We start from the raw sequence: 141,006 nt of genomic DNA on the forward strand, positions 1-141,006 counted from the left end.
TTCTTGTAGTCCCTAAATTTCAAAATTTTCTTTTTTTTCTCCTTCAATTTCATTTCCCTTGATGCTATCTCCATTCCAGTGTGTTCCTAAGTCCTTCTTATTTGTTTTGACCTTCAGCGGAGATCAATTTTGGCAAGCCTTTGTGCATGTCTTGCATGTGCCTGCACTTGATGGCATGCCATGCCTTTAGATGGCTTTGATGTTGGCAAAGATTTTTTTTCTTTTTTTTTTTTTTTTTAAAGTACCCATGCCATGTTCCTCATTTCTTCCCCTCCAAGTTGTGTCTGCCTCCTTGATTTTTGCCCTGCTTTTGCAACAGCTGTGAGGTGAGTTTTGGTCTCTTTTGGTCCTTTGCACTGCACCTCTTTTCAGGGCAGACCACTTTCTTGTAGTCAATGAATCTCCCCATTTTCCATTTTTTTGAGGTTTTTTTCATTTGCATTTCTTTTGATCATATCTCCTTTCCGGAGTGTTTGTAAGCCTATCTTTTCAGGGTCGCAAGATTTCGTTTCCCGTCCCGAAAGGAAATTTCATTTCCTTTCGGGACGGGAAACGAAATCTTGCGATTTCAATGGGAATCAAGGGGGCAAGCTTTGGTGCAAGTCCCAGCACTTGATGGCATGCCATGCCTTTTGATGGCTTTGACGTTGGCAAAGATTTTTTTCTTTTTTTTTTTTTTTTTTAAAGTACCCATGCCATGTTCCTCATTTCTTCCCCTCCAAGCTCTGTCTGCCTCCTTGATTTTTGCCCTGCTTTTGCAACAGCTGTGAGGTGAGTTTTGGTCTCTTTTGGTCCTTTGCACTGCACCTCTTTTCAGGGCAGACCACTTTCTTGTAGTCCCTAAATTTCAAAATCTTCTTTTTTTTCTCCTTCAATTTCATTTCCCTTGATGCTATCTCCATTCCAGAGTGTTCCTAAGACCTTCTTATTTGTTTTGACCTTCAGCGGAGATCAATTTTGGCAAGCCTTTGTGCATGTCTTGCATGTGCCAGCACTTGATGGCATGCCATGCCTTTAGATGGCTTTGATGTTGGCAAAGATTTTTTTTCTTTTTTTTTTTTTTTTTAAAGTACCCATGCCATGTTCCTCATTTCTTCCCCTCCAAGTTGTGTCTGCCTCCTTGATTTTTGCCCTGCTTTTGCAACAGCTGTGAGGTGAGTTTTGGTCTCTTTTGGTCCTTTGCACTGCACCTCTTCTCAGGGCAGACCACTTTCTTGTAGTCCCTAAATTTCAAAATTTTCTTTTTTTTCTCCTTCAATTTCATTTCCCTTGATGCTATCTCCATTCCAGGGTGTTCCTAAGTCCTTCTTATTTGTTTTGACCTTCAGCAGAGATCAATTTTGGCAAGCCTTTGTGCATGTCTTGCATGTGCCTGCACTTGATGGCATGCCATGCCTTTAGATGGCTTTGATGTTGGCAAAGATTTTTTTTCTTTTTTTTTTTTTTTAAGTACCCATGCCATGTTCCTCATTTCTTCCCCTCCAAGTTGTGTCTGCCTCCTTGATTTTTGCCCTGCTTTTGCAACAGCTGTGAGGTGAGTTTTGGTCTCTTTTGGTCCTTTGCACTGCACCTCTTTTCAGGGCAGACCACTATCTTGTAGTCCCTAAATTTCAAAATTTTCTTTTTTTTCTCCTTCAATTTCATTTCCCTTGATGCCATCTCCATTCCAGAGTGTTCCTAAGTCCTTCTTATTTGTTTTGACGTTCAGCGGAGATCAATTTTGGCAAGCCTTTGTGCATGTCTTGCATGTGCCTGCACTTGATGGCATGCCATGCCTTTAGATGGCTTTGATGTTGGCAAAGATTTTTTTTCTTTTTTTTTTTTTTTTTAAAGTACCCATGCCATGTTCCTCATTTCTTCCCCTCCAAGCTCTGCCTGCCTCCTTGATTTTTGCCCTGCTTTTGCAACAGCTGTGAGGTGAGTTTTGGTCTCTTTTGATCCTTTGCACTGCACCTCTTTTCAGGGCAGACCACTTTCTTGTAGTCCCTAAATTTCAAAATTTTCTTTTTTTTCTCCTTCAATTTCATTTCCCTTGATGCTATCTCCATTCCAGGGTGTTCCTAAGTCCTTCTTATTTGTTTTGACCTTCAGCGGAGATCAATTTTGGCAAGCCTTTGTGCATGTCTTGCATGTTCCTGCACTTGATGGCATGCCATGCCTTTAGATGGCTTTGATGTTGGCAAAGATTTTTTTTCTTTTTTTTTTTTTTTTTAAAGTACCCATGCCATGTTCCTCATTTCTTCCCCTCCAAGTTGTGTCTGCCTCCTTGATTTTTGCCCTGCTTTTGCAACAGCTGTGAGGTGAGTTTTGGTCTCTTTTGGTCCTTTGCACTGCACCTCTTTTCAGGGCAGACCACTTTCTTGTAGTCAATGAATCTCCCCATTTTCCATTTTTTTGAGGTTTTTTTCATTTGCATTTCTTTTGATCATATCTCCTTTCCGGAGTGTTTGTAAGCCTTTCTTTTCAGGGTCGCAAGATTTCGTTTCCCGTCCCGAAAGGAAATTTCATTTCCTTTCGGGACGGGAAACGAAATCTTGCGATTTCAATGGGAATCATGGGGCAAGCTTTGGTGCAAGTCCCAGCACTTGATGACATGCCATGCCTTTTGATGGCTTTGACGTTGGCAAAGATTTTTTTTCTTTTTTTTTTTTTTTTTTAAAGTACCCATGCCATGTTCCTCATTTCTTCCCCTCCAAGTTGTGTCTGCCTCCTTGATTTTTGCCCTGCTTTTGCAACAGCTGTGAGGTGAGTTTTGGTCTCTTTTGGTCCTTTGCACTGCACCTCTTTTCAGGGCAGACCACTATCTTGTAGTCCCTAAATTTCAAAATCTTCTTTTTTTTCGCCTTCAATTTCATTTCCCTTGATGCTATCTCCATTCCATAGTGTTCTTAAGACCTTCTTATTTGTTTTGACATTCAGCGGAGATGAATTTTGGCAAGCCTTTGTGTATGTCTTGCATGTCCCTGCACTTGATGGCATGCCATGCCTTTTGATGGCTTTGGTGTTGGCCAAGATTTTTTTTTTTCTTTTATTTTTTTTTTTTAAGCACCCATGCCATGTTCCTCATATCTTCCCCTCCAAGTTGTGTCTGCCTCCTTGATTTTTGCCCTGCTTTTGCAACAGCTGTGAGGTGAGTTTTGGTCTCTTTTGGTCCTTTGCACTGCACCTCTTTTCAGGGCAGACCACTTTCTTGTAGTCCCTAAATTTCAAAATCTTCTTTTTTTTCTCCTTCAATTTCATTTCCCTTGATGCTATCTCCATTCCAGAGTGTTCCTAAGACCTTCTTATTTGTTTTGACCTTCAGCGGAGATCAATTTTGGCAAGCCTTTGTGCATGTCTTGCATGTGCCTGCACTTGATGGCATGCCATGCCTTTAGATGGCTTTGATGTTGGCAAAGATTTTTTTTCTTTTTTTTTTTTTTTTTAAAGTACCCATGCCATGTTCCTCATTTCTTCCCCTCCATGTTGTGTCTGCCTCCTTGATTTTTGCCCTGCTTTTGCAACAGCTGTGAGGTGAGTTTTGGTCTCTTTTGGTCCTTTGCACTGCACCTCTTCTCAGGGCAGACCACTTTCTTGTAGTCCCTAAATTTCAAAATTTTCTTTTTTTTCTCCTTCAATTTCATTTCCCTTGATGCTATCTCCATTCCAGGGTGTTCCTAAGTCCTTCTTATTTGTTTTGACCTTCAGCGGAGATCAATTTTGGCAAGCCTTTGTGCATGTCTTGCATGTGCCTGCACTTGATGGCATGCCATGCCTTTAGATGGCTTTGATGTTGGCAAAGATTTTATTTCTTTTTTTTTTTTTTTAAGTACCCATGCCATGTTCCTCATTTCTTCCCCTCCAAGTTGTGTCTGCCTCCTTGATTTTTGCCCTGCTTTTGCAACAGCTGTGAGGTGAGTTTTGGTCTCTTTTGGTCCTTTGCACTGCACCTCTTTTCAGGGCAGACCACTTTCTTGTAGTCAATGAATCTCCCCATTTTCCATTTTTTTGAGGTTTTTTTCATTTGCATTTCTTTTGATCATATCTCCTTTCCGGAGTGTTTGTAAGCCTTTCTTTTCAGGGTCGCAAGATTTCGTTTCCCGTCCCGAAAGGAAATTTCATTTCCTTTCGGGACGGGAAACGAAATCTTGCGATTTCAATGGGAATCAAGGGGGCAAGCTTTGGTGCAAGTCCCAGCACTTGATGGCATGCCATGCCTTTTGATGGCTTTGACGTTGGCAAAGATTTTTTTTCTTTTTTTTTTTTTTTTTTTAAGTACCCATGCCATGTTCCTCATTTCTTCCCCTCCAAGTTGTGTCTGCCTCCTTGATTTTTGCCCTGCTTTTGCAACAGCTGTGAGGTGAGGTTTGGTCTCTTTTGGTCCTTTGCACTGCACCTCTTTTCAGGGCAGACCACTTTCTTGTAGTCCCTAAATTTCAAAATCTTCTTTTTTTTCTCCTTCAATTTCATTTCCCTTGATGCTATCTCCATTCCAGAGTGTTCCTAAGACCTTCTTATTTGTTTTGACCTTCAGCGGAGATCAATTTTGGCAAGCCTTTGTGCATGTCTTGCATGTGCCTGCACTTGATGACATGCCATGCCTTTAGATGGCTTTGATGTTGGCATAGATTTTTTTTCTTTTTTTTTTTTTTTTTAAAGTACCCATGCCATGTTCCTCATTTCTTCCCCTCCAAGTTGTGTCTGCCTCCTTGATTTTTGCCCTGCTTTTGCAACAGCTGTGAGGTGAGTTTTGGTCTCTTTTGGTCCTTTGCACTCCACCTCTTTTCAGGGCAGACCACTTTCTTGTAGTCCCTAAATTTCAAAATCTTCTTTTTTTTCTCCTTCAATTTCATTTCCCTTGATGCTATCTCCATTCCAGAGTGTTCCTAAGACCTTCTTATTTGTTTTGACATTCAGCGGAGATCAATTTTGGCAAGCCTTTGTGCAGGTCTTGCATGTGCCTGCACTTGATGACATGCCATGCCTTTAGATGGCTTTGATGTTGGCAAAGATTTTTTTTCTTTTTTTTTTTTTTTTTAAAGTACCCATGCCATGTTCCTCATTTCTTCCCCTCCAAGTTGTGTCTGCCTCCTTGATTTTTGCCCTGCTTTTGCAACAGCTGTGAGGTGAGTTTTGGTCTCTTTTGGTCCTTTGCACTGCACCTCTTTTCAGGGCAGACCACTTTCTTGTAGTCCCTAAATTTCAAAATCTTCTTTTTTTTCTCCTTCAATTTCATTTCCCTTGAAGCTATCTCCATTCCAGAGTGTTCCTAAGACCTTCTTATTTGTTTTGACCTTCAGCGGAGATCAATTTTGGCAAGCCTTTGTGCATGTCTTGCATGTGCCTGCACTTGATGGCATGCCATGCCTTTAGATGGCTTTGATGTTGGCAAAGATTTTTTTTCTTTTTTTTTTTTTTTTTAAAGTACCCATGCCATGTTCCTCATTTCTTCCCCTCCAAGTTGTGTCTGCCTCCTTGATTTTTGCCCTGCTTTTGCAACAGCTGTGAGGTGAGTTTTGGTCTCTTTTGGTCCTTTGCACTGCACCTCTTTTCAGGGCAGACCACTTTCTTGTAGTCAATGAATCTCCCCATTTTCCATTTTTTTGAGGTTTTTTTCATTTGCATTTCTTTTGATCATATCTCCTTTCCGGAGTGTTTGTAAGCCTTTCTTTTCAGAGTCGCAAGATTTCGTTTCCCGTCCCGAAAGGAAATTTCATTTCCTTTCGGGACGGGAAACGAAATCTTGCGATTTCAATGGGAATCAAGGGGGCAAGCTTTGGTGCAAGTCCCAGCACTTGATGGCATGCCATGCCTTTTGATGGCTTTGACGTTGGCAAAGATTTTTTTTCTTTTTTTTTTTTTTTTTTAAAGTACCCATGCCATGTTCCTCATTTCTTCCCCTCCAAGTTGTGTCTGCCTCCTTGATTTTTGCCCTGCTTTTGCAACAGCTGTGAGGTGAGTTTTGGTCTCTTTTGGTCCTTTGCACTGCGCCTCTTTTCAGGGCAGACCACTTTCTTGTAGTCCCTAAATTTCAAAATTTTCTTTTTTTTCTCCTTCAATTTCATTTCCCTTGATGCTATCTCCATTCCAGAGTGTTCCTAAGTCCTTCTTATTTGTTTTGACCTTCAGCGGAGATCAATTTTGGCAAGCCTTTGTGCATGTCTTGCATGTGCCTGCACTTGATGGCATGCCATGCCTTTAGATGGCTTTGATGTTGGCAAAGATTTTTTTTCTTTTTTTTTTTTTTTTTAAGTACCCATGCCATGTTCCTCATTTCTTCCCCTCCAAGTTGTGTCTGCCTCCTTGATTTTTGCCCTGCTTTTGCAACAGCTGTGAGGTGAGTTTTGGTCTCTTTTGGTCCTTTGCACTGCACCTCTTTTCAGGGCAGACCACTTTCTTGTAGTCAATGAATCTCCCCATTTTCCATTTTTTTGAGGTTTTTTTCATTTGCATTTCTTTTGATCATATCTCCTTTCCGGAGTGTTTGTAAGCCTTTCTTTTCAGGGTCGCAAGATTTCGTTTCCCGTCCCGAAAGGAAATTTCATTTCCTTTCGAAACGGGAAACGAAATCTTGCGATTTCAATGGGAATCAAGGGGGCAAGCTTTGGTGCAAGTCCCAGCACTTGATGGCATACCATGCCTTTTGATGGCTTTGACGTTGGCAAAGATTTTTTTTCTTTTTTTTTTTTTTTTTTAAGTACCCATGCCATGTTCCTCATTTCTTCCCCTCCAAGTTGTGTCTGCCTCCTTGATTTTTGCCCTGCTTTTGCAACAGCTGTGAGGTGAGGTTTGGTCTCTTTTGGTCCTTTGCACTGCACCTCTTTTCAGGGCAGACCACTTTCTTGTAGTCCCTAAATTTCAAAATCTTCTTTTTTTTCTCCTTCAATTTCATTTCCCTTGATGCTATCTCCATTCCAGAGTGTTCCTAAGACCTTCTTATTTGTTTTGACATTCAGCGGAGATCAATTTTGGCAAGCCTTTGTGCAGGTCTTGCATGTGCCTGCACTTGATGACATGCCATGCCTTTAGATGGCTTTGATGTTGGCAAAGATTTTTTTTCTTTTTTTTTTTTCTTTTTAAAGTACCCATGCCATGTTCCTCATTTCTTCCCCTCCAAGTTGTGTCTGCCTCCTTGATTTTTGCCCTGCTTTTGCAACAGCTGTGAGGTGTGTTTTGGTCTCTTTTGGTCCTTTGCACTGCACCTCTTTTCAGGGCAGACCACTTTCTTGTAGTCCCTAAATTTCAAAATCTTCTTTTTTTTCTCCTTCAATTTCATTTCCCTTGATGCTATCTCCATTCCAGAGTGTTCCTAAGACCTTCTTATTTGTTTTGACCTTCAGCGGAGATCAATTTTGGCAAGCCTTTGTGCATGTCTTGCATGTGCCTGCACTTGATGGCATGCCATGCCTTTAGATGGCTTTGATGTTGGCAAAGATTTTTTTTCTTTTTTTTTTTTTTTTTAAAGTACCCATGCCATGTTCCTCATTTCTTCCCCTCCAAGTTGTGTCTGCCTCCTTGATTTTTGCCCTGCTTTTGCAACAGCTGTGAGGTGAGTTTTGGTCTCTTTTGGTCCTTTGCACTGCACCTCTTTTCAGGGCAGACCACTTTCTTGTAGTCAATGAATCTCCCCATTTTCCATTTTTTTGAGGTTTTTTTCATTTGCATTTCTTTTGATCATATCTCCTTTCCGGAGTGTTTGTAAGCCTTTCTTTTCAGAGTCGCAAGATTTCGTTTCCCGTCCCGAAAGGAAATTTCATTTCCTTTCGGGACGGGAAACGAAATCTTGCGATTTCAATGGGAATCAAGGGGGCAAGCTTTGGTGCAAGTCCCAGCACTTGATGGCATGCCATGCCTTTTGATGGCTTTGACGTTGGCAAAGATTTTTTTTCTTTTTTTTTTTTTTTTTTAAAGTACCCATGCCATGTTCCTCATTTCTTCCCCTCCAAGTTGTGTCTGCCTCCTTGATTTTTGCCCTGCTTTTGCAACAGCTGTGAGGTGAGTTTTGGTCTCTTTTGGTCCTTTGCACTGCGCCTCTTTTCAGGGTTGACCATTTTCTTGTAGTCCCTAAATTTCAAAATCTTCTTTTTTTTCTCCTTCAATTTCATTTCCCTTGATGCTATCTCCATTCCAGAGTGTTCCTAAGTCCTTCTTATTTGTTTTGACCTTCAGCGGAGATCAATTTTGGCAAGCCTTTGTGCATGTCTTGCATGTGCCTGCACTTGATGGCATGCCATGCCTTTAGATGGCTTTGATGTTGGCAAAGATTTTTTTTCTTTTTTTTTTTTTTTTTTAAGTACCCATGCCATGTTCCTCATTTCTTCCCCTCCAAGTTGTGTCTGCCTCCTTGATTTTTGCCCTGCTTTTGCAACAGCTGTGAGGTGAGTTTTGGTCTCTTTTGGTCCTTTGCACTGCACCTCTTTTCAGGGCAGACCACTTTCTTGTAGTCAATGAATCTCCCCATTTTCCATTTTTTTGAGGTTTTTTTCATTTGCATTTCTTTTGATCATATCTCCTTTCCGGAGTGTTTGTAAGCCTTTCTTTTCAGGGTCGCAAGATTTCGTTTCCCGTCCCGAAAGGAAATTTCATTTCCTTTCGGGACGGGAAACGAAATCTTGCGATTTCAATGGGAATCAAGGGGGCAAGCTTTGGTGCAAGTCCCAGCACTTGATGGCATACCATGCCTTTTGATGGCTTTGACGTTGGCAAAGATTTTTTTTCTTCTTTTTTTTTTTTTTTAAGTACCCATGCCATGTTCCTCATTTCTTCCCCTCCAAGTTGTGTCTGCCTCCTTGATTTTTGCCCTGCTTTTGCAACAGCTGTGAGGTGAGTTTTGGTCTCTTTTGGTCCTTTGCACTGCACCTCTTTTCAGGGCAGACCACTTTCTTGTAGTCCCTAAATTTCAAAATTTTCTTTTTTTTCTCCTTCAATTTCATTTCCCTTGATGCTATCTCCATTCCAGAGTGTTCCTAAGTCCTTCTTATTTGTTTTGACCTTCAGCGGAGATCAATTTTGGCAAGCCTTTGTGCATGTCTTGCATGTGCCTGCACTTGATGGCATGCCATGCCTTTTGATGGCTTTGGTGTTGGCCAAGATTTTTTTTTTTTCTTTTATTTTTTTTTTTAAGCACCCATGCCATGTTCCTCATATCTTCCCCTCCAAGCTCTGCCTGCCTCCTTGATTTTTGCCCTGCTTTTGCAACAGCTGTGAGGTGAGTTTTGGTCTCTTTTGGTCCTTTGCACTGCACCTCTTTTCAGGGCAGACCACTTTCTTGTAGTCAATGAATCTCCCCATTTTCCATTTTTTTGAGGTTTTTTTCATTTGCATTTCTTTTGATCATATCTCCTTTCCGGAGTGTTTGTAAGCCTTTCTTTTCAGGGTCGCAAGATTTCGTTTCCCGTCCCGAAAGGAAATTTCATTTCCTTTCGGGACGGGAAACGAAATCTTGCGATTTCAATGGGAATCAAGGGGGCAAGCTTTGGTGCAAGTCCCAGCACTTGATGGCATGCCATGCCTTTTGATGGCTTTGATGTTGGCAAAGATGTTTTTTCTTCTTTTTTTTTTTTTTTAAAATATCCATGCCATGTTCCTCATTTCTTCCCTTCCAAGTTGTGTCTGCCTCCTTGATTTTTGCCCTGCTTTTGCAACAGCTGTGAGGTGAGTTTTGGTCTCTTTTGGTCCTTTGCACTGCACCTCTTTTCAGGGCAGACCACTATCTTGTAGTCCCTAAATTTCAAAATTTTCTTTTTTTTCTCCTTCAATTTCATTTCCCTTGATGCTATCTCCATTCCAGAGTGTTCCTAAGTCCTTCTTATTTGTTTTGACCTTCAGCGGAGATCAATTTTGGCAAGCCTTTGTGCATGTCTTGCATGTGCCTGCACTTGATGGCATGCCATGCCTTTAGATGGCTTTGATGTTGGCAAAGATTTTTTTTCTTTTTTTTTTTTTTTTTAAGGTACCCATGCCATGTTCCTCATTTCTTCCCCTCCAAGTTGTGTCTGCCTCCTTGATTTTTGCCCTGCTTTTGCAACAGCTGTGAGGTGAGTTTTGGTCTCTTTTGGTCCTTTGCACTGCACCTCTTTTCAGGGCAGACCACTTTCTTGTAGTCCCTAAATTTCAAAATCTTCTTTTTTTTCTCCTTCAATTTCATTTCCCTTGATGCTATCTCCATTCCAGAGTGTTCCTAAGACCTTCTTATTTGTTTTGACCTTCAGCGGAGATCAATTTTGGCAAGCCTTTGTGCATGTCTTGCATGTGCCTGCACTTGATGGCATGCCATGCCTTTAGATGGCTTTGATGTTGGCAAAGATTTTTTTTCTTTTTTTTTTTTTTTTTAAAGTACCCATGCCATGTTCCTCATTTCTTCCCCTCCAAGTTGTGTCTGCCTCCTTGATTTTTGCCCTGCTTTTGCAACAGCTGTGAGGTGAGTTTTGGTCTCTTTTGGTCCTTTGCACTGCACCTCTTTTCAGGGCAGACCACTTTCTTGTAGTCAACGAATCTCCCCATTTTCCATTTTTTTGAGGTTTTTTTCATTTGCATTTCTTTTGATCATATCTCCTTTCCGGAGTGTTTGTAAGCCTTTCTTTTCAGAGTCGCAAGATTTCGTTTCCAGTCCCGAAAGGAAATTTCATTTCCTTTCGGGACGGGAAACGAAATCTTGCGATTTCAATGGGAATCAAGGGGGCAAGCTTTGGTGCAAGTCCCAGCACTTGATGGCATGCCATGCCTTTTGATGGCTTTGACGTTGGCAAAGATTTTTTTTCTTTTTTTTTTTTTTTTTTAAAGTACCCATGCCATGTTCCTCATTTCTTCCCCTCCAAGTTGTGTCTGCCTCCTTGATTTTTGCCCTGCTTTTGCAACAGCTGTGAGGTGAGTTTTGGTCTCTTTTGGTCCTTTGCACTGCGCCTCTTTTCAGGGCAGACCACTTTCTTGTAGTCCCTAAATTTCAAAATTTTCTTTTTTTTCTCCTTCAATTTCATTTCCCTTGATGCTATCTCCATTCCAGTGTGTTCCTAAGTCCTTCTTATTTGTTTTGACCTTCAGCGGAGATCAATTTTGGCAAGCCTTTGTGCATGTCTTGCATGTGCCTGCACTTGATGGCATGCCATGCCTTTAGATGGCTTTGATGTTGGCAAAGATTTTTTTTCTTTTTTTTTTTTTTTTTTAAGTACCCATGCCATGTTCCTCATTTCTTCCCCTCCAAGTTGTGTCTGCCTCCTTGATTTTTGCCCTGCTTTTGCAACAGCTGTGAGGTGAGTTTTGGTCTCTTTTGGTCCTTTGCACTGCACCTCTTTTCAGGGCAGACCACTTTCTTGTAGTCAATGAATCTCCCCATTTTCCATTTTTTTGAGGTTTTTTTCATTTGCATTTCTTTTGATCATATCTCCTTTCCGGAGTGTTTGTAAGCCTTTCTTTTCAGGGTCGCAAGATTTCGTTTCCCGTCCCGAAAGGAAATTTCATTTCCTTTCGGGACGGGAAACGAAATCTTGCGATTTCAATGGGAATCAAGGGGGCAAGCTTTGGTGCAAGTCCCAGCACTTGATGGCATGCCATGCCTTTTGATGGCTTTGACGTTGGCAAAGATTTTTTTTCTTTTTTTTTTTTTTTTTTAAAGTACCCATGCCATGTTCCTCATTTCTTCCCCTCCAAGTTGTGTCTGCCTCCTTGATTTTTGCCCTGCTTTTGCAACAGCTGTGAGGTGAGTTTTGGTCTCTTTTGGTCCTTTGCACTGCGCCTCTTTTCAGGGCAGACCACTTTCTTGTAGTCCCTAAATTTCAAAATTTTCTTTTTTTTCTCCTTCAATTTCATTTCCCTTGATGCTATCTCCATTCCAGTGTGTTCCTAAGTCCTTCTTATTTGTTTTGACCTTCAGCGGAGATCAATTTTGGCAAGCCTTTGTGCATGTCTTGCATGTGCCTGCACTTGATGGCATGCCATGCCTTTAGATGGCTTTGATGTTGGCAAAGATTTTTTTTCTTTTTTTTTTTTTTTTTTAAGTACCCATGCCATGTTCCTCATTTCTTCCCCTCCAAGTTGTGTCTGCCTCCTTGATTTTTGCCCTGCTTTTGCAACAGCTGTGAGGTGAGTTTTGGTCTCTTTTGGTCCTTTGCACTGCACCTCTTTTCAGGGCAGACCACTTTCTTGTAGTCAATGAATCTCCCCATTTTCCATTTTTTTGAGGTTTTTTTCATTTGCATTTCTTTTGATCATATCTCCTTTCCGGAGTGTTTGTAAGCCTTTCTTTTCAGGGTCGCAAGATTTCGTTTCCCGTCCCGAAAGGAAATTTCATTTCCTTTCGGGACGGGAAACGAAATCTTGCGATTTCAATGGGAATCAAGGGGGCAAGCTTTGGTGCAAGTCCCAGCACTTGATGGCATGCCATGCCTTTTGATGGCTTTGACGTTGGCAAAGATTTTTTTTCTTTCTTTTTTTTTTTTTTTAAGTACCCATGCCATGTTCCTCCTTTCTTCCCCTCCAAGTTGTGTCTGCCTCCTTGATTTTTGCCCTGCTTTTGCAACAGCTGTGAGGTGAGTTTTGGTCTCTTTTGGTCCTTTGCACTGCACCTCTTTTCAGGGCAGACCACTATCTTGTAGTCCCTAAATTTCAAAATCTTCTTTTTTTTCTCCTTCAATTTCATTTCCCTTGATGCTATCTCCATTCCAGAGTGTTCCTAAGACCTTCTTATTTGTTTTGACATTCAGCGGAGATCAATTTTGGCAAGCCTTTGTGCATGTCTTGCATGTGCCTGCACTTGATGGCATGCCATGCCTTTAGATGGCTTTGATGTTGGCAAAGATTTTTTTTCTTTTTTTTTTTTTTTTTAAGGTACCCATGCCATGTTCCTCATTTCTTCCCCTCCAAGTTGTGTCTGCCTCCTTGATTTTTGCCCTGCTTTTGCAACAGCTGTGAGGTGAGTTTTGGTCTCTTTTGGTCCTTTGCACTGCACCTCTTTTCAGGGCAGACCACTTTCTTGTAGTCCCTAAATTTCAAAATCTTCTTTTTTTTCTCCTTCAATTTCATTTCCCTTGATGCTATCTCCATTCCAGAGTGTTCCTAAGACCTTCTTATTTGTTTTGACCTTCAGCGGAGATCAATTTTGGCAAGCCTTTGTGCATGTCTTGCATGTGCCTGCACTTGATGGCATGCCATGCCTTTAGATGGCTTTGATGTTGGCAAAGATTTTTTTTCTTTTTTTTTTTTTTTTTAAAGTACCCATGCCATGTTCCTCATTTCTTCCCCTCCAAGTTGTGTCTGCCTCCTTGATTTTTGCCCTGCTTTTGCAACAGCTGTGAGGTGAGTTTTGGTCTCTTTTGGTCCTTTGCACTGCACCTCTTTTCAGGGCAGACCACTTTCTTGTAGTCAACGAATCTCCCCATTTTCCATTTTTTTGAGGTTTTTTTCATTTGCATTTCTTTTGATCATATCTCCTTTCCGGAGTGTTTGTAAGCCTTTCTTTTCAGAGTCGCAAGATTTCGTTTCCAGTCCCGAAAGGAAATTTCATTTCCTTTCGGGACGGGAAACGAAATCTTGCGATTTCAATGGGAATCAAGGGGGCAAGCTTTGGTGCAAGTCCCAGCACTTGATGGCATGCCATGCCTTTTGATGGCTTTGACGTTGGCAAAGATTTTTTTTCTTTTTTTTTTTTTTTTTTAAAGTACCCATGCCATGTTCCTCATTTCTTCCCCTCCAAGTTGTGTCTGCCTCCTTGATTTTTGCCCTGCTTTTGCAACAGCTGTGAGGTGAGTTTTGGTCTCTTTTGGTCCTTTGCACTGCGCCTCTTTTCAGGGCAGACCACTTTCTTGTAGTCCCTAAATTTCAAAATTTTCTTTTTTTTCTCCTTCAATTTCATTTCCCTTGATGCTATCTCCATTCCAGTGTGTTCCTAAGTCCTTCTTATTTGTTTTGACCTTCAGCGGAGATCAATTTTGGCAAGCCTTTGTGCATGTCTTGCATGTGCCTGCACTTGATGGCATGCCATGCCTTTAGATGGCTTTGATGTTGGCAAAGATTTTTTTTCTTCTTTTTTTTTTTTTTTAAGTACCCATGCCATGTTCCTCCTTTCTTCCCCTCCAAGTTGTGTCTGCCTCCTTGATTTTTGCCCTGCTTTTGCAACAGCTGTGAGGTGAGTTTTGGTCTCTTTTGGTCCTTTGCACTGCACCTCTTTTCAGGGCAGACCACTATCTTGTAGTCCCTAAATTTCAAAATTTTCTTTTTTTTCTCCTTCAATTTCATTTCCCTTGATGCCATCTCCATTCCAGAGTGTTCCTAAGTCCTTCTTATTTGTTTTGACATTCAGCGGAGATCAATTTTGGCAAGCCATTGTGTATGTGTTGCATGTCCCTGCACTTGATGGCATGCCATGCCTTTTGATGGCTTTGGTGTTGGCCAAGATTTTTTTTTTTCTTTTATTTTTTTTTTTTAAGCACCCATGCCATGTTCCTCATATCTTCCCCTCCAAGTTGTGTCTGCCTCCTTGATTTTTGCCCTGCTTTTGCAACAGCTGTGAGGTGAGTTTTGGTCTCTTTTGGTCCTTTGCACTGCACCTCTTCTCAGGGCAGACCACTTTCTTGTAGTCCCTAAATTTCAAAATCTTCTTTTTTTTCTCCTTCAATTTCATTTCCCTTGATGCTATCTCCATTCCATAGTGTTCTTAAGACCTTCTTATTTGTTTTGACATTCAGCGGAGATCAATTTTGGCAAGCCTTTGTGTATGTCTTGCATGTCCCTGCACTTGATGGCATGCCATGTCTTTTGATGGCTTTGGTGTTGGCCAAGATTTTTTTTTTTTCTTTTATTTTTTTTTTTAAGCACCCATGCCATGTTCCTCATATCTTCCCCTCCAAGCTCTGCCTGCCTCCTTGATTTTTGCCCTGCTTTTGCAACAGCTGTGAGGTGAGTTTTGGTCTCTTTTGGTCCTTTGCACTGCACCTCTTTTCAGGGCAGACCACTATCTTGTAGTCCCTAAATTTCAAAATTTTCTTTTTTTTCTCCTTCAATTTCATTTCCCTTGATGCCATCTCCATTCCAGAGTGTTCCTAAGTCCTTCTTATTTGTTTTGACCTTCAGCAGAGATCAATTTTGGCAAGCCTTTGTGCATGTCTTGCATGTGCCTGCACTTGATGACATGCCATGCGTTTAGATGGCTTTGATGTTGGCAAAGATTTTTTTTCTTTTCTTTTTTTTTTTTTAAAGTACCCATGCCATGTTCCTCCTTTCTTCCCCTCCAAGTTGTGTCTGCCTCCTTGATTTTTGCCCTGCTTTTGCAACAGCTGTGAGGTGAGGTTTGGTCTCTTTTGGTCCTTTGCACTGCACCTCTTTTCAGGGCAGACCACTTTCTTGTAGTCCCTAAATTTCAAAATTTTCTTTTTTTTCTCCTTCAATTTCATTTCCCTTGATGCTATCTCCATTCCAGAGTGTTCCTAAGTCCTTCTTATTTGTTTTGACCTTCAGCGGAGATCAATTTTGGCAAGCCTTTGTGCATGTCTTGCATGTGCCTGCACTTGATGGCATGCCATGCCTTTTGATGGCTTTGGTGTTGGCCAAGATTTTTTTTTTTCTTTTATTTTTTTTTTTAAGCACCCATGCCATGTTCCTCATATCTTCCCCTCCAAGCTCTGCCTGCCTCCTTGATTTTTGCCCTGCTTTTGCAACAGCTGTGAGGTGAGTTTTGGTCTCTTTTGGTCCTTTGCACTGCACCTCTTTTCAGGGCAGACCACTTTCTTGTAGTCAATGAATCTCCCCATTTTCCATTTTTTTGAGGTTTTTTTCATTTGCATTTCTTTTGATCATATCTCCTTTCCGGAGTGTTTGTAAGCCTTTCTTTTCAGGGTCGCAAGATTTCGTTTCCCGTCCCGAAAGGAAATGAAATTTCCTTTCGGGACGGGAAACGAAATCTTGCGATTTCAATGGGAATCAAGGGGGCAAGCTTTGGTGCAAGTCCCAGCACTTGATGGCATGCCATGCCTTTTGATGGCTTTGATGTTGGCAAAGATGTTTTTTCTTCTTTTTTTTTTTTTTTAAAATATCCATGCCATGTTCCTCATTTCTTCCCTTCCAAGTTGTGTCTGCCTCCTTGATTTTTGCCCTGCTTTTGCAACAGCTGTGAGGTGAGTTTTGGTCTCTTTTGGTCCTTTGCACTGCACCTCTTTTCAGGGCAGACCACTATCTTGTAGTCCCTAAATTTCAAAATTTTCTTTTTTTTCTCCTTCAATTTCATTTCCCTTGATGCTATCTCCATTCCAGAGTGTTCCTAAGTCCTTCTTATTTGTTTTGACCTTCAGCGGAGATCAATTTTGGCAAGCCTTTGTGCATGTCTGGCATGTGCCTGCACTTGATGGCATGCCATGCCTTTAGATGGCTTTGATGTTGGCAAAGATTTTTTTTCTTTTTTTTTTTTTTTTTAAGGTACCCATGCCATGTTCCTCATTTCTTCCCCTCCAAGTTGTGTCTGCCTCCTTGATTTTTGCCCTGCTTTTGCAACAGCTGTGAGGTGAGTTTTGGTCTCTTTTGGTCCTTTGCACTGCACCTCTTTTCAGGGCAGACCACTTTCTTGTAGTCAATGAATCTCCCCATTTTCCATTTTTTTGAGGTTTTTTTCATTTGCATTTCTTTTGATCATATCTCCTTTCCGGAGTGTTTGTAAGCCTTTCTTTTCAGGGTCGCAAGATTTCGTTTCCCGTCCCGAAAGGAAATTTCATTTCCTTTCGGGACGGGAAACGAAATCTTGCGATTTCAATGGGAATCAAGGGGGCAAGCTTTGGTGCAAGTCCCAGCACTTGATGGCATGCCATGCCTTTTGATGGCTTTGACGTTGGCAAAGATTTTTTTTCTTTTTTTTTTTTTTTTTAAGTACCCATGCCATGTTCCTCATTTCTTCCCCTCCAAGCTCTGTCTGCCTCCTTGATTTTTGCCCTGCTTTTGCAACAGCTGTGAGGTGAGTTTTGGTCTCTTTTGGTCCTTTGCACTGCACCTCTTTTCAGGGCAGACCACTTTCTTGTAGACACTAAATTTTAAAATCTTCTTTTTTTTTCTCCTTCAATTTCATTTCCCTTGATGCCATCTCCATTCCAGAGTGTTCCTAAGTCCTTCTTATTTGTTTTGACCTTCAGCGGAGATCAATTTTGGCAAGCCTTTGTGCATGTCTTGCATGTGCCTGCACTTGATGGCATGCCATGCCTTTACATGACTTTGATGTTGGCAAAGATTTTTTTCTTTTTTTTTTTTTTTTAAGTACCCATGCCATGTTCCTCATTTCTTCCCCTCCAAGTTGTGTCTGCCTCCTTGATTTTTGCCCTGCTTTTGCAACAGCTGTGAGGTGAGTTTTGGTCTCTTTTGGTCCTTTGCACTGCACCTCTTTTCAGGGCAGACCACTATCTTGTAGTCCCTAAATTTCAAAATTTTCTTTTTTTTCTCCTTCAATTTCATTTCCCTTGACGCCATCTCCATTCCAGAGTGTTCCTAAGTCCTTCTTATTTGTTTTGACCTTCAGCGGAGATCAATTTTGGCAAGCCTTTGTGCATGTCTTGCATGTGCCTGCACTTGATGGCATGCCATGCCTTTACATGACTTTGATGTTGGCAAAGATTTTTTTTCTTCTTTTTTTTTTTTTTAAGTACCCATGCCATGTTCCTCATTTCTTCCCCTCCAAGTTGTGTCTGCCTCCTTGATTTTTGCCCTGCTTTTGCAACAGCTGTGAGGTGAGTTTTGGTCTCTTTTGGTCCTTTGCACTGCACCTCTTTTCAGGGCAGACCACTTTCTTGTAGTCAATGAATCTCCCCATTTTCCATTTTTTTGAGGTTTTTTTCATTTGCATTTCTTTTGATCATATCTCCTTTCCGGAGTGTTTGTAAGCCTTTCTTTTCAGGGTCGCAAGATTTCGTTTCCCGTCCCGAAAGGAAATTTCATTTCCTTTCGGGACGGGAAACGAAATCTTGCGATTTCAATGGGAATCAAGGGGGCAAGCTTTGGTGCAAGTCCCAGCACTTGATGGCATGCCATGCCTTTTGATGGCTTTGACGTTGGCAAAGATTTTTTTTCTTTTTTTTTTTTTTTTTAAGTACCCATGCCATGTTCCTCATTTCTTCCCCTCCAAGCTCTGTCTGCCTCCTTGATTTTTGCCCTGCTTTTGCAACAGCTGTGAGGTGAGTTTTGGTCTCTTTTGGTCCTTTGCACTGCACCTCTTTTCAGGGCAGACCACTTTCTTGTAGACACTAAATTTTAAAATCTTCTTTTTTTTTCTCCTTCAATTTCATTTCCCTTGATGCCATCTCCATTCCAGAGTGTTCCTAAGTCCTTCTTATTTGTTTTGACCTTCAGCGGAGATCAATTTTGGCAAGCCTTTGTGCATGTCTTGCATGTGCCTGCACTTGATGGCATGCCATGCCTTTACATGACTTTGATGTTGGCAAAGATTTTTTTTTTTTCTTTTTTTTTTTTTAAAGTACCCATGCCATGTTCCTCCTTTCTTCCCCTCCAAGTTGTGTCTGCCTCCTTGATTTTTGCCCTGCTTTTGCAACAGCTGTGAGGTGAGGTTTGGTCTCTTTTGGTCCTTTGCACTGCACCTCTTTTCAGGGCAGACCACTTTCTTGTAGTCCCTAAATTTCAAAATCTTCTTTTTTTTCTCCTTCAATTTCATTTCCCTTGATGCTATCTCCATTCCAGAGTGTTCCTAAGTCCTTCTTATTTGTTTTGACCTTCAGCGGAGATCAATTTTGGCAAGCCTTTGTGCATGTCTTGCATGTGCCTGCACTTGATGGCATGCCATGCCTTTTGATGGCTTTGATGTTGGCAAAGATTTTTTTTCTTTTTTTTTTTTTTTTTTTTAAAGTACCCATGCTATGTTCCTCATTTCTTCCCCTCCAAGTTGTGTCTGCCTCCTTGATTTTTGCCCTGCTTTTGCAACAGCTGTGAGGTGAGTTTTGGTCTCTTTTGGTCCTTTGCACTGCACCTCTTCTCAGGGCAGACCACTTTCTTGTAGTCCCTAAATTTCAAAATCTTCTTTTTTTTCTCCTTCAATTTCATTTCCCTTGATGCTATCTCCATTCCATAGTGTTCTTAAGACCTTCTTATTAGTTTTGACCTTCAGCGGAGATCAATTTTGGCAAGCCTTTGTGTATGTCTTGCATGTCCCTGCACTTGATGGCATTCCATGCCTTTTGATGGCTTTGGTGTTGGCCAAGATTTTTTTTTTTTCTTTTATTTTTTTTTTTAAGCACCCATGCCATGTTCCTCATATCTTCCCCTCCAAGCTCTGTCTGCCTCCTTGATTTTTGCCCTGCTTTTGCAACAGCTGTGAGGTGAGTTTTGGTCTCTTTTGGTCCTTTGCACTGCACCTCTTTTCAGGGCAGACCACTTTCTTGTAGTCCCTAAATTTCAAAATTTTCATTATTTTTCTCCTTCAATTTCATTTCCCTTGATGCCATCTCCATTCCAGAGTGTTCCTAAGTCCTTCTTATTTGTTTTGACCTTCAGCGGAGATCAATTTTGGCAAGCCTTTGTGCATGTCTTGCATGTGCCTGCACTTGATGGCATGCCATGCCTTTACATGACTTTGATGTTGGCAAAGATTTTTTTCTTTTTTTTTTTTTTTTAAGTACCCATGCCATGTTCCTCATTTCTTCCCCTCCAAGTTGTGTCTGCCTCCTTGATTTTTGCCCTGCTTTTGCAACAGCTGTGAGGTGAGTTTTGGTCTCTTTTGGTCCTTTGCACTGCACCTCTTTTCAGGGCAGACCACTTTCTTGTAGTCAATGAATCTCCCCATTTTCCATTTTTTTGAGGTTTTTTTCATTTGCATTTCTTTTGATCATATCTCCTTTCCGGAGTGTTTGTAAGCCTTTCTTTTCAGGGTCGCAAGATTTCGTTTCCCGTCCCGAAAGGAAATTTCATTTCCTTTCGGGACGGGAAACGAAATCTTGCGATTTCAATGGGAATCAAGGGGGCAAGCTTTTGTGCAAGTCCCAGCACTTGATGGCATGCCATGCCTTTTGATGGCTTTGATGTTGGCAAAGATTTTTTTTTCTTCTTTTTTTTTTTTTAAAGTACCCATGCCATGTTCCTCCTTTCTTCCCCTCCAAGTTGTGTCTGCCTCCTTGATTTTTGCCCTGCTTTTGCAACAGCTGTGAGGTGAGGTTTGGTCTCTTTTGGTCCTTTGCACTGCACCTCTTTTCAGGGCAGACCACTTTCTTGTAGTCCCTAAATTTCAAAATCTTCTTTTTTTTCTCCTTCAATTTCATTTCCCTTGATGCTATCTCCATTCCATAGTGTTCTTAAGACCTTCTTATTAGTTTTGACCTTCAGCGGAGATCAATTTTGGCAAGCCTTTGTGCATGTCTGGCATGTGCCTGCACTTGATGGCATGCCATGCCTTTAGATGGCTTTGATGTTGGCAAAGATTTTTTTTCTTTTTTTTTTTTTTTTTAAGGTACCCATGCCATGTTCCTCATTTCTTCCCCTCCAAGTTGTGTCTGCCTCCTTGATTTTTGCCCTGCTTTTGCAACAGCTGTGAGGTGAGTTTTGGTCTCTTTTGGTCCTTTGCACTGCACCTCTTTTCAGGGCAGACCACTTTCTTGTAGTCAATGAATCTCCCCATTTTCCATTTTTTTGAGGTTTTTTTCATTTGCATTTCTTTTGATCATATCTCCTTTCCGGAGTGTTTGTAAGCCTTTCTTTTCAGGGTCGCAAGATTTCGTTTCCCGTCCCGAAAGGAAATGAAATTTCCTTTCGGGACGGGAAACGAAATCTTGCGATTTCAATGGGAATCAAGGGGGCAAGCTTTGGTGCAAGTCCCAGCACTTGATGGCATGCCATGCCTTTTGATGGCTTTGACGTTGGCAAAGATTTTTTTTCTTTTTTTTTTTTTTTTTAAGTACCCATGCCATGTTCCTCATTTCTTCCCCTCCAAGCTCTGTCTGCCTCCTTGATTTTTGCCCTGCTTTTGCAACAGCTGTGAGGTGAGTTTTGGTCTCTTTTGGTCCTTTGCACTGCACCTCTTTTCAGGGCAGACCACTTTCTTGTAGACACTAAATTTTAAAATCTTCTTTTTTTTTCTCCTTCAATTTCATTTCCCTTGATGCCATCTCCATTCCAGAGTGTTCCTAAGTCCTTCTTATTTGTTTTGACCTTCAGCGGAGATCAATTTTGGCAAGCCTTTGTGCATGTCTTGCATGTGCCTGCACTTGATGACATGCCATGCCTTTACATGACTTTGATGTTGGCAAAGATTTTTTTCTTTTTTTTTTTTTTTTAAGTACCCATGCCATGTTCCTCATTTCTTCCCCTCCAAGTTGTGTCTGCCTCCTTGATTTTTGCCCTGCTTTTGCAACAGCTGTGAGGTGAGTTTTGGTCTCTTTTGGTCCTTTGCACTGCACCTCTTTTCAGGGCAGACCACTTTCTTGTAGTCAATGAATCTCCCCATTTTCCATTTTTTTGAGGTTTTTTTCATTTGCATTTCTTTTGATCATATCTCCTTTCCGGAGTGTTTGTAAGCCTTTCTTTTCAGGGTCGCAAGATTTCGTTTCCCGTCCCGAAAGGAAATTTCATTTCCTTTCGGGACGGGAAACGAAATCTTGCGATTTCAATGGGAATCAAGGGGGCAAGCTTTTGTGCAAGTCCCAGCACTTGATGGCATGCCATGCCTTTTGATGGCTTTGATGTTGGCAAAGATTTTTTTTTTTTCTTTTTTTTTTTTTAAAGTACCCATGCCATGTTCCTCCTTTCTTCCCCTCCAAGTTGTGTCTGCCTCCTTGATTTTTGCCCTGCTTTTGCAACAGCTGTGAGGTGAGGTTTGGTCTCTTTTGGTCCTTTGCACTGCACCTCTTTTCAGGGCAGACCACTTTCTTGTAGTCCCTAAATTTCAAAATCTTCTTTTTTTTCTCCTTCAATTTCATTTCCCTTGATGCTATCTCCATTCCAGAGTGTTCCTAAGTCCTTCTTATTTGTTTTGACCTTCAGCGGAGATCAATTTTGGCAAGCCTTTGTGCATGTCTTGCATGTGCCTGCACTTGATGGCATGCCATGCCTTTTGATGGCTTTGATGTTGGCAAAGATTTTTTTTCTTTTTTTTTTTTTTTTTTTTAAAGTACCCATGCTATGTTCCTCATTTCTTCCCCTCCAAGTTGTGTCTGCCTCCTTGATTTTTGCCCTGCTTTTGCAACAGCTGTGAGGTGAGTTTTGGTCTCTTTTGGTCCTTTGCACTGCACCTCTTCTCAGGGCAGACCACTTTCTTGTAGTCCCTAAATTTCAAAATCTTCTTTTTTTTCTCCTTCAATTTCATTTCCCTTGATGCTATCTCCATTCCATAGTGTTCTTAAGACCTTCTTATTAGTTTTGACCTTCAGCGGAGATCAATTTTGGCAAGCCTTTGTGTATGTCTTGCATGTTCCTGCACTTGATGGCATTCCATGCCTTTTGATGGCTTTGGTGTTGGCCAAGATTTTTTATTTTTCTTTTATTCTTTTTTTTAAGCACCCATGCCATGTTCCTCATATCTTCCCCTCCAAGCTCTGTCTGCCTCCTTGATTTTTGCCCTGCTTTTGCAACAGCTGTGAGGTGAGTTTTGGTCTCTTTTGGTCCTTTGCACTGCACCTCTTTTCAGGGCAGACCACTTTCTTGTAGTCCCTAAATTTCAAAATTTTCATTTTTTTTCTCCTTCAATTTCATTTCCCTTGATGCCATCTCCATTCCAGAGTGTTCCTAAGTCCTTCTTATTTGTTTTGACCTTCAGCGGAGATCAATTTTGGCAAGCCTTTGTGCATGTCTTGCATGTGCCTGCACTTGATGACATGCCATGCCTTTAGATGGCTTTGACGTTGGCAAAGATTTTTTTTTTTTTTTTTTTTTGTTTTTTTAAAGTACCCATGCCTTGTTCCTCATTTCTTCCCTTCCAAGTTGTGTCTGCCTCCTTGATTTTTGCCCTGCTTTTGCAACAGCTGTGAGGTGAGTTTTGGTCTCTTTTGGTCCTTTGCACTGCACCTCTTTTCAGGGCAGACCACTATCTTGTAGTCCCTAAATTTCAAAATCTTCTTTTTTTTCTCCTTCAATTTCATTTCCCTTGATGCTATCTCCATTCCAGAGTGTTCTTAAGACCTTCTTATTTGTTTTCACCTTCAGCAGATATCAATTTTGGCAAGCCTTTGTGCATGTCTTGCATGTGCCTGCACTTGATGGCATGCCATGCCTTTACATGACTTTGATGTTGGCAAAGATTTTTTTTCTTTTTTTTTTTTTTTAAGTACCCATGCCATGTTCCTCATTTCTTCCCCTCCAAGTTGTGTCTGCCTCCTTGATTTTTGCCCTGCTTTTGCAACAGCTGTGAGGTGAGGTTTGGTCTCTTTTGGTCCTTTGCACTGCACCTCTTTTCAGGGCAGACCACTATCTTGTAGTCCCTAAATTTCAAAATCTTCTTTTTTTTCTCCTTCAATTTCATTTCCCTTGATGCTATCTCCATTCCAGAGTGTTCTTAAGACCTTCTTATTTGTTTTGACCTTCAGCGGAGATCAATTTTGGCAAGCCTTTGTGCATGTCTTGCATGTGCCTGCACTTGATGGCATGCCATGCCTTTTGATGGCTTTAGTGTTGGCCAAGATTTTTTTTTTTTCTTTTATTTTTTTTTTTTAAGCACCCATGCCATGTTCCTCATATCTTCCCCTCCAAGTTGTGTCTGCCTCCTTGATTTTTGCCCTGCTTTTGCAACAGCTGTGAGGTGAGTTTTGGTCTCTTTTGGTCCTTTGCACTGCACCTCTTTTCAGGGCAGACCACTTTCTTGTAGTCAATGAATCTCCCCATTTTCCATTTTTTTGAGGTTTTTTTCATTTGCATTTCTTTTGATCATATCTCCGTTCCGGAGTGTTTGTAAGCCTTTCTTTTCAGGGTCGCAAGATTTCGTTTCCCGTCCCGAAAGGAAATTTCATTTCCTTTCGGGACGGGAAACGAAATCTTGCGATTTCAATGGGAATCAAGGGGGCAAGCTTTGGTGCAAGTCCCAGCACTTGATGGCATGCCATGCCTTTTGATGGCTTTGACGTTGGCAAAGATTTTTTTTCTTTTTTTTTTTTTTTTTAAGTACCCATGCCATGTTCCTCATTTCTTCCCCTCCAAGCTCTGTCTGCCTCCTTGATTTTTGCCCTGCTTTTGCAACAGCTGTGAGGTGAGTTTTGGTCTCTTTTGGTCCTTTGCACTGCACCTCTTTTCAGGGCAGACCACTTTCTTGTAGACACTAAATTTTAAAATCTTCTTTTTTTTTCTCCTTCAATTTCATTTCCCTTGATGCCATCTCCATTCCAGAGTGTTCCTAAGTCCTTCTTATTTGTTTTGACCTTCAGCGGAGATCAATTCTGGCAAGCCTTTGTGCATGTCTTGCATGTGCCTGCACTTGATGGCATGCCATGCCTTTACATGACTTTGATGTTGGCAAAGATTTTTTTCTTCTTTTTTTTTTTTTTAAGTACCCATGCCATGTTCCTCATTTCTTCCCCTCCAAGTTGTGTCTGCCTCCTTGATTTTTGCCCTGCTTTTGCAACAGCTGTGAGGTGAGTTTTGGTCTCTTTTGGTCCTTTGCACTGCACCTCTTTTCAGGGCAGACCACTATCTTGTAGTCCCTAAATTTCAAAATTTTCTTTTTTTTCTCCTTCAATTTCATTTCCCTTGATGCCATCTCCATTCCAGAGTGTTCCTAAGTCCTTCTTATTTGTTTTGACCTTCAGCGGAGATCAATTTTGGCAAGCCTTTGTGCATGTCTTGCATGTGCCTGCACTTGATGGCATGCCATGCCTTTACATGACTTTGATGTTGGCAAAGATTTTTTTTCTTCTTTTTTTTTTTTTTTAAGTACCCATGCCATGTTCCTCATTTCTTCCCCTCCAAGTTGTGTCTGCCTCCTTGATTTTTGCCCTGCTTTTGCAACAGCTGTGAGGTGAGTTTTGGTCTCTTTTGGTCCTTTGCACTGCACCTCTTTTCAGGGCAGACCACTTTCTTGTAGTCAATGAATCTCCCCATTTTCCATTTTTTTGAGGTTTTTTTCATTTGCATTTCTTTTGATCATATCTCCTTTCCGGAGTGTTTGTAAGCCTTTCTTTTCAGGGTCGCAAGATTTCGTTTCCCGTCCCGAAAGGAAATGAAATTTCCTTTCGGGACGGGAAACGAAATCTTGCGATTTCAATGGGAATCAAGGGGGCAAGCTTTTGTGCAAGTCCCAGCACTTGATGGCATGCCATGCCTTTTGATGGCTTTGATGTTGGCAAAGATTTTTTTTTTTCTTTTTTTTTTTTTAAAGTACCCATGCCATGTTCCTCCTTTCTTCCCCTCCAAGTTGTGTCTGCCTCCTTGATTTTTGCCCTGCTTTTGCAACAGCTGTGAGGTGAGTTTTGGTCTCTTTTGGTCCTTTGCACTGCACCTCTTTTCAGGGCAGACCACTATCTTGTAGTCCCTCAATTTCAAAATTTTCTTTTTTTTCTCCTTCAATTTCATTTCCCTTGATGCCATCTCCATTCCAGAGTGTTCCTAAGTCCTTCTTATTTGTTTTGACCTTCAGCGGAGATCAATTTTGGCAAGCCTTTGTGCATGTCTTGCATGTGCCTGCACTTGATGACATGCCATGCCTTTAGATGGCTTTGATGTTGGCAAAGATTTTTTCTTTTTTTTTTTTGTTTTTTTAAAGTACCCATGCCTTGTTCCTCATTTCTTCCCTTCCAAGTTGTGTCTGCCTCCTTGATTTTTGCCCTGCTTTTGCAACAGCTGTGAGGTGAGTTTTGGTCTCTTTTGGTCCTTTGCACTGCACCTCTTTTCAGGGCAGACCACTATCTTGTAGTCCCTAAATTTCAAAATCTTCTTTTTTTTCTCCTTCAATTTCATTTCCCTTGATGCTATCTCCATTCCATAGTGTTCTTAAGACCTTCTTATTAGTTTTGACCTTCAGCAGATATCAATTTTGGCAAGCCTTTGTGCATGTCTTGCATGTGCCTGCACTTGATGGCATGCCATGCCTTTACATGACTTTGATGTTGGCAAAGATTTTTTTTCTTTTTTTTTTTTTTTTAAGTACCCATGCCATGTTCCTCATTTCTTCCCCTCCAAGTTGTGTCTGCCTCCTTGATTTTTGCCCTGCTTTTGCAACAGCTGTGAGGTGAGTTTTGGTCTCTTTTGGTCCTTTGCACTGCACCTCTTTTCAGGGCAGACCACTATCTTGTAGTCCCTAAATTTCAAAATCTTCTTTTTTTTCTCCTTCAATTTCATTTCCCTTGATGCTATCTCCATTCCAGAGTGTTCTTAAGACCTTCTTATTTGTTTTGACCTTCAGCGGAGATCAATTTTGGCAAGCCTTTGTGCATGTCTTGCATGTGCCTGCACTTGATGGCATGCCATGCCTTTTGATGGCTTTAGTGTTGGCCAAGATTTTTTTTTTTTCTTTTATTTTTTTTTTTTAAGCACCCATGCCATGTTCCTCATATCTTCCCCTCCAAGCTCTGTCTGCCTCCTTGATTTTTGCCCTGCTTTTGCAACAGCTGTGAGGTGAGTTTTGGTCTCTTTTGGTCCTTTGCACTGCACCTCTTTTCAGGGCAGACCACTATCTTGTAGTCCCTAAATTTCAAAATTTTCTTTTTTTTCTCCTTCAATTTCATTTCCCTTGATGCTATCTCCATTCCAGAGTGTTCTTAAGACCTTCTTATTTGTTTTGACCTTCAGCGGAGATCAATTTTGGCAAGCCTTTGTGCATGTCTTGCATGTGCCTGCACTTGATGGCATGCCATGCCTTTTGATGGCTTTGACGTTGGCAAAGATTTTTTTTCTTTTTTTTTTTTTTTTTAAGTACCCATGCCATGTTCCTCATTTCTTCCCCTCCAAGCTCTGTCTGCCTCCTTGATTTTTGCCCTGCTTTTGCAACAGCTGTGAGGTGAGTTTTGGTCTCTTTTGGTCCTTTGCACTGCACCTCTTTTCAGGGCAGACCACTATCTTGTAGTCCCTCAATTTCAAAATTTTCTTTTTTTTCTCCTTCAATTTCATTTGCCTTGATGCCATCTCCATTCCAGAGTGTTCCTAAGTCCTTCTTATTTGTTTTGACCTTCAGCGGAGATCAATTTTGGCAAGCCTTTGTGCATGTCTTGCATGTGCCTGCACTTGATGGCATGCCATGCCTTTACATGGCTTTGATGTTGGGAAAGATTTTGTTTCTTCTTTTTTTTTTTTTTTAAGTACCCATGCCATGTTCCTCATTTCTTCCCCTCCAAGTTGTGTCTGCCTCCTTGATTTTTGCCCTGCTTTTGCAACAGCTGTGAGGTGAGTTTTGGTCTCTTTTGGTCCTTTGCACTGCACCTCTTTTCAGGGCAGACCACTATCTTGTAGTCCCTAAATTTCAAAATCTTCTTTTTTTTCTCCTTCAATTTCATTTCCCTTGATGCTATCTCCATTCCAGAGTGTTCTTAAGACCTTCTTATTTGTTTTGACCTTCAGCGGAGATCAATTTTGGCAAGCCTTTGTGCATGTCTTGCATGTGCCTGCACTTGATGGCATGCCATGCCTTTTGATGGCTTTAGTGTTGGCCAAGATTTTTTTTTTTTTCTTTTATTTTTTTTTTTTTAAGCACCCATGCCATGTTCCTCATATCTTCCCCTCCAAGCTCTGTCTGCCTCCTTGATTTTTGCCCTGCTTTTGCAACAGCTGTGAGGTGAGTTTTGGTCTCTTTTGGTCCTTTGCACTGCACCTCTTTTCAGGGCAGACCACTATCTTGTAGTCCCTAAATTTCAAAATTTTCTTTTTTTTCTCCTTCAATTTCATTTCCCTTGATGCTATCTCCATTCCAGAGTGTTCTTAAGACCTTCTTATTTGTTTTGACCTTCAGCGGAGATCAATTTTGGCAAGCCTTTGTGCATGTCTTGCATGTGCCTGCACTTGATGGCATGCCATGCCTTTTGATGGCTTTGATGTTGGCAAAGATTTTTTTTCTTTTTTTTTTTTTTTTTAAAGTACCCATGCCATGTTCCTCATTTCTTCCCCTCCAAGCTCTGTCTGCCTCCTTGATTTTTGCCCTGCTTTTGCAACAGCTGTGAGGTGAGTTTTGGTCTCTTTTGGTCCTTTGCACTGCACCTCTTTTCAGGGCAGACCACTTTCTTGTAGTCCCTAAATTTCAAAATTTTCATTTTTTTTCTCCTTCAATTTCATTTCCCTTGATGCCATCTCCATTCCAGAGTGTTCCTAAGTCCTTCTTATTTGTTTTGACCTTCAGCGGAGATCAATTTTGGCAAGCCTTTGTGCATGTCTTGCATGTGCCTGCACTTGATGACATGCCATGCCTTTGGATGGCTTTGATGTTGGCAAAGATTTTTTTTCTTTTTTTTTTTTGTTTTTTTAAAGTACCCATGCCTTGTTCCTCATTTCTTCCCTTCCAAGTTGTGTCTGCCTCCTTGATTTTTGCCCTGCTTTTGCAACAGCTGTGAGGTGAGTTTTGGTCTCTTTTGGTCCTTTGCACTGCACCTCTTTTCAGGGCAGACCACTTTCTTGTAGTCAATGAATCTCCCCATTTTCCATTTTTTTGAGGTTTTTTTCATTTGCATTTCTTTTGATCATATCTCCTTTCCGGAGTGTTTGTAAGCCTTTCTTTTCAGGGTCGCAAGATTTCGTTTCCCGTCCCGAAAGGAAATTTCATTTCCTTTCGGGACGGGAAACGAAATCTTGCGATTTCAATGGGAATCAAGGGGGCAAGCTTTGGTGCAAGTCCCAGCACTTGTTGGCATGCCATGCCTTTTGATGGCTTTGACGTTGGCAAAGATTTTTTTCTTTTTTTTTTTTTTTTTAAGTACCCATGCCATGTTCCTCATTTCTTCCCTTCCAAGTTGTGTCTGCCTCCTTGATTTTTGCCCTGCTTTTGCAACAGCTGTGAGGTGAGTTTTGGTCTCTTTTGGTCCTTTGCACTGCACCTCTTTTCAGGGCAGACCACTTTCTTGTAGTCCCTAAATTTCAAAATCTTCTTTTTTTTCTCCTTCAATTTCATTTCCCTTGATGCTATCTCCATTCCAGAGTGTTCCTAAGTCCTTCTTATTTGTTTTGACCTTCAGCGGAGATCAATTTTGGCAAGCCTTTGTGCATGTCTTGCATGTGCCTGCACTTGATGGCATGCCATGCCTTTTGATGGCTTTGATGTTGGCAAAGATTTTTTTTCTTTTTTTTTTTTTTTTTTTAAAGTACCCATGCCATGTTCCTCATTTCTTCCCTTCCAAGTTGTGTCTGCCTCCTTGATTTTTGCCCTGCTTTTGCAACAGCTGTGAGGTGAGTTTTGGTCTCTTTTGGTCCTTTGCACTGCACCTCTTCTCAGGGCAGACCACTTTCTTGTAGTCCCTAAATTTCAAAATCTTCTTTTTTTTCTCCTTCAATTTCATTTCCCTTGATGCTATCTCCATTCCATAGTGTTCTTAAGACCTTCTTATTAGTTTTGACCTTCAGCGGAGATCAATTTTGGCAAGCCTTTGTGTATGTCTTGCATGTCCCTGCACTTGATGGCATTCCATGCCTTTTGATGGCTTTGATGTTGGCCAAGATTTTTTTTTTTTCTTTTATTTTTTTTTTTAAGCACCCATGCCATGTTCCTCATATCTTCCCCTCCAAGCTCTGTCTGCCTCCTTGATTTTTGCCCTGCTTTTGCAACAGCTGTGAGGTGAGTTTTGGTCTCTTTTGGTCCTTTGCACTGCACCTCTTTTCAGGGCAGACCACTTTCTTGTAGTCCCTAAATTTCAAAATCTTCTTTTTTTTTTCCTTCAATTTCATTTCCCTTGATGCTATCTCCATTCCAGAGTGTTCCTAAGTCCTTCTTATTTGTTTTGACCTTCAGCGGAGATCAATTTTGGCAAGCCTTTGTGCATGTCTTGCATGTGCCTGCACTTGATGACATGCCATGCCTTTGGATGGCTTTGATGTTGGCAAAGATTTTTTTTCTTTTTTTTTTTTGTTTTTTTAAAGTACCCATGCCTTGTTCCTCATTTCTTCCCTTCCAAGTTGTGTCTGCCTCCTTGATTTTTGCCCTGCTTTTGCAACAGCTGTGAGGTGAGTTTTGGTCTCTTTTGGTCCTTTGCACTGCACCTCTTTTCAGGGCAGACCACTTTCTTGTAGTCAATGAATCTCCCCATTTTCCATTTTTTTGAGGTTTTTTTCATTTGCATTTCTTTTGATCATATCTCCTTTCCGGAGTGTTTGTAAGCCTTTCTTTTCAGGGTCGCAAGATTTCGTTTCCCGTCCCGAAAGGAAATTTCATTTCCTTTCGGGACGGGAAACGAAATCTTGCGATTTCAATGGGAATCAAGGGGGCAAGCTTTGGTGCAAGTCCCAGCACTTGTTGGCATGCCATGCCTTTTGATGGCTTTGACGTTGGCAAAGATTTTTTTCTTTTTTTTTTTTTTTTTAAGTACCCATGCCATGTTCCTCATTTCTTCCCTTCCAAGTTGTGTCTGCCTCCTTGATTTTTGCCCTGCTTTTGCAACAGCTGTGAGGTGAGTTTTGGTCTCTTTTGGTCCTTTGCACTGCACCTCTTTTCAGGGCAGACCACTTTCTTGTAGTCCCTAAATTTCAAAATCTTCTTTTTTTTCTCCTTCAATTTCATTTCCCTTGATGCTATCTCCATTCCAGAGTGTTCCTAAGTCCTTCTTATTTGTTTTGACCTTCAGCGGAGATCAATTTTGGCAAGCCTTTGTGCATGTCTTGCATGTGCCTGCACTTGATGGCATGCCATGCCTTTTGATGGCTTTGATGTTGGCAAAGATTTTTTTTCTTTTTTTTTTTTTTTTTTTTAAAGTACCCATGCCATGTTCCTCATTTCTTCCCTTCCAAGTTGTGTCTGCCTCCTTGATTTTTGCCCTGCTTTTGCAACAGCTGTGAGGTGAGTTTTGGTCTCTTTTGGTCCTTTGCACTGCACCTCTTCTCAGGGCAGACCACTTTCTTGTAGTCCCTAAATTTCAAAATCTTCTTTTTTTTCTCCTTCAATTTCATTTCCCTTGATGCTATCTCCATTCCATAGTGTTCTTAAGACCTTCTTATTAGTTTTGACCTTCAGCGGAGATCAATTTTGGCAAGCCTTTGTGTATGTCTTGCATGTCCCTGCACTTGATGGCATTCCATGCCTTTTGATGGCTTTGATGTTGGCCAAGATTTTTTTTTTTTCTTTTATTTTTTTTTTTAAGCACCCATGCCATGTTCCTCATATCTTCCCCTCCAAGCTCTGTCTGCCTCCTTGATTTTTGCCCTGCTTTTGCAACAGCTGTGAGGTGAGTTTTGGTCTCTTTTGGTCCTTTGCACTGCACCTCTTTTCAGGGCAGACCACTTTCTTGTAGTCCCTAAATTTCAAAATCTTCTTTTTTTTTTCCTTCAATTTCATTTCCCTTGATGCTATCTCCATTCCAGAGTGTTCCTAAGTCCTTCTTATTTGTTTTGACCTTCAGCGGAGATCAATTTTGGCAAGCCTTTGTGCATGTCTTGCATGTGCCTGCACTTGATGGCATGCCATGCCTTTTGATGGCTTTGATGTTGGCAAAGATTTTTTTTCTTTTTTTTTTTTTTTTTTTTAAAGTACCCATGCCATGTTCCTCATTTCTTCCCTTCCAAGTTGTGTCTGCCTCCTTGATTTTTGCCCTGCTTTTGCAACAGCTGTGAGGTGAGTTTTGGTCTCTTTTGGTCCTTTGCACTGCACCTCTTCTCAGGGCAGACCACTTTCTTGTAGTCCCTAAATTTCAAAATCTTCTTTTTTTTCTCCTTCAATTTCATTTCCCTTGATGCTATCTCCATTCCATAGTGTTCTTAAGACCTTCTTATTAGTTTTGACCTTCAGCGGAGATCAATTTTGGCAAGCCTTTGTGTATGTCTTGCATGTCCCTGCACTTGATGGCATTCCATGCCTTTTGATGGCTTTGATGTTGGCCAAGATTTTTTTTTTTTCTTTTATTTTTTTTTTTAAGCACCCATGCCATGTTCCTCATATCTTCCCCTCCAAGCTCTGTCTGCCTCCTTGATTTTTGCCCTGCTTTTGCAACAGCTGTGAGGTGAGTTTTGGTCTCTTTTGGTCCTTTGCACTGCACCTCTTTTCAGGGCAGACCACTATCTTGTAGTCCCTAAATTTCAAAATCTTCTTTTTTTTCTCCTTCAATTTCATTTCCCTTGATGCCATCTCCATTCCAGAGTGTTCCTAAGTCCTTCTTATTTGTTTTGACCTTCAGCGGAGATCAATTTTGGCAAGCCTTTGTGCATGTCTTGCATGTGCCTGCACTTGATGACATGCCATGCCTTTAGATGGCTTTGATGTTGGCAAAGATTTTTTTTCTTTTTTTTTTTTGTTTTTTTAAAGTACCCATGCCTTGTTCCTCATTTCTTCCCCTCCAAGCTCTGTCTGCCTCCTTGATTTTTGCCCTGCTTTTGCAACAGCTGTGAGGTGAGTTTTGGTCTCTTTTGGTCCTTTGCACTGCACCTCTTTTCAGGGCAGACCACTTTCTTGTAGTCCCTAAATTTCAAAATCTTCTTTTTTTTCTCCTTCAATTTCATTTCCCTTGATGCCATCTCCATTCCAGAGTGTTCCTAAGTCCTTCTTATTTGTTTTGACCTTCAGCGGAGATCAATTTTGGCAAGCCTTTGTGTATGTCTTGCATGTCCCAGCACTTGATGGCATGCCATGCCTTTTGATGGCTTTGGTGTTGGCCAAGATTTTTTTTTTTCTTTTTTTTTTTTTTTTAAGTACCCATGCCATGTTCCTCATTTCTTCCCTTCCAAGTTGTGTCTGCCTCCTTGATTTTTGCCCTGCTTTTGCAACAGCTGTGAGGTGAGTTTTGGTCTCTTTTGGTCCTTTGCACTGCACCTCTTTTCAGGGCAGACCACTTTCTTGTAGTCCCTAAATTTCAAAATTTTCATTTTTTTTCTCCTTCAATTTCATTTCCCTTGATGCCATCTCCATTCCAGAGTGTTCCTAAGTCCTTCTTATTTTTTTTGACATTCAGCGGAGATCAATTTTGGCAAGCCTTTGTGCATGTCTTGCATGTGCCTGCACTTGATGGCATGCCATGCCTTTTGATGGCTTTAGTGTTGGCCAAGATTTTTTTTTTTTCTTTTATTTTTTTTTTTAAGCACCCATGCCATGTTCCTCATATCTTCCCCTCCAAGCTCTGTCTGCCTCCTTGATTTTTGCCCTGCTTTTGCAACAGCTGTGAGGTGAGTTTTGGTCTCTTTTGGTCCTTTGCACTGCACCTCTTTTCAGGGCAGACCACTTTCTTGTAGTCCCTAAATTTCAAAATTTTCTTTTTTTTCTCCTTCAATTTCATTTCCCTTGATGCTATCTCCATTCCAGAGTGTTCTTAAGACCTTCTTATTTGTTTTGACCTTCAGCGGAGATCAATTTTGGCAAGCCTTTGTGCATGTCTTGCATGTGCCTGCACTTGATGGCATGCCATGCCTTTTGATGGCTTTGAGGTTGGCAAAGATTTTTTTTCTTTTTTTTTTCTTTTTTAAGTACCCATGCCATGTTCCTCATTTCTTCCCCTCCAAGCTCTGTCTGCCTCCTTGATTTTTGCCCTGCTTTTGCAACAGCTGTGAGGTGAGTTTTGGTCTCTTTTGGTCCTTTGCACTGCACCTCTTTTCAGGGCAGACCACTATCTTGTAGTCCCTCAATTTCAAAATTTTCTTTTTTTTCTCCTTCAATTTCATTTGCCTTGATGCCATCTCCATTCCAGAGTGTTCCTAAGTCCTTCTTATTTGTTTTGACCTTCAGCGGAGATCAATTTTGGCAAGCCTTTGTGCATGTCTTGCATGTGCCTGCACTTGATGGCATGCCATGCCTTTACATGACTTTGATGTTGGCAAAGATTTTTTTTCTTTTTTTTTTTTTTTTAAGTACCCATGCCATGTTCCTCATTTCTTCCCCTCCAAGTTGTGTCTGCCTCCTTGATTTTTGCCCTGCTTTTGCAACAGCTGTGAGGTGAGTTTTGGTCTCTTTTGGTCCTTTGCACTGCACCTCTTTTCAGGGCAGACCACTATCTTGTAGTCCCTAAATTTCAAAATCTTCTTTTTTTTCTCCTTCAATTTCATTTCCCTTGATGCTATCTCCATTCCAGAGTGTTCTTAAGACCTTCTTATTTGTTTTGACCTTCAGCGGAGATCAATTTTGGCAAGCCTTTGTGCATGTCTTGCATGTGCCTGCACTTGATGGCATGCCATGCCTTTTGATGGCTTTAGTGTTGGCCAAGATTTTTTTTTTTTTCTTTTATTTTTTTTTTTTAAGCACCCATGCCATGTTCCTCATATCTTCCCCTCCAAGCTCTGTCTGCCTCCTTGATTTTTGCCCTGCTTTTGCAACAGCTGTGAGGTGAGTTTTGGTCTCTTTTGGTCCTTTGCACTGCACCTCTTTTCAGGGCAGACCACTATCTTGTAGTCCCTAAATTTCAAAATTTTCTTTTTTTTCTCCTTCAATTTCATTTCCCTTGATGCTATCTCCATTCCAGAGTGTTCTTAAGACCTTCTTATTTGTTTTGACCTTCAGCGGAGATCAATTTTGGCAAGCCTTTGTGCATGTCTTGCATGTGCCTGCACTTGATGGCATGCCATGCCTTTTGATGGCTTTGATGTTGGCAAAGATTTTTTTTCTTTTTTTTTTTTTTTTTAAAGTACCCATGCCATGTTCCTCATTTCTTCCCCTCCAAGCTCTGTCTGCCTCCTTGATTTTTGCCCTGCTTTTGCAACAGCTGTGAGGTGAGTTTTGGTCTCTTTTGGTCCTTTGCACTGCACCTCTTTTCAGGGCAGACCACTTTCTTGTAGTCCCTAAATTTCAAAATTTTCATTTTTTTTCTCCTTCAATTTCATTTCCCTTGATGCCATCTCCATTCCAGAGTGTTCCTAAGTCCTTCTTATTTGTTTTGACCTTCAGCGGAGATCAATTTTGGCAAGCCTTTGTGCATGTCTTGCATGTGCCTGCACTTGATGACATGCCATGCCTTTGGATGGCTTTGATGTTGGCAAAGATTTTTTTTCTTTTTTTTTTTTGTTTTTTTAAAGTACCCATGCCTTGTTCCTCATTTCTTCCCTTCCAAGTTGTGTCTGCCTCCTTGATTTTTGCCCTGCTTTTGCAACAGCTGTGAGGTGAGTTTTGGTCTCTTTTGGTCCTTTGCACTGCACCTCTTTTCAGGGCAGACCACTTTCTTGTAGTCAATGAATCTCCCCATTTTCCATTTTTTTGACGTTTTTTTCATTTGCATTTCTTTTGATCATATCTCCTTTCCGGAGTGTTTGTAAGCCTTTCTTTTCAGGGTCGCAAGATTTCGTTTCCCGTCCCGAAAGGAAATTTCATTTCCTTTCGGGACGGGAAACGAAATCTTGCGATTTCAATGGGAATCAAGGGGGCAGGCTTTGGTGCAAGTCCCAGCACTTGTTGGCATGCCATGCCTTTTGATGGCTTTGACGTTGGCAAAGATTTTTTTCTTTTTTTTTTTTTTTTTAAGTACCCATGCCATGTTCCTCATTTCTTCCCTTCCAAGTTGTGTCTGCCTCCTTGATTTTTGCCCTGCTTTTGCAACAGCTGTGAGGTGAGTTTTGGTCTCTTTTGGTCCTTTGCACTGCACCTCTTTTCAGGGCAGACCACTTTCTTGTAGTCCCTAAATTTCAAAATCTTCTTTTTTTTCTCCTTCAATTTCATTTCCCTTGATGCTATCTCCATTCCAGAGTGTTCCTAAGTCCTTCTTATTTGTTTTGACCTTCAGCGGAGATCAATTTTGGCAAGCCTTTGTGCATGTCTTGCATGTGCCTGCACATGATGGCATGCCATGCCTTTTGATGGCTTTGATGTTGGCAAAGATTTTTTTTCTTTTTTTTTTTTTTTTTTTTTAAAGTACCCATGCCATGTTCCTCATTTCTTCCCTTCCAAGTTGTGTCTGCCTCCTTGATTTTTGCCCTGCTTTTGCAACAGCTGTGAGGTGAGTTTTGGTCTCTTTTGGTCCTTTGCACTGCACCTCTTCTCAGGGCAGACCACTTTCTTGTAGTCCCTAAATTTCAAAATCTTCTTTTTTTTCTCCTTCAATTTCATTTCCCTTGATGCTATCTCCATTCCATAGTGTTCTTAAGACCTTCTTATTAGTTTTGACCTTCAGCGGAGATCAATTTTGGCAAGCCTTTGTGTATGTCTTGCATGTCCCTGCACTTGATGGCATTCCATGCCTTTTGATGGCTTTGATGTTGGCCAAGATTTTTTTTTTTTCTTTTATTTTTTTTTTTAAGCACCCATGCCATGTTCCTCATATCTTCCCCTCCAAGCTCTGCCTGCCTCCTTGATTTTTGCCCTGCTTTTGCAACAGCTGTGAGGTGAGTTTTGGTCTCTTTTGGTCCTTTGCACTGCACCTCTTTTCAGGGCAGACCACTATCTTGTAGTCCCTAAATTTCAAAATTTTCATTTTTTTTCTCCTTCAATTTCATTTCCCTTGATGCCATCTCCATTCCAGAGTGTTCCTAAGTCCTTCTTATTTGTTTTGACATTCAGCGGAGATCAATTTTGGCAAGCCTTTGTGCATGTCTTGCATGTGCCTGCACTTGATGACATGCCATGCCTTTAGATGGCTTTGATGTTGGCAAAGATTTTTTTTCTTTTTTTTTTTTGTTTTTTTAAAGTACCCATGCCTTGTTCCTCATTTCTTCCCCTCCAAGTTGTGTCTGCCTCCTTGATTTTTGCCCTGCTTTTGCAACAGCTGTGAGGTGAGTTTTGGTCTCTTTTGGTCCTTTGCACTGCACCTCTTTTCAGGGCAGACCACTATCTTGTAGTCCCTAAATTTCAAAATCTTCTTTTTTTTCTCCTTCAATTTCATTTCCCTTGATGCTATCTCCATTCCAGAGTGTTCCTAAGTCCTTCTTATTTGTTTTGACCTTCAGCGGAGATCAATTTTGGCAAGCCTTTGTGCATGTCTTGCATGTGCCTGCACTTGATGGCATGCCATGCCTTTTGATGGCTTTGGTGTTGGCCAAGATTTTTTTTTTTTTCTTTTATTTTTTTTTTTTAAGCACCCATGCCATGTTCCTCATATCTTCCCCTCCAAGCTCTGCCTGCCTCCTTGATTTTTGCCCTGCTTTTGCAACAGCTGTGAGGTGAGTTTTGGTCTCTTTTGGTCCTTTGCACTGCACCTCTTTTCAGGGCAGACCACTATCTTGTAGTCCCTAAATTTCAAAATCTTCTTTTTTTTCTCCTTCAATTTCATTTCCCTTGATGCCATCTCCATTCCAGAGTGTTCCTAAGTCCTTCTTATTTGTTTTGACCTTCAGCGGAGATCAATTTTGGCAAGCCTTTGTGCATGTCTTGCATGTGCCTGCACTTGATGACATGCCATGCCTTTAGATGGCTTTGATGTTGGCAAAGATTTTTTTTCTTTTTTTTTTTTGTTTTTTTAAAGTACCCATGCCTTGTTCCTCATTTCTTCCCCTCCAAGCTCTGTCTGCCTCCTTGATTTTTGCCCTGCTTTTGCAACAGCTGTGAGGTGAGTTTTGGTCTCTTTTGGTCCTTTGCACTGCACCTCTTTTCAGGGCAGACCACTTTCTTGTAGTCCCTAAATTTCAAAATCTTCTTTTTTTTCTCCTTCAATTTCATTTCCCTTGATGCCATCTCCATTCCAGAGTGTTCCTAAGTCCTTCTTATTTGTTTTGACCTTCAGCGGAGATCAATTTTGGCAAGCCTTTGTGTATGTCTTGCATGTCCCAGCACTTGATGGCATGCCATGCCTTTTGATGGCTTTGGTGTTGGCCAAGATTTTTTTTTTTCTTTTTTTTTTTTTTTTAAGTACCCATGCCATGTTCCTCATTTCTTCCCTTCCAAGTTGTGTCTGCCTCCTTGATTTTTGCCCTGCTTTTGCAACAGCTGTGAGGTGAGTTTTGGTCTCTTTTGGTCCTTTGCACTGCACCTCTTTTCAGGGCAGACCACTTTCTTGTAGTCCCTAAATTTCAAAATTTTCATTTTTTTTCTCCTTCAATTTCATTTCCCTTGATGCCATCTCCATTCCAGAGTGTTCCTAAGTCCTTCTTATTTGTTTTGACATTCAGCGGAGATCAATTTTGGCAAGCCATTGTGCATGTCTTGCATGTGCCTGCACTTGATGGCATGCCATGCCTTTTGATGGCTTTAGTGTTGGCCAAGATTTTTTTTTTTTCTTTTATTTTTTTTTTTTAAGCACCCATGCCATGTTCCTCATATCTTCCCCTCCAAGCTCTGTCTGCCTCCTTGATTTTTGCCCTGCTTTTGCAACAGCTGTGAGGTGAGTTTTGGTCTCTTTTGGTCCTTTGCACTGCACCTCTTTTCAGGGCAGACCACTTTCTTGTAGTCCCTAAATTTCAAAATTTTCTTTTTTTTCTCCTTCAATTTCATTTCCCTTCATGCTATCTCCATTCCAGAGTGTTCTTAAGACCTTCTTATTTGTTTTGACCTTCAGCGGAGATCAATTTTGGCAAGCCTTTGTGCATGTCTTGCATGTGCCTGCACTTGATGGCATGCCATGCCTTTTGATGGCTTTGGTGTTGGCCAAGATTTTTTTTCTTTTTTTTTTCTTTTTTAAGTACCCATGCCATGTTCCTCATTTCTTCCCCTCCAAGCTCTGTCTGCCTCCTTGATTTTTGCCCTGCTTTTGCAACAGCTGTGAGGTGAGTTTTGGTCTCTTTTGGTCCTTTGCACTGCACCTCTTTTCAGGGCAGACCACTTTCTTGTAGTCCCTAAATTTCAAAATCTTCTTTTTTTTCTCCTTCAATTTCATTTCCCTTGATGCCATCTCCATTCCAGAGTGTTCCTAAGTCCTTCTTATTTGTTTTGACCTTCAGCGGAGATCAATTTTGGCAAGCCTTTGTGCATGTCTTGCATGTGCCTGCACTTGATGGCATGCCATGCCTTTACATGACTTTGATGTTGGCAAAGATTTTTTTTCTTCTTTTTTTTTTTTTTTAAGTACCCATGCCATGTTCCTCATTTCTTCCCCTCCAAGTTGTGTCTGCCTCCTTGATTTTTGCCCTGCTTTTGCAACAGCTGTGAGGTGAGTTTTGGTCTCTTTTGGTCCTTTGCACTGCACCTCTTTTCAGGGCAGACCACTTTCTTGTAGTCAATGAATCTCCCCATTTTCCATTTTTTTGAGGTTTTTTTCATTTGCATTTCTTTTGATCATATCTCCTTTCCGGAGTGTTTGTAAGCCTTTCTTTTCAGGGTCGCAAGATTTCGTTTCCCGTCCCGAAAGGAAATGAAATTTCCTTTCGGGACGGGAAACGAAATCTTGCGATTTCAATGGGAATCAAGGGGGCAAGCTTTTGTGCAAGTCCCAGCACTTGATGGCATGCCATGCCTTTTGATGGCTTTGATGTTGGCAAAGATTTTTTTTTTTTCTTTTTTTTTTTTTAAAGTACCCATGCCATGTTCCTCATTTCTTCCCCTCCAAGTTGTGTCTGCCTCCTTGATTTTTGCCCTGCTTTTGCAACAGCTGTGAGGTGAGGTTTGGTCTCTTTTGGTCCTTTGCACTGCACCTCTTTTCAGGGCAGACCACTTTCTTGTAGTCCCTAAATTTCAAAATCTTCTTTTTTTTCTCCTTCAATTTCATTTCCCTTGATGCCATCTCCATTCCAGAGTGTTCCTAAGTCCTTCTTATTTGTTTTGACATTCAGCGGAGATCAATTTTGGCAAGCCTTTGTGCATGTCTTGCATGTGCCTGCACTTGATGGCATGCCATGCCTTCTGATGGCTTTGATGTTGGCAAAGATTTTTTTTCTTTTTTTTTTTTTTTCTTTTTTAAAGTACCCATGCTATGTTCCTCATTTCTTCCCCTCCAAGTTGTGTCTGCCTCCTTGATTTTTGCCCTGCTTTTGCAACAGCTGTGAGGTGAGTTTTGGTCTCTTTTGGTCCTTTGCACTGCACCTCTTCTCAGGGCAGACCACTTTCTTGTAGTCCCTAAATTTCAAAATCTTCTTTTTTTTCTCCTTCAATTTCATTTCCCTTGATGCTATCTCCATTCCATAGTGTTCTTAAGACCTTCTTATTAGTTTTGACCTTCAGCGGAGATCAATTTTGGCAAGCCTTTGTGTATGTCTTGCATGTCCCTGCACTTGATGGCATTCCATGCCTTTTGATGGCTTTGGTGTTGGCCAAGATTTTTTTTTTTTCTTTTATTTTTTTTTTTAAGCACCCATGCCATGTTCCTCATATCTTCCCCTCCAAGCTCTGTCTGCCTCCTTGATTTTTGCCCTGCTTTTGCAACAGCTGTGAGGTGAGTTTTGGTCTCTTTTGGTCCTTTGCACTGCACCTCTTTTCAGGGCAGACCACTTTCTTGTAGTCCCTAAATTTCAAAATTTTCATTTTTTTTCTCCTTCAATTTCATTTCCCTTGATGCCATCTCCATTCCAGAGTGTTCCTAAGTCCTTCTTATTTGTTTTGACCTTCAGCGGAGATCAATTTTGGCAAGCCTTTGTGCATGTCTTGCATGTGCCTGCACTTGATGACATGCCATGCCTTTAGATGGCTTTGACGTTGGCAAAGATTTTTTTTCTTTTTTTTTTTGTTTTTTTAAAGTACCCATGCCTTGTTCCTCATTTCTTCCCTTCCAAGTTGTGTCTGCCTCCTTGATTTTTGCCCTGCTTTTGCAACAGCTGTGAGGTGAGTTTTGGTCTCTTTTGGTCCTTTGCACTGCACCTCTTTTCAGGGCAGACCACTTTCTTGTAGTCCCTAAATTTCAAAATCTTCTTTTTTTTCTCCTTCAATTTCATTTCCCTTGATGCTATCTCCATTCCAGAGTGTTCTTAAGACCTTCTTATTTGTTTTGACCTTCAGCAGATATCAATTTTGGCAAGCCTTTGTGCATGTCTTGCATGTGCCTGCACTTGATGGCATGCCATGCCTTTACATGACTTTGATGTTGGCAAAGATTTTTTTTCTTCTTTTTTTTTTTTTTTAAGTACCCATGCCATGTTCCTCATTTCTTCCCCTCCAAGTTGTGTCTGCCTCCTTGATTTTTGCCCTGCTTTTGCAACAGATGTGAGGTGAGTTTTGGTCTCTTTTGGTCCTTTGCACTGCACCTCTTTTCAGGGCAGACCACTTTCTTGTAGTCCCTAAATTTCAAAATTTTCTTTTTTTTCTCCTTCAATTTCATTTCCCTTGATGCTATCTCCATTCCAGAGTGTTCTTAAGACCTTCTTATTTGTTTTGACCTTCAGCGGAGATCAATTTTGGCAAGCCTTTGTGCATGTCTTGCATGTGCCTGCACTTGATGGCATGCCATGCCTTTTGATGGCTTTGGTGTTGGCCAAGATTTTTTTTCTTCTTTTATTTTTTTTTTTTAAGCACCCATGCCATGTTCCTCATATCTTCCCCTCCAAGCTCTGTCTGCCTCCTTGATTTTTGCCCTGCTTTTGCAACAGCTGTGAGGTGAGTTTTGGTCTCTTTTGGTCCTTTGCACTGCACCTCTTCTCAGGGCAGACCACTTTCTTGTAGTCCCTAAATTTCAAAATCTTCTTTTTTTTCTCCTTCAATTTCATTTCCCTTGATGCCATCTCCATTCCAGAGTGTTCTTAAGACCTTCTTATTTGTTTTGACCTTCAGCAGATATCAATTTTGGCAAGCCTTTGTGCATGTCTTGCATGTGCCTGCACTTGATGGCATGCCATGCCTTTTGATGGCTTTGACGTTGGCAAAGATTTTTTTTTTTCTTTTTTTTTTTTTTTTAAAGTACCCATGCCATGTTCCTCATTTCTTCCCCTCCAAGTTGTGTCTGCCTCCTTGATTTTTGCCCTGCTTTTGCAACAGCTGTGAGGTGAGTTTTGGTCTCTTTTGGTCCTTTGCACTGCACCTCTTTTCAGGGCAGACCACTTTCTTGTAGTCAATGAATCTCCCCATTTTCCATTTTTTTGACGTTTTTTTCATTTGCATTTCTTTTGATCATATCTCCTTTCCGGAGTGTTTGTAAGCCTTTCTTTTCAGGGTCGCAAGATTTCGTTTCCCGTCCCGAAAGGAAATTTCATTTCCTTTCGGGACGGGAAACGAAATCTTGCGATTTCAATGGGAATCAAGGGGGCAAGCTTTGGTGCAAGTCCCAGCACTTGATGGCATGCCATGCCTTTTGATGGCTTTGACGTTGGCAAAGATTTTTTTCTTTTTTTTTTTTGTTTTTTTAAAGTACCCATGCCATGTTCCTCATTTCTTCCCCTTCCAAGTTGTGTCTGCCTCCTTGATTTTTGCCCTGCTTTTGCAACAGCTGTGAGGTGAGTTTTGGTCTCTTTTGGTCCTTTGCACTGCACCTCTTTTCAGGGCAGACCACTTTCTTGTAGTCCCTAAATTTCAAAATCTTCTTTTTTTTCTCCTTCAATTTCATTTCCCTTGATGCCATCTCCATTCCAGAGTGTTCCTAAGTCCTTCTTATTTGTTTTGACCTTCAGCGGAGATCAATTTTGGCAAGCCTTTGTGCATGTCTTGCATGTGCCTGCACTTGATGGCATGCCATGCCTTTACATGACTTTGATGTTGGCAAAGATTTTTTTTCTTCTTTTTTTTTTTTTTTAAGTACCCATGCCATGTTCCTCATTTCTTCCCCTCCAAGTTGTGTCTGCCTCCTTGATTTTTGCCCTGCTTTTGCAACAGCTGTGAGGTGAGTTTTGGTCTCTTTTGGTCCTTTGCACTGCACCTCTTTTCAGGGCAGACCACTTTCTTGTAGTCCCTAAATTTCAATATTTTCTTTTTTTTCTCCTTCAATTTCATTTCCCTTGATGCTATCTCCATTCCAGAGTGTTCTTAAGACCTTCTTATTTGTTTTGACCTTCAGCGGAGATCAATTTTGGCAAGCCTTTGTGCATGTCTTGCATGTGCCTGCACTTGATGGCATGCCATGCCTTTTGATGGCTTTGGTGTTGGCCAAGATTTTTTTTCTTCTTTTATTTTTTTTTTTTAAGCACCCATGCCATGTTCCTCATATCTTCCCCTCCAAGCTCTGCCTGCCTCCTTGATTTTTGCCCTGCTTTTGCAACAGCTGTGAGGTGAGTTTTGGTCTCTTTTGGTCCTTTGCACTGCACCTCTTTTCAGGGCAGGCCACTATCTTGTAGTCCCTAAATTTCAAAATTTTCTTTTTTTTCTCCTTCAATTTCATTTCCCTTGATGCCATCTCCATTCCAGAGTGTTCCTAAGTCCTTCTTATTTGTTTTGACCTTCAGCGGAGATCAATTTTGGCAAGCCTTTGTGCATGTCTTGCATGTGCCTGCACTTGATGACATGCCATGCCTTTAGATGGCTTTGATGTTGGCAAAGATTTTTTTTCTTTTTTTTTTTTGTTTTTTTAAAGTACCCATGCCATGTTCCTCATTTCTTCCCCTTCCAAGTTGTGTCTGCCTCCTTGATTTTTGCCCTGCTTTTGCAACAGCTGTGAGGTGAGTTTTGGTCTCTTTTGGTCCTTTGCACTGCACCTCTTTTCAGGGCAGACCACAATCTTGTAGTCCCTAAATTTCAAAATCTTCTTTTTTTCTCCTTCAATTTCATTTCCCTTGATGCCATCTCCATTCCAGAGTGTTCCTAAGTCCTTCTTATTTGTTTTGACCTTCAGCGGAGATCAATTTTGGCAAGCCTTTGTGTATGTCTTGGATGTCCCAGCACTTGATGGCATGCCATGCCTTTTGATGGCTTTGATGTTGGCAAAGATTTTTTTCTTTTTTTTTTTTTTTTAAGTACCCATGCCATGTTCCTCATTTCTTCCCTTCCAAGTTGTGTCTGCCTCCTTGATTTTTGCCCTGCTTTTGCAACAGCTGTGAGGTGAGGTTTGGTCTCTTTTGGTCCTTTGCACTGCACCTCTTTTCAGGGCAGACCACTATCTTGTAGTCCCTCAATTTCAAAATTTTCTTTTTTTTCTCCTTCAATTTCATTTCCCTTGATGCCATCTCCATTCCAGAGTGTTCCTAAGTCCTTCTTATTTGTTTTGACCTTCAGCGGAGATCAATTTTGGCAAGCCTTTGTGCATGTCTTGCATGTGCCTGCACTTGATGGCATGCCATGCCTTTACATGACTTTGATGTTGGCAAAGATTTTTTTTCTTCTTTTTTTTTTTTTTTAAGTACCCATGCCATGTTCCTCATTTCTTCCCCTCCAAGTTGTGTCTGCCTCCTTGATTTTTGCCCTGCTTTTGCAACAGCTGTGAGGTGAGTTTTGGTCTCTTTTGGTCCTTTGCACTGCACCTCTTTTCAGGGCAGACCACTTTCTTGTAGTCAATGAATCTCCCCATTTTCCATTTTTTTGAGGTTTTTTTCATTTGCATTTCTTTTGATCATATCTCCTTTCCGGAGTGTTTGTAAGCCTTTCTTTTCAGGGTCGCAAGATTTCGTTTCCCGTCCCGAAAGGAAATGAAATTTCCTTTCGGGACGGGAAACGAAATCTTGCGATTTGAATGGGAATCAAGGGGGCAAGCTTTTGTGCAAGTCCCAGCACTTGATGGCATGCCATGCCTTTTGATGGCTTTGATGTTGGCAAAGATTTTTTTTTTTTCTTTTTTTTTTTTTAAAGTACCCATGCCATGTTCCTCATTTCTTCCCCTCCAAGTTGTGTCTGCCTCCTTGATTTTTGCCCTGCTTTTGCAACAGCTGTGAGGTGAGTTTTGGTCTCTTTTGGTCCTTTGCACTGCACCTCTTTTCAGGGCAGACCACTTTCTTGTAGTCCCTAAATTTCAAAATTTTCATTTTTTTTCTCCTTCAATTTCATTTCCCTTGATGCCATCTCCATTCCAGAGTGTTCCTAAGTCCTTCTTATTTGTTTTGACCTTCAGCGGAGATCAATTTTGGCAAGCCTTTGTGCATGTCTTGCATGTGCCTGCACTTGATGACATGCCATGCCTTTAGATGGCTTTGACGTTGGCAAAGATTTTTTTTCTTTTTTTTTTTGTTTTTTTAAAGTACCCATGCCTTGTTCCTCATTTCTTCCCTTCCAAGTTGTGTCTGCCTCCTTGATTTTTGCCCTGCTTTTGCAACAGATGTGAGGTGAGTTTTGGTCTCTTTTGGTCCTTTGCACTGCACCTCTTTTCAGGGCAGACCACTATCTTGTAGTCCCTCAATTTCAAAATTTTCTTTTTTTTCTCCTTCAATTTCATTTGCCTTTATGCCATCTCCATACCAGAGTGTTCCTAAGTCCTTCTTATTTGTTTTGACCTTCAGCGGAGATCAATTTTGGCAAGCCTTTGTGCATGTCTTGCATGTCCCTGCACTTGATGGCATGCCATGCCTTTTGATGGCTTTGATGTTGGCAAAGATTTTTTTTTTTCTTTTTTTTTTTTTTTTTAAGCACCCATGCCATGTTCCTCATATCTTCCCCTCCAAGCTGTGTCTGCCTCCTTGATTTTTGCCCTGCTTTTGCAACAGCTGTGAGGTGAGTTTTGGTCTCTTTTGGTCCTTTGCACTGCACCTCTTTTCAGGGCAGACCACTTTCTTGTAGTCCCTAAATTTCAAAATTTTCTTTTTTTTCTCCTTCAATTTCATTTCCCTTGATGCTATCTCCATTCCAGAGTGTTCTTAAGACCTTCTTATTTGTTTTGACCTTCAGCGGAGATCAATTTTGGCAAGCCTTTGTGCATGTCTTGCATGTGCCTGCACTTGATGGCATGCCATGCCTTTTGATGGCTTTGGTGTTGGCCAAGATTTTTTTTCTTCTTTTATTTTTTTTTTTTAAGCACCCATGCCATGTTCCTCATATCTTCCCCTCCAAGCTCTGTCTGCCTCCTTGATTTTTGCCCTGCTTTTGCAACAGCTGTGAGGTGAGTTTTGGTCTCTTTTGGTCCTTTGCACTGCACCTCTTTTCAGGGCAGACCACTATCTTGTAGTCCCTAAATTTCAAAATTTTCTTTTTTTTCTCCTTCAATTTCATTTCCCTTGATGCCATCTCCATTCCAGAGTGTTCCTAAGTCCTTCTTATTTGTTTTGACCTTCAGCGGAGATCAATTTTGGCAAGCCTTTGTGCATGTCTTGCATGTGCCAGCACTTGATGACATGCCATGCCTTTAGATCGCTTTGATGTTGGCAAAGATTTTTTTTCTTCTTTTTTTTTTGTTTTTTTAAAGTACCCATGCCATGTTCCTCATTTCTTCCCCTTCCAAGTTGTGTCTGCCTCCTTGATTTTTGCCCTGCTTTTGCAACAGCTGTGAGGTGAGTTTTGGTCTCTTTTGGTCCTTTGCACTGCACCTCTTTTCAGGGCAGACCACTATCTTGTAGTCCCTAAATTTCAAAATCTTCTTTTTTTTCTCCTTCAATTTCATTTCCCTTGATGCTATCTCCATTCCAGAGTGTTCTTAAGACCTTCTTATTTGTTTTGACCTTCAGCAGATATCAATTTTGGCAAGCCTTTGTGCATGTCTTGCATGTGCCTGCACTTGATGGCATGCCATGCCTTTACATGACTTTGATGTTGGCAAAGATTTTTTTTCTTTTTTTTTTTTTTTTTAAGTACCCATGCCATGTTCCTCATTTCTTCCCCTCCAAGTTGTGTCTGCCTCCTTGATTTTTGCCCTTCTTTTGCAACAGATGTGAGGTGAGTTTTGGTCTCTTTTGGTCCTTTGCACTGCACCTCTTTTCAGGGCAGACCACTATCTTGTAGTCCCTAAATTTCAAAATTTTCTTTTTTTTCTCCTTCAATTTCATTTCCCTTGATGCCATCTCCATTCCAGAGTGTTCCTAAGTCCTTCTTATTTGTTTTGACCTTCAGCGGAGATCAATTTTGGCAAGCCTTTGTGCATGTCTTGCATGTCCCTGCACTTGATGGCATGCCATGCCTTTTGATGGCTTTGATGTTGGCAAAGATTTTTTTTTTTCTTTTTTTTTTTTTTTTTAAGCACCCATGCCATGTTCCTCATATCTTCCCCTCCAAGCTGTGTCTGCCTCCTTGATTTTTGCCCTGCTTTTGCAACAGCTGTGAGGTGAGTTTTGGTCTCTTTTGGTCCTTTGCACTGCACCTCTTTTCAGGGCAGACCACTTTCTTGTAGTCCCTAAATTTCAAAATTTTCTTTTTTTTCTCCTTCAATTTCATTTCCCTTGATGCTATCTCCATTCCAGAGTGTTCTTAAGACCTTCTTATTTGTTTTGACCTTCAGCGGAGATCAATTTTGGCAAGCCTTTGTGCATGTCTTGCATGTGCCTGCACTTGATGGCATGCCATGCCTTTTGATGGCTTTGGTGTTGGCCAAGATTTTTTTTCTTCTTTTATTTTTTTTTTTTAAGCACCCATGCCATGTTCCTCATATCTTCCCCTCCAAGCTCTGTCTGCCTCCTTGATTTTTGCCCTGCTTTTGCAACAGCTGTGAGGTGAGTTTTGGTCTCTTTTGGTCCTTTGCACTGCACCTCTTTTCAGGGCAGACCACTATCTTGTAGTCCCTAAATTTCAAAATTTTCTTTTTTTTCTCCTTCAATTTCATTTCCCTTGATACCATCTCCATTCCAGAGTGTTCCTAAGTCCTTCTTATTTGTTTTGACCTTCAGCGGAGATCAATTTTGGCAAGCCTTTGTGCATGTCTTGCATGTGCCTGCACTTGATGACATGCCATGCCTTTAGATGGCTTTGATGTTGGCAAAGATTTTTTTTCTTTTTTTTTTTTGTTTTTTTAAAGTACCCATGCCATGTTCCTCATTTCTTCCCCTTCCAAGTTGTGTCTGCCTCCTTGATTTTTGCCCTGCTTTTGCAACAGATGTGAGGTGAGTTTTGGTCTCTTTTGGTCCTTTGCACTGCACCTCTTTTCAGGGCAGACCACTATCTTGTAGTCCCTAAATTTCAAAATCTTCTTTTTTTTCTCCTTCAATTTCATTTCCCTTGATGCCATCTCCATTCCAGAGTGTTCCTAAGTCCTTCTTATTTGTTTTGACCTTCAGCGGAGATCAATTTTGGCAAGCCTTTGTGTATGTCTTGGATGTCCCAGCACTTGATGGCATGCCATGCCTTTTGATGGCTTTGATGTTGGCAAAGATTTTTTTTCTTTTTTTTTTTTTTTTAAGTACCCATGCCATGTTCCTCATTTCTTCCCTTCCAAGTTGTGTCTGCCTCCTTGATTTTTGCCCTGCTTTTGCAACAGCTGTGAGGTGAGTTTTGGTCTCTTTTGGTCCTTTGCACTGCACCTCTTTTCAGGGCAGACCACTATCTTGTAGTCCCTCAATTTCAAAATTTTCTTTTTTTTCTCCTTCAATTTCATTTGCCTTTATGCCATCTCCATACCAGAGTGTTCCTAAGTCCTTCTTATTTGTTTTGACCTTCAGCGGAGATCAATTTTGGCAAGCCTTTGTGCATGTCTTGCATGTCCCTGCACTTGATGGCATGCCATGCCTTTTGATGGCTTTGATGTTGGCAAAGATTTTTTTTTTTCTTTTTTTTTTTTTTTTAAAGCACCCATGCCATGTTCCTCATATCTTCCCCTCCAAGCTGTGTCTGCCTCCTTGATTTTTGCCCTGCTTTTGCAACAGCTGTGAGGTGAGTTTTGGTCTCTTTTGGTCCTTTGCACTGCACCTCTTTTCAGGGCAGACCACTTTCTTGTAGTCCCTAAATTTCAAAATTTTCTTTTTTTTCTCCTTCAATTTCATTTCCCTTGATGCTATCTCCATTCCAGAGTGTTCTTAAGACCTTCTTATTTGTTTTGACCTTCAGCGGAGATCAATTTTGGCAAGCCTTTGTGCATGTCTTGCATGTGCCTGCACTTGATGGCATGCCATGCCTTTTGATGGCTTTGGTGTTGGCCAAGATTTTTTTTCTTCTTTTATTTTTTTTTTTTAAGCACCCATGCCATGTTCCTCATATCTTCCCCTCCAAGCTCTGTCTGCCTCCTTGATTTTTGCCCTGCTTTTGCAACAGCTGTGAGGTGAGTTTTGGTCTCTTTTGGTCCTTTGCACTGCACCTCTTTTCAGGGCAGACCACTATCTTGTAGTCCCTAAATTTCAAAATTTTCTTTTTTTTCTCCTTCAATTTCATTTCCCTTGATGCCATCTCCATTCCAGAGTGTTCCTAAGTCCTTCTTATTTGTTTTGACCTTCAGCGGAGATCAATTTTGGCAAGCCTTTGTGCATGTCTTGCATGTGCCTGCACTTGATGACATGCCATGCCTTTAGATGGCTTTGATGTTGGCAAAGATTTTTTTTCTTTTTTTTTTTTGTTTTTTTAAAGTACCCATGCCATGTTCCTCATTTCTTCCCCTTCCAAGTTGTGTCTGCCTCCTTGATTTTTGCCCTGCTTTTGCAACAGCTGTGAGGTGAGTTTTGGTCTCTTTTGGTCCTTTGCACTGCACCTCTTTTCAGGGCAGACCACTATCTTGTAGTCCCTAAATTTCAAAATCTTCTTTTTTTTCTCCTTCAATTTCATTTCCCTTGATGCTATCTCCATTCCAGAGTGTTCTTAAGACCTTCTTATTTGTTTTGACCTTCAGCAGATATCAATTTTGGCAAGCCTTTGTGCATGTCTTGCATGTGCCTGCACTTGATGGCATGCCATGCCTTTACATGACTTTGATGTTGGCAAAGATTTTTTTTCTTTTTTTTTTTTTTTTTAAGTACCCATGCCATGTTCCTCATTTCTTCCCCTCCAAGTTGTGTCTGCCTCCTTGATTTTTGCCCTTCTTTTGCAACAGATGTGAGGTGAGTTTTGGTCTCTTTTGGTCCTTTGCACTGCACCTCTTTTCAGGGCAGACCACTATCTTGTAGTCCCTAAATTTCAAAATTTTCTTTTTTTTCTCCTTCAATTTCATTTCCCTTGATGCCATCTCCATTCCAGAGTGTTCCTAAGTCCTTCTTATTTGTTTTGACCTTCAGCGGAGATCAATTTTGGCAAGCCTTTGTGCATGTCTTGCATGTCCCTGCACTTGATGGCATGCCATGCCTTTTGATGGCTTTGATGTTGGCAAAGATTTTTTTTTTTCTTTTTTTTTTTTTTTTTAAGCACCCATGCCATGTTCCTCATATCTTCCCCTCCAAGCTGTGTCTGCCTCCTTGATTTTTGCCCTGCTTTTGCAACAGCTGTGAGGTGAGTTTTGGTCTCTTTTGGTCCTTTGCACTGCACCTCTTTTCAGGGCAGACCACTTTCTTGTAGTCCCTAAATTTCAAAATTTTCTTTTTTTTCTCCTTCAATTTCATTTCCCTTGATGCTATCTCCATTCCAGAGTGTTCTTAAGACCTTCTTATTTGTTTTGACCTTCAGCGGAGATCAATTTTGGCAAGCCTTTGTGCATGTCTTGCATGTGCCTGCACTTGATGGCATGCCATGCCTTTTGATGGCTTTGGTGTTGGCCAAGATTTTTTTTCTTCTTTTATTTTTTTTTTTTAAGCACCCATGCCATGTTCCTCATATCTTCCCCTCCAAGCTCTGTCTGCCTCCTTGATTTTTGCCCTGCTTTTGCAACAGCTGTGAGGTGAGTTTTGGTCTCTTTTGGTCCTTTGCACTGCACCTCTTTTCAGGGCAGACCACTATCTTGTAGTCCCTAAATTTCAAAATTTTCTTTTTTTTCTCCTTCAATTTCATTTCCCTTGATACCATCTCCATTCCAGAGTGTTCCTAAGTCCTTCTTATTTGTTTTGACCTTCAGCGGAGATCAATTTTGGCAAGCCTTTGTGCATGTCTTGCATGTGCCTGCACTTGATGACATGCCATGCCTTTAGATGGCTTTGATGTTGGCAAAGATTTTTTTTCTTTTTTTTTTTTGTTTTTTTAAAGTACCCATGCCATGTTCCTCATTTCTTCCCCTTCCAAGTTGTGTCTGCCTCCTTGATTTTTGCCCTGCTTTTGCAACAGCTGTGAGGTGAGTTTTGGTCTCTTTTGGTCCTTTGCACTGCACCTCTTTTCAGGGCAGACCACTATCTTGTAGTCCCTAAATTTCAAAATCTTCTTTTTTTTCTCCTTCAATTTCATTTCCCTTGATGCCATCTCCATTCCAGAGTGTTCCTAAGTCCTTCTTATTTGTTTTGACCTTCAGCGGAGATCAATTTTGGCAAGCCTTTGTGTATGTCTTGGATGTCCCAGCACTTGATGGCATGCCATGCCTTTTGATGGCTTTGATGTTGGCAAAGATTTTTTTTCTTTTTTTTTTTTTTTTAAGTACCCATGCCATGTTCCTCATTTCTTCCCTTCCAAGTTGTGTCTGCCTCCTTGATTTTTGCCCTGCTTTTGCAACAGCTGTGAGGTGAGTTTTGGTCTCTTTTGGTCCTTTGCACTGCACCTCTTTTCAGGGCAGACCACTATCTTGTAGTCCCTCAATTTCAAAATTTTCTTTTTTTTCTCCTTCAATTTCATTTGCCTTTATGCCATCTCCATACCAGAGTGTTCCTAAGTCCTTCTTATTTGTTTTGACCTTCAGCGGAGATCAATTTTGGCAAGCCTTTGTGCATGTCTTGCATGTCCCTGCACTTGATGGCATGCCATGCCTTTTGATGGCTTTGATGTTGGCAAAGATTTTTTTTTTTCTTTTTTTTTTTTTTTTTAAGCACCCATGCCATGTTCCTCATATCTTCCCCTCCAAGCTGTGTCTGCCTCCTTGATTTTTGCCCTGCTTTTGCAACAGCTGTGAGGTGAGTTTTGGTCTCTTTTGGTCCTTTGCACTGCACCTCTTTTCAGGGCAGACCACTTTCTTGTAGTCCCTAAATTTCAAAATTTTCTTTTTTTTCTCCTTCAATTTCATTTCCCTTGATGCTATCTCCATTCCAGAGTGTTCTTAAGACCTTCTTATTTGTTTTGACCTTCAGCGGAGATCAATTTTGGCAAGCCTTTGTGCATGTCTTGCATGTGCCTGCACTTGATGGCATGCCATGCCTTTTGATGGCTTTGGTGTTGGCCAAGATTTTTTTTCTTCTTTTATTTTTTTTTTTTAAGCACCCATGCCATGTTCCTCATATCTTCCCCTCCAAGCTCTGTCTGCCTCCTTGATTTTTGCCCTGCTTTTGCAACAGCTGTGAGGTGAGTTTTGGTCTCTTTTGGTCCTTTGCACTGCACCTCTTTTCAGGGCAGACCACTATCTTGTAGTCCCTAAATTTCAAAATTTTCTTTTTTTTCTCCTTCAATTTCATTTCCCTTGATGCCATCTCCATTCCAGAGTGTTCCTAAGTCCTTCTTATTTGTTTTGACGTTCAGCGGAGATCAATTTTGGCAAGCCTTTGTGCATGTCTTGCATGTGCCTGCACTTGATGACATGCCATGCCTTTACATGACTTTGATGTTGGCAAAGATTTTTTTTCTTTTTTTTTTTTGTTTTTTTAAAGTACCCATGCCATGTTCCTCATTTCTTCCCCTTCCAAGTTGTGTCTGCCTCCTTGATTTTTGCCCTGCTTTTGCAACAGCTGTGAGGTGAGTTTTGGTCTCTTTTGGTCCTTTGCACTGCACCTCTTTTCAGGGCAGACCACAATCTTGTAGTCCCTAAATTTCAAAATCTTCTTTTTTTTCTCCTTCAATTTCATTTCCCTTGATGCCATCTCCATTCCAGAGTGTTCCTAAGTCCTTCTTATTTGTTTTGACCTTCAGCGGAGATCAATTCTGGCAAGCCTTTGTGTATGTCTTGGATGTCCCAGCACTTGATGGCATGCCATGCCTTTTGATGGCTTTGATGTTGGCAAAGATTTTTGTTCTTTTTTTTTTTTTTTTAAGTACCCATGCCATGTTCCTCATTTCTTCCCTTCCAAGTTGTGTCTGCCTCCTTGATTTTTGCCCTGCTTTTGCAACAGCTGTGAGGTGAGTTTTGGTCTCTTTTGGTCCTTTGCACTGCACCTCTTTTCAGGGCAGACCACTTTCTTGTAGTCAATGAATCTCCCCATTTTCCATTTTTTTGAGGTTTTTTTCATTTGCATTTCTTTTGATCATATCTCCTTTCCGGAGTGTTTGTAAGCCTTTCTTTTCAGGGTCGCAAGATTTCGTTTCCCGTCCCGAAAGGAAATTTCATTTCCTTTCGGGACGGGAAACGAAATCTTGCGATTTCAATGGGAATCAAGGGGGCAAGCTTTGGTGCAAGTCCAATCACTTGATGGCATGCCATGCCTTTTGATGGCTTTGACGTTGGCAAAGATTTTTTTCTTTTTTTTTTTTGTTTTTTTAAAGTACCCATGCCATGTTCCTCATTTCTTCCCCTTCCAAGTTGTGTCTGCCTCCTTGATTTTTGCCCTGCTTTTGCAACAGCTGTGAGGTGAGTTTTGGTCTCTTTTGGTCCTTTGCACTGCACCTCTTTTCAGGGCAGACCACAATCTTGTAGTCTCTAAATTTCAAAATCTTCTTTTTTTTCTCCTTCAATTTCATTTCCCTTGATGCCATCTCCATTCCAGAGTGTTCCTAAGTCCTTCTTATTTGTTTTGACCTTCAGCGGAGATCAATTTTGGCAAGCCTTTGTGTATGTCTTGCATGTCCCAGCACTTGATGGCATGCCATGCCTTTTGATGGCTTTGATGTTGGCAAAGATTTTTTTTCTTTTTTATTTTTTTTTAAGTACCCATGCCATGTTCCTCATTTCTTCCCTTCCAAGTTGTGTCTGCCTCCTTGATTTTTGCCCTGCTTTTGCAACAGCTGTGAGGTGAGTTTTGGTCTCTTTTGGTCCTTTGCACTGCACCTCTTTTCAGGGCAGACCACTATCTTGTAGTCCCTCAATTTCAAAATTTTCTTTTTTTTCTCCTTCAATTTCATTTCCCTTGATGCCATCTCCATACCAGAGTGTTCCTAAGTCCTTCTATTTGTTTTGACCTTCAGCGGAGATCAATTTTGGCAAGCCTTTATGCATGTCTTGCATGTGCCTGCACTTGATGACATGCCATGCCTTTACATGACTTTGATGTTGGCAAAGATTTTTTTTCTTTTTTTTTTTTTTTTAAGTACCCATGCCATGTTCCTCATTTCTTCCCCTCCAAGTTGTGTCTGCCTCCTTGATTTTTGCCCTGCTTTTGCAACAGCTGTGAGGTGAGTTTTGGTCTCTTTTGGTCCTTTGCACTGCACCTCTTTTCAGGGCAGACCACTTTCTTGTAGTCAATGAATCTCCCCATTTTCCATTTTTTTGACGTTTTTTTCATTTGCATTTCTTTTGATCATATCTCCTTTCCGGAGTGTTTGTAAGCCTTTCTTTTCAGGGTCGCAAGATTTCGTTTCCCGTCCCGAAAGGAAATTTCATTTCCTTTCGGGACGGGAAACGAAATCTTGCGATTTCAATGGGAATCAAGGGGGCAGGCTTTGGTGCAAATCCCAGCACTTGATGGCATGCCATGCCTTTTGATGGCTTTGACGTTGGCAAAGATTTTTTTCTTTTTTTTTTTTTTTTTAAGTACCCATGCCATGTTCCTCATTTCTTCCCTTCCAAGTTGTGTCTGCCTCCTTGATTTTTGCCCTGCTTTTGCAACAGCTGTGAGGTGAGTTTTGGTCTCTTTTGGTCCTTTGCACTGCACCTCTTTTCAGGGCAGACCACTATCTTGTAGTCCCTCAATTTCAAAATTTTCTTTTTTTTCTCCTTCAATTTCATTTCCCTTGATGCCATCTCCATTCCAGAGTGTTCCTAAGTCCTTCTTATTTGTTTTGACCTTCAGCGGAGATCAATTTTGGCAAGCCTTTGTGCATGTCTTGCATGTGCCTGCACTTGATGACATGCCATGCCTTTAGATGGCTTTGATGTTGGCAAAGATTTTTTTTCTTTTTTTTTTTTTGTTTTTTTAAAGTACCCATGCCTTTTTCCTCATTTCTTCCCCTCCAAGTTGTGTCTGCCTCCTTGATTTTTGCCCTGCTTTTGCAACAGCTGTGAGGTGAGTTTTGGTCTCTTTTGGTCCTTTGCACTGCACCTCTTTTCAGGGCAGACCACTATCTTGTAGTCCCTAAATTTCAAAATCTTCTTTTTTTTCTCCTTCAATTTCATTTCCCTTGATGCCATCTCCATTCCAGAGTGTTCCTAAGTCCTTCTTATTTGTTTTGACCTTCAGCGGAGATCAATTTTGGCAAGCCTTTGTGTATGTCTTGCATGAGCCTGCTCTTGATGGCATGCCATGCCTTTTGATGGCTTTGGTGTTGGCAAAGATTTTTTTCTTTTTTTTTTTTTTTTTTAAGTACCCATGCCATGTTCCTCATTTCTTCCCTTCCAAGTTGTGTCTGCCTCCTTGATTTTTGCCCTGCTTTTGCAACAGCTGTGAGGTGAGTTTTGGTCTCTTTTGGTCCTTTGCACTGCACCTCTTTTCAGGGCAGACCACTATCTTGTAGTCCCTCAATTTCAAAATCTTCTTTTTTTTCTCCTTCAATTTCATTTCCCTTGATGCTATCTCCATTCCAGAGAGTTCTTAAGACCTTCTTATTTGTTTTGACCTTCAGCGGAGATCAATTTTGGCAAGCCTTTGTGCATGTCTTGCATGTGCCTGCACTTGATGGCATGCCATGCCTTTACATGACTTTGATGTTGGCAAAGATTTTTTTTCTTTTTTTTTTTTTTTAAGTACCCATGCCATGTTCCTCATTTCTTCCCCTCCAAGTTGTGTCTGCCTCCTTGATTTTTGCCCTGCTTTTGCAACAGCTGTGAGGTGAGTTTTGGTCTCTTTTGGTCCTTTGCACTGCACCTCTTTTCAGGGCAGACCACTATCTTGTAGTCCCTCAATTTCAAAATTTTCTTTTTTTTCTCCTTCAATTTCATTTGCCTTTATGCCATCTCCATACCAGAGTGTTCCTAAGTCCTTCTTATTTGTTTTGACCTTCAGCGGAGATCAATTTTGGCAAGCCTTTGTGCATGTCTTGCATGTGCCTGCACTTGATGGCATGCCATGCCTTTAGATGGCTTTGATGTTGGCAAAGATTTTTTTTCTTCTTTTTTTTTTTTTTTAAGTACCCATGCCATGTTCCTCATTTCTTCCCCTCCAAGTTGTGTCTGCCTCCTTGATTTTTGCCCTGCTTTTGCAACAGCTGTGAGGTGAGTTTTGGTCTCTTTTGGTCCTTTGCACTGCACCTCTTTTCAGGGCAGACCACTTTCTTGTAGTCAATGAATCTCCCCATTTTCCATTTTTTTGACGTTTTTTTCATTTGCATTTCTTTTGATCATATCTCCTTTCCGGAGTGTTTGTAAGCCTTTCTTTTCAGGGTCGCAAGATTTCGTTTCCCGTCCCGAAAGGAAATTTCATTTCCTTTCGGGACGGGAAACGAAATTTTGCGATTTCAATGGGAATCAAGGGGGCAAGCTTTGGTGCAAGTCCCAGCACTTGATGGCATGCCATGCCTTTTGATGGCTTTGACGTTGGCAAAGATTTTTTTCTTTTTTTTTTTTGTTTTTTTAAAGTACCCATGCCATGTTCCTCATTTCTTCCCCTTCCAAGTTGTGTCTGCCTCCTTGATTTTTGCCCTGCTTTTGCAACAGCTGTGAGGTGAGTTTTGGTCTCTTTTGGTCCTTTGCACTGCACCTCTTTTCAGGGCAGACCACTATCTTGTAGTCCCTAAATTTCAAAATCTTCTTTTTTTTCTCCTTCAATTTCATTTCCCTTGATGCTATCTCCATTCCAGAGAGTTCTTAAGACCTTCTTATTTGTTTTGACCTTCAGCGGAGATCAATTTTGGCAAGCCTTTGTGCATGTCTTGCATGTGCCTGCACTTGATGGCATGCCATGCCTTTACATGACTTTGATGTTGGCAAAGATTTTTTTTCTTTTTTTTTTTTTTTTAAGTACCCATGCCATGTTCCTCATTTCTTCCCCTCCAAGTTGTGTCTGCCTCCTTGATTTTTGCCCTGCTTTTGCAACAGCTGTGAGGTGAGTTTTGGTCTCTTTTGGTCCTTTGCACTGCACCTCTTTTCAGGGCAGACCACTATCTTGTAGTCCCTCAATTTCAAAATTTTCTTTTTTTTCTCCTTCAATTTCATTTGCCTTTATGCCATCTCCATACCAGAGTGTTCCTAAGTCCTTCTTATTTGTTTTGACCTTCAGCGGAGATCAATTTTGGCAAGCCTTTGTGCATGTCTTGCATGTGCCTGCACTTGATGGCATGCCATGCCTTTACATGACTTTGATGTTGGCAAAGATTTTTTTTCTTCTTTTTTTTTTTTTTTAAGTACCCATGCCATGTTCCTCATTTCTTCCCCTCCAAGTTGTGTCTGCCTCCTTGATTTTTGCCCTGCTTTTGCAACAGCTGTGAGGTGAGTTTTGGTCTCTTTTGGTCCTTTGCACTGCACCTCTTTTCAGGGCAGACCACTTTCTTGTAGTCAATGAATCTCCCCATTTTCCATTTTTTTGACGTTTTTTTCATTTGCATTTCTTTTGATCATATCTCCTTTCCGGAGTGTTTGTAAGCCTTTCTTTTCAGGGTCGCAAGATTTCGTTTCCCGTCCCGAAAGGAAATTTCATTTCCTTTCGGGACGGGAAACGAAATCTTGCGATTTCAATGGGAATCAAGGGGGCAAGCTTTGGTGCAAGTCCCAGCACTTGATGGCATGCCATGCCTTTTGATGGCTTTGACGTTGGCAAAGATTTTTTTTCTTTTTTTTTTTTTTTTTTAAAGTACCCATGCCATGTTCCTCATTTCTTCCCCTCCAAGTTGTGTCTGCCTCCTTGATTTTTGCCCTGCTTTTGCAACAGCTGTGAGGTGAGTTTTGGTCTCTTTTGGTCCTTTGCACTGCACCTCTTTTCAGGGCAGACCACTATCTTGTAGTCCCTCAATTTCAAAATTTTCTTTTTTTTCTCCTTCAATTTCATTTGCCTTTATGCCATCTCCATACCAGAGTGTTCCTAAGTCCTTCTTATTTGTTTTGACCTTCAGCGCAGATCAATTTTGGCAAGCCTTTGTGCATGTCTTGCATGTGCCTGCACTTGATGGCATGCCATGCCTTTACATGACTTTGATGTTGGCAAAGATTTTTTTTCTTCTTTTTTTTTTTTTTTAAGTACCCATGCCATGTTCCTCATTTCTTCCCCTCCAAGTTGTGTCTGCCTCCTTGATTTTTGCCCTGCTTTTGCAACAGCTGTGAGGTGAGTTTTGGTCTCTTTTGGTCCTTTGCACTGCACCTCTTTTCAGGGCAGACCACTTTCTTGTAGTCAATGAATCTCCCCATTTTCCATTTTTTTGAGGTTTTTTTCATTTGCATTTCTTTTGATCATATCTCCTTTCCGGAGTGTTTGTAAGCCTTTCTTTTCAGGGTCGCAAGATTTCGTTTCCCGTCCCGAAAGGAAATTTCATTTCCTTTCGGGACGGGAAACGAAATCTTGCGATTTCAATGGGAATCAAGGGGGCAAGCTTTGGTGCAAGTCCCAGCACTTGATGGCATGCCATGCCTTTTGATGGCTTTGACGTTGGCAAAGATTTTTTTCTTTTTTTTTTTTGTTTTTTTAAAGTACCCATGCCATGTTCCTCATTTCTTCCCCTTCCAAGTTGTGTCTGCCTCCTTGATTTTTGCCCTGCTTTTGCAACAGCTGTGAGGTGAGTTTTGGTCTCTTTTGGTCCTTTGCACTGCACCTCTTTTCAGGGCAGACCACTATCTTGTAGTCCCTAAATTTCAAAATCTTCTTTTTTTTCTCCTTCAATTTCATTTCCCTTGATGCTATCTCCATTCCAGAGAGTTCTTAAGACCTTCTTATTTGTTTTGACCTTCAGCGGAGATCAATTTTGGCAAGCCTTTGTGCATGTCTTGCATGTGCCTGCACTTGATGGCATGCCATGCCTTTACATGACTTTGATGTTGGCAAAGATTTTTTTTCTTTTTTTTTTTTTTTTAAGTACCCATGCCATGTTCCTCATTTCTTCCCCTCCAAGTTGTGTCTGCCTCCTTGATTTTTGCCCTGCTTTTGCAACAGCTGTGAGGTGAGTTTTGGTCTCTTTTGGTCCTTTGCACTGCACCTCTTTTCAGGGCAGACCACTATCTTGTAGTCCCTCAATTTCAAAATTTTCTTTTTTTTCTCCTTCAATTTCATTTGCCTTTATGCCATCTCCATACCAGAGTGTTCCTAAGTCCTTCTTATTTGTTTTGACCTTCAGCGGAGATCAATTTTGGCAAGCCTTTGTGCATGTCTTGCATGTGCCTGCACTTGATGGCATGCCATGCCTTTACATGACTTTGATGTTGGCAAAGATTTTTTTTCTTCTTTTTTTTTTTTTTTAAGTACCCATGCCATGTTCCTCATTTCTTCCCCTCCAAGTTGTGTCTGCCTCCTTGATTTTTGCCCTGCTTTTGCAACAGCTGTGAGGTGAGTTTTGGTCTCTTTTGGTCCTTTGCACTGCACCTCTTTTCAGGGCAGACCACTTTCTTGTAGTCAATGAATCTCCCCATTTTCCATTTTTTTGACGTTTTTTTCATTTGCATTTCTTTTGATCATATCTCCTTTCCGGAGTGTTTGTAAGCCTTTCTTTTCAGGGTCGCAAGATTTCGTTTCCCGTCCCGAAAGGAAATTTCATTTCCTTTCGGGACGGGAAACGAAATCTTGCGATTTCAATGGGAATCAAGGGGGCAAGCTTTGGTGCAAGTCCCAGCACTTGATGGCATGCCATGCCTTTTGATGGCTTTGACGTTGGCAAAGATTTTTTTCTTTTTTTTTTTTGTTTTTTTAAAGTACCCATGCCATGTTCCTCATTTCTTCCCCTTTCCAAGTTGTGTCTGCCTCCTTGATTTTTGCCCTGCTTTTGCAACAGCTGTGAGGTGAGTTTTGGTCTCTTTTGGTCCTTTGCACTGCACCTCTTTTCAGGGCAGACCACTATCTTGTAGTCCCTAAATTTCAAAATCTTCTTTTTTTTCTCCTTCAATTTCATTTCCCTTGATGCCATCTCCATTCCAGAGTGTACCTAAGTCCTTCTTATTTGTTTTGACCTTCAGCGGAGATCAATTTTGGCAAGCCTTTGTGTATGTCTTGCATGTCCCAGCACTTGATGGCATGCCATGCCTTTTGATGGCTTTGATGTTGGCAAAGATTTTTTTTCTTTTTTTTTTTTTTTTAAGTACCCATGCCATGTTCCTCATTTCTTCCCTTCCAAGTTGTGTCTGCCTCCTTGATTTTTGCCCTGCTTTTGCAACAGCTGTGAGGTGAGTTTTGGTCTCTTTTGGTCCTTTGCACTGCACCTCTTTTCAGGGCAGACCACTATCTTGTAGTCCCTAAATTTCAAAATTTTCTTTTTTTTCTCCTTCAATTTCATTTCCCTTGATGCCATCTCCATTCCAGAGTGTTCCTAAGTCCTTCTATTTGTTTTGACCTTCAGCGGAGATCAATTTTGGCAAGCCTTTATGCATGTCTTGCATGTGCCTGCACTTGATGACATGCCATGCCTTTACATGACTTTGATGTTGGCAAAGATTTTTTTTCTTCTTTTTTTTTTTTTTTAAGTACCCATGCCATGTTCCTCATTTCTTCCCCTCCAAGTTGTGTCTGCCTCCTTGATTTTTGCCCTGCTTTTGCAACAGCTGTGAGGTGAGTTTTGGTCTCTTTTGGTCCTTTGCACTGCACCTCTTTTCAGGGCAGACCACTTTCTTGTAGTCAATGAATCTCCCCATTTTCCATTTTTTTGAGGTTTTTTTCATTTGCATTTCTTTTGATCATATCTCCTTTCCGGAGTGTTTGTAAGCCTTTCTTTTCAGGGTCGCAAGATTTCGTTTCCCGTCCCGAAAGGAAATTTCATTTCCTTTCGGGACGGGAAACGAAATCTTGCGATTTCAATGGGAATCAAGGGGGCAAGCTTTGGTGCAAGTCCCAGCACTTGATGGCATGCCATGCCTTTTGATGGCTTTGACGTTGGCAAAGATTTTTTTCTTTTTTTTTTTTGTTTTTTTAAAGTACCCATGCCATGTTCCTCATTTCTTCCCCTTCCAAGTTGTGTCTGCCTCCTTGATTTTTGCCCTGCTTTTGCAACAGCTGTGAGGTGAGTTTTGGTCTCTTTTGGTCCTTTGCACTGCACCTCTTCTCAGGGCAGACCACAATCTTGTAGTCCCTAAATTTCAAAATCTTCTTTTTTTTCTCCTTCAATTTCAATTCCCTTGATGCCATCTCCATTCCAGAGTGTTCCTAAGTCCTTCTTATTTGTTTTGACCTTCAGCGGAGATCAATTTTGGCAAGCCTTTGTGTATGTCTTGCATGTCCCAGCACTTGATGGCATGCCATGCCTTTTGATGGCTTTGATGTTGGCAAAGATTTTTTTTCTTTTTTATTTTTTTTTAAGTACCCATGCCATGTTCCTCATTTCTTCCCTTCCAAGTTGTGTCTGCCTCCTTGATTTTTGCCCTGCTTTTGCAACAGCTGTGAGGTGAGTTTTGGTCTCTTTTGGTCCTTTGCACTGCACCTCTTTTCAGGGCAGACCACTATCTTGTAGTCCCTCAATTTCAAAATTTTCTTTTTTTTCTCCTTCAATTTCATTTGCCTTTATGCCATCTCCATTCCAGAGTGTTCCTAAGTCCTTCTATTTGTTTTGACCTTCAGCGGAGATCAATTTTGGCAAGCCTTTATGCATGTCTTGCATGTGCCTGCACTTGATGACATGCCATGCCTTTACATGACTTTGATGTTGGCAAAGATTTTTTTTCTTCTTTTTTTTTTTTTTTAAGTACCCATGACATGTTCCTCATTTCTTCCCCTCCAAGTTGTGTCTGCCTCCTTGATTTTTGCCCTGCTTTTGCAACAGCTGTGAGGTGAGTTTTGGTCTCTTTTGGTCCTTTGCACTGCACCTCTTTTCAGGGCAGACCACTTTCTTGTAGTCAATGAATCTCCCCATTTTCCATTTTTTTGAGGTTTTTTTCATTTGCATTTCTTTTGATCATATCTCCTTTCCGGAGTGTTTGTAAGCCTTTCTTTTCAGGGTCGCAAGATTTCGTTTCCCGTCCCGAAAGGAAATTTCATTTCCTTTCGGGACGGGAAACGAAATCTTGCGATTTCAATGGGAATCAAGGGGGCAAGCTTTGGTGCAAGTCCCAGCACTTGATGGCATGCCATGCCTTTTGATGGCTTTGACGTTGGCAAAGATTTTTTTCTTTTTTTTTTTTTTTTTAAGTACCCATGCCATGTTCCTCATTTCTTCCCTTCCAAGTTGTGTCTGCCTCCTTGATTTTTGCCCTGCTTTTGCAACAGCTGTGAGGTGAGTTTTGGTCTCTTTTGGTCCTTTGCACTGCACCTCTTTTCAGGGCAGACCACTTTCTTGTAGTCCCTAAATTTCAAAATCTTCTTTTTTTTCTCCTTCAATTTCATTTCCCTTGATGCTATCTCCATTCCAGAGTGTTCTTAAGACCTTCTTATTTGTTTTGACCTTCAGCAGATATCAATTTTGGCAAGTCTTTGTGCATGTCTTGCATGTGCCTGCACTTGATGGCATGCCATGCCTTTACATGACTTTGATGTTGGCAAAGATTTTTTTTCTTCTTTTTTTTTTTTTTTAAGTACCCATGCCATGTTCCTCATTTCTTCCCCTCCAAGTTGTGTCTGCCTCCTTGATTTTTGCCCTGCTTTTGCAACAGCTGTGAGGTGAGTTTTGGTCTCTTTTGGTCCTTTGCACTGCACCTCTTTTCAGGGCAGACCACTTTCTTATAGTCCCTCAATTTCAAAATTTTCTTTTTTTTCTCCTTCAATTTCATTTCCCTTGATGCCATCTCCATTCCAGAGTGTTCCTAAGTCCTTCTTATTTGTTTTGACCTTCAGCGGAGATCAATTTTGGCAAGCCTTTGTGCATGTCTTGCATGTGCCTGCACTTGATGACATGCCATGCCTTTAGATGGCTTTGATGTTGGCAAAGATTTTTTTTCTTTTTTTTTTTTGTTTTTTTAAAGTACCCATGCCTTTTTCCTCATTTCTTCCCCTCCAAGTTGTGTCTGCCTCCTTGATTTTTGCCCTGCTTTTGCAACAGCTGTGAGGTGAGTTTTGGTCTCTTTTGGTCCTTTGCACTGCACCTCTTTTCAGGGCAGACCACTTTCTTGTAGTCCCTAAATTTCAAAATCTTCTTTTTTTTCTCCTTCAATTTCATTTCCCTTGATGCTATCTCCATTCCAGAGTGTTCCTAAGTCCTTCTTATTTGTTTTGACCTTCAGCGGAGATCAATTTTGGCAAGCCTTTGTGCATGTCTTGCATGTGCCTGCAGTTGATGGCATGCCATGCCTTTACATGACTTTGATGTTGGCAAAGATTTTTATTCTTCTTTTTTTTTTTTTTTAAGTACCCATGCCTTGTTCCTCATTTCTTCCCCTCCAAGTTGTGTCTGCCTCCTTGATTTTTGCCCTGCTTTTGCAACAGCTGTGAGGTGAGTTTTGGTCTCTTTTGGTCCTTTGCACTGCACCTCTTTTCAGGGCAGACCACTTTCTTGTAGTCCCTAAATTTCAAAATCTTCTTTTTTTTCTCCTTCAATTTCATTTCCCTTGATGCCATCTCCATTCCAGAGTGTTCTTAAGACCTTCTTATTTGTTTTGACCTTCAGCAGATATCAATTTTGGCAAGTCTTTGTGCATGTCTTGCATGTGCCTGCACTTGATGGCATGCCATGCCTTTACATGACTTTGATGTTGGCAAAGATTTTTTTTCTTTTTTTTTTTTTTTTTAAGTACCCATGCCATGTTCCTCATTTCTTCCCCTCCAAGTTGTGTCTGCCTCCTTGATTTTTGCCCTGCTTTTGCAACAGCTGTGAGGTGAGTTTTGGTCTCTTTTGGTCCTTTGCACTGCACCTCTTTTCAGGGCAGACCACTTTCTTGTAGTCCCTCAATTTCAAAATTTTCTTTTTTTTCTCCTTCAATTTCATTTCCCTTGATGCCATCTCCATTCCAGAGTGTTCCTAAGTCCTTCTATTTGTTTTGACCTTCAGCGGAGATCAATTTTGGCAAGCCTTTATGCATGTCTTGCATGTGCCTGCACTTGATGACATGCCATGCCTTTACATGACTTTGATGTTGGCAAAGATTTTTTTTCTTCTTTTTTTTTTTTTTTAAGTACCCATGCCATGTTCCTCATTTCTTCCCCTCCAAGTTGTGTCTGCCTCCTTGATTTTTGCCCTGCTTTTGCAACAGCTGTGAGGTGAATTTTGGTCTCTTTTGGTCCTTTGCACTGCACCTCTTTTCAGGGCAGACCACTTTCTTGTAGTCAATGAATCTCCCCATTTTCCATTTTTTTGAGGTTTTTTTCATTTGCATTTCTTTTGATCATATCTCCTTTCCGGACTGTTTGTAAGCCTTTCTTTTCAGGGTCGCAAGATTTCGTTTCCCGTCCCGAAAGGAAATTTCATTTCCTTTCGGGACGGGAAACGAAATCTTGCGATTTCAATGGGAATCAAGGGGGCAAGCTTTGGTGCAAGTCCCAGCACTTGATGGCATGCCATGCCTTTTGATGGCTTTGACGTTGGCAAAGATTTTTTTCTTTTTTTTTTTTTTTTTTAAGTACCCATGCCATGTTCCTCATTTCTTCCCTTCCAAGTTGTGTCTGCCTCCTTGATTTTTGCCCTGCTTTTGCAACAGCTGTGAGGTGAGTTTTGGTCTCTTTTGGTCCTTTGCACTGCACCTCTTTTCAGGGCAGACCACTATCTTGTAGTCCCTAAATTTCAAAATCTTCTTTTTTTTCTCCTTCAATTTCATTTCCCTTGATGCCATCTCCATTCCAGAGTGTTCCTAAGTCCTTCTTATTTGTTTTGACCTTCAGCGGAGATCAATTTTGGCAAGCCTTTGTGCATATCTTGCATGTGCCTGCACTTGATGACATGCCATGCCTTTAGATGGCTTTGATGTTGGCAAAGATTTTTTTTCTTTTTTTTTTTTGTTTTTTTAAAGTACCCATGCCTTGTTCCTCATTTCTTCCCCTCCAAGTTGTGTCTGCCTCCTTGATTTTTGCCCTGCTTTTGCAACAGCTGTGAGGTGAGTTTTGGTCTCTTTTGGTCCTTTGCACTGCACCTCTTTTCAGGGCAGACCACTATATTGTAGTCCCTAAATTTCAAAATCTTCTTTTTTTTCTCCTTCAATTTCATTTCCCTTGATGCCATCTCCATTCCAGAGTGTTCCTAAGTCCTTCTTATTTGTTTTGACCTTCAGCGGAGATCAATTTTGGCAAGCCTTTGTGTATGTCTTGCATGTGCCTGCACTTGATGGCATGCCATGCCTTTTGATGGCTTTGGTGTTGGCCAAGATTTTTTTTTTTTTCTTTTATTTTTTTTTTTAAGCACCCATGCCATGTTCCTCATATCTTCCCCTCCAAGTTGTGTCTGCCTCCTTGATTTTTGCCCTGCTTTTGCAACAGCTGTGAGGTGAGTTTTGGTCTCTTTTGGTCCTTTGCACTGCACCTCTTTTCAGGGCAGACCACTATCTTGTAGTCCCTAAATTTCAAAATTTTCTTTTTTTTCTCCTTCAGTTTCATTTCCCTTGATGCCATCTCCATTCCAGAGTGTTCCTAAGTCCTTCTTATTTGTTTTGACATTCAGCGGAGATCAATTTTGGCAAGCCTTTGTGCATGTCTTGCATGTGCCTGCACTTGATGGCATGCCATGCCTTTACATGACTTTGATGTCGGCAAAGATTTTTTTTCTTCTTTTTTTTTTTTTTTTTAAGTACGCATGCCTTGTTCCTCATTTCTTCCCCTCCAAGTTGTGTCTGCCTCCTTGATTTTTGCCCTGCTTTTGCAACAGCTGTGAGGTGAGTTTTGGTCTCTTTTGGTCCTTTGCACTGCACCTCTTTTCAGGGCAGACCACTTTCTTGTAGTCCCTAAATTTCAAAATCTTCTTTTTTTTCTCCTTCAATTTCATTTCCCTTGATGCTATCTCCATTCCAGAGTGTTCTTAAGACCTTCTTATTTGTTTTGACCTTCAGCGGAGATCAATTTTGGCAAGCCTTTGTGCATGTCTTGCATGTGCCTGCACTTGATGGCATGCCATGCCTTTACATGACTTTGATGTTGGCAAAGATTTTTTTTCTTTTCTTTTTTTTTAAGTACCCATGCCATGTTCCTCATTTCTTCCCCTCCAAGTTGTGTCTGCCTCCTTGATTTTTGCCCTGCTTTTGCAACAGCTGTGAGGTGAGTTTTGGTCTCTTTTGGTCCTTTGCACTGCACCTCTTTTCAGGTCAGACCACTTTCTTGTAGTCAATGAATCTCCCCATTTTCCATTTTTTTGAGGTTTTTTTCATTTGCATTTCTTTTGATCATATCTCCTTTCCGGAGTGTTTGTAAGCCTTTCTTTTCAGGGTCGCAAGATTTCGTTTCCCGTCCCGAAAGGAAATTTCATTTCCTTTCGGGACGGGAAACGAAATCTTGCGATTTCAATGGGAATCAAGGGGGCAAGCTTTGGTGCAAGTCCCAGCACTTGATGGCATGCCATGCCTTTTGATGGCTTTGACGTTGGCAAAGATTTTTTTCTTTTTTTTTTTTTTTTTTAAGTACCCATGCCATGTTCCTCATTTCTTCCCTTCCAAGTTGTGTCTGCCTCCTTGATTTTTGCCCTGCTTTTGCAACAGCTGTGAGGTGAGTTTTGGTCTCTTTTGGTCCTTTGCACTGCACCTCTTTTCAGGGCAGACCACTATCTTGTAGTCCCTAAATTTCAAAATCTTCTTTTTTTTCTCCTTCAATTTCATTTCCCTTGATGCCATCTCCATTCCAGAGTGTTCCTAAGTCCTTCTTATTTGTTTTGACCTTCAGCGGAGATCAATTTTGGCAAGCCTTTGTGCATGTCTTGCATGTCCCTGCACTTGATGGCATGCCATGCCTTTTGATGGCTTTGGTGTCGGCCAAGATTTTTTTTTTTCTTTTATTTTTTTTTTTTAAGCACCCATGCCATCTTCCTCATATCTTCCCCTCCAAGCTCTGTCTGCCTCCTTGATTTTTGCCCTGCTTTTGCAACAGCTGTGAGGTGAGTTTTGGTCTCTTTTGGTCCTTTGCACTGCACCTCTTTTCAGGGCAGACCACTTTCTTGTAGACACTAAATTTTAAAATCTTCTTTTTTTTCTCCTTCAATTTCATTTCCCTTGATGCCATCTCCATTCCAGAGTGTTCCTAAGTCCTTCTTATTTGTTTTGACCTTCAGCGCAGATCAATTTTGGCAAGCCTTTGTGCATGTCTTGCATGTGCCTGCACTTGATGGCATGCCATGCCTTTAGATGGCTTTCATGTTGGCAAAGATTTTTTTTCTTTTTTTTTTTTTTTTTTTAAAGTACCCATGCCATGTTCCTCATTTCTTCCCCTCCAAGTTGTGTCTGCCTCCTTGATTTTTGCCCTGCTTTTGCAACAGCTGTGAGGTGAGTTTTGGTCTCTTTTGGTCCTTTGCACTGCACCTCTTTTCAGGGCAGACCACTATATTGTAGTCCCTAAATTTCAAAATCTTCTTTTTTTTCTCCTTCAATTTCATTTCCCTTGATGCCATCTCCATTCCAGAGTGTTCCTAAGTCCTTCTTATTTGTTTTGACCTTCAGCGGAGATCAATTTTGGCAAGCCTTTGTGTATGTCTTGCATGTGCCTGCACTTGATGGCATGCCATGCCTTTTGATGGCTTTGGTGTTGGCCAAGATTTTTTTTTTTTTCTTTTATTTTTTTTTTTAAGCACCCATGCCATGTTCCTCATTTCTTCCCCTCCAAGTTGTGTCTGCCTCCTTGATTTTTGCCCTGCTTTTGCAACAGCTGTGAGGTGAGTTTTGGTCTCTTTTGGTCCTTTGCACTGCACCTCTTTTCAGGTCAGACCACTTTCTTGTAGTCAATGAATCTCCCCATTTTCCATTTTTTTGAGGTTTTTTTCATTTGCATTTCTTTTGATCATATCTCCTTTCCGGAGTGTTTGTAAGCCTTTCTTTTCAGGGTCGCAAGATTTCGTTTCCCGTCCCGAAAGGAAATTTCATTTCCTTTCGGGACGGGAAACGAAATCTTGCGATTTCAATGGGAATCAAGGGGGCAAGCTTTGGTGCAAGTCCCAGCACTTGATGGCATGCCATGCCTTTTGATGGCTTTGACGTTGGCAAAGATTTTTTTCTTTTTTTTTTTTTTTTTTAAGTACCCATGCCATGTTCCTCATTTCTTCCCTTCCAAGTTGTGTCTGCCTCCTTGATTTTTGCCCTGCTTTTGCAACAGCTGTGAGGTGAGTTTTGGTCTCTTTTGGTCCTTTGCACTGCACCTCTTTTCAGGGCAGACCACTATCTTGTAGTCCCTAAATTTCAAAATCTTCTTTTTTTTCTCCTTCAATTTCATTTCCCTTGATGCCATCTCCATTCCAGAGTGTTCCTAAGTCCTTCTTATTTGTTTTGACCTTCAGCGGAGATCAATTTTGGCAAGCCTTTGTGCATGTCTTGCATGTCCCTGCACTTGATGGCATGCCATGCCTTTTGATGGCTTTGGTGTCGGCCAAGATTTTTTTTTTTCTTTTATTTTTTTTTTTTAAGCACCCATGCCATCTTCCTCATATCTTCCCCTCCAAGCTCTGTCTGCCTCCTTGATTTTTGCCCTGCTTTTGCAACAGCTGTGAGGTGAGTTTTGGTCTCTTTTGGTCCTTTGCACTGCACCTCTTTTCAGGGCAGACCACTTTCTTGTAGACACTAAATTTTAAAATCTTCTTTTTTTTCTCCTTCAATTTCATTTCCCTTGATGCCATCTCCATTCCAGAGTGTTCCTAAGTCCTTCTTATTTGTTTTGACCTTCAGCGCAGATCAATTTTGGCAAGCCTTTGTGCATGTCTTGCATGTGCCTGCACTTGATGGCATGCCATGCCTTTAGATGGCTTTCATGTTGGCAAAGATTTTTTTTCTTTTTTTTTTTTTTTTTTTAAAGTACCCATGCCATGTTCCTCATTTCTTCCCCTCCAAGTTGTGTCTGCCTCCTTGATTTTTGCCCTGCTTTTGCAACAGCTGTGAGGTGAGTTTTGGTCTCTTTTGGTCCTTTGCACTGCATTTCTTTTCAGGGCAGACCACTTTCTTGTAGACACTAAATTTTAAAATCTTCTTTTTTTTCTCCTTCAATTTCATTTCCCTTGATGCTATCTCCATTCCAGAGTGTTCTTAAGACCTTCTTATTTGTTTTGACCTTCAGCGGAGATCAATTTTGGCAAGCCTTTGTGCATGTCTTGCATGTGCCTGCACTTGATGGCATGCCATACCTTTACATGTCTTTGATGTTGGCAAAGATTTTTTTTCTTTTTTTTTTTTTTTTTAAGTACCCATGCCATGTTCCTCATTTCTTCCCCTCCAAGTTGTGTCTGCCTCCTTGATTTTTGCCCTGCTTTTGCAACAGCTGTGAGGTGAGTTTTGGTCTCTTTTGGTCCTTTGCACTGCACCTCTTTTCAGGGCAGACCACTTTCTTGTAGTCCCTAAATTTCAAAATCTTCTTTTTTTTCTCCTTCAATTTCATTTCCCTTGATGCTATCTCCATTCCAGAGTGTTCCTAAGTCCTTCTTATTGGTTTTGACCTTCAGCGGAGATCAATTTTGGCAAGCCTTTGTGCATGTCTTGCATATGCCTGCACTTGATGGCATGCCATGCCTTTACATGACTTTGATGTTGGCAAAGATTTTTTTTCTTCTTTTTTTTTTTTTTTAAGTACCCATGCCATGTTCCTCATTTCTTCCCCTCCAAGTTGTGTCTGCCTCCTTGATTTTTGCCCTGCTTTTGCAACAGCTGTGAGGTGAGTTTTGGTCTCTTTTGGTCCTTTGCACTGCACCTCTTTTCAGGGCAGACCACTTTCTTGTAGTCAATGAATCTCCCCATTTTCCATTTTTTTGAGGTTTTTTTCATTTGCATTTCTTTTGATCATATCTCCTTCCCGGAGTGTTTGTAAGCCTTTCTTTTCAGGGTCGCAAGATTTCGTTTCCCGTCCCGAAAGGAAATTTCATTTCCTTTCGGGACGGGAAACGAAATCTTGCGATTTCAATGGGAATCAAGGGGGCAAGCTTTGGTGCAAGTCCCAGCACTTGATGGCATGCCATGCCTTTTGATGGCTTTGACGTTGGCAAAGATTTTTTTCTTTTTTTTTTTTTTTTTTAAGTACCCATGCCATGTTCCTCATTTCTTCCCTTCCAAGTTGTGTCTGCCTCCTTGATTTTTGCCCTGCTTTTGCAACAGCTGTGAGGTGAGTTTTGGTCTCTTTTGGTCCTTTGCACTGCACCTCTTTTCAGGGCAGACCACTATCTTGTAGTCCCTAAATTTCAAAATCTTCTTTTTTTTCTCCTTCAATTTCATTTCCCTTGATGCCATCTCCATTCCAGAGTGTTCCTAAGTCCTTCTTATTTGTTTTGACCTTCAGCGGAGATCAATTTTGGCAAGCCTTTGTGCATGTCTTGCATGTGCCTGCACTTGATGGCATGCCATGCCTTTACATGACTTTGATGTTGGCAAAGATTTTTTTTCTTCTTTTTTTTTTTTTTTAAGTACCCATGCCTTGTTCCTCATTTCTTCCCCTCCAAGTTGTGTCTGCCTCCTTGATTTTTGCCCTGCTTTTGCAACAGCTGTGAGGTGAGTTTTGGTCTCTTTTGGTCCTTTGCACTGCACCTCTTTTCAGGGCAGACCACTATCTTGTACTCCCTAAATTTCAAAATCTTCTTTTTTTTCTCCTTCAATTTCATTTCCCTTGATGCCATCTCCATTCCAGAGTGTTCCTAAGTCCTTCTTATTTGTTTTGACCTTCAGCGGAGATCAATTTTGGCAAGCCTTTGTGCATGTCTTGCATGTCCCTGCACTTGATGGCATGCCATGCCTTTTGATGGCTTTGGTGTCGGCCAAGATTTTTTTTTTTCTTTTATTTTTTTTTTTTAAGCACCCATGCCATCTTCCTCATATCTTCCCCTCCAAGCTCTGTCTGCCTCCTTGATTTTTGCCCTGCTTTTGCAACAGCTGTGAGGTGAGTTTTGGTCTCTTTTGGTCCTTTGCACTGCACCTCTTTTCAGGGCAGACCACTTTCTTGTAGACACTAAATTTTAAAATCTTCTTTTTTTTCTCCTTCAATTTCATTTCCCTTGATGCCATCTCCATTCCAGAGTGTTCCTAAGTCCTTCTTATTTGTTTTGACCTTCAGCGCAGATCAATTTTGGCAAGCCTTTGTGCATGTCTTGCATGTGCCTGCACTTGATGGCATGCCATGCCTTTAGATGGCTTTCATGTTGGCAAAGATTTTTTTTCTTTTTTTTTTTTTTTTTTTAAAGTACCCATGCCATGTTCCTCATTTCTTCCCTTCCAAGTTGTGTCTGCCTCCTTGATTTTTGCCCTGCTTTTGCAACAGCTGTGAGGTGAGTTTTGGTCTCTTTTGGTCCTTTGCACTGCATTTCTTTTCAGGGCAGACCACTTTCTTGTAGACACTAAATTTTAAAATCTTCTTTTTTTTCTCCTTCAATTTCATTTGCCTTTATGCCATCTCCATTCCAGAGTGTTCCTAAGTCCTTCTATTTGTTTTGACCTTCAGCGGAGATCAATTTTGGCAAGCCTTTATGCATGTCTTGCATGTGCCTGCACTTGATGACATGCCATGCCTTTACATGACTTTGATGTTGGCAAAGATTTTTTTTCTTCTTTTTTTTTTTTTTTAAGTACCCATGCCATGTTCCTCATTTCTTCCCCTCCAAGTTGTGTCTGCCTCCTTGATTTTTGCCCTGCTTTTGCAACAGCTGTGAGGTGAGTTTTGGTCTCTTTTGGTCCTTTGCACTGCACCTCTTTTCAGGGCAGACCACTTTCTTGTAGTCAATGAATCTCCCCATTTTCCATTTTTTTGAGGTTTTTTTCATTTGCATTTCTTTTGATCATATCTCCTTCCCGGAGTGTTTGTAAGCCTTTCTTTTCAGGGTCGCAAGATTTCGTTTCCCGTCCCGAAAGGAAATTTCATTTCCTTTCGGGACGGGAAACGAAATCTTGCGATTTCAATGGGAATCAAGGGGGCAAGCTTTGGTGCAAGTCCCAGCACTTGATGGCATGCCATGCCTTTTGATGGCTTTGACGTTGGCAAAGATTTTTTTCTTTTTTTTTTTTTTTTTTAAGTACCCATGCCATGTTCCTCATTTCTTCCCTTCCAAGTTGTGTCTGCCTCCTTGATTTTTGCCCTGCTTTTGCAACAGCTGTGAGGTGAGTTTTGGTCTCTTTTGGTCCTTTGCACTGCACCTCTTTTCAGGGCAGACCACTATCTTGTAGTCCCTAAATTTCAAAATCTTCTTTTTTTTCTCCTTCAATTTCATTTCCCTTGATGCCATCTCCATTCCAGAGTGTTCCTAAGTCCTTCTTATTTGTTTTGACCTTCAGCGGAGATCAATTTTGGCAAGCCTTTGTGCATGTCTTGCATGTGCCTGCACTTGATGGCATGCCATGCCTTTACATGACTTTGATGTTGGCAAAGATTTTTTTTCTTCTTTTTTTTTTTTTTTAAGTACCCATGCCTTGTTCCTCATTTCTTCCCCTCCAAGTTGTGTCTGCCTCCTTGATTTTTGCCCTGCTTTTGCAACAGCTGTGAGGTGAGTTTTGGTCTCTTTTGGTCCTTTGCACTGCACCTCTTTTCAGGGCAGACCACTATCTTGTACTCCCTAAATTTCAAAATCTTCTTTTTTTTCTCCTTCAATTTCATTTCCCTTGATGCCATCTCCATTCCAGAGTGTTCCTAAGTCCTTCTTATTTGTTTTGACCTTCAGCGGAGATCAATTTTGGCAAGCCTTTGTGCATGTCTTGCATGTCCCTGCACTTGATGGCATGCCATGCCTTTTGATGGCTTTGGTGTCGGCCAAGATTTTTTTTTTTCTTTTATTTTTTTTTTTTAAGCACCCATGCCATCTTCCTCATATCTTCCCCTCCAAGCTCTGTCTGCCTCCTTGATTTTTGCCCTGCTTTTGCAACAGCTGTGAGGTGAGTTTTGGTCTCTTTTGGTCCTTTGCACTGCACCTCTTTTCAGGGCAGACCACTTTCTTGTAGACACTAAATTTTAAAATCTTCTTTTTTTTCTCCTTCAATTTCATTTCCCTTGATGCCATCTCCATTCCAGAGTGTTCCTAAGTCCTTCTTATTTGTTTTGACCTTCAGCGCAGATCAATTTTGGCAAGCCTTTGTGCATGTCTTGCATGTGCCTGCACTTGATGGCATGCCATGCCTTTAGATGGCTTTCATGTTGGCAAAGATTTTTTTTCTTTTTTTTTTTTTTTTTTTAAAGTACCCATGCCATGTTCCTCATTTCTTCCCTTCCAAGTTGTGTCTGCCTCCTTGATTTTTGCCCTGCTTTTGCAACAGCTGTGAGGTGAGTTTTGGTCTCTTTTGGTCCTTTGCACTGCATTTCTTTTCAGGGCAGACCACTTTCTTGTAGACACTAAATTTTAAAATCTTCTTTTTTTTCTCCTTCAATTTCATTTGCCTTTATGCCATCTCCATTCCAGAGTGTTCCTAAGTCCTTCTATTTGTTTTGACCTTCAGCGGAGATCAATTTTGGCAAGCCTTTATGCATGTCTTGCATGTGCCTGCACTTGATGACATGCCATGCCTTTACATGACTTTGATGTTGGCAAAGATTTTTTTTCTTCTTTTTTTTTTTTTTTAAGTACCCATGCCATGTTCCTCATTTCTTCCCCTCCAAGTTGTGTCTGCCTCCTTGATTTTTGCCCTGCTTTTGCAACAGCTGTGAGGTGAGTTTTGGTCTCTTTTGGTCCTTTGCACTGCACCTCTTTTCAGGGCAGACCACTTTCTTGTAGTCCCTAAATTTCAAAATCTTCTTTTTTTTCTCCTTCAATTTCATTTCCCTTGATGCTATCTCCATACCAGAGTGTTCTTAAGACCTTCTTATTTGTTTTGACCTTCAGCAGATATCAATTTTGGCAAGTCTTTGTGCTTGTCTTGCATGTGCCTGCACTTGATGGCATGCCATGCCTTTACATGACTTTGATGTTGGCAAAGATTTTTTTTCTTTTTTTTTTTTTTTTTAAGTACCCATGCCATGTTCCTCATTTCTTCCCCTCCAAGTTGTGTCTGCCTCCTTGATTTTTGCCCTGCTTTTGCAACAGCTGTGAGGTGAGTTTTGGTCTCTTTTGGTCCTTTGCACTGCACCTCTTTTCAGGGCAGACCACTTTCTTGTAGTCCCTAAATTTCAAAATCTTCTTTTTTTTCTCCTTCAATTTCATTTCCCTTGATGCTATCTCCATTCCAGAGTGTTCCTAAGTCCTTCTTATTTGTTTTGACCTTCAGCGGAGATCAATTTTGGCAAGCCTTTGTGCATGTCTTGCATGTGCCTGCACTTGATGGCATGCCATGCCTTTACATGACTTTGATGTTGGCAAAGATTTTTTTTCTTCTTTTTTTTTTTTTTTAAGTACCCATGCCTTGTTCCTCATTTCTTCCCCTCCAAGTTGTGTCTGCCTCCTTGATTTTTGCCCTGCTTTTGCAACAGCTGTGAGGTGAGTTTTGGTCTCTTTTGGTCCTTTGCACTGCACCTCTTTTCAGGGCAGACCACTATCTTGTAGTCCCTCAATTTCAAAATTTTCTTTTTTTTCTCCTTCAATTTCATTTCCCTTGATGCCATCTCCATTCCAGAGTGTTCCTAAGTCCTTCTTATTTGTTTTGACCTTCAGCGGAGATCAATTTTGGCAAGCCTTTGTTCATGTCTTGCATGTGCCTGCACTTGATGACATGCCATGCCTTTAGATGGCTTTGATGTTGGCAAAGATTTTTTTTCTTTTTTTTTTTTGTTTTTTTAAAGTACCCATGCCTTTTTCCTCATTTCTTCCCCTCCAAGTTGTGTCTGCCTCCTTGATTTTTGCCCTGCTTTTGCAACAGCTGTGAGGTGAGTTTTGGTCTCTTTTGGTCCTTTGCACTGCACCTCTTTTCAGGGCAGACCACTTTCTTGTAGTCCCTAAATTTCAAAATCTTCTTTTTTTTCTCCTTCAATTTCATTTCCCTTGATGCTATCTCCATTCCAGAGTGTTCCTAAGTCCTTCTTATTTGTTTTGACCTTCAGCGGAGATCAATTTTGGCAAGCCTTTGTGCATGTCTTGCATGTGCCTGCAGTTGATGGCATGCCATGCCTTTACATGACTTTGATGTTGGCAAAGATTTTTATTCTTCTTTTTTTTTTTTTTTAAGTACCCATGCCTTGTTCCTCATTTCTTCCCCTCCAAGTTGTGTCTGCCTCCTTGATTTTTGCCCTGCTTTTGCAGCAGCTGTGAGGTGAGTTTTGGTCTCTTTTGGTCCTTTGCACTGCACCTCTTTTCAGGGCAGACCACTTTCTTGTAGTCAATGAATCTCCCCATTTTCCATTTTTTTGAGGTTTTTTTCATTTGCATTTCTTTTGATCATATCTCCTTTCCGGAGTGTTTGTAAGCCTTTCTTTTCAGGGTCGCAAGATTTCGTTTCCCGTCCCGAAAGGAAATTTCATTTCCTTTCGGGACGGGAAACGAAATCTTGCGATTTCAATGGGAATCAAGGGGGCAAGCTTTGGTGCAAGTCCCAGCACTTGATGGCATGCCATGCCTTTTGATGGCTTTGACGTTGGCAAAGATTTTTTTCTTTTTTTTTTTTTTTTTTAAGTACCCATGCCATGTTCCTCATTTCTTCCCTTCCAAGTTGTTTCTGCCTCCTTGATTTTTGCCCTGCTTTTGCAACAGCTGTGAGGTGAGTTTTGGTCTCTTTTGGTCCTTTGCACTGCACCTCTTTTCAGGGCAGACCACTTTCTTGTAGTCCCTAAATTTCAAAATCTTCTTTTTTTTCTCCTTCAATTTCATTTCCCTTGATGCTATCTCCATTCCAGAGAGTTCTTAAGACCTTCTTACTTGTTTTGACCTTCAGCGGAGATCAATTTTGGCAAGCCTTTGTGCATGTCTTGCATGTGCCTGCACTTGATGGCATGCCATGCCTTTACATGACTTTGATGTTGGCAAAGATTTTTTTTCTTCTTTTTTTTTTTTTTTAAGTACCCATGCCTTGTTCCTCATTTCTTCCCCTCCAAGTTGTGTCTGCCTCCTTGATTTTTGCCCTGCTTTTGCAACAGCTGTGAGGTGAGTTTTGGTCTCTTTTGGTCCTTTGCACTGCACCTCTTTTCAGGGCAGACCACTATCTTGTAGTCCCTAAATTTCAAAATCTTCTTTTTTTTCTCCTTCAATTTCATTTCCCTTGATGCCATCTCCATTCCAGAGTGTTCCTAAGTCCTTCTTATTTGTTTTGACCTTCAGCGGAGATCAATTTTGGCAAGCCTTTGTGCATATCTTGCATGTGCCTGCACTTGATGACATGCCATGCCTTTAGATGGCTTTGATGTTGGCAAAGATTTTTTTTCTTTTTTTTTTTTGTTTTTTTAAAGTACCCATGCCTTGTTCCTCATTTCTTCCCCTCCAAGTTGTGTCTGCCTCCTTGATTTTTGCCCTGCTTTTGCAACAGCTGTGAGGTGAGTTTTGGTCTCTTTTGGTCCTTTGCACTGCACCTCTTTTCAGGGCAGACCACTATCTTGTAGTCCCTAAATTTCAAAATCTTCTTTTTTTTCTCCTTCAATTTCATTTCCCTTGATGCCATCTCCATTCCAGAGTGTTCCTAAGTCCTTCTTATTTGTTTTGACCTTCAGCGGAGATCAATTTTGGCAAGCCTTTGTGTATGTCTTGCATGAGCCTGCACTTGATGGCATGCCATGCCTTTAGATGGCTTTGGTGTTGGCCAAGATTTTTTTTTTTTTCTTTTATTTTTTTTTTTAAGTACCCATGCCATGTTCCTCATATCTTCCCCTCCAAGCTCTGTCTGCCTCCTTGATTTTTGCCCTGCTTTTGCAACAGCTGTGAGGTGAGTTTTGGTCTCTTTTGGTCCTTTGCACTGCACCTCTTTTCAGGGCAGACCACTATCTTGTAGTCCCTAAATTTCAAAATCTTCTTTTTTTTCTCCTTCAATTTCATTTCCCTTGATGCCATCTCCATTCCAGAGTGTTCCTAAGTCCTTCTTATTTGTTTTGACATTCAGCGGAGATCAATTTTGGCAAGCCTTTGTGCATGTCTTGCATGTGCCTGCACTTGATGGCATGCCATGCCTTTACATGACTTTGATGTTGGCAAAGATTTTTTTTCTTCTTTTTTTTTTTTTTTTTAAGTACGCATGCCTTGTTCCTCATTTCTTCCCCTCCAAGTTGTGTCTGCCTCCTTGATTTTTGCCCTGCTTTTGCAACAGCTGTGAGGTGAGTTTTGGTCTCTTTTGGTCCTTTGCACTGCACCTCTTTTCAGGGCAGACCACTTTCTTGTAGTCCCTAAATTTCAAAATTTTCTTTTTTTTCTCCTTCAATTTCATTTCCCTTGATGCTATCTCCATTCCAGAGTGTTCTTAAGACCTTCTTATTTGTTTTGACCTTCAGCGGAGATCAATTTTGGCAAGCCTTTGTGCATGTCTTGCATGTGCCTGCACTTGATGGCATGCCATGCCTTTACATGACTTTGATGTTGGCAAAGATTTTTTTTCTTTTCTTTTTTTTTAAGTACCCATGCCATGTTCCTCATTTCTTCCCCTCCAAGTTGTGTCTGCCTCCTTGATTTTTGCCCTGCTTTTGCAACAGCTGTGAGGTGAGTTTTGGTCTCTTTTGGTCCTTTGCACTGCACCTCTTTTCAGGGCAGACCACTATCTTGTAGTCCCTAAATTTCAAAATCTTCTTTTTTTTCTCCTTCAATTTCATTTCCCTTGATGCCATCTCCATTCCAGAGTGTTCCTAAGTCCTTCTTATTTGTTTTGACCTTCAGCGGAGATCAATTTTGGCAAGCCTTTGTGCATGTCTTGCATGTCCCTGCACTTGATGGCATGCCATGCCTTTTGATGGCTTTGGTGTCGGCCAAGATTTTTTTTTTTCTTTTATTTTTTTTTTTTAAGCACCCATGCCATCTTCCTCATATCTTCCCCTCCAAGCTCTGTCTGCCTCCTTGATTTTTGCCCTGCTTTTGCAACAGCTGTGAGGTGAGTTTTGGTCTCTTTTGGTCCTTTGCACTGCACCTCTTTTCAGGGCAGACCACTTTCTTGTAGACACTAAATTTTAAAATCTTCTTTTTTTTCTCCTTCAATTTCATTTCCCTTGATGCCATCTCCATTCCAGAGTGTTCCTAAGTCCTTCTTATTTGTTTTGACCTTCAGCGCAGATCAATTTTGGCAAGCCTTTGTGCATGTCTTGCATGTGCCTGCACTTGATGGCATGCCATGCCTTTTGATGGCTTTCATGTTGGCAAAGATTTTTTTTCTTTTTTTTTTTTTTTTTTTAAAGTACCCATGCCATGTTCCTCATTTCTTCCCCTCCAAGTTGTGTCTGCCTCCTTGATTTTTGCCCTGCTTTTGCAACAGCTGTGAGGTGAGTTTTGGTCTCTTTTGGTCCTTTGCACTGCACCTCTTTTCAGGGCAGACCACTTTCTTGTAGTCAATGAATCTCCCCATTTTCCATTTTTTTGAGGTTTTTTTCATTTGCATTTCTTTTGATCATATCTCCTTTCCGGAGTGTTTGTAAGCCTTTCTTTTCAGGGTCGCAAGATTTCGTTTCCCGTCCCGAAAGGAAATTTCATTTCCTTTCGGGACGGGAAACGAAATCTTGCGATTTCAATGGGAATCAAGGGGGCAAGCTTTGGTGCAAGTCCCAGCACTTGATGGCATGCCATGCCTTTTGATGGCTTTGACGTTGGCAAAGATTTTTTTCTTTTTTTTTTTTTTTTTTAAGTACCCATGCCATGTTCCTCATTTCTTCCCTTCCAAGTTGTTTCTGCCTCCTTGATTTTTGCCCTGCTTTTGCAACAGCTGTGAGGTGAGTTTTGGTCTCTTTTGGTCCTTTGCACTGCACCTCTTTTCAGGGCAGACCACTTTCTTGTAGTCCCTAAATTTCAAAATCTTCTTTTTTTTCTCCTTCAATTTCATTTCCCTTGATGCTATCTCCATTCCAGAGAGTTCTTAAGACCTTCTTACTTGTTTTGACCTTCAGCGGAGATCAATTTTGGCAAGCCTTTGTGCATGTCTTGCATGTGCCTGCACTTGATGGCATGCCATGCCTTTACATGACTTTGATGTTGGCAAAGATTTTTTTTCTTCTTTTTTTTTTTTTTTAAGTACCCATGCCTTGTTCCTCATTTCTTCCCCTCCAAGTTGTGTCTGCCTCCTTGATTTTTGCCCTGCTTTTGCAACAGCTGTGAGGTGAGTTTTGGTCTCTTTTGGTCCTTTGCACTGCACCTCTTTTCAGGGCAGACCACTATCTTGTAGTCCCTAAATTTCAAAATCTTCTTTTTTTTCTCCTTCAATTTCATTTCCCTTGATGCCATCTCCATTCCAGAGTGTTCCTAAGTCCTTCTTATTTGTTTTGACCTTCAGCGGAGATCAATTTTGGCAAGCCTTTGTGCATATCTTGCATGTGCCTGCACTTGATGACATGCCATGCCTTTAGATGGCTTTGATGTTGGCAAAGATTTTTTTTCTTTTTTTTTTTTGTTTTTTTAAAGTACCCATGCCTTTTTCCTCATTTCTTCCCCTCCAAGTTGTGTCTGCCTCCTTGATTTTTGCCCTGCTTTTGCAACAGCTGTGAGGTGAGTTTTGGTCTCTTTTGGTCCTTTGCACTGCACCTCTTTTCAGGGCAGACCACTTTCTTGTAGTCCCTAAATTTCAAAATCTTCTTTTTTTTCTCCTTCAATTTCATTTCCCTTGATGCCATCTCCATTCCAGAGTGTTCCTAAGTCCTTCTTATTTGTTTTGACCTTCAGCGGAGATCAATTTTGGCAAGCCTTTGTGCATGTCTTGTATGTGCCTGCACTTGATGACATGCCATGCCTTTAGATGGCTTTGATGTTGGCAAAGATTTTTTTTCTTTTTTTTTTTTGTTTTTTTAAAGTACCCATGCCATGTTCCTCATTTCTTCCCCTCCAAGTTGTGTCTGCCTCCTTGATTTTTGCCCTGCTTTTGCAACAGCTGTGAGGTGAATTTTGGTCTCTTTTGGTCCTTTGCACTGCACCTCTTTTCAGGGCAGACCACTTTCTTGTAGTCAATGAATCTCCCCATTTTCCATTTTTTTGAGGTTTTTTTCATTTGCATTTCTTTTGATCATATCTCCTTTCCGGACTGTTTGTAAGCCTTTCTTTTCAGGGTCGCAAGATTTCGTTTCCCGTCCCGAAAGGAAATTTCATTTCCTTTCGGGACGGGAAACGAAATCTTGCGATTTCAATGGGAATCAAGGGGGCAAGCTTTGGTGCAAGTCCCAGCACTTGATGGCATGCCATGCCTTTTGATGGCTTTGACGTTGGCAAAGATTTTTTTCTTTTTTTTTTTTTTTTTTAAGTACCCATGCCATGTTCCTCATTTCTTCCCTTCCAAGTTGTGTCTGCCTCCTTGATTTTTGCCCTGCTTTTGCAACAGCTGTGAGGTGAGTTTTGGTCTCTTTTGGTCCTTTGCACTGCACCTCTTTTCAGGGCAGACCACTATCTTGTAGTCCCTAAATTTCAAAATCTTCTTTTTTTTCTCCTTCAATTTCATTTCCCTTGATGCCATCTCCATTCCAGAGTGTTCCTAAGTCCTTCTTATTTGTTTTGACCTTCAGCGGAGATCAATTTTGGCAAGCCTTTGTGCATATCTTGCATGTGCCTGCACTTGATGACATGCCATGCCTTTAGATGGCTTTGATGTTGGCAAAGATTTTTTTTCTTTTTTTTTTTTGTTTTTTTAAAGTACCCATGCCTTGTTCCTCATTTCTTCCCCTCCAAGTTGTGTCTGCCTCCTTGATTTTTGCCCTGCTTTTGCAACAGCTGTGAGGTGAGTTTTGGTCTCTTTTGGTCCTTTGCACTGCACCTCTTTTCAGGGCAGACCACTATATTGTAGTCCCTAAATTTCAAAATCTTCTTTTTTTTCTCCTTCAATTTCATTTCCCTTGATGCCATCTCCATTCCAGAGTGTTCCTAAGTCCTTCTTATTTGTTTTGACCTTCAGCGGAGATCAATTTTGGCAAGCCTTTGTGTATGTCTTGCATGTGCCTGCACTTGATGGCATGCCATGCCTTTTGATGGCTTTGGTGTTGGCCAAGATTTTTTTTTTTTTCTTTTATTTTTTTTTTTAAGCACCCATGCCATGTTCCTCATATCTTCCCCTCCAAGTTGTGTCTGCCTCCTTGATTTTTGCCCTGCTTTTGCAACAGCTGTGAGGTGAGTTTTGGTCTCTTTTGGTCCTTTGCACTGCACCTCTTTTCAGGGCAGACCACTATCTTGTAGTCCCTAAATTTCAAAATTTTCTTTTTTTTCTCCTTCAGTTTCATTTCCCTTGATGCCATCTCCATTCCAGAGTGTTCCTAAGTCCTTCTTATTTGTTTTGACATTCAGCGGAGATCAATTTTGGCAAGCCTTTGTGCATGTCTTGCATGTGCCTGCACTTGATGGCATGCCATGCCTTTACATGACTTTGATGTCGGCAAAGATTTTTTTTCTTCTTTTTTTTTTTTTTTTTAAGTACGCATGCCTTGTTCCTCATTTCTTCCCCTCCAAGTTGTGTCTGCCTCCTTGATTTTTGCCCTGCTTTTGCAACAGCTGTGAGGTGAGTTTTGGTCTCTTTTGGTCCTTTGCACTGCACCTCTTTTCAGGGCAGACCACTTTCTTGTAGTCCCTAAATTTCAAAATCTTCTTTTTTTTCTCCTTCAATTTCATTTCCCTTGATGCTATCTCCATTCCAGAGTGTTCTTAAGACCTTCTTATTTGTTTTGACCTTCAGCGGAGATCAATTTTGGCAAGCCTTTGTGCATGTCTTGCATGTGCCTGCACTTGATGGCATGCCATGCCTTTACATGACTTTGATGTTGGCAAAGATTTTTTTTCTTTTCTTTTTTTTTAAGTACCCATGCCATGTTCCTCATTTCTTCCCCTCCAAGTTGTGTCTGCCTCCTTGATTTTTGCCCTGCTTTTGCAACAGCTGTGAGGTGAGTTTTGGTCTCTTTTGGTCCTTTGCACTGCACCTCTTTTCAGGTCAGACCACTTTCTTGTAGTCAATGAATCTCCCCATTTTCCATTTTTTTGAGGTTTTTTTCATTTGCATTTCTTTTGATCATATCTCCTTTCCGGAGTGTTTGTAAGCCTTTCTTTTCAGGGTCGCAAGATTTCGTTTCCCGTCCCGAAAGGAAATTTCATTTCCTTTCGGGACGGGAAACGAAATCTTGCGATTTCAATGGGAATCAAGGGGGCAAGCTTTGGTGCAAGTCCCAGCACTTGATGGCATGCCATGCCTTTTGATGGCTTTGACGTTGGCAAAGATTTTTTTCTTTTTTTTTTTTTTTTTTAAGTACCCATGCCATGTTCCTCATTTCTTCCCTTCCAAGTTGTGTCTGCCTCCTTGATTTTTGCCCTGCTTTTGCAACAGCTGTGAGGTGAGTTTTGGTCTCTTTTGGTCCTTTGCACTGCACCTCTTTTCAGGGCAGACCACTATCTTGTAGTCCCTAAATTTCAAAATCTTCTTTTTTTTCTCCTTCAATTTCATTTCCCTTGATGCCATCTCCATTCCAGAGTGTTCCTAAGTCCTTCTTATTTGTTTTGACCTTCAGCGGAGATCAATTTTGGCAAGCCTTTGTGCATGTCTTGCATGTCCCTGCACTTGATGGCATGCCATGCATATTGATGGCTTTGGTGTCGGCCAAGATTTTTTTTTTTCTTTTATTTTTTTTTTTTAAGCACCCATGCCATCTTCCTCATATCTTCCCCTCCAAGCTCTGTCTGCCTCCTTGATTTTTGCCCTGCTTTTGCAACAGCTGTGAGGTGAGTTTTGGTCTCTTTTGGTCCTTTGCACTGCACCTCTTTTCAGGGCAGACCACTTTCTTGTAGACACTAAATTTTAAAATCTTCTTTTTTTTCTCCTTCAATTTCATTTCCCTTGATGCCATCTCCATTCCAGAGTGTTCCTAAGTCCTTCTTATTTGTTTTGACCTTCAGCGCAGATCAATTTTGGCAAGCCTTTGTGCATGTCTTGCATGTGCCTGCACTTGATGGCATGCCATGCCTTTAGATGGCTTTCATGTTGGCAAAGATTTTTTTTCTTTTTTTTTTTTTTTTTTTAAAGTACCCATGCCATGTTCCTCATTTCTTCCCCTCCAAGTTGTGTCTGCCTCCTTGATTTTTGCCCTGCTTTTGCAACAGCTGTGAGGTGAGTTTTGGTCTCTTTTGGTCCTTTGCACTGCACCTCTTTTCAGGGCAGACCACTATATTGTAGTCCCTAAATTTCAAAATCTTCTTTTTTTTCTCCTTCAATTTCATTTCCCTTGATGCCATCTCCATTCCAGAGTGTTCCTAAGTCCTTCTTATTTGTTTTGACCTTCAGCGGAGATCAATTTTGGCAAGCCTTTGTGTATGTCTTGCATGTGCCTGCACTTGATGGCATGCCATGCCTTTTGATGGCTTTGGTGTTGGCCAAGATTTTTTTTTTTTTTCTTTTATTTTTTTTTTTAAGCACCCATGCCATGTTCCTCATTTCTTCCCCTCCAAGTTGTGTCTGCCTCCTTGATTTTTGCCCTGCTTTTGCAACAGCTGTGAGGTGAGTTTTGGTCTCTTTTGGTCCTTTGCACTGCACCTCTTTTCAGGTCAGACCACTTTCTTGTAGTCAATGAATCTCCCCATTTTCCATTTTTTTGAGGTTTTTTTCATTTGCATTTCTTTTGATCATATCTCCTTTCCGGAGTGTTTGTAAGCCTTTCTTTTCAGGGTCGCAAGATTTCGTTTCCCGTCCCGAAAGGAAATTTCATTTCCTTTCGGGACGGGAAACGAAATCTTGCGATTTCAATGGGAATCAAGGGGGCAAGCTTTGGTGCAAGTCCCAGCACTTGATGGCATGCCATGCCTTTTGATGGCTTTGACGTTGGCAAAGATTTTTTTCTTTTTTTTTTTTTTTTTAAGTACCCATGCCATGTTCCTCATTTCTTCCCTTCCAAGTTGTGTCTGCCTCCTTGATTTTTGCCCTGCTTTTGCAACAGCTGTGAGGTGAGTTTTGGTCTCTTTTGGTCCTTTGCACTGCACCTCTTTTCAGGGCAGACCACTATCTTGTAGTCCCTAAATTTCAAAATCTTCTTTTTTTTCTCCTTCAATTTCATTTCCCTTGATGCCATCTCCATTCCAGAGTGTTCCTAAGTCCTTCTTATTTGTTTTGACCTTCAGCGGAGATCAATTTTGGCAAGCCTTTGTGCATGTCTTGCATGTCCCTGCACTTGATGGCATGCCATGCCTTTTGATGGCTTTGGTGTCGGCCAAGATTTTTTTTTTTCTTTTATTTTTTTTTTTTAAGCACCCATGCCATCTTCCTCATATCTTCCCCTCCAAGCTCTGTCTGCCTCCTTGATTTTTGCCCTGCTTTTGCAACAGCTGTGAGGTGAGTTTTGGTCTCTTTTGGTCCTTTGCACTGCACCTCTTTTCAGGGCAGACCACTTTCTTGTAGACACTAAATTTTAAAATCTTCTTTTTTTTCTCCTTCAATTTCATTTCCCTTGATGCCATCTCCATTCCAGAGTGTTCCTAAGTCCTTCTTATTTGTTTTGACCTTCAGCGCAGATCAATTTTGGCAAGCCTTTGTGCATGTCTTGCATGTGCCTGCACTTGATGGCATGCCATGCCTTTAGATGGCTTTCATGTTGGCAAAGATTTTTTTTCTTTTTTTTTTTTTTTTTTTAAAGTACCCATGCCATGTTCCTCATTTCTTCCCCTCCAAGTTGTGTCTGCCTCCTTGATTTTTGCCCTGCTTTTGCAACAGCTGTGAGGTGAGTTTTGGTCTCTTTTGGTCCTTTGCACTGCATTTCTTTTCAGGGCAGACCACTTTCTTGTAGACACTAAATTTTAAAATCTTCTTTTTTTTCTCCTTCAATTTCATTTCCCTTGATGCTATCTCCATTCCAGAGTGTTCTTAAGACCTTCTTATTTGTTTTGACCTTCAGCGGAGATCAATTTTGGCAAGCCTTTGTGCATGTCTTGCATGTGCCTGCACTTGATGGCATGCCATACCTTTACATGTCTTTGATGTTGGCAAAGATTTTTTTTCTTTTTTTTTTTTTTTTTAAGTACCCATGCCATGTTCCTCATTTCTTCCCCTCCAAGTTGTGTCTGCCTCCTTGATTTTTGCCCTGCTTTTGCAACAGCTGTGAGGTGAGTTTTGGTCTCTTTTGGTCCTTTGCACTGCACCTCTTTTCAGGGCAGACCACTTTCTTGTAGTCCCTAAATTTCAAAATCTTCTTTTTTTTCTCCTTCAATTTCATTTCCCTTGATGCTATCTCCATTCCAGAGTGTTCCTAAGTCCTTCTTATTGGTTTTGACCTTCAGCGGAGATCAATTTTGGCAAGCCTTTGTGCATGTCTTGCATATGCCTGCACTTGATGGCATGCCATGCCTTTACATGACTTTGATGTTGGCAAAGATTTTTTTTCTTCTTTTTTTTTTTTTTTAAGTACCCATGCCATGTTCCTCATTTCTTCCCCTCCAAGTTGTGTCTGCCTCCTTGATTTTTGCCCTGCTTTTGCAACAGCTGTGAGGTGAGTTTTGGTCTCTTTTGGTCCTTTGCACTGCACCTCTTTTCAGGGCAGACCACTTTCTTGTAGTCAATGAATCTCCCCATTTTCCATTTTTTTGAGGTTTTTTTCATTTGCATTTCTTTTGATCATATCTCCTTCCCGGAGTGTTTGTAAGCCTTTCTTTTCAGGGTCGCAAGATTTCGTTTCCCGTCCCGAAAGGAAATTTCATTTCCTTTCGGGACGGGAAACGAAATCTTGCGATTTCAATGGGAATCAAGGGGGCAAGCTTTGGTGCAAGTCCCAGCACTTGATGGCATGCCATGCCTTTTGATGGCTTTGACGTTGGCAAAGATTTTTTTCTTTTTTTTTTTTTTTTTTAAGTACCCATGCCATGTTCCTCATTTCTTCCCTTCCAAGTTGTGTCTGCCTCCTTGATTTTTGCCCTGCTTTTGCAACAGCTGTGAGGTGAGTTTTGGTCTCTTTTGGTCCTTTGCACTGCACCTCTTTTCAGGGCAGACCACTATCTTGTAGTCCCTAAATTTCAAAATCTTCTTTTTTTTCTCCTTCAATTTCATTTCCCTTGATGCCATCTCCATTCCAGAGTGTTCCTAAGTCCTTCTTATTTGTTTTGACCTTCAGCGGAGATCAATTTTGGCAAGCCTTTGTGCATGTCTTGCATGTGCCTGCACTTGATGGCATGCCATGCCTTTACATGACTTTGATGTTGGCAAAGATTTTTTTTCTTCTTTTTTTTTTTTTTTAAGTACCCATGCCTTGTTCCTCATTTCTTCCCCTCCAAGTTGTGTCTGCCTCCTTGATTTTTGCCCTGCTTTTGCAACAGCTGTGAGGTGAGTTTTGGTCTCTTTTGGTCCTTTGCACTGCACCTCTTTTCAGGGCAGACCACTATCTTGTACTCCCTAAATTTCAAAATCTTCTTTTTTTTCTCCTTCAATTTCATTTCCCTTGATGCCATCTCCATTCCAGAGTGTTCCTAAGTCCTTCTTATTTGTTTTGACCTTCAGCGGAGATCAATTTTGGCAAGCCTTTGTGCATGTCTTGCATGTCCCTGCACTTGATGGCATGCCATGCCTTTTGATGGCTTTGGTGTCGGCCAAGATTTTTTTTTTTCTTTTATTTTTTTTTTTTAAGCACCCATGCCATCTTCCTCATATCTTCCCCTCCAAGCTCTGTCTGCCTCCTTGATTTTTGCCCTGCTTTTGCAACAGCTGTGAGGTGAGTTTTGGTCTCTTTTGGTCCTTTGCACTGCACCTCTTTTCAGGGCAGACCACTTTCTTGTAGACACTAAATTTTAAAATCTTCTTTTTTTTCTCCTTCAATTTCATTTCCCTTGATGCCATCTCCATTCCAGAGTGTTCCTAAGTCCTTCTTATTTGTTTTGACCTTCAGCGCAGATCAATTTTGGCAAGCCTTTGTGCATGTCTTGCATGTGCCTGCACTTGATGGCATGCCATGCCTTTAGATGGCTTTCATGTTGGCAAAGATTTTTTTTCTTTTTTTTTTTTTTTTTTTAAAGTACCCATGCCATGTTCCTCATTTCTTCCCTTCCAAGTTGTGTCTGCCTCCTTGATTTTTGCCCTGCTTTTGCAACAGCTGTGAGGTGAGTTTTGGTCTCTTTTGGTCCTTTGCACTGCATTTCTTTTCAGGGCAGACCACTTTCTTGTAGACACTAAATTTTAAAATCTTCTTTTTTTTCTCCTTCAATTTCATTTGCCTTTATGCCATCTCCATTCCAGAGTGTTCCTAAGTCCTTCTATTTGTTTTGACCTTCAGCGGAGATCAATTTTGGCAAGCCTTTATGCATGTCTTGCATGTGCCTGCACTTGATGACATGCCATGCCTTTACATGACTTTGATGTTGGCAAAGATTTTTTTTCTTCTTTTTTTTTTTTTTTAAGTACCCATGCCATGTTCCTCATTTCTTCCCCTCCAAGTTGTGTCTGCCTCCTTGATTTTTGCCCTGCTTTTGCAACAGCTGTGAGGTGAGTTTTGGTCTCTTTTGGTCCTTTGCACTGCACCTCTTTTCAGGGCAGACCACTTTCTTGTAGTCAATGAATCTCCCCATTTTCCATTTTTTTGAGGTTTTTTTCATTTGCATTTCTTTTGATCATATCTCCTTCCCGGAGTGTTTGTAAGCCTTTCTTTTCAGGGTCGCAAGATTTCGTTTCCCGTCCCGAAAGGAAATTTCATTTCCTTTCGGGACGGGAAACGAAATCTTGCGATTTCAATGGGAATCAAGGGGGCAAGCTTTGGTGCAAGTCCCAGCACTTGATGGCATGCCATGCCTTTTGATGGCTTTGACGTTGGCAAAGATTTTTTTCTTTTTTTTTTTTTTTTTTAAGTACCCATGCCATGTTCCTCATTTCTTCCCTTCCAAGTTGTGTCTGCCTCCTTGATTTTTGCCCTGCTTTTGCAACAGCTGTGAGGTGAGTTTTGGTCTCTTTTGGTCCTTTGCACTGCACCTCTTTTCAGGGCAGACCACTATCTTGTAGTCCCTAAATTTCAAAATCTTCTTTTTTTTCTCCTTCAATTTCATTTCCCTTGATGCCATCTCCATTCCAGAGTGTTCCTAAGTCCTTCTTATTTGTTTTGACCTTCAGCGGAGATCAATTTTGGCAAGCCTTTGTGCATGTCTTGCATGTGCCTGCACTTGATGGCATGCCATGCCTTTACATGACTTTGATGTTGGCAAAGATTTTTTTTCTTCTTTTTTTTTTTTTTTAAGTACCCATGCCTTGTTCCTCATTTCTTCCCCTCCAAGTTGTGTCTGCCTCCTTGATTTTTGCCCTGCTTTTGCAACAGCTGTGAGGTGAGTTTTGGTCTCTTTTGGTCCTTTGCACTGCACCTCTTTTCAGGGCAGACCACTATCTTGTACTCCCTAAATTTCAAAATCTTCTTTTTTTTCTCCTTCAATTTCATTTCCCTTGATGCCATCTCCATTCCAGAGTGTTCCTAAGTCCTTCTTATTTGTTTTGACCTTCAGCGGAGATCAATTTTGGCAAGCCTTTGTGCATGTCTTGCATGTCCCTGCACTTGATGGCATGCCATGCCTTTTGATGGCTTTGGTGTCGGCCAAGATTTTTTTTTTTCTTTTATTTTTTTTTTTTAAGCACCCATGCCATCTTCCTCATATCTTCCCCTCCAAGCTCTGTCTGCCTCCTTGATTTTTGCCCTGCTTTTGCAACAGCTGTGAGGTGAGTTTTGGTCTCTTTTGGTCCTTTGCACTGCACCTCTTTTCAGGGCAGACCACTTTCTTGTAGACACTAAATTTTAAAATCTTCTTTTTTTTCTCCTTCAATTTCATTTCCCTTGATGCCATCTCCATTCCAGAGTGTTCCTAAGTCCTTCTTATTTGTTTTGACCTTCAGCGCAGATCAATTTTGGCAAGCCTTTGTGCATGTCTTGCATGTGCCTGCACTTGATGGCATGCCATGCCTTTAGATGGCTTTCATGTTGGCAAAGATTTTTTTTCTTTTTTTTTTTTTTTTTTTAAAGTACCCATGCCATGTTCCTCATTTCTTCCCTTCCAAGTTGTGTCTGCCTCCTTGATTTTTGCCCTGCTTTTGCAACAGCTGTGAGGTGAGTTTTGGTCTCTTTTGGTCCTTTGCACTGCATTTCTTTTCAGGGCAGACCACTTTCTTGTAGACACTAAATTTTAAAATCTTCTTTTTTTTCTCCTTCAATTTCATTTGCCTTTATGCCATCTCCATTCCAGAGTGTTCCTAAGTCCTTCTATTTGTTTTGACCTTCAGCGGAGATCAATTTTGGCAAGCCTTTATGCATGTCTTGCATGTGCCTGCACTTGATGACATGCCATGCCTTTACATGACTTTGATGTTGGCAAAGATTTTTTTTCTTCTTTTTTTTTTTTTTTAAGTACCCATGCCATGTTCCTCATTTCTTCCCCTCCAAGTTGTGTCTGCCTCCTTGATTTTTGCCCTGCTTTTGCAACAGCTGTGAGGTGAGTTTTGGTCTCTTTTGGTCCTTTGCACTGCACCTCTTTTCAGGGCAGACCACTTTCTTGTAGTCCCTAAATTTCAAAATCTTCTTTTTTTTCTCCTTCAATTTCATTTCCCTTGATGCTATCTCCATACCAGAGTGTTCTTAAGACCTTCTTATTTGTTTTGACCTTCAGCAGATATCAATTTTGGCAAGTCTTTGTGCTTGTCTTGCATGTGCCTGCACTTGATGGCATGCCATGCCTTTACATGACTTTGATGTTGGCAAAGATTTTTTTTCTTTTTTTTTTTTTTTTTAAGTACCCATGCCATGTTCCTCATTTCTTCCCCTCCAAGTTGTGTCTGCCTCCTTGATTTTTGCCCTGCTTTTGCAACAGCTGTGAGGTGAGTTTTGGTCTCTTTTGGTCCTTTGCACTGCACCTCTTTTCAGGGCAGACCACTTTCTTGTAGTCCCTAAATTTCAAAATCTTCTTTTTTTTCTCCTTCAATTTCATTTCCCTTGATGCTATCTCCATTCCAGAGTGTTCCTAAGTCCTTCTTATTTGTTTTGACCTTCAGCGGAGATCAATTTTGGCAAGCCTTTGTGCATGTCTTGCATGTGCCTGCACTTGATGGCATGCCATGCCTTTACATGACTTTGATGTTGGCAAAGATTTTTTTTCTTCTTTTTTTTTTTTTTTAAGTACCCATGCCTTGTTCCTCATTTCTTCCCCTCCAAGTTGTGTCTGCCTCCTTGATTTTTGCCCTGCTTTTGCAACAGCTGTGAGGTGAGTTTTGGTCTCTTTTGGTCCTTTGCACTGCACCTCTTTTCAGGGCAGACCACTATCTTGTAGTCCCTCAATTTCAAAATTTTCTTTTTTTTCTCCTTCAATTTCATTTCCCTTGATGCCATCTCCATTCCAGAGTGTTCCTAAGTCCTTCTTATTTGTTTTGACCTTCAGCGGAGATCAATTTTGGCAAGCCTTTGTTCATGTCTTGCATGTGCCTGCACTTGATGACATGCCATGCCTTTAGATGGCTTTGATGTTGGCAAAGATTTTTTTTCTTTTTTTTTTTTGTTTTTTTAAAGTACCCATGCCTTTTTCCTCATTTCTTCCCCTCCAAGTTGTGTCTGCCTCCTTGATTTTTGCCCTGCTTTTGCAACAGCTGTGAGGTGAGTTTTGGTCTCTTTTGGTCCTTTGCACTGCACCTCTTTTCAGGGCAGACCACTTTCTTGTAGTCCCTAAATTTCAAAATCTTCTTTTTTTTCTCCTTCAATTTCATTTCCCTTGATGCTATCTCCATTCCAGAGTGTTCCTAAGTCCTTCTTATTTGTTTTGACCTTCAGCGGAGATCAATTTTGGCAAGCCTTTGTGCATGTCTTGCATGTGCCTGCAGTTGATGGCATGCCATGCCTTTACATGACTTTGATGTTGGCAAAGATTTTTATTCTTCTTTTTTTTTTTTTTTAAGTACCCATGCCTTGTTCCTCATTTCTTCCCCTCCAAGTTGTGTCTGCCTCCTTGATTTTTGCCCTGCTTTTGCAGCAGCTGTGAGGTGAGTTTTGGTCTCTTTTGGTCCTTTGCACTGCACCTCTTTTCAGGGCAGACCACTTTCTTGTAGTCAATGAATCTCCCCATTTTCCATTTTTTTGAGGTTTTTTTCATTTGCATTTCTTTTGATCATATCTCCTTTCCGGAGTGTTTGTAAGCCTTTCTTTTCAGGGTCGCAAGATTTCGTTTCCCGTCCCGAAAGGAAATTTCATTTCCTTTCGGGACGGGAAACGAAATCTTGCGATTTCAATGGGAATCAAGGGGGCAAGCTTTGGTGCAAGTCCCAGCACTTGATGGCATGCCATGCCTTTTGATGGCTTTGACGTTGGCAAAGATTTTTTTCTTTTTTTTTTTTTTTTTTAAGTACCCATGCCATGTTCCTCATTTCTTCCCTTCCAAGTTGTTTCTGCCTCCTTGATTTTTGCCCTGCTTTTGCAACAGCTGTGAGGTGAGTTTTGGTCTCTTTTGGTCCTTTGCACTGCACCTCTTTTCAGGGCAGACCACTTTCTTGTAGTCCCTAAATTTCAAAATCTTCTTTTTTTTCTCCTTCAATTTCATTTCCCTTGATGCTATCTCCATTCCAGAGAGTTCTTAAGACCTTCTTACTTGTTTTGACCTTCAGCGGAGATCAATTTTGGCAAGCCTTTGTGCATGTCTTGCATGTGCCTGCACTTGATGGCATGCCATGCCTTTACATGACTTTGATGTTGGCAAAGATTTTTTTTCTTCTTTTTTTTTTTTTTTAAGTACCCATGCCTTGTTCCTCATTTCTTCCCCTCCAAGTTGTGTCTGCCTCCTTGATTTTTGCCCTGCTTTTGCAACAGCTGTGAGGTGAGTTTTGGTCTCTTTTGGTCCTTTGCACTGCACCTCTTTTCAGGGCAGACCACTATCTTGTAGTCCCTAAATTTCAAAATCTTCTTTTTTTTCTCCTTCAATTTCATTTCCCTTGATGCCATCTCCATTCCAGAGTGTTCCTAAGTCCTTCTTATTTGTTTTGACCTTCAGCGGAGATCAATTTTGGCAAGCCTTTGTGCATATCTTGCATGTGCCTGCACTTGATGACATGCCATGCCTTTAGATGGCTTTGATGTTGGCAAAGATTTTTTTTCTTTTTTTTTTTTGTTTTTTTAAAGTACCCATGCCTTGTTCCTCATTTCTTCCCCTCCAAGTTGTGTCTGCCTCCTTGATTTTTGCCCTGCTTTTGCAACAGCTGTGAGGTGAGTTTTGGTCTCTTTTGGTCCTTTGCACTGCACCTCTTTTCAGGGCAGACCACTATCTTGTAGTCCCTAAATTTCAAAATCTTCTTTTTTTTCTCCTTCAATTTCATTTCCCTTGATGCCATCTCCATTCCAGAGTGTTCCTAAGTCCTTCTTATTTGTTTTGACCTTCAGCGGAGATCAATTTTGGCAAGCCTTTGTGTATGTCTTGCATGAGCCTGCACTTGATGGCATGCCATGCCTTTAGATGGCTTTGGTGTTGGCCAAGATTTTTTTTTTTTTCTTTTATTTTTTTTTTTAAGTACCCATGCCATGTTCCTCATATCTTCCCCTCCAAGCTCTGTCTGCCTCCTTGATTTTTGCCCTGCTTTTGCAACAGCTGTGAGGTGAGTTTTGGTCTCTTTTGGTCCTTTGCACTGCACCTCTTTTCAGGGCAGACCACTATCTTGTAGTCCCTAAATTTCAAAATCTTCTTTTTTTTCTCCTTCAATTTCATTTCCCTTGATGCCATCTCCATTCCAGAGTGTTCCTAAGTCCTTCTTATTTGTTTTGACATTCAGCGGAGATCAATTTTGGCAAGCCTTTGTGCATGTCTTGCATGTGCCTGCACTTGATGGCATGCCATGCCTTTACATGACTTTGATGTTGGCAAAGATTTTTTTTCTTCTTTTTTTTTTTTTTTTTAAGTACGCATGCCTTGTTCCTCATTTCTTCCCCTCCAAGTTGTGTCTGCCTCCTTGATTTTTGCCCTGCTTTTGCAACAGCTGTGAGGTGAGTTTTGGTCTCTTTTGGTCCTTTGCACTGCACCTCTTTTCAGGGCAGACCACTTTCTTGTAGTCCCTAAATTTCAAAATTTTCTTTTTTTTCTCCTTCAATTTCATTTCCCTTGATGCTATCTCCATTCCAGAGTGTTCTTAAGACCTTCTTATTTGTTTTGACCTTCAGCGGAGATCAATTTTGGCAAGCCTTTGTGCATGTCTTGCATGTGCCTGCACTTGATGGCATGCCATGCCTTTACATGACTTTGATGTTGGCAAAGATTTTTTTTCTTTTCTTTTTTTTTAAGTACCCATGCCATGTTCCTCATTTCTTCCCCTCCAAGTTGTGTCTGCCTCCTTGATTTTTGCCCTGCTTTTGCAACAGCTGTGAGGTGAGTTTTGGTCTCTTTTGGTCCTTTGCACTGCACCTCTTTTCAGGGCAGACCACTATCTTGTAGTCCCTAAATTTCAAAATCTTCTTTTTTTTCTCCTTCAATTTCATTTCCCTTGATGCCATCTCCATTCCAGAGTGTTCCTAAGTCCTTCTTATTTGTTTTGACCTTCAGCGGAGATCAATTTTGGCAAGCCTTTGTGCATGTCTTGCATGTCCCTGCACTTGATGGCATGCCATGCCTTTTGATGGCTTTGGTGTCGGCCAAGATTTTTTTTTTTCTTTTATTTTTTTTTTTTAAGCACCCATGCCATCTTCCTCATATCTTCCCCTCCAAGCTCTGTCTGCCTCCTTGATTTTTGCCCTGCTTTTGCAACAGCTGTGAGGTGAGTTTTGGTCTCTTTTGGTCCTTTGCACTGCACCTCTTTTCAGGGCAGACCACTTTCTTGTAGACACTAAATTTTAAAATCTTCTTTTTTTTCTCCTTCAATTTCATTTCCCTTGATGCCATCTCCATTCCAGAGTGTTCCTAAGTCCTTCTTATTTGTTTTGACCTTCAGCGCAGATCAATTTTGGCAAGCCTTTGTGCATGTCTTGCATGTGCCTGCACTTGATGGCATGCCATGCCTTTTGATGGCTTTCATGTTGGCAAAGATTTTTTTTCTTTTTTTTTTTTTTTTTTTAAAGTACCCATGCCATGTTCCTCATTTCTTCCCCTCCAAGTTGTGTCTGCCTCCTTGATTTTTGCCCTGCTTTTGCAACAGCTGTGAGGTGAGTTTTGGTCTCTTTTGGTCCTTTGCACTGCACCTCTTTTCAGGGCAGACCACTTTCTTGTAGTCAATGAATCTCCCCATTTTCCATTTTTTTGAGGTTTTTTTCATTTGCATTTCTTTTGATCATATCTCCTTTCCGGAGTGTTTGTAAGCCTTTCTTTTCAGGGTCGCAAGATTTCGTTTCCCGTCCCGAAAGGAAATTTCATTTCCTTTCGGGACGGGAAACGAAATCTTGCGATTTCAATGGGAATCAAGGGGGCAAGCTTTGGTGCAAGTCCCAGCACTTGATGGCATGCCATGCCTTTTGATGGCTTTGACGTTGGCAAAGATTTTTTTCTTTTTTTTTTTTTTTTTTAAGTACCCATGCCATGTTCCTCATTTCTTCCCTTCCAAGTTGTTTCTGCCTCCTTGATTTTTGCCCTGCTTTTGCAACAGCTGTGAGGTGAGTTTTGGTCTCTTTTGGTCCTTTGCACTGCACCTCTTTTCAGGGCAGACCACTTTCTTGTAGTCCCTAAATTTCAAAATCTTCTTTTTTTTCTCCTTCAATTTCATTTCCCTTGATGCTATCTCCATTCCAGAGAGTTCTTAAGACCTTCTTACTTGTTTTGACCTTCAGCGGAGATCAATTTTGGCAAGCCTTTGTGCATGTCTTGCATGTGCCTGCACTTGATGGCATGCCATGCCTTTACATGACTTTGATGTTGGCAAAGATTTTTTTTCTTCTTTTTTTTTTTTTTTAAGTACCCATGCCTTGTTCCTCATTTCTTCCCCTCCAAGTTGTGTCTGCCTCCTTGATTTTTGCCCTGCTTTTGCAACAGCTGTGAGGTGAGTTTTGGTCTCTTTTGGTCCTTTGCACTGCACCTCTTTTCAGGGCAGACCACTATCTTGTAGTCCCTAAATTTCAAAATCTTCTTTTTTTTCTCCTTCAATTTCATTTCCCTTGATGCCATCTCCATTCCAGAGTGTTCCTAAGTCCTTCTTATTTGTTTTGACCTTCAGCGGAGATCAATTTTGGCAAGCCTTTGTGCATATCTTGCATGTGCCTGCACTTGATGACATGCCATGCCTTTAGATGGCTTTGATGTTGGCAAAGATTTTTTTTCTTTTTTTTTTTTGTTTTTTTAAAGTACCCATGCCTTGTTCCTCATTTCTTCCCCTCCAAGTTGTGTCTGCCTCCTTGATTTTTGCCCTGCTTTTGCAACAGCTGTGAGGTGAGTTTTGGTCTCTTTTGGTCCTTTGCACTGCACCTCTTTTCAGGGCAGACCACTATCTTGTAGTCCCTAAATTTCAAAATCTTCTTTTTTTTCTCCTTCAATTTCATTTCCCTTGATGCCATCTCCATTCCAGAGTGTTCCTAAGTCCTTCTTATTTGTTTTGACCTTCAGCGGAGATCAATTTTGGCAAGCCTTTGTGTATGTCTTGCATGAGCCTGCACTTGATGGCATGCCATGCCTTTAGATGGCTTTGGTGTTGGCCAAGATTTTTTTTTTTTTCTTTTATTTTTTTTTTTAAGTACCCATGCCATGTTCCTCATATCTTCCCCTCCAAGCTCTGTCTGCCTCCTTGATTTTTGCCCTGCTTTTGCAACAGCTGTGAGGTGAGTTTTGGTCTCTTTTGGTCCTTTGCACTGCACCTCTTTTCAGGGCAGACCACTATCTTGTAGTCCCTAAATTTCAAAATCTTCTTTTTTTTCTCCTTCAATTTCATTTCCCTTGATGCCATCTCCATTCCAGAGTGTTCCTAAGTCCTTCTTATTTGTTTTGACATTCAGCGGAGATCAATTTTGGCAAGCCTTTGTGCATGTCTTGCATGTGCCTGCACTTGATGGCATGCCATGCCTTTACATGACTTTGATGTTGGCAAAGATTTTTTTTCTTCTTTTTTTTTTTTTTTTTAAGTACGCATGCCTTGTTCCTCATTTCTTCCCCTCCAAGTTGTGTCTGCCTCCTTGATTTTTGCCCTGCTTTTGCAACAGCTGTGAGGTGAGTTTTGGTCTCTTTTGGTCCTTTGCACTGCACCTCTTTTCAGGGCAGACCACTTTCTTGTAGTCCCTAAATTTCAAAATTTTCTTTTTTTTCTCCTTCAATTTCATTTCCCTTGATGCTATCTCCATTCCAGAGTGTTCTTAAGACCTTCTTATTTGTTTTGACCTTCAGCGGAGATCAATTTTGGCAAGCCTTTGTGCATGTCTTGCATGTGCCTGCACTTGATGGCATGCCATGCCTTTACATGACTTTGATGTTGGCAAAGATTTTTTTTCTTTTCTTTTTTTTTAAGTACCCATGCCATGTTCCTCATTTCTTCCCCTCCAAGTTGTGTCTGCCTCCTTGATTTTTGCCCTGCTTTTGCAACAGCTGTGAGGTGAGTTTTGGTCTCTTTTGGTCCTTTGCACTGCACCTCTTTTCAGGGCAGACCACTATCTTGTAGTCCCTAAATTTCAAAATCTTCTTTTTTTTCTCCTTCAATTTCATTTCCCTTGATGCCATCTCCATTCCAGAGTGTTCCTAAGTCCTTCTTATTTGTTTTGACCTTCAGCGGAGATCAATTTTGGCAAGCCTTTGTGCATGTCTTGCATGTCCCTGCACTTGATGGCATGCCATGCCTTTTGATGGCTTTGGTGTCGGCCAAGATTTTTTTTTTTCTTTTATTTTTTTTTTTTAAGCACCCATGCCATCTTCCTCATATCTTCCCCTCCAAGCTCTGTCTGCCTCCTTGATTTTTGCCCTGCTTTTGCAACAGCTGTGAGGTGAGTTTTGGTCTCTTTTGGTCCTTTGCACTGCACCTCTTTTCAGGGCAGACCACTTTCTTGTAGACACTAAATTTTAAAATCTTCTTTTTTTTCTCCTTCAATTTCATTTCCCTTGATGCCATCTCCATTCCAGAGTGTTCCTAAGTCCTTCTTATTTGTTTTGACCTTCAGCGCAGATCAATTTTGGCAAGCCTTTGTGCATGTCTTGCATGTGCCTGCACTTGATGGCATGCCATGCCTTTTGATGGCTTTCATGTTGGCAAAGATTTTTTTTCTTTTTTTTTTTTTTTTTTTAAAGTACCCATGCCATGTTCCTCATTTCTTCCCCTCCAAGTTGTGTCTGCCTCCTTGATTTTTGCCCTGCTTTTGCAACAGCTGTGAGGTGAGTTTTGGTCTCTTTTGGTCCTTTGCACTGCACCTCTTTTCAGGGCAGACCACTATCTTGTAGTCCCTAAATTTCAAAATCTTCTTTTTTTTCTCCTTCAATTTCATTTCCCTTGATGCTATCTCCATTCCAGAGTGTTCCTAAGTCCTTCTTATTGGTTTTGACCTTCAGCGGAGATCAATTTTGGCAAGCCTTTGTGTATGTCTTGCATATGCCTGCACTTGATGGCATGCCATGCCTTTACATGACTTTGATGTTGGCAAAGATTTTTTTTCTTCTTTTTTTTTTTTTTTAAGTACCCATGCCATGTTCCTCATTTCTTCCCCTCCAAGTTGTGTCTGCCTCCTTGATTTTTGCCCTGCTTTTGCAACAGCTGTGAGGTGAGTTTTGGTCTCTTTTGGTCCTTTGCACTGCACCTCTTTTCAGGGCAGACCACTTTCTTGTAGTCAATGAATCTCCCCATTTTCCATTTTTTTGAGGTTTTTTTCATTTGCATTTCTTTTGATCATATCTCCTTTCCGGAGTGTTTGTAAGCCTTTCTTTTCAGGGTCGCAAGATTTCGTTTCCCGTCCCGAAAGGAAATTTCATTTCCTTTCGGGACGGGAAACGAAATCTTGCGATTTCAATGGGAATCAAGGGGGCAAGCTTTGGTGCAAGTCCCAGCACTTGATGGCATGCCATGCCTTTTGATGGCTTTGACGTTGGCAAAGATTTTTTTCTTTTTTTTTTTTTTTTTTAAGTACCCATGCCATGTTCCTCATTTCTTCCCTTCCAAGTTGTGTCTGCCTCCTTGATTTTTGCCCTGCTTTTGCAACAGCTGTGAGGTGAGTTTTGGTCTCTTTTGGTCCTTTGCACTGCACCTCTTTTCAGGGCAGACCACTATCTTGTAGTCCCTAAATTTCAAAATCTTCTTTTTTTTCTCCTTCAATTTCATTTCCCTTGATGCCATCTCCATTCCAGAGTGTTCCTAAGTCCTTCTTATTTTTTTTGACCTTCAGCGGAGATCAATTTTGGCAAGCCTTTGTGCATGTCTTGCATGTCCCTGCACTTGATGGCATGCCATGCCTTTTGATGGCTTTGGTGTCGGCCAAGATTTTTTTTTTTCTTTTATTTTTTTTTTTTAAGCACCCATGCCATCTTCCTCATATCTTCCCCTCCAAGCTCTGTCTGCCTCCTTGATTTTTGCCCTGCTTTTGCAACAGCTGTGAGGTGAGTTTTGGTCTCTTTTGGTCCTTTGCACTGCACCTCTTTTCAGGGCAGACCACTTTCTTGTAGACACTAAATTTCAAAATCTTCTTTTTTTTCTCCTTCAATTTCATTTCCCTTGATGCCATCTCCATTCCAGAGTGTTCCTAAGTCCTTCTTATTTGTTTTGACATTCAGCGGAGATCAATTTTGGCAAGCCTTTGTGCATGTCTTGCATGTGCCTGCACTTGATGGCATGCCATGCCTTTACATGACTTTGATGTTGGCAAAGATTTTTTTTCTTCTTTTTTTTTTTTTTTTTAAGTACGCATGCCTTGTTCCTCATTTCTTCCCCTCCAAGTTGTGTCTGCCTCCTTGATTTTTGCCCTGCTTTTGCAACAGCTGTGAGGTGAGTTTTGGTCTCTTTTGGTCCTTTGCACTGCACCTCTTTTCAGGGCAGACCACTTTCTTGTAGTCCCTAAATTTCAAAATTTTCTTTTTTTTCTCCTTCAATTTCATTTCCCTTGATGCTATCTCCATTCCAGAGTGTTCTTAAGACCTTCTTATTTGTTTTGACCTTCAGCGGAGATCAATTTTGGCAAGCCTTTGTGCATGTCTTGCATGTGCCTGCACTTGATGGCATGCCATGCCTTTACATGACTTTGATGTTGGCAAAGATTTTTTTTCTTTTCTTTTTTTTTAAGTACCCATGCCATGTTCCTCATTTCTTCCCCTCCAAGTTGTGTCTGCCTCCTTGATTTTTGCCCTGCTTTTGCAACAGCTGTGAGGTGAGTTTTGGTCTCTTTTGGTCCTTTGCACTGCACCTCTTTTCAGGGCAGACCACTATCTTGTAGTCCCTAAATTTCAAAATCTTCTTTTTTTTCTCCTTCAATTTCATTTCCCTTGATGCCATCTCCATTCCAGAGTGTTCCTAAGTCCTTCTTATTTGTTTTGACCTTCAGCGGAGATCAATTTTGGCAAGCCTTTGTGCATGTCTTGCATGTCCCTGCACTTGATGGCATGCCATGCCTTTTGATGGCTTTGGTGTCGGCCAAGATTTTTTTTTTTCTTTTATTTTTTTTTTTTAAGCACCCATGCCATCTTCCTCATATCTTCCCCTCCAAGCTCTGTCTGCCTCCTTGATTTTTGCCCTGCTTTTGCAACAGCTGTGAGGTGAGTTTTGGTCTCTTTTGGTCCTTTGCACTGCACCTCTTTTCAGGGCAGACCACTTTCTTGTAGACACTAAATTTTAAAATCTTCTTTTTTTTCTCCTTCAATTTCATTTCCCTTGATGCCATCTCCATTCCAGAGTGTTCCTAAGTCCTTCTTATTTGTTTTGACCTTCAGCGCAGATCAATTTTGGCAAGCCTTTGTGCATGTCTTGCATGTGCCTGCACTTGATGGCATGCCATGCCTTTTGATGGCTTTCATGTTGGCAAAGATTTTTTTTCTTTTTTTTTTTTTTTTTTTAAAGTACCCATGCCATGTTCCTCATTTCTTCCCCTCCAAGTTGTGTCTGCCTCCTTGATTTTTGCCCTGCTTTTGCAACAGCTGTGAGGTGAGTTTTGGTCTCTTTTGGTCCTTTGCACTGCACCTCTTTTCAGGGCAGACCACTATCTTGTAGTCCCTAAATTTCAAAATCTTCTTTTTTTTCTCCTTCAATTTCATTTCCCTTGATGCTATCTCCATTCCAGAGTGTTCCTAAGTCCTTCTTATTGGTTTTGACCTTCAGCGGAGATCAATTTTGGCAAGCCTTTGTGTATGTCTTGCATATGCCTGCACTTGATGGCATGCCATGCCTTTACATGACTTTGATGTTGGCAAAGATTTTTTTTCTTCTTTTTTTTTTTTTTTAAGTACCCATGCCATGTTCCTCATTTCTTCCCCTCCAAGTTGTGTCTGCCTCCTTGATTTTTGCCCTGCTTTTGCAACAGCTGTGAGGTGAGTTTTGGTCTCTTTTGGTCCTTTGCACTGCACCTCTTTTCAGGGCAGACCACTTTCTTGTAGTCAATGAATCTCCCCATTTTCCATTTTTTTGAGGTTTTTTTCATTTGCATTTCTTTTGATCATATCTCCTTTCCGGAGTGTTTGTAAGCCTTTCTTTTCAGGGTCGCAAGATTTCGTTTCCCGTCCCGAAAGGAAATTTCATTTCCTTTCGGGACGGGAAACGAAATCTTGCGATTTCAATGGGAATCAAGGGGGCAAGCTTTGGTGCAAGTCCCAGCACTTGATGGCATGCCATGCCTTTTGATGGCTTTGACGTTGGCAAAGATTTTTTTCTTTTTTTTTTTTTTTTTTAAGTACCCATGCCATGTTCCTCATTTCTTCCCTTCCAAGTTGTGTCTGCCTCCTTGATTTTTGCCCTGCTTTTGCAACAGCTGTGAGGTGAGTTTTGGTCTCTTTTGGTCCTTTGCACTGCACCTCTTTTCAGGGCAGACCACTATCTTGTAGTCCCTAAATTTCAAAATCTTCTTTTTTTTCTCCTTCAATTTCATTTCCCTTGATGCCATCTCCATTCCAGAGTGTTCCTAAGTCCTTCTTATTTTTTTTGACCTTCAGCGGAGATCAATTTTGGCAAGCCTTTGTGCATGTCTTGCATGTCCCTGCACTTGATGGCATGCCATGCCTTTTGATGGCTTTGGTGTCGGCCAAGATTTTTTTTTTTCTTTTATTTTTTTTTTTTAAGCACCCATGCCATCTTCCTCATATCTTCCCCTCCAAGCTCTGTCTGCCTCCTTGATTTTTGCCCTGCTTTTGCAACAGCTGTGAGGTGAGTTTTGGTCTCTTTTGGTCCTTTGCACTGCACCTCTTTTCAGGGCAGACCACTTTCTTGTAGACACTAAATTTTAAAATCTTCTTTTTTTTCTCCTTCAATTTCATTTCCCTTGATGCCATCTCCATTCCAGAGTGTTCCTAAGTCCTTCTTATTTGTTTTGACCTTCAGCGCAGATCAATTTTGGCAAGCCTTTGTGCATGTCTTGCATGTGCCTGCACTTGATGGCATGCCATGCCTTTACATGACTTTGATGTTGGCAAAGATTTTTTTTCTTTTTTTTTTTTTTTTTTTAAAGTACCCATGCCATGTTCCTCATTTCTTCCCCTCCAAGTTGTGTCTGCCTCCTTGATTTTTGCCCTGCTTTTGCAACAGCTGTGAGGTGAGTTTTGGTCTCTTTTGGTCCTTTGCACTGCATTTCTTTTCAGGGCAGACCACTTTCTTGTAGACACTAAATTTTAAAATCTTCTTTTTTTTCTCCTTCAATTTCATTTCCCTTGATGCTATCTCCATTCCAGAGTGTTCCTAAGTCCTTCTTATTGGTTTTGACCTTCAGCGGAGATCAATTTTGGCAAGCCTTTGTGCATGTCTTGCATATGCCTGCACTTGATGGCATGCCATGCCTTTACATGACTTTGATGTTGGCAAAGATTTTTTTTCTTCTTTTTTTTTTTTTTTAAGTACCCATGCCATGTTCCTCATTTCTTCCCCTCCAAGTTGTGTCTGCCTCCTTGATTTTTGCCCTGCTTTTGCAACAGCTGTGAGGTGAGTTTTGGTCTCTTTTGGTCCTTTGCACTGCACCTCTTTTCAGGGCAGACCACTTTCTTGTAGTCAATGAATCTCCCCATTTTCCATTTTTTTGAGGTTTTTTTCATTTGCATTTCTTTTGATCATATCTCCTTTCCGGAGTGTTTGTAAGCCTTTCTTTTCAGGGTCGCAAGATTTCGTTTCCCGTCCCGAAAGGAAATTTCATTTCCTTTCGGGACGGGAAACGAAATCTTGCGATTTCAATGGGAATCAAGGGGGCAAGCTTTGGTGCAAGTCCCAGCACTTGATGGCATGCCATGCCTTTTGATGGCTTTGACGTTGGCAAAGATTTTTTTCTTTTTTTTTTTTTTTTTTAAGTACCCATGCCATGTTCCTCATTTCTTCCCTTCCAAGTTGTGTCTGCCTCCTTGATTTTTGCCCTGCTTTTGCAACAGCTGTGAGGTGAGTTTTGGTCTCTTTTGGTCCTTTGCACTGCACCTCTTTTCAGGGCAGACCACTATCTTGTAGTCCCTAAATTTCAAAATCTTCTTTTTTTTCTCCTTCAATTTCATTTCCCTTGATGCCATCTCCATTCCAGAGTGTTCCTAAGTCCTTCTTATTTGTTTTGACCTTCAGCGGAGATCAATTTTGGCAAGCCTTTGTGCATGTCTTGCATGTGCCTGCACTTGATGGCATGCCATGCCTTTACATGACTTTGATGTTGGCAAAGATTTTTTTTCTTCTTTTTTTTTTTTTTTAAGTACCCATGCCTTGTTCCTCATTTCTTCCCCTCCAAGTTGTGTCTGCCTCCTTGATTTTTGCCCTGCTTTTGCAACAGCTGTGAGGTGAGTTTTGGTCTCTTTTGGTCCTTTGCACTGCACCTCTTTTCAGGGCAGACCACTATCTTGTACTCCCTAAATTTCAAAATCTTCTTTTTTTTCTCCTTCAATTTCATTTCCCTTGATGCCATCTCCATTCCAGAGTGTTCCTAAGTCCTTCTTATTTGTTTTGACCTTCAGCGGAGATCAATTTTGGCAAGCCTTTGTGCATGTCTTGCATGTCCCTGCACTTGATGGCATGCCATGCCTTTTGATGGCTTTGGTGTCGGCCAAGATTTTTTTTTTTCTTTTATTTTTTTTTTTTAAGCACCCATGCCATCTTCCTCATATCTTCCCCTCCAAGCTCTGTCTGCCTCCTTGATTTTTGCCCTGCTTTTGCAACAGCTGTGAGGTGAGTTTTGGTCTCTTTTGGTCCTTTGCACTGCACCTCTTTTCAGGGCAGACCACTTTCTTGTAGACACTAAATTTTAAAATCTTCTTTTTTTTCTCCTTCAATTTCATTTCCCTTGATGCCATCTCCATTCCAGAGTGTTCCTAAGTCCTTCTTATTTGTTTTGACCTTCAGCGCAGATCAATTTTGGCAAGCCTTTGTGCATGTCTTGCATGTGCCTGCACTTGATGGCATGCCATGCCTTTAGATGGCTTTCATGTTGGCAAAGATTTTTTTTCTTTTTTTTTTTTTTTTTTTAAAGTACCCATGCCATGTTCCTCATTTCTTCCCCTCCAAGTTGTGTCTGCCTCCTTGATTTTTGCCCTGCTTTTGCAACAGCTGTGAGGTGAGTTTTGGTCTCTTTTGGTCCTTTGCACTGCATTTCTTTTCAGGGCAGACCACTTTCTTGTAGACACTAAATTTTAAAATCTTCTTTTTTTTCTCCTTCAATTTCATTTCCCTTGATGCTATCTCCATTCCAGAGTGTTCTTAAGACCTTCTTATTTGTTTTGACCTTCAGCGGAGATCAATTTTGGCAAGCCTTTGTGCATGTCTTGCATGTGCCTGCACTTGATGGCATGCCATACCTTTACATGTCTTTGATGTTGGCAAAGATTTTTTTTCTTTTTTTTTTTTTTTTTAAGTACCCATGCCATGTTCCTCATTTCTTCCCCTCCAAGTTGTGTCTGCCTCCTTGATTTTTGCCCTGCTTTTGCAACAGCTGTGAGGTGAGTTTTGGTCTCTTTTGGTCCTTTGCACTGCACCTCTTTTCAGGGCAGACCACTTTCTTGTAGTCCCTAAATTTCAAAATCTTCTTTTTTTTCTCCTTCAATTTCATTTCCCTTGATGCTATCTCCATTCCAGAGTGTTCCTAAGTCCTTCTTATTGGTTTTGACCTTCAGCGGAGATCAATTTTGGCAAGCCTTTGTGCATGTCTTGCATGTGCCTGCACTTGATGGCATGCCATGCCTTTACATGACTTTGATGTTGGCAAAGATTTTTTTTCTTCTTTTTTTTTTTTTTTAAGTACCCATGCCATGTTCCTCATTTCTTCCCCTCCAAGTTGTGTCTGCCTCCTTGATTTTTGCCCTGCTTTTGCAACAGCTGTGAGGTGAGTTTTGGTCTCTTTTGGTCCTTTGCACTGCACCTCTTTTCAGGGCAGACCACTTTCTTGTAGTCAATGAATCTCCCCATTTTCCATTTTTTTGAGGTTTTTTTCATTTGCATTTCTTTTGATCATATCTCCTTTCCGGAGTGTTTGTAAGCCTTTCTTTTCAGGGTCGCAAGATTTCGTTTCCCGTCCCGAAAGGAAATTTCATTTCCTTTCGGGACGGGAAACGAAATCTTGCGATTTCAATGGGAATCAAGGGGGCAAGCTTTGGTGCAAGTCCCAGCACTTGATGGCATGCCATGCCTTTTGATGGCTTTGACGTTGGCAAAGATTTTTTTCTTTTTTTTTTTTTTTTTTAAGTACCCATGCCATGTTCCTCATTTCTTCCCTTCCAAGTTGTGTCTGCCTCCTTGATTTTTGCCCTGCTTTTGCAACAGCTGTGAGGTGAGTTTTGGTCTCTTTTGGTCCTTTGCACTGCACCTCTTTTCAGGGCAGACCACTATCTTGTAGTCCCTAAATTACAAAATCTTCTTTTTTTTCTCCTTCAATTTCATTTCCCTTGATGCCATCTCCATTCCAGAGTGTTCCTAAGTCCTTCTTATTTGTTTTGACCTTCAGCGGAGATCAATTTTGGCAAGCCTTTGTGCATGTCTTGCATGTGCCTGCACTTGATGGCATGCCATGCCTTTACATGACTTTGATGTTGGCAAAGATTTTTTTTCTTCTTTTTTTTTTTTTTTAAGTACCCATGCCTTGTTCCTCATTTCTTCCCCTCCAAGTTGTGTCTGCCTCCTTGATTTTTGCCCTGCTTTTGCAACAGCTGTGAGGTGAGTTTTGGTCTCTTTTGGTCCTTTGCACTGCACCTCTTTTCAGGGCAGACCACTATCTTGTACTCCCAAAATTTCAAAATCTTCTTTTTTTTCTCCTTCAATTTCATTTCCCTTGATGCCATCTCCATTCCAGAGTGTTCCTAAGTCCTTCTTATTTGTTTTGACCTTCAGCGGAGATCAATTTTGGCAAGCCTTTGTGCATGTCTTGCATGTCCCTGCACTTGATGGCATGCCATGCCTTTTGATGGCTTTGGTGTCGGCCAAGATTTTTTTTTTTCTTTTATTTTTTTTTTTTAAGCACCCATGCCATCTTCCTCATATCTTCCCCTCCAAGCTCTGTCTGCCTCCTTGATTTTTGCCCTGCTTTTGCAACAGCTGTGAGGTGAGTTTTGGTCTCTTTTGGTCCTTTGCACTGCACCTCTTTTCAGGGCAGACCACTTTCTTGTAGACACTAAATTTTAAAATCTTCTTTTTTTTCTCCTTCAATTTCATTTCCCTTGATGCCATCTCCATTCCAGAGTGTTCCTAAGTCCTTCTTATTTGTTTTGACCTTCAGCGGAGATCAATTTTGGCAAGCCTTTGTGCATGTCTTGCATGTGCCTGCACTTGATGGCATGCCATGCCTTTTGATGGCTTTCATGTTGGCAAAGATTTTTTTTCTTTTTTTTTTTTTTTTTTTAAAGTACCCATGCCATGTTCCTCATTTCTTCCCCTCCAAGTTGTGTCTGCCTCCTTGATTTTTGCCCTGCTTTTGCAACAGCTGTGAGGTGAGTTTTGGTCTCTTTTGGTCCTTTGCACTGCATTTCTTTTCAGGGCAGACCACTTTCTTGTAGACACTAAATTTTAAAATCTTCTTTTTTTTCTCCTTCAATTTCATTTGCCTTTATGCCATCTCCATTCCAGAGTGTTCCTAAGTCCTTCTATTTGTTTTGACCTTCAGCGGAGATCAATTTTGGCAAGCCTTTATGCATGTCTTGCATGTGCCTGCACTTGATGACATGCCATGCCTTTACATGACTTTGATGTTGGCAAAGATTTTTTTTCTTCTTTTTTTTTTTTTTTAAGTACCCATGCCATGTTCCTCATTTCTTCCCCTCCAAGTTGTGTCTGCCTCCTTGATTTTTGCCCTGCTTTTGCAACAGCTGTGAGGTGAGTTTTGGTCTCTTTTGGTCCTTTGCACTGCACCTCTTTTCAGGGCAGACCACTTTCTTGTAGTCAATGAATCTCCCCATTTTCCATTTTTTTGAGGTTTTTTTCATTTGCATTTCTTTTGATCATATCTCCTTTCCGGAGTGTTTGTAAGCCTTTCTTTTCAGGGTCGCAAGATTTCGTTTCCCGTCCCGAAAGGAAATTTCATTTCCTTTCGGGACGGGAAACGAAATCTTGCGATTTCAATGGGAATCAAGGGGGCAAGCTTTGGTGCAAGTCCCAGCACTTGATGGCATGCCATGCCTTTTGATGGCTTTGACGTTGGCAAAGATTTTTTTCTTTTTTTTTTTTTTTTTAAGTACCCATGCCATGTTCCTCATTTCTTCCCTTCCAAGTTGTGTCTGCCTCCTTGATTTTTGCCCTGCTTTTGCAACAGCTGTGAGGTGAGTTTTGGTCTCTTTTGGTCCTTTGCACTGCACCTCTTTTCAGGGCAGACCACTTTCTTGTAGTCCCTAAATTTCAAAATCTTCTTTTTTTTCTCCTTCAATTTCATTTCCCTTGATGCTATCTCCATTCCAGAGTGTTCTTAAGACCTTCTTATTTGTTTTGACCTTCAGCAGATATCAATTTTGGCAAGTCTTTGTGCATGTCTTGCATGTGCCTGCACTTGATGGCATGCCATGCCTTTACATGACTTTGATGTTGGCAAAGATTTTTTTTCTTTTTTTTTTTTTTTTTAAGTACCCATGCCATGTTCCTCATTTCTTCCCCTCCAAGTTGTGTCTGCCTCCTTGATTTTTGCCCTGCTTTTGCAACAGCTGTGAGGTGAGTTTTGGTCTCTTTTGGTCCTTTGCACTGCACCTCTTTTCAGGGCAGACCACTTTCTTGTAGTCCCTAAATTTCAAAATCTTCTTTTTTTTCTCCTTCAATTTCATTTCCCTTGATGCTATCTCCATTCCAGAGTGTTCCTAAGTCCTTCTTATTTGTTTTGACCTTCAGCGGAGATCAATTTTGGCAAGCCTTTGTGCATGTCTTGCATGTGCCTGCACTTGATGGCATGCCATGCCTTTACATGACTTTGATGTTGGCAAAGATTTTTTTTCTTCTTTTTTTTTTTTTTTAAGTACCCATGCCTTGTTCCTCATTTCTTCCCCTCCAAGTTGTGTCTGCCTCCTTGATTTTTGCCCTGCTTTTGCAACAGCTGTGAGGTGAGTTTTGGTCTCTTTTGGTCCTTTGCACTGCACCTCTTTTCAGGGCAGACCACTATCTTGTAGTCCCTCAATTTCAAAATTTTCTTTTTTTTCTCCTTCAATTTCATTTCCCTTGATGCCATCTCCATTCCAGAGTGTTCCTAAGTCCTTCTTATTTGTTTTGACCTTCAGCGGAGATCAATTTTGGCAAGCCTTTGTGCATGTCTTGCATGTGCCTGCACTTGATGACATGCCATGCCTTTAGATGGCTTTGATGTTGGCAAAGATTTTTTTTCTTTTTTTTTTTTGTTTTTTTAAAGTACCCATGCCTTTTTCCTCATTTCTTCCCCTCCAAGTTGTGTCTGCCTCCTTGATTTTTGCCCTGCTTTTGCAACAGCTGTGAGGTGAGTTTTGGTCTCTTTTGGTCCTTTGCACTGCACCTCTTTTCAGGGCAGACCACTTTCTTGTAGTCCCTAAATTTCAAAATCTTCTTTTTTTTCTCCTTCAATTTCATTTCCCTTGATGCTATCTCCATTCCAGAGTGTTCCTAAGTCCTTCTTATTTGTTTTGACCTTCAGCGGAGATCAATTTTGGCAAGCCTTTGTGCATGTCTTGCATGTGCCTGCAGTTGATGGCATGCCATGCCTTTACATGACTTTGATGTTGGCAAAGATTTTTATTCTTCTTTTTTTTTTTTTTTAAGTACCCATGCCTTGTTCCTCATTTCTTCCCCTCCAAGTTGTGTCTGCCTCCTTGATTTTTGCCCTGCTTTTGCAACAGCTGTGAGGTGAGTTTTGGTCTCTTTTGGTCCTTTGCACTGCACCTCTTTTCAGGGCAGACCACTTTCTTGTAGTCAATGAATCTCCCCATTTTCCATTTTTTTGAGGTTTTTTTCATTTGCATTTCTTTTGATCATATCTCCTTTCCGGAGTGTTTGTAAGCCTTTCTTTTCAGGGTCGCAAGATTTCGTTTCCCGTCCCGAAAGGAAATTTCATTTCCTTTCGGGACGGGAAACGAAATCTTGCGATTTCAATGGGAATCAAGGGGGCAAGCTTTGGTGCAAGTCCCAGCACTTGATGGCATGCCATGCCTTTTGATGGCTTTGACGTTGGCAAAGATTTTTTTCTTTTTTTTTTTTTTTTTTAAGTACCCATGCCATGTTCCTCATTTCTTCCCTTCCAAGTTGTGTCTGCCTCCTTGATTTTTGCCCTGCTTTTGCAACAGCTGTGAGGTGAGTTTTGGTCTCTTTTGGTCCTTTGCACTGCACCTCTTTTCAGGGCAGACCACTTTCTTGTAGTCCCTAAATTTCAAAATCTTCTTTTTTTTCTCCTTCAATTTCATTTCCCTTGATGCTATCTCCATTCCAGAGAGTTCTTAAGACCTTCTTACTTGTTTTGACCTTCAGCGGAGATCAATTTTGGCAAGCCTTTGTGCATGTCTTGCATGTGCCTGCACTTGATGGCATGCCATGCCTTTACATGACTTTGATGTTGGCAAAGATTTTTTTTCTTCTTTTTTTTTTTTTTTAAGTACCCATGCCTTGTTCCTCATTTCTTCCCCTCCAAGTTGTGTCTGCCTCCTTGATTTTTGCCCTGCTTTTGCAACAGCTGTGAGGTGAGTTTTGGTCTCTTTTGGTCCTTTGCACTGCACCTCTTTTCAGGGCAGACCACTATCTTGTAGTCCCTAAATTTCAAAATCTTCTTTTTTTTCTCCTTCAATTTCATTTCCCTTGATGCCATCTCCATTCCAGAGTGTTCCTAAGTCCTTCTTATTTGTTTTGACCTTCAGCGGAGATCAATTTTGGCAAGCCTTTGTGCATATCTTGCATGTGCCTGCACTTGATGACATGCCATGCCTTTAGATGGCTTTGATGTTGGCAAAGATTTTTTTTCTTTTTTTTTTTTGTTTTTTTAAAGTACCCATGCCTTGTTCCTCATTTCTTCCCCTCCAAGTTGTGTCTGCCTCCTTGATTTTTGCCCTGCTTTTGCAACAGCTGTGAGGTGAGTTTTGGTCTCTTTTGGTCCTTTGCACTGCACCTCTTTTCAGGGCAGACCACTATCTTGTAGTCCCTAAATTTCAAAATCTTCTTTTTTTTCTCCTTCAATTTCATTTCCCTTGATGCCATCTCCATTCCAGAGTGTTCCTAAGTCCTTCTTATTTGTTTTGACCTTCAGCGGAGATCAATTTTGGCAAGCCTTTGTGTATGTCTTGCATGTGCCTGCACTTGATGGCATGCCATGCCTTTAGATGGCTTTGGTGTTGGCCAAGATTTTTTTTTTTTTCTTTTATTTTTTTTTTTAAGCACCCATGCCATGTTCCTCATATCTTCCCCTCCAAGCTCTGTCTGCCTCCTTGATTTTTGCCCTGCTTTTGCAACAGCTGTGAGGTGAGTTTTGGTCTCTTTTGGTCCTTTGCACTGCACCTCTTTTCAGGGCAGACCACTATCTTGTAGTCCCTAAATTTCAAAATCTTCTTTTTTTTCTCCTTCAATTTCATTTCCCTTGATGCCATCTCCATTCCAGAGTGTTCCTAAGTCCTTCTTATTTGTTTTGACCTTCAGCGGAGATCAATTTTGGCAAGCCTTTGTGCATGTCTTGCATGTGCCTGCACTTGATGGCATGCCATGCCTTTACATGACTTTGATGTTGGCAAAGATTTTTTTTCTTTTCTTTTTTTTTAAGTACCCATGACATGTTCCTCATTTCTTCCCCTCCAAGTTGTGTCTGCCTCCTTGATTTTTGCCCTGCTTTTGCAACAGCTGTGAGGTGAGTTTTGGTCTCTTTTGGTCCTTTGCACTGCACCTCTTTTCAGGTCAGACCACTTTCTTGTAGTCAATGAATCTCCCCATTTTCCATTTTTTTGAGGTTTTTTTCATTTGCATTTCTTTTGATCATATCTCCTTTCCGGAGTGTTTGTAAGCCTTTCTTTTCAGGGTCGCAAGATTTCGTTTCCCGTCCCGAAAGGAAATTTCATTTCCTTTCGGGACGGGAAACGAAATCTTGCGATTTCAATGGGAATCAAGGGGGCAAGCTTTGGTGCAAGTCCCAGCACTTGATGGCATGCCATGCCTTTTGATGGCTTTGACGTTGGCAAAGATTTTTTTCTTTTTTTTTTTTTTTTTTAAGTACCCATGCCATGTTCCTCATTTCTTCCCTTCCAAGTTGTGTCTGCCTCCTTGATTTTTGCCCTGCTTTTGCAACAGCTGTGAGGTGAGTTTTGGTCTCTTTTGGTCCTTTGCACTGCACCTCTTTTCAGGGCAGACCACTATCTTGTAGTCCCTAAATTTCAAAATCTTCTTTTTTTTCTCCTTCAATTTCATTTCCCTTGATGCCATCTCCATTCCAGAGTGTTCCTAAGTCCTTCTTATTTGTTTTGACCTTCAGCGGAGATCAATTTTGGCAAGCCTTTGTGCATGTCTTGCATGTCCCTGCACTTGATGGCATGCCATGCCTTTTGATGGCTTTGGTGTCGGCCAAGATTTTTTTTTTTCTTTTATTTTTTTTTTTTAAGCACCCATGCCATCTTCCTCATATCTTCCCCTCCAAGCTCTGTCTGCCTCCTTGATTTTTGCCCTGCTTTTGCAACAGCTGTGAGGTGAGTTTTGGTCTCTTTTGGTCCTTTGCACTGCACCTCTTTTCAGGGCAGACCACTTTCTTGTAGACACTAAATTTTAAAATCTTCTTTTTTTTCTCCTTCAATTTCATTTCCCTTGATGCCATCTCCATTCCAGAGTGTTCCTAAGTCCTTCTTATTTGTTTTGACCTTCAGCGCAGATCAATTTTGGCAAGCCTTTGTGCATGTCTTGCATGTGCCTGCACTTGATGGCATGCCATGCCTTTACATGACTTTGATGTTGGCAAAGATTTTTTTTCTTTTTTTTTTTTTTTTTTTAAAGTACCCATGCCATGTTCCTCATTTCTTCCCCTCCAAGTTGTGTCTGCCTCCTTGATTTTTGCCCTGCTTTTGCAACAGCTGTGAGGTGAGTTTTGGTCTCTTTTGGTCCTTTGCACTGCATTTCTTTTCAGGGCAGACCACTTTCTTGTAGACACTAAATTTTAAAATCTTCTTTTTTTTCTCCTTCAATTTCATTTCCCTTGATGCTATCTCCATTCCAGAGTGTTCTTAAGACCTTCTTATTTGTTTTGACCTTCAGCGGAGATCAATTTTGGCAAGCCTTTGTGCATGTCTTGCATGTGCCTGCACTTGATGGCATGCCATACCTTTACATGACTTTGATGTTGGCAAAGATTTTTTTTCTTTTTTTTTTTTTTTTTAAGTACCCATGCCATGTTCCTCATTTCTTCCCCTCCAAGTTGTGTCTGCCTCCTTGATTTTTGCCCTGCTTTTGCAACAGCTGTGAGGTGAGTTTTGGTCTCTTTTGGTCCTTTGCACTGCACCTCTTTTCAGGGCAGACCACTTTCTTGTAGTCCCTAAATTTCAAAATCTTCTTTTTTTTCTCCTTCAATTTCATTTCCCTTGATGCTATCTCCATTCCAGAGTGTTCCTAAGTCCTTCTTATTGGTTTTGACCTTCAGCGGAGATCAATTTTGGCAAGCCTTTGTGTATGTCTTGCATATGCCTGCACTTGATGGCATGCCATGCCTTTACATGACTTTGATGTTGGCAAAGATTTTTTTTCTTCTTTTTTTTTTTTTTTAAGTACCCATGCCATGTTCCTCATTTCTTCCCCTCCAAGTTGTGTCTGCCTCCTTGATTTTTGCCCTGCTTTTGCAACAGCTGTGAGGTGAGTTTTGGTCTCTTTTGGTCCTTTGCACTGCACCTCTTTTCAGGGCAGACCACTTTCTTGTAGTCAATGAATCTCCCCATTTTCCATTTTTTTGAGGTTTTTTTCATTTGCATTTCTTTTGATCATATCTCCTTCCCGGAGTGTTTGTAAGCCTTTCTTTTCAGGGTCGCAAGATTTCGTTTCCCGTCCCGAAAGGAAATTTCATTTCCTTTCGGGACGGGAAACGAAATCTTGCGATTTCAATGGGAATCAAGGGGGCAAGCTTTGGTGCAAGTCCCAGCACTTGATGGCATGCCATGCCTTTTGATGGCTTTGACGTTGGCAAAGATTTTTTTCTTTTTTTTTTTTTTTTTTAAGTACCCATGCCATGTTCCTCATTTCTTCCCTTCCAAGTTGTGTCTGCCTCCTTGATTTTTGCCCTGCTTTTGCAACAGCTGTGAGGTGAGTTTTGGTCTCTTTTGGTCCTTTGCACTGCACCTCTTTTCAGGGCAGACCACTATCTTGTAGTCCCTAAATTTCAAAATCTTCTTTTTTTTCTCCTTCAATTTCATTTCCCTTGATGCCATCTCCATTCCAGAGTGTTCCTAAGTCCTTCTTATTTGTTTTGACCTTCAGCGGAGATCAATTTTGGCAAGCCTTTGTGCATGTCTTGCATGTGCCTGCACTTGATGGCATGCCATGCCTTTACATGACTTTGATGTTGGCAAAGATTTTTTTTCTTCTTTTTTTTTTTTTTTAAGTACCCATGCCTTGTTCCTCATTTCTTCCCCTCCAAGTTGTGTCTGCCTCCTTGATTTTTGCCCTGCTTTTGCAACAGCTGTGAGGTGAGTTTTGGTCTCTTTTGGTCCTTTGCACTGCACCTCTTTTCAGGGCAGACCACTATCTTGTAGTCCCTAAATTTCAAAATCTTCTTTTTTTTCTCCTTCAATTTCATTTCCCTTGATGCCATCTCCATTCCAGAGTGTTCCTAAGTCCTTCTTATTTGTTTTGACCTTCAGCGGAGATCAATTTTGGCAAGCCTTTGTGCATGTCTTGCATGTCCCTGCACTTGATGGCATGCCATGCCTTTTGATGGCTTTGGTGTCGGCCAAGATTTTTTTTTTTCTTTTATTTTTTTTTTTTAAGCACCCATGCCATCTTCCTCATATCTTCCCCTCCAAGTTGTGTCTGCCTCCTTGATTTTTGCCCTGCTTTTGCAACAGCTGTGAGGTGAGTTTTGGTCTCTTTTGGTCCTTTGCACTGCACCTCTTTTCAGGGCAGACCACTTTCTTGTAGACACTAAATTTTAAAATCTTCTTTTTTTTCTCCTTCAATTTCATTTCCCTTGATGCCATCTCCATTCCAGAGTGTTCCTAAGTCCTTCTTATTTGTTTTGACCTTCAGCGCAGATCAATTTTGGCAAGCCTTTGTGCATGTCTTGCATGTGCCTGCACTTGATGGCATGCCATGCCTTTAGATGGCTTTCATGTTGGCAAAGATTGTTTTTCTTTTTTTTTTTTTTTTTTAAAGTACCCATGCCATGTTCCTCATTTCTTCCCCTCCAAGTTGTGTCTGCCTCCTTGATTTTTGCCCTGCTTTTGCAACAGCTGTGAGGTGAGTTTTGGTCTCTTTTGGTCCTTTGCACTGCACCTCTTTTCAGGGCAGACCACTTTCTTGTAGACACTAAATTTTAAAATCTTCTTTTTTTTCTCCTTCAATTTCATTTCCCTTGATGCTATCTCCATTCCAGAGTGTTCTTAAGACCTTCTTATTTGTTTTGACCTTCAGCGGAGATCAATTTTGGCAAGCCTTTGTGCATGTCTTGCATGTGCCTGCACTTGATGGCATGCCATACCTTTACATGACTTTGATGTTGGCAAAGATTTTTTTTCTTTTTTTTTTTTTTTTTAAGTACCCATGCCATGTTCCTCATTTCTTCCCCTCCAAGTTGTGTCTGCCTCCTTGATTTTTGCCCTGCTTTTGCAACAGCTGTGAGGTGAGTTTTGGTCTCTTTTGGTCCTTTGCACTGCACCTCTTTTCAGGGCAGACCACTATCTTGTAGTCCCTAAATTTCAAAATCTTCTTTTTTTTCTCCTTCAATTTCATTTCCCTTGATGCCATCTCCATTCCAGAGTGTTCCTAAGTTCTTCTTATTTGTTTTGACCTTCAGCGCAGATCAATTTTGGCAAGCCTTTGTGCATGTCTTGCATGTGCCTGCACTTGATGACATGCCATGCCTTTAGATGGCTTTGATGTTGGCAAAGATTTTTTTTCTTTTTTTTTTTTGTTTTTTTAAAGTACCCATGCCTTGTTCCTCATTTCTTCCCCTCCAAGTTGTGTCTGCCTCCTTGATTTTTGCCCTGCTTTTGCAACAGCTGTGAGGTGAGTTTTGGTCTCTTTTGGTCCTTTGCACTGCACCTCTTTTCAGGGCAGACCACTTTCTTGTAGTCAATGAATCTCCCCATTTTCCATTTTTTTGAGGTTTTTTTCATTTGCATTTCTTTTGATCATATCTCCTTTCCGGAGTGTTTGTAAGCCTTTCTTTTCAGGGTCGCAAGATTTCGTTTCCCGTCCCGAAAGGAAATTTCATTTCCTTTCGGGACGGGAAACGAAATCTTGCGATTTCAATGGGAATCAAGGGGGCAAGCTTTGGTGCAAGTCCCAGCACTTGATGGCATGCCATGCCTTTTGATGGCTTTGACGTTGGCAAAGATTTTTTTCTTTTTTTTTTTTTTTTTTAAGTACCCATGCCATGTTCCTCATTTCTTCCCTTCCAAGTTGTGTCTGCCTCCTTGATTTTTGCCCTGCTTTTGCAACAGCTGTGAGGTGAGTTTTGGTCTCTTTTGGTCCTTTGCACTGCACCTCTTTTCAGGGCAGACCACTATCTTGTAGTCCCTAAATTTCAAAATTTTCTTTTTTTTCTCCTTCAATTTCATTTCCCTTGATGCCATCTCCATTCCAGAGTGTTCCTAAGTCCTTCTTATTTGTTTTGACCTTCAGCGGAGATCAATTTTGGCAAGCCTTTGTGCATGTCTTGCATGTGCCTGCACTTGATGGCATGCCATGCCTTTACATGACTTTGATGTTGGCAAAGATTTTTTTTCTTCTTTTTTTTTTTTTTTAAGTACCCATGCCATGTTCCTCATTTCTTCCCCTCCAAGTTGTGTCTGCCTCCTTGATTTTTGCCCTGCTTTTGCAACAGCTGTGAGGTGAGTTTTGGTCTCTTTTGGTCCTTTGCACTGCACCTCTTTTCAGGGCAGACCACTTTCTTGTAGTCCCTAAATTTCAAAATCTTCTTTTTTTTCTCCTTCAATTTCATTTCCCTTGATGCCATCTCCATTCCAGAGTGTTCCTAAGTCCTTCTTATTTGTTTTGACCTTCAGCGGAGATCAATTTTGGCAAGCCTTTGTGCATGTCTTGCATGTGCCTGCACTTGATGGCATGCCATGCCTTTACATGACTTTGATGTTGGCCAAGATTTTTTTTTTTCTTTTATTTTTTTTTTTTAAGTACCCATGCCATGTTCCTCATTTCTTCCCTTCCAAGTTGTGTCTGCCTCCTTGATTTTTGCCCTGCTTTTGCAACAGCTGTGAGGTGAGTTTTGGTCTCTTTTGGTCCTTTGCACTGCACCTCTTTTCAGGGCAGACCACTTTCTTGTAGTCCCTAAATTTCAAAATTTTCTTTTTTTTCTCCTTCAATTTCATTTCCCTTGATGCTATCTCCATTCCAGAGTGTTCTTAAGACCTTCTTATTTGTTTTGACCTTCAGCGGAGATCAATTTTGGCAAGCCTTTGTGCATGTCTTGCATGTGCCTGCACTTGATGGCATGCCATACCTTTACATGACTTTTATGTTGGCAAAGATTTTTTTTCTTTTTTTTTTTTTTTTAAGTACCCATGCCATGTTCCTCATTTCTTCCCCTCCAAGTTGTGTCTGCCTCCTTGATTTTTGCCCTGCTTTTGCAACAGCTGTGAGGTGAGTTTTGGTCTCTTTTGGTCCTTTGCACTGCACCTCTTTTCAGGGCAGACCACTTTCTTGTAGTCAATGAATCTCCCCATTTTCCATTTTTTTGAGGTTTTTTTCATTTGCATTTCTTTTGATCATATCTCCTTTCCGGAGTGTTTGTAAGCCTTTCTTTTCAGGGTCGCAAGATTTCGTTTCCCGTCCCGAAAGGAAATTTCATTTCCTTTCGGGACGGGAAACGAAATCTTGCGATTTCAATGGGAATCATGGGGGCAAGCTTTGGTGCAAGTCCCAGCACTTGATGGCATGCCATGCCTTTAGATGGCTTTGATGTTGGCAAAGATTTTTTTTCTTTTTTTTTTTTTGTTTTTTTTAAAGTACCCATGCCTTGTTCCTCATTTCTTCCCCTCCAAGTTGTGTCTGCCTCCTTGATTTTTGCCCTGCTTTTGCAACAGCTGTGAGGTGAGTTTTGGTCTCTTTTGGTCCTTTGCACTGCACCTCTTTTCAGGGCAGACCACTTTCTTGTAGTCCCTAAATTTCAAAATTTTCTTTTTTTTCTCCTTCAATTTCATTTCCCTTGATGCCATCTCCATTCCAGAGTGTTCCTAAGTCCTTCTTATGTGTTTTGACATTCAGCGGAGATCAATTTTGGCAAGCCTTTGTGCATGTCTTGCATGTGCCTGCACTTGATGGCATGCCATGCCTTTTGATGGCTTTGGTGTTGGCCAAGATTTTTTTTTTTTTTTTTTTTTTCTTTTTAAGCACCCATGCCATGTTCCTCATTTCTTCCCCTCCAAGCTCTGTCTGCCTCCTTGATTTTTGCCCTGCTTTTGCAACAGCTGTGAGGTGAGTTTTGGTCTCTTTTGGTCCTTTGCACTGCACCTCTTTTCAGGGCAGACCACTATCTTGTAGTCCCTAAATTTCAAAATCTTCTTTTTTTTCTCCTTCAATTTCATTTCCCTTGATGCCATCTCCATTCCAGAGTGTTCCTAAGTCCTTCTTATTTGTTTTGACCTTCAGCGGAGATCAATTTTGGCAAGCCTTTGTGCATGTCTTGCATGTGCCTGCACTTGATGACATGCCATGCCTTTAGATGGCTTTGATGTTGGCAAAGATTTTTTTTCTTTTTTTTTTTTGTTTTTTTAAAGTACCCATGCCTTGTTCCTCATTTCTTCCCCTCCAAGTTGTGTCTGCCTCCTTGATTTTTGCCCTGCTTTTGCAACAGCTGTGAGGTGAGTTTTGGTCTCTTTTGGTCCTTTGCACTGCACCTCTTTTCAGGGCAGACCACTTTCTTGTAGTCCCTAAATTTCAAAATTTTCTTTTTTTTCTCCTTCAATTTCATTTCCCTTGATGCCATCTCCATTCCAGAGTGTTCCTAAGTCCTTCTTATGTGTTTTGACATTCAGCGGAGATCAATTTTGGCAAGCCTTTGTGCATGTCTTGCATGTGCCTGCACTTGATGGCATGCCATGCCTTTTGATGGCTTTGGTGTTGGTCAAGATTTTTTTTTTTCTTTTTTTTTTTTTTTTAAGTACGCATGCCATGTTCCTCATTTCTTCCCCTCCAAGTTGTGTCTGCCTCCTTGATTTTTGCCCTGCTTTTGCAACAGCTGTGAGGTGAGTTTTGGTCTCTTTTGGTCCTTTGCACTGCACCTCTTTTCAGGGCAGACCACTATCTTGTAGTCCCTAAATTTCAAAATTTTCTTTTTTTTCTCCTTCAATTTCATTTCCCTTGATGCCATCTCCATTCCAGAGTGTTCCTAAGCCATTCTTATTTGTTTTGACCTTCAGCGGAGATCAATTTTGGCAAGCCTTTGTGCATGTCTTGCATGTGCCTGCACTTGATGGCATGCCATGCCTTTTGATGGCTTTGATGTTGGCACAGATTTTTTTTCTTTTTTTTTTTTGTTTTTTTAAAGTACCCATGCCTTGTTCCTCATTTCTTCCCCTCCAAGTTGTGTCTGCCTCCTTGATTTTTGCCCTGCTTTTGCAACAGCTGTGAGGTGAGTTTTGGTCTCTTTTGGTCCTTTGCACTGCACCTCTTTTCAGGGCAGACCACTTTCTTGTAGTCCCTAAATTTCCAAATTTTCTTTTTTTTCTCCTTCAGTTTCATTTCCCTTGATGCCATCTCCATTCCAGAGTGTTCCTAAGTCCTTCTTATTTGTTTTGACATTCAGCGGAGATCAATTTTGGCAAGCCTTTGTGCATGTCTTGCATGTGCCTGCACTTGATGACATGCCATGCCTTTAGATGGCTTTGATGTTGGCAAAGATTTTTTTCTTTTTTTTTTTTTTTAAGTACCCATGCCTTGTTCCTCATATCTTCCCCTCCAAGCTCTGTCTGCCTCCTTGATTTTTGCCCTGCTTTTGCAACAGCTGTGAGGTGAGTTTTGGTCTCTTTTGGTCCTTTGCACTGCACCTCTTTTCAGGGCAGACCCCTTTCTTGTAGTCAATGAATCTCCCCATTTTCCATTTTTTTGAGGTTTTTTTCATTTGCATTTCTTTTGATCATATCTCCTTTCCAGAGTGTTTGTAAGGCTTTCTTTTCAGGGTCGCAAGATTTCGTTTCCCCTCCCGAAAGGAAATTTCATTTCTTTTCGGGACGGGAAACGAAATCTTGCGATTTCAATGGGAATCAACGGGGCAAGCTTTGGTGCAAGTCCCAGCACTTGATGGCATGCCATGCCTTTTGATGGCTTTGACGTTGGCAAAGATTTTTTTTCTTTTTTTTTTTTTTTTTAAGTACCCATGCCATGTTCCACATTTCTTCCCTTCCAAGTTGTGTCTGCCTCCTTGATTTTTGCCCTGCTTTTGCAACAGCTGTGAGGTGAGATTTGGTCTCTTTTGGTCTTTTGCACTGCACCTCTTTTCAGGGCAGACCATTTTCTTGTAGTCCCTAAATTTCAAAATCTTCTTTTTTTTCTCCTTCAATTTCATTTCCCTTGATGCTATCTCCATTCCATAGTGTTCCAAAGACCTTCTTATTTGTTTTGACATTCAGCGGAGATCAATTTTGGCAAGCCTTTGTGCATGTCTTGCATGTGCCTGCACTTGATGGCATGCCATGCCTTTTGATGGCTTTGATGTTGGCAAAGATTTTTTCTTTTTTTTTTTTTTTTTAAGTACCCATGCCATGTTCCTCATATCTTCCCCTCCAAGCTCTGTCTGCCTCCTTGATTTTTGCCCTGCTTTTGCAACAGCTGTGAGGTGAGTTTTGGTCTCTTTTGGTCCTTTGCACTGCACCTCTTTTCAGGGCAGACCACTATCTTGTAGTCCCTAAATGTCAAAATCTTCTTTTTTTTCTCCTTCAATTTCATTTCCCTTGATGCCATCTCCATTCCAGAGTGTTCCTAAGTCCTTCTTATTTGTTTTGACCTTCAGCGGAGATCAATTTTGGCAAGCCTTTGTGCATGTCTTGCATGTGCCTGCACTTGATGGCATGCCATGCCTTTACATGACTTTGATGTTGGCAAAGATTTTTTTTCTTCTTTTTTTTTTTTTTAAGTACCCATGCCATGTTCCTCATTTCTTCCCCTCCAAGTTGTGTCTGCCTCCTTGATTTTTGCCCTGCTTTTGCAACAGCTGTGAGGTGAGTTTTGGTCTCTTTTGGTCCTTTGCACTGCACCTCTTTTCAGGGCAGACCACTATCTTGTAGTCCCTAAATTTCAAAATTTTCTTTTTTTTCTCCTTCAATTTCATTTCCCTTGATGCCATCTCCATTCCAGAGTGTTCCTAAGTCCTTCTTATTTGTTATGACCTTCAGCGGAGATCAATTTTGGCAAGCCTTTGTGCATGTCTTGCATGTGCCTGCACTCGGTGGCATGCCATGCCTTTAGATGGCTTTGATGTTGGCAAAGATTTTTTTTCTTTTTTTTTTTTTTTTTTTTTTTAAAGTACCCATGCCATGTTCCTCATTTCTTCCCCTCCAAGTTGTGTCTGCCTCCTTGATTTTTGCCCTGCTTTTGCAACAGCTGTGAGGTGAGTTTTGGTCTCTTTTGGTCCTTTGCACTGCACCTCTTTTCAGGGCAGACCCCTTTCTTGTAGTCAATGAATCTCCCCATTTTCCATTTTTTTGAGGTTTTTTTCATTTGCATTTCTTTTGATCATATCTCCTTTCCAGAGTGTTTGTAAGGCTTTCTTTTCAGGGTCGCAAGATTTCGTTTCCCGTCCCGAAAGGAAATTTCATTTCCTTTCGGGACGGGAAACGAAATCTTGCGATTTCAATGGGAATCAACGGGGCAAGCTTTGGTGCAAGTCCCAGCACTTGATGGCATGCCATGCCTTTTGATGGCTTTGACGTTGGCAAAGATTTTTTTTCTTTTTTTTTTTTTTTTAAGTACACATGCCATGTTCCACATTTCTTCCCTTCAAGTTGTGTCTGCCTCCTTGATTTTTGCCCTGCTTTTGCAACAGCTGTGAGGTGAGATTTGGTCTCTTTTGGTCTTTTGCACTGCACCTCTTTTCAGGGCAGACCACTTTCTTGTAGTCCCTAAATTTCAAAATCTTCTTTTTTTTCTCCTTCAATTTCATTTCCCTTGATGCTATCTCCATTCCATAGTGTTCCAAAGACCTTCTTATTTGTTTTGACATTCAGCGGAGATCAATTTTGGCAAGCCTTTGTGCATGTCTTGCATGTGCCTGCACTTGATGGCATGCCATGCCTTTTGATGGCTTTGATGTTGGCAAAGATTTTTTTCTTTTTTTTTTTTTTTTTTAAGTACCCCTGCCATGTTCCTCATTTCTTCCCCTCCAAGCTCTGTCTGCCTCCTTGATTTTTGCCCTGCTTTTGCAACAGCTGTGAGGTGAGTTTTGGTCTCTTTTGGTCCTTTGCACTGCACCTCTTTTCAGGGCAGACCACTATCTTGTAGTCCCTAAATTTCAAAATCTTCTTTTTTTTCTCCTTCAATTTCATTTCCCTTGATGCCATCTCCATTCCAGAGTGTTCCTAAGTCCTTCTTATTTGTTTTGACCTTCAGCGGAGATCAATTTTGGCAAGCCTTTGTGCATGTCTTGCATGTGCCTGCGCTTGATGGCATGCCATGCCTTTACATGACTTTGATGTTGGCAAAGATTTTTTTCTTTTTTTTTTTTTTTAAGTACCCATGCCATGTTCCTCATATCTTCCCCTCCAAGCTCTGTCTGCCTCCTTGATTTTTGCCCTGCTTTTGCAACAGCTGTGAGGTGAGTTTTGGTCTCTTTTGGTCCTTCGCACTGCACCTCATTTCGGAGTAGACCACTTTATTGTAGACACTAACTTTCAAAATCTTCTTTTTTTTTCTCCTTCAATTTCATCTCCCTTGATGCCATCTCCATTCCAGAGTGTTCCTAAGTCCTTCTTATTTGTTTTGACCTTCAGCGGAGATCAATTTTGGCAAGCCTTTGTGCATGTCTTGCATGTGCCTGCACTCGATGGCATGCCATGCCTTTAGATGGCTTTGATGTTGGCAAAGATTTTTTTCTTTTTTTTTTTTTTTAAGTACCCATGCCATGTTCCTCATTTCTTCCCTTCCAAGTTGTGTCTGCCTCCTTGATTTTTGCCCTGCTTTTGCAACAGCTGTGAGGTGAGTTTTGGTCTCTTTTGGTCCTTTGCACTGCACCTCTTCTCAGGGCAGACCACTTTCTTGTAGTCCCTAAATTTCAAAATCTTCTTTTTTTTCTCCTTCAATTTCATTTCCCTTGATGCTATCTCCATTCCATAGAGTTCCTAAGACCTTGTTATTTGTTTTGACCTTCAGCGGAGATCAATTTTGGCAAGCCTTTGTGCATGTCTTGCATGTGCCTGCACTTGATGGCATGCCATGCCTTTACATGACTTTGATGTTGGCAAAGATTTTTTTCTTTTTTTTTTTTTTTTTAAGTACCCATGCCATGTTCCTCATTTCTTCCCCTCCAAGTTGTGTCTGCCTCCTTGATTTTTGCCCTGCTTTTGCAACAGCTGTGAGGTGAGTTTTGGTCTCTTTTGGTCCTTTGCACTGCACCTCTTTTCAGGGCAGACCACTTTCTTGTAGTCAATGAATCTCCCCATTTTCCATTTTTTTGAGGTTTTTTTCATTTGCATTTCTTTTGATCATATCTCCTTTCCGGAGTGTTTGTAAGCCTTTCTTTTCAGGGTCGCAAGATTTCGTTTCCCGTCCCGAAAGGAAATTTCATTTCCTTTCGTTACGGGAAACGAAATCTTGCGATTTCAATGGGAATCAAGGGGGCAAGCTTTGGTGCAAGTCCCAGCACTTGATGGCATGTCATGCCTTTTGATGGCTTTGACGTTGGCAAAGATTTTTTTCTTTTTTTTTTTTTTTTTTTTAAGTACCCATGCCATGTTCCTCATTTCTTCCCTTCCAAGTTGTGTCTGCCTCCTTGATTTTTGCCCTGCTTTTGCAACAGCTGTGAGGTGAGTTTTGGTCTCTTTTGGTCCTTTGCACTGCACCTCTTTTCAGGGCAGACCACTATATTGTAGTCCCTAAATTTCAAAATTTTCTTTTTTTTCTCCTTCAATTTCATTTCCCTTGATGCCATCTCCATTCCAGAGTGTTCCTAAGTCCTTCTTATTTGTTTTGACCTTCAGCGGAGATCAATTTTGGCAAGCCTTTGTGCATGTCTTGCATGTGCCTGCGCTTGATGGCATGCCATGCCTTTACATGACTTTGATGTTGGCAAAGATTTTTTTCTTTTTTTTTTTTTTTAAGTACCCATGCCATGTTCCTCATATCTTCCCCTCCAAGCTCTGTCTGCCTCCTTGATTTTTGCCCTGCTTTTGCAACAGCTGTGAGGTGAGTTTTGGTCTCTTTTGGTCCTTCGCACTGCACCTCATTTCGGAGTAGACCACTTTATTGTAGACACTAACTTTCAAAATCTTCTTTTTTTTTCTCCTTCAATTTCATCTCCCTTGATGCCATCTCCATTCCAGAGTGTTCCTAAGTCCTTCTTATTTGTTTTGACCTTCAGCGGAGATCAATTTTGGCAAGCCTTTGTGCATGTCTTGCATGTGCCTGCACTCGATGGCATGCCATGCCTTTAGATGGCTTTGATGTTGGCAAAGATTTTTTTCTTTTTTTTTTTTTTTTAAGTACCCATGCCATGTTCCTCATTTCTTCCCTTCCAAGTTGTGTCTGCCTCCTTGATTTTTGCCCTGCTTTTGCAACAGCTGTGAGGTGAGTTTTGGTCTCTTTTGGTCCTTTGCACTGCACCTCTTCTCAGGGCAGACCACTTTCTTGTAGTCCCTAAATTTCAAAATCTTCTTTTTTTTCTCCTTCAATTTCATTTCCCTTGATGCTATCTCCATTCCATAGAGTTCCTAAGACCTTGTTATTTGTTTTGACCTTCAGCGGAGATCAATTTTGGCAAGCCTTTGTGCATGTCTTGCATGTGCCTGCACTTGATGGCATGCCATGCCTTTACATGACTTTGATGTTGGCAAAGATTTTTTTCTTTTTTTTTTTTTTTTTAAGTACCCATGCCATGTTCCTCATTTCTTCCCCTCCAAGTTGTGTCTGCCTCCTTGATTTTTGCCCTGCTTTTGCAACAGCTGTGAGGTGAGTTTTGGTCTCTTTTGGTCCTTTGCACTGCACCTCTTTTCAGGGCAGACCACTTTCTTGTAGTCAATGAATCTCCCCATTTTCCATTTTTTTGAGGTTTTTTTCATTTGCATTTCTTTTGATCATATCTCCTTTCCGGAGTGTTTGTAAGCCTTTCTTTTCAGGGTCGCAAGATTTCGTTTCCCGTCCCGAAAGGAAATTTCATTTCCTTTCGTTACGGGAAACGAAATCTTGCGATTTCAATGGGAATCAAGGGGGCAAGCTTTGGTGCAAGTCCCAGCACTTGATGGCATGTCATGCCTTTTGATGGCTTTGACGTTGGCAAAGATTTTTTTCTTTTTTTTTTTTTTTTTTTTAAGTACCCATGCCATGTTCCTCATTTCTTCCCTTCCAAGTTGTGTCTGCCTCCTTGATTTTTGCCCTGCTTTTGCAACAGCTGTGAGGTGAGTTTTGGTCTCTTTTGGTCCTTTGCACTGCACCTCTTTTCAGGGCAGACCACTATATTGTAGTCCCTAAATTTCAAAATTTTCTTTTTTTTCTCCTTCAATTTCATTTCCCTTGATGCCATCTCCATTCCAGAGTGTTCCTAAGTCCTTCTTATTTGTTTTGACCTTCAGCGGAGATCAATTTTGGCAAGCCTTTGTGCATGTCTTGCATGTGCCTGCACTTGATGGCATGCCATGCCTTTACATGACTTTGATGTTGGCAAAGATTTTTTTCTTTTTTTTTTTTTTTTTAAGTACCCATGCCATGTTCCTCATTTCTTCCCCTCCAAGCTCTGTCTGCCACCTTGATTTTTGCCCTGCTTTTGCAACAGCTGTGAGGTGAGTTTTGGTCTCTTTTGGTCCTTTGCACTGCACCTCTTTTCAGGGCAGACCACTATCTTGTAGTCCCTAAATTTCAAAATCTTCTTTTTTTTCTCCTTCAATTTCATTTCCCTTGATGCCATCTCCATTCCAGAGTGTTCCTAAGTCCTTCTTATTTGTTTTGACATTCAGCGGAGATCAATTTTGGCAAGCCTTTGTGCATGTCTTGCATGTGCCTGCACTTGATGGCATGCCATGCCTTTTGATGGCTTTGATGTTGGCAAAGATTTTTTTCTTTTTTTTTTTTTTTTTTAAGTACCCCTGCCATGTTCCTCATATCTTCCCCTCCAAGCTCTGTCTGCCTCCTTGATTTTTGCCCTGCTTTTGCAACAGCTGTGAGGTGAGTTTTGGTCTCTTTTGGTCCTTTGCACTGCACCTCTTTTCAGGGCAGACCACTATCTTGTAGTCCCTAAATTTCAAAATCTTCTTTTTTTTCTCCTTCAATTTCATTTCCCTTGATGCCATCTCCATTCCAGAGTGTTCCTAAGTCCTTCTTATTTGTTTTGACCTTCAGCGGAGATCAATTTTGGCAAGCCTTTGTGCATGTCTTGCATGTGCCTGCGCTTGATGGCATGCCATGCCTTTACATGACTTTGATGTTGGCAAAGATTTTTTTCTTTTTTTTTTTTTTTAAGTACCCATGCCATGTTCCTCATATCTTCCCCTCCAAGCTCTGTCTGCCTCCTTGATTTTTGCCCTGCTTTTGCAACAGCTGTGAGGTGAGTTTTGGTCTCTTTTGGTCCTTCGCACTGCACCTCATTTCGGAGTAGACCACTTTATTGTAGACACTAACTTTCAAAATCTTCTTTTTTTTTCTCCTTCAATTTCATCTCCCTTGATGCCATCTCCATTCCAGAGTGTTCCTAAGTCCTTCTTATTTGTTTTGACCTTCAGCGGAGATCAATTTTGGCAAGCCTTTGTGCATGTCTTGCATGTGCCTGCACTCGATGGCATGCCATGCCTTTAGATGGCTTTGATGTTGGCAAAGATTTTTTTCTTTTTTTTTTTTTTTTAAGTACCCATGCCATGTTCCTCATTTCTTCCCTTCCAAGTTGTGTCTGCCTCCTTGATTTTTGCCCTGCTTTTGCAACAGCTGTGAGGTGAGTTTTGGTCTCTTTTGGTCCTTTGCACTGCACCTCTTCTCAGGGCAGACCACTTTCTTGTAGTCCCTAAATTTCAAAATCTTCTTTTTTTTCTCCTTCAATTTCATTTCCCTTGATGCTATCTCCATTCCATAGAGTTCCTAAGACCTTGTTATTTGTTTTGACCTTCAGCGGAGATCAATTTTGGCAAGCCTTTGTGCATGTCTTGCATGTGCCTGCACTTGATGGCATGCCATGCCTTTACATGACTTTGATGTTGGCAAAGATTTTTTTCTTTTTTTTTTTTTTTTTAAGTACCCATGCCATGTTCCTCATTTCTTCCCCTCCAAGTTGTGTCTGCCACCTTGATTTTTGCCCTGCTTTTGCAACAGCTGTGAGGTGAGTTTTGGTCTCTTTTGGTCCTTTGCACTGCACCTCTTTTCAGGGCAGACCACTATCTTGTAGTCCCTAAATTTCAAAATCTTCTTTTTTTTCTCCTTCAATTTCATTTCCCTTGATGCCATCTCCATTCCAGAGTGTTCCTAAGTCCTTCTTATTTGTTTTGACATTCAGCGGAGATCAATTTTGGCAAGCATTTGTGTATGTCTTGCAAGTCCCTGCACTTGATGGCATGCCATGCCTTTTGATGGCTTTGGTGTTGGCCAAGATTTTTTTTTTTTCTTTTATTTTTTTTTTTTAAGCACCCATGCCATGTTCCTCATTTCTTCCCCTTCCAAGTTGTGTCTGCCTCCTTGATTTTTGCCCTGCTTTTGCAACAGCTGTGAGGTGAGTTTTGGTCTCTTTTGGTCCTTTGCACTGCACCTCTTTTCAGGGCAGACCACTTTCTTGTAGTCCCTAAATTTCAAAATTTTCTTTTTTTTCTCCTTCAATTTCATTTCCCTTGATGCCATCTCCATTCCAGAGTGTTCCTAAGTCCTTCTTATTTGTTTTGACCTTCAGCGGAGATCAATTTTGGCAAGCCTTTGTGCATGTCTTGCATGTGCCTGCACTTGATGGCATGCCATGCCTTTTGATGGCTTTGGTGTTGGCCAAGATTTTTTTCTTTTTTTTTTTTTTTTTAAAGTACGCATGCCATGTTCCTCATTTCTTCCCCTCCAAGTTGTGTCTGCCTCCTTGATTTTTGCCCTGCTTTTGCAACAGCTGTGAGGTGAGTTTTGGTCTCTTTTGGTCCTTTGCACTGCACCTCTTTTCAGGGCAGACCACTTTCTTGTAGTCCCTAAATTTCAAAATTTTCTTTTTTTTCTCCTTCAATTTCATTTCCCTTGATGCCATCTCCATTCCAGAGTGTTCCTAAGTCCTTCTTATTTGTTTTGACCTTCAGCGGAGATCAATTTTGGCAAGCCTTTGTGCATGTCTTGCATGTGCCTGCACTCGGTGTCATGCCATGCCTTTAGATGGCTTTGATGTTGGCAAAGATTTTTTTCTTTTTTTTTTTTTTTTTTTTTTAAGTACCCATGCCATGTTCCTTATTTCTTCCCCTCCAAGTTGTGTCTGCCTCCTTGATTTTTGCCCTGCTTTTGCAACAGCTGTGAGGTGAGTTTTGGTCTCTTTTGGTCCTTTGCACTGCACCTCTTTTCAGGGCAGACCACTTTCTTGTAGTCAATGAATCTCCCCATTTTCCATTTTTTTGAGGTTTTTTTCATTTGCATTTCTTTTGATCATATCTCCTTTCCGGAGTGTTTGTAAGCCTTTCTTTTCAGGGTCGCAAGATTTCGTTTCCCGTCCCGAAAGGAAATTTCATTTCCTTTCGGGACGGGAAACGAAATCTTGCGATTTCAATGGGAATCAAGGGGGCAAGCTTTGGTGCAAGTCCCAGCACTTGATGGCATGCCATGCCTTTTGATGGCTTTGACGTTGGCAAAGATTTTTTTCTTTTTTTTTTTTTTTTTTTAAGTACCCATGCCATGTTCCTCATTTCTTCCCTTCCAAGTTGTGTCTGCCTCCTTGATTTTTGCCCTGCTTTTGCAACAGCTGTGAGGTGAGATTTGGTCTCTTTTGGTCCTTTGCACTGCACCTCTTCTCAGGGCAGACCACTTTCTTTTAGTCCCTAAATTTCAAAATCTTCTTTTTTTTCTCCTTCAATTTCATTTCCCTTGATGCCATCTCCATTCCAGAGTGTTCCTAAGTCCTTCTTATTTGTTTTGACCTTCAGCGGAGATCAATTTTGGCAAGCCTTTGTGCATGTCTTGCATGTGCCTGCACTTGATGGCATGCCATGCCTTTTGATGGCTTTGGTGTTGGCCAAGATTTTTTTCTTTTTTTTTTTTTTTTTAAAGTACGCATGCCATGTTCCTCATTTCTTCCCCTCCAAGTTGTGTCTGCCTCCTTGATTTTTGCCCTGCTTTTGCAACAGCTGTGAGGTGAGTTTTGGTCTCTTTTGGTCCTTTGCACTGCACCTCTTTTCAGGGCAGACCACTTTCTTGTAGTCCCTAAATTTCAAAATTTTCTTTTTTTTCTCCTTCAATTTCATTTCCCTTGATGCCATCTCCATTCCAGAGTGTTCCTAAGTCCTTCTTATTTGTTTTGACCTTCAGCGGAGATCAATTTTGGCAAGCCTTTGTGCATGTCTTGCATGTGCCTGCACTCGGTGTCATGCCATGCCTTTAGATGGCTTTGATGTTGGCAAAGATTTTTTTTCTTTTTTTTTTTTTTTTTTTTTTAAGTACCCATGCCATGTTCCTTATTTCTTCCCCTCCAAGTTGTGTCTGCCTCCTTGATTTTTGCCCTGCTTTTGCAACAGCTGTGAGGTGAGTTTTGGTCTCTTTTGGTCCTTCGCACTGCACCTCATTTCGGAGTAGACCACTTTATTGTAGACACTAACTTTCAAAATCTTCTTTTTTTTTCTCCTTCAATTTCATCTCCCTTGATGCCATCTCCATTCCAGAGTGTTCCTAAGTCCTTCTTATTTGTTTTGACCTTCAGCGGAGATCAATTTTGGCAAGCCTTTGTGCATGTCTTGCATGTGCCTGCACTCGATGGCATGCCATGCCTTTAGATGGCTTTGATGTTGGCAAAGATTTTTTTCTTTTTTTTTTTTTTTTAAGTACCCATGCCATGTTCCTCATTTCTTCCCTTCCAAGTTGTGTCTGCCTCCTTGATTTTTGCCCTGCTTTTGCAACAGCTGTGAGGTGAGTTTTGGTCTCTTTTGGTCCTTTGCACTGCACCTCTTCTCAGGGCAGACCACTTTCTTGTAGTCCCTAAATTTCAAAATCTTCTTTTTTTTCTCCTTCAATTTCATTTCCCTTGATGCTATCTCCATTCCATAGAGTTCCTAAGACCTTGTTATTTGTTTTGACCTTCAGCGGAGATCAATTTTGGCAAGCCTTTGTGCATGTCTTGCATGTGCCTGCACTTGATGGCATGCCATGCCTTTACATGACTTTGATGTTGGCAAAGATTTTTTTCTTTTTTTTTTTTTTTTTAAGTACCCATGCCATGTTCCTCATTTCTTCCCCTCCAAGTTGTGTCTGCCTCCTTGATTTTTGCCCTGCTTTTGCAACAGCTGTGAGGTGAGTTTTGGTCTCTTTTGGTCCTTTGCACTGCACCTCTTTTCAGGGCAGACCACTTTCTTGTAGTCAATGAATCTCCCCATTTTCCATTTTTTTGAGGTTTTTTTCATTTGCATTTCTTTTGATCATATCTCCTTTCCGGAGTGTTTGTAAGCCTTTCTTTTCAGGGTCGCAAGATTTCGTTTCCCGTCCCGAAAGGAAATTTCATTTCCTTTCGTTACGGGAAACGAAATCTTGCGATTTCAATGGGAATCAAGGGGGCAAGCTTTGGTGCAAGTCCCAGCACTTGATGGCATGTCATGCCTTTTGATGGCTTTGACGTTGGCAAAGATTTTTTTCTTTTTTTTTTTTTTTTTTTTAAGTACCCATGCCATGTTCCTCATTTCTTCCCTTCCAAGTTGTGTCTGCCTCCTTGATTTTTGCCCTGCTTTTGCAACAGCTGTGAGGTGAGTTTTGGTCTCTTTTGGTCCTTTGCACTGCACCTCTTTTCAGGGCAGACCACTATATTGTAGTCCCTAAATTTCAAAATTTTCTTTTTTTTCTCCTTCAATTTCATTTCCCTTGATGCCATCTCCATTCCAGAGTGTTCCTAAGACCTTCTTATTTGTTTTGACCTTCAGCGGAGATCAATTTTGGCAAGCCTTTGTGCATGTCTTGCATGTGCCTGCACTTGATGGCATGCCATGCCTTTTGATGGCTTTGGTGTTGGCCAAGATTTTTTTCTTTTTTTTTTTTTTTTTAAAGTACGCATGCCATGTTCCTCATTTCTTCCCCTCCAAGTTGTGTCTGCCTCCTTGATTTTTGCCCTGCTTTTGCAACAGCTGTGAGGTGAGTTTTGGTCTCTTTTGGTCCTTTGCACTGCACCTCTTTTCAGGGCAGACCACTTTCTTGTAGTCCCTAAATTTCAAAATTTTCTTTTTTTTCTCCTTCAATTTCATTTCCCTTGATGCCATCTCCATTCCAGAGTGTTCCTAAGTCCTTCTTATTTGTTTTGACCTTCAGCGGAGATCAATTTTGGCAAGCCTTTGTGCATGTCTTGCATGTGCCTGCACTCGGTGTCATGCCATGCCTTTAGATGGCTTTGATGTTGGCAAAGATTTTTTTTCTTTTTTTTTTTTTTTTTTTTTTAAGTACCCATGCCATGTTCCTTATTTCTTCCCCTCCAAGTTGTGTCTGCCTCCTTGATTTTTGCCCTGCTTTTGCAACAGCTGTGAGGTGAGTTTTGGTCTCTTTTGGTCCTTCGCACTGCACCTCATTTCGGAGTAGACCACTTTATTGTAGACACTAACTTTCAAAATCTTCTTTTTTTTTCTCCTTCAATTTCATCTCCCTTGATGCCATCTCCATTCCAGAGTGTTCCTAAGTCCTTCTTATTTGTTTTGACCTTCAGCGGAGATCAATTTTGGCAAGCCTTTGTGCATGTCTTGCATGTGCCTGCACTCGATGGCATGCCATGCCTTTAGATGGCTTTGATGTTGGCAAAGATTTTTTTCTTTTTTTTTTTTTTTTAAGTACCCATGCCATGTTCCTCATTTCTTCCCTTCCAAGTTGTGTCTGCCTCCTTGATTTTTGCCCTGCTTTTGCAACAGCTGTGAGGTGAGTTTTGGTCTCTTTTGGTCCTTTGCACTGCACCTCTTCTCAGGGCAGACCACTTTCTTGTAGTCCCTAAATTTCAAAATCTTCTTTTTTTTCTCCTTCAATTTCATTTCCCTTGATGCTATCTCCATTCCATAGAGTTCCTAAGACCTTGTTATTTGTTTTGACCTTCAGCGGAGATCAATTTTGGCAAGCCTTTGTGCATGTCTTGCATGTGCCTGCACTTGATGGCATGCCATGCCTTTACATGACTTTGATGTTGGCAAAGATTTTTTTCTTTTTTTTTTTTTTTTTAAGTACCCATGCCATGTTCCTCATTTCTTCCCCTCCAAGTTGTGTCTGCCTCCTTGATTTTTGCCCTGCTTTTGCAACAGCTGTGAGGTGAGTTTTGGTCTCTTTTGGTCCTTTGCACTGCACCTCTTTTCAGGGCAGACCACTTTCTTGTAGTCAATGAATCTCCCCATTTTCCATTTTTTTGAGGTTTTTTTCATTTGCATTTCTTTTGATCATATCTCCTTTCCGGAGTGTTTGTAAGCCTTTCTTTTCAGGGTCGCAAGATTTCGTTTCCCGTCCCGAAAGGAAATTTCATTTCCTTTCGTTACGGGAAACGAAATCTTGCGATTTCAATGGGAATCAAGGGGGCAAGCTTTGGTGCAAGTCCCAGCACTTGATGGCATGTCATGCCTTTTGATGGCTTTGACGTTGGCAAAGATTTTTTTCTTTTTTTTTTTTTTTTTTTTAAGTACCCATGCCATGTTCCTCATTTCTTCCCTTCCAAGTTGTGTCTGCCTCCTTGATTTTTGCCCTGCTTTTGCAACAGCTGTGAGGTGAGTTTTGGTCTCTTTTGGTCCTTTGCACTGCACCTCTTTTCAGGGCAGACCACTATATTGTAGTCCCTAAATTTCAAAATTTTCTTTTTTTTCTCCTTCAATTTCATTTCCCTTGATGCCATCTCCATTCCAGAGTGTTCCTAAGTCCTTCTTATTTGTTTTGACCTTCAGCGGAGATCAATTTTGGCAAGCCTTTGTGCATGTCTTGCATGTGCCTGCACTTGATGGCATGCCATGCCTTTACATGACTTTGATGTTGGCAAAGATTTTTTTCTTTTTTTTTTTTTTTTTAAGTACCCATGCCATGTTCCTCATTTCTTCCCCTCCAAGCTCTGTCTGCCACCTTGATTTTTGCCCTGCTTTTGCAACAGCTGTGAGGTGAGTTTTGGTCTCTTTTGGTCCTTTGCACTGCACCTCTTTTCAGGGCAGACCACTATCTTGTAGTCCCTAAATTTCAAAATCTTCTTTTTTTTCTCCTTCAATTTCATTTCCCTTGATGCCATCTCCATTCCAGAGTGTTCCTAAGTCCTTCTTATTTGTTTTGACATTCAGCGGAGATCAATTTTGGCAAGCCTTTGTGCATGTCTTGCATGTGCCTGCACTTGATGGCATGCCATGCCTTTTGATGGCTTTGATGTTGGCAAAGATTTTTTTCTTTTTTTTTTTTTTTTTTAAGTACCCCTGCCATGTTCCTCATATCTTCCCCTCCAAGCTCTGTCTGCCTCCTTGATTTTTGCCCTGCTTTTGCAACAGCTGTGAGGTGAGTTTTGGTCTCTTTTGGTCCTTTGCACTGCACCTCTTTTCAGGGCAGACCACTATCTTGTAGTCCCTAAATTTCAAAATCTTCTTTTTTTTCTCCTTCAATTTCATTTCCCTTGATGCCATCTCCATTCCAGAGTGTTCCTAAGTCCTTCTTATTTGTTTTGACCTTCAGCGGAGATCAATTTTGGCAAGCCTTTGTGCATGTCTTGCATGTGCCTGCACTCGGTGTCATGCCATGCCTTTAGATGGCTTTGATGTTGGCAAAGATTTTTTTTCTTTTTTTTTTTTTTTTTTTTTTAAGTACCCATGCCATGTTCCTTATTTCTTCCCCTCCAAGTTGTGTCTGCCTCCTTGATTTTTGCCCTGCTTTTGCAACAGCTGTGAGGTGAGTTTTGGTCTCTTTTGGTCCTTCGCACTGCACCTCATTTCGGAGTAGACCACTTTATTGTAGACACTAACTTTCAAAATCTTCTTTTTTTTTCTCCTTCAATTTCATTTCCCTTGATGCCATCTCCATTCCAGAGTGTTCCTAAGTCCTTCTTATTTGTTTTGACCTTCAGCGGAGATCAATTTTGGCAAGCCTTTGTGCATGTCTTGCATGTGCCTGCACTTGATGGCATGCCATGCCTTTTGATGGCTTTGGTGTTGGCCAAGATTTTTTTCTTTTTTTTTTTTTTTTTAAAGTACGCATGCCATGTTCCTCATTTCTTCCCCTCCAAGTTGTGTCTGCCTCCTTGATTTTTGCCCTGCTTTTGCAACAGCTGTGAGGTGAGTTTTGGTCTCTTTTGGTCCTTTGCACTGCACCTCTTTTCAGGGCAGACCACTTTCTTGTAGTCCCTAAATTTCAAAATCTTCTTTTTTTTCTCCTTCAATTTCATTTCCCTTGATGCCATCTCCATTCCAGAGTGTTCCTAAGTCCTTCTTATTTGTTTTGACCTTCAGCGGAGATCAATTTTGGCAAGCCTTTGTGCATGTCTTGCATGTGCCTGCACTCGGTGTCATGCCATGCCTTTAGATGGCTTTGATGTTGGCAAAGATTTTTTTTCTTTTTTTTTTTTTTTTTTTTTTAAGTACCCATGCCATGTTCCTTATTTCTTCCCCTCCAAGTTGTGTCTGCCTCCTTGATTTTTGCCCTGCTTTTGCAACAGCTGTGAGGTGAGTTTTGGTCTCTTTTGGTCCTTCGCACTGCACCTCATTTCGGAGTAGACCACTTTATTGTAGACACTAACTTTCAAAATCTTCTTTTTTTTTCTCCTTCAATTTCATCTCCCTTGATGCCATCTCCATTCCAGAGTGTTCCTAAGTCCTTCTTATTTGTTTTGACCTTCAGCGGAGATCAATTTTGGCAAGCCTTTGTGCATGTCTTGCATGTGCCTGCACTCGATGGCATGCCATGCCTTTAGATGGCTTTGATGTTGGCAAAGATTTTTTTCTTTTTTTTTTTTTTTTAAGTACCCATGCCATGTTCCTCATTTCTTCCCTTCCAAGTTGTGTCTGCCTCCTTGATTTTTGCCCTGCTTTTGCAACAGCTGTGAGGTGAGTTTTGGTCTCTTTTGGTCCTTTGCACTGCACCTCTTCTCAGGGCAGACCACTTTCTTGTAGTCCCTAAATTTCAAAATCTTCTTTTTTTTCTCCTTCAATTTCATTTCCCTTGATGCTATCTCCATTCCATAGAGTTCCTAAGACCTTGTTATTTGTTTTGACCTTCAGCGGAGATCAATTTTGGCAAGCCTTTGTGCATGTCTTGCATGTGCCTGCACTTGATGGCATGCCATGCCTTTACATGACTTTGATGTTGGCAAAGATTTTTTTCTTTTTTTTTTTTTTTTTAAGTACCCATGCCATGTTCCTCATTTCTTCCCCTCCAAGTTGTGTCTGCCTCCTTGATTTTTGCCCTGCTTTTGCAACAGCTGTGAGGTGAGTTTTGGTCTCTTTTGGTCCTTTGCACTGCACCTCTTTTCAGGGCAGACCACTTTCTTGTAGTCAATGAATCTCCCCATTTTCCATTTTTTTGAGGTTTTTTTCATTTGCATTTCTTTTGATCATATCTCCTTTCCGGAGTGTTTGTAAGCCTTTCTTTTCAGGGTCGCAAGATTTCGTTTCCCGTCCCGAAAGGAAATTTCATTTCCTTTCGTTACGGGAAACGAAATCTTGCGATTTCAATGGGAATCAAGGGGGCAAGCTTTGGTGCAAGTCCCAGCACTTGATGGCATGTCATGCCTTTTGATGGCTTTGACGTTGGCAAAGATTTTTTTCTTTTTTTTTTTTTTTTTTTTAAGTACCCATGCCATGTTCCTCATTTCTTCCCTTCCAAGTTGTGTCTGCCTCCTTGATTTTTGCCCTGCTTTTGCAACAGCTGTGAGGTGAGTTTTGGTCTCTTTTGGTCCTTTGCACTGCACCTCTTTTCAGGGCAGACCACTATATTGTAGTCCCTAAATTTCAAAATTTTCTTTTTTTTCTCCTTCAATTTCATTTCCCTTGATACCATCTCCATTCCAGAGTGTTCTTAAGTCCTTCTTATTTGTTTTGACCTTCAGCGGAGATCAATTTTGGCAAGCCTTTGTGCATGTCTTGCATGTGCCTGCACTTGATGGCATGCCATGCCTTTACATGACTTTGATGTTGGCAAAGATTTTTTTCTTTTTTTTTTTTTTTTTAAGTACCCATGCCATGTTCCTCATTTCTTCCCCTCCAAGCTCTGTCTGCCACCTTGATTTTTGCCCTGCTTTTGCAACAGCTGTGAGGTGAGTTTTGGTCTCTTTTGGTCCTTTGCACTGCACCTCTTTTCAGGGCAGACCACTATCTTGTAGTCCCTAAATTTCAAAATCTTCTTTTTTTTCTCCTTCAATTTCATTTCCCTTGATGCCATCTCCATTCCAGAGTGTTCCTAAGTCCTTCTTATTTGTTTTGACATTCAGCGGAGATCAATTTTGGCAAGCCTTTGTGCATGTCTTGCATGTGCCTGCACTTGATGGCATGCCATGCCTTTTGATGGCTTTGATGTTGGCAAAGATTTTTTTCTTTTTTTTTTTTTTTTTTAAGTACCCCTGCCATGTTCCTCATATCTTCCCCTCCAAGCTCTGTCTGCCTCCTTGATTTTTGCCCTGCTTTTGCAACAGCTGTGAGGTGAGTTTTGGTCTCTTTTGGTCCTTTGCACTGCACCTCTTTTCAGGGCAGACCACTATCTTGTAGTCCCTAAATTTCAAAATCTTCTTTTTTTTCTCCTTCAATTTCATTTCCCTTGATGCCATCTCCATTCCAGAGTGTTCCTAAGTCCTTCTTATTTGTTTTGACCTTCAGCGGAGATCAATTTTGGCAAGCCTTTGTGCATGTCTTGCATGTGCCTGCGCTTGATGGCATGCCATGCCTTTACATGACTTTGATGTTGGCAAAGATTTTTTTCTTTTTTTTTTTTTTTAAGTACCCATGCCATGTTCCTCATATCTTCCCCTCCAAGCTCTGTCTGCCTCCTTGATTTTTGCCCTGCTTTTGCAACAGCTGTGAGGTGAGTTTTGGTCTCTTTTGGTCCTTCGCACTGCACCTCATTTCGGAGTAGACCACTTTATTGTAGACACTAACTTTCAAAATCTTCTTTTTTTTTCTCCTTCAATTTCATCTCCCTTGATGCCATCTCCATTCCAGAGTGTTCCTAAGTCCTTCTTATTTGTTTTGACCTTCAGCGGAGATCAATTTTGGCAAGCCTTTGTGCATGTCTTGCATGTGCCTGCACTCGATGGCATGCCATGCCTTTAGATGGCTTTGATGTTGGCAAAGATTTTTTCTTTTTTTTTTTTTTTTAAGTACCCATGCCATGTTCCTCATTTCTTCCCTTCCAAGTTGTGTCTGCCTCCTTGATTTTTGCCCTGCTTTTGCAACAGCTGTGAGGTGAGTTTTGGTCTCTTTTGGTCCTTTGCACTGCACCTCTTCTCAGGGCAGACCACTTTCTTGTAGTCCCTAAATTTCAAAATCTTCTTTTTTTTCTCCTTCAATTTCATTTCCCTTGATTCTATCTCCATTCCATAGAGTTCCTAAGACCTTGTTATTTGTTTTGACCTTCAGCGGAGATCAATTTTGGCAAGCCTTTGTGCATGTCTTGCATGTGCCTGCACTTGATGGCATGCCATGCCTTTACATGACTTTGATGTTGGCAAAGATTTTTTTCTTTTTTTTTTTTTTTTTAAGTACCCATGCCATGTTCCTCATTTCTTCCCCTCCAAGTTGTGTCTGCCACCTTGATTTTTGCCCTGCTTTTGCAACAGCTGTGAGGTGAGTTTTGGTCTCTTTTGGTCCTTTGCACTGCACCTCTTTTCAGGGCAGACCACTATCTTGTAGTCCCTAAATTTCAAAATCTTCTTTTTTTTCTCCTTCAATTTCATTTCCCTTGATGCCATCTCCATTCCAGAGTGTTCCTAAGTCCTTCTTATTTGTTTTGACATTCAGCGGAGATCAATTTTGGCAAGCATTTGTGTATGTCTTGCAAGTCCCTGCACTTGATGGCATGCCATGCCTTTTGATGGCTTTGGTGTTGGCCAAGATTTTTTTTTTTTCTTTTATTTTTTTTTTTTAAGCACCCATGCCATCTTCCTCATTTCTTCCCCTCCAAGCTCTGTCTGCCTCCTTGATTTTTGCCCTGCTTTTGCAACAGCTGTGAGGTGAGTTTTGGTCTCTTTTGGTCCTTTGCACTGCACCTCTTTTCAGGGCAGACCACTATCTTGTAGTCCCTAAATTTCAAAATTTTCTTTTTTTTCTCCTTCAATTTCATTTCCCTTGATGCCATCTCCATTCCAGAGTGTTCCTAAGTCCTTCTTATTTGTTTTGACCTTCAGCGGAGATCAATTTTGGCAAGCCTTTGTGCATGTCTTGCATGTGCCTGCACTTGATGGCATGCCATGCCTTTTGATGGCTTTGGTGTTGGCCAAGATTTTTTTCTTTTTTTTTTTTTTTTTAAAGTACGCATGCCATGTTCCTCATTTCTTCCCCTCCAAGTTGTGTCTGCCTCCTTGATTTTTGCCCTGCTTTTGCAACAGCTGTGAGGTGAGTTTTGGTCTCTTTTGGTCCTTTGCACTGCACCTCTTTTCAGGGCAGACCACTTTCTTGTAGTCCCTAAATTTCAAAATTTTCTTTTTTTTCTCCTTCAATTTCATTTCCCTTGATGCCATCTCCATTCCAGAGTGTTCCTAAGTCCTTCTTATTTGTTTTGACCTTCAGCGGAGATCAATTTTGGCAAGCCTTTGTGCATGTCTTGCATGTGCCTGCACTCGGTGTCATGCCATGCCTTTAGATGGCTTTGATGTTGGCAAAGATTTTTTTCTTTTTTTTTTTTTTTTTTTTTTAAGTACCCATGCCATGTTCCTTATTTCTTCCCCTCCAAGTTGTGTCTGCCTCCTTGATTTTTGCCCTGCTTTTGCAACAGCTGTGAGGTGAGTTTTGGTCTCTTTTGGTCCTTTGCACTGCACCTCTTTTCAGGGCAGACCACTTTCTTGTAGTCAATGAATCTCCCCATTTTCCATTTTTTTGAGGTTTTTTTCATTTGCATTTCTTTTGATCATATCTCCTTTCCGGAGTGTTTGTAAGCCTTTCTTTTCAGGGTCGCAAGATTTCGTTTCCCGTCCCGAAAGGAAATTTCATTTCCTTTCGGGACGGGAAACGAAATCTTGCGATTTCAATGGGAATCAAGGGGGCAAGCTTTGGTGCAAGTCCCAGCACTTGATGGCATGCCATGCCTTTTGATGGCTTTGACGTTGGCAAAGATTTTTTTCTTTTTTTTTTTTTTTTTTTAAGTACCCATGCCATGTTCCTCATTTCTTCCCTTCCAAGTTGTGTCTGCCTCCTTGATTTTTGCCCTGCTTTTGCAACAGCTGTGAGGTGAGATTTGGTCTCTTTTGGTCCTTTGCACTGCACCTCTTCTCAGGGCAGACCACTTTCTTTTAGTCCCTAAATTTCAAAATCTTCTTTTTTTTCTCCTTCAATTTCATTTCCCTTGATGCCATCTCCATTCCAGAGTGTTCCTAAGTCCTTCTTATTTGTTTTGACCTTCAGCGGAGATCAATTTTGGCAAGCCTTTGTGCATGTCTTGCATGTGCCTGCACTTGATGGCATGCCATGCCTTTTGATGGCTTTGGTGTTGGCCAAGATTTTTTTCTTTTTTTTTTTTTTTTTAAAGTACGCATGCCATGTTCCTCATTTCTTCCCCTCCAAGTTGTGTCTGCCTCCTTGATTTTTGCCCTGCTTTTGCAACAGCTGTGAGGTGAGTTTTGGTCTCTTTTGGTCCTTTGCACTGCACCTCTTTTCAGGGCAGACCACTTTCTTGTAGTCCCTAAATTTCAAAATTTTCTTTTTTTTCTCCTTCAATTTCATTTCCCTTGATGCCATCTCCATTCCAGAGTGTTCCTAAGTCCTTCTTATTTGTTTTGACCTTCAGCGGAGATCAATTTTGGCAAGCCTTTGTGCATGTCTTGCATGTGCCTGCACTCGGTGTCATGCCATGCCTTTAGATGGCTTTGATGTTGGCAAAGATTTTTTTTCTTTTTTTTTTTTTTTTTTTTTTAAGTACCCATGCCATGTTCCTCATTTCTTCCCCTCCAAGTTGTGTCTGCCTCCTTGATTTTTGCCCTGCTTTTGCAACAGCTGTGAGGTGAGTTTTGGTCTCTTTTGGTCCTTTGCACTGCACCTCTTTTCAGGGCAGACCACTTTCTTGTAGTCAATGAATCTCCCCATTTTCCATTTTTTTGAGGTTTTTTTCATTTGCATTTCTTTTGATCATATCTCCTTTCCGGAGTGTTTGTAAGCCTTTCTTTTCAGGGTCGCAAGATTTCGTTTCCCGTCCCGAAAGGAAATTTCATTTCCTTTCGGGACGGGAAACGAAATCTTGCGATTTCAATGGGAATCAAGGGGGCAAGCTTTGGTGCAAGTCCCAGCACTTGATGGCATGCCATGCCTTTTGATGGCTTTGACGTTGGCAAAGATTTTTTTCTTTTTTTTTTTTTTTTTTTAAGTACCCATGCCATGTTCCTCATTTCTTCCCTTCCAAGTTGTGTCTGCCTCCTTGATTTTTGCCCTGCTTTTGCAACAGCTGTGAGGTGAGATTTGGTCTCTTTTGGTCCTTTGCACTGCACCTCTTTTCAGGGCAGACCACTTTCTTGTAGTCCCTAAATTTCAAAATCTTCTTTTTTTTCTCCTTCAATTTCATTTCCCTTGATGCTATCTCCATTCCAGAGTGTTCCTAAGTCCTTCTTATTTGTTTTGACATTCAGCGGAGATCAATTTTGGCAAGCATTTGTGTATGTCTTGCAAGTCCCTGCACTTGATGGCATGCCATGCCTTTTGATGGCTTTGGTGTTGGCCAAGATTTTTTTTTTTTCTTTTATTTTTTTTTTTTTAAGCACCCATGCCATGTTCCTCATTTCTTCCCCTCCAAGCTCTGTCTGCCTCCTTGATTTTTGCCCTGCTTTTGCAACAGCTGTGAGGTGAGTTTTGGTCTCTTTTGGTCCTTTGCACTGCACCTCTTTTCAGGGCAGACCACTATCTTGTAGTCCCTAAATTTCAAAATTTTCTTTTTTTTCTCCTTCAATTTCATTTCCCTTGATGCCATCTCCATTCCAGAGTGTTCCTAAGTCCTTCTTATTTGTTTTGACCTTCAGCAGAGATCAATTTTGGCAAGCCTTTGTGCATGTCTTGCATGTGCCTGCACTTGATGGCATGCCATGCCTTTTGATGGCTTTGGTGTTGGCCAAGATTTTTTTCTTTTTTTTTTTTTTTTTAAAGTACGCATGCCATGTTCCTCATTTCTTCCCCTCCAAGCTCTGTCTGCCTCCTTGATTTTTGCCCTGCTTTTGCAACAGCTGTGAGGTGAGTTTTGGTCTCTTTTGGTCCTTTGCACTGCACCTCTTTTCAGGGCAGACCACTTTCTTGTAGTCCCTAAATTTCAAAATTTTCTTTTTTTTCTCCTTCAATTTCATTTCCCTTGATGCCATCTCCATTCCAGAGTGCTCCTAAGTCCTTCTTATTTGTTTTGACCTTCAGCGGAGATCAATTTTGGCAAGCCTTTGTGCATGTCTTGCATGTGCCTGCACTCGGTGTCATGCCATGCCTTTAGATGGCTTTGATGTTGGCAAAGATTTTTTTTCTTTTTTTTTTTTTTTTTTTTTTTAAGTACCCATGCCATGTTCCTTATTTCTTCCCCTCCAAGTTGTGTCTGCCTCCTTGATTTTTGCCCTGCTTTTGCAACAGCTGTGAGGTGAGTTTTGGTCTCTTTTGGTCCTTTGCACTGCACCTCTTTTCAGGGCAGACCACTTTCTTGTAGTCAATGAATCTCCCCATTTTCCATTTTTTTGAGGTTTTTTTCATTTGCATTTCTTTTGATCATATCTCCTTTCCGGAGTGTTTGTAAGCCTTTCTTTTCAGGGTCGCAAAATTTCGTTTCCCGTCCCGAAAGGAAATTTCATTTCCTTTCGGGACGGGAAACAAAATCTTGCGATTTCAATGGGAATCAAGGGGGCAAGCTTTGGTGCAAGTCCCAGCACTTGATGGCATGCCATGCCTTTTGATGGCTTTGACGTTGGCAAAGATTTTTTTCTTTTTTTTTTTTTTTTTTAAGTACCCATGCCATGTTCCTCATTTCTTCCCTTCCAAGTTGTGTCTGCCTCCTTGATTTTTGCCCTGCTTTTGCAACAGCTGTGAGGTGAGATTTGGTCTCTTTTGGTCCTTTGCACTGCACCTCTTCTCAGGGCAGACCACTTTCTTGTAGTCCCTAAATTTCAAAATCTTCTTTTTTTTCTCCTTCAATTTCATTTCCCTTGATGCTATCTCCATTCCATAGTGTTCTTAAGACCTTCTTATTTGTTTTGACATTCAGCTGAGATCAATTTTGGCAAGCCTTTGTGTATGTCTTGCATGTTCCTGCACTTGATGGCATGCCATGCCTTTTG

The sequence above is a fragment of the Haemorhous mexicanus genome, chromosome 4 (genome assembly GCF_027477595.1).
Source record: "Haemorhous mexicanus isolate bHaeMex1 chromosome 4, bHaeMex1.pri, whole genome shotgun sequence".
Lineage (NCBI taxonomy): Eukaryota > Metazoa > Chordata > Aves > Passeriformes > Fringillidae > Haemorhous > Haemorhous mexicanus.